Source organism: Ipomoea triloba, chromosome 9, assembly GCF_003576645.1.
Source record: "Ipomoea triloba cultivar NCNSP0323 chromosome 9, ASM357664v1".
Classification (NCBI taxonomy): Eukaryota; Viridiplantae; Streptophyta; class Magnoliopsida; order Solanales; family Convolvulaceae; genus Ipomoea; species Ipomoea triloba.
The window spans coordinates 3,493,952-3,634,635 of NC_044924.1; the positions used below are offsets into that span (position 1 = coordinate 3,493,952).

The 140,684-nt window shown below is 36.5% G+C and overlaps 15 protein-coding genes and 3 long non-coding RNA genes across 28 annotated transcripts in view; 13 read left to right on the plus strand and 5 right to left on the minus strand.

Moving 5' to 3' along the window:
* Positions 1–2,476: 2,476 nt before the first annotated feature.
* LOC116028841 (pentatricopeptide repeat-containing protein At3g13150-like) lies at positions 2,477–3,913 on the minus strand. Of its 2 annotated transcripts, XM_031270669.1 has the most exons (2): positions 3,417–3,913; positions 2,477–3,173 (listed from the first exon to the last, which is right to left on the minus strand). In XM_031270669.1, the coding sequence occupies exons 1-2, from the start codon at positions 3,817–3,819 to the stop codon at positions 2,656–2,658; spliced, it is 921 nt and encodes a 306-aa protein (XP_031126529.1). In that variant the 5' UTR covers positions 3,820–3,913; the 3' UTR covers positions 2,477–2,655. The 2 variants fall into 2 exon arrangements, with proteins under 2 accessions (XP_031126529.1, XP_031126528.1); XM_031270668.1 differs by having other exon boundaries at positions 2,477–3,913.
* A 638-nt stretch (positions 3,914–4,551) lies between these two features.
* LOC116029118 ((3S,6E)-nerolidol synthase 1, chloroplastic-like) lies at positions 4,552–5,668 on the plus strand. The gene is made up of 3 exons (XM_031271013.1): positions 4,552–4,668; positions 4,766–5,021; positions 5,583–5,668. The coding sequence occupies exons 1-3, from the start codon at positions 4,552–4,554 to the stop codon at positions 5,666–5,668; spliced, it is 459 nt and encodes a 152-aa protein (XP_031126873.1).
* A 13,967-nt stretch (positions 5,669–19,635) lies between these two features.
* LOC116029121 ((3S,6E)-nerolidol synthase 1-like) lies at positions 19,636–21,507 on the plus strand. The gene is made up of 5 exons (XM_031271018.1): positions 19,636–19,691; positions 20,172–20,390; positions 20,509–20,641; positions 20,792–20,998; positions 21,208–21,507. Exons 1-5 carry the CDS (start codon positions 19,636–19,638, stop codon positions 21,505–21,507), a joined length of 915 nt encoding a protein of 304 aa, XP_031126878.1.
* Positions 21,508–31,540: 10,033 nt separating this feature from the next.
* LOC116030506 ((3S,6E)-nerolidol synthase 1-like) lies at positions 31,541–35,425 on the plus strand. The gene is made up of 7 exons (XM_031272765.1): positions 31,541–31,721; positions 31,816–32,071; positions 33,369–33,744; positions 33,914–34,132; positions 34,253–34,385; positions 34,513–34,749; positions 34,976–35,425. Exons 1-7 carry the CDS (start codon positions 31,614–31,616, stop codon positions 35,273–35,275), a joined length of 1,629 nt encoding a protein of 542 aa, XP_031128625.1. The 5' UTR covers positions 31,541–31,613; the 3' UTR covers positions 35,276–35,425.
* Positions 35,426–36,851: 1,426 nt separating this feature from the next.
* LOC116029232 ((3S,6E)-nerolidol synthase 1-like) lies at positions 36,852–39,915 on the plus strand. The gene is made up of 7 exons (XM_031271141.1): positions 36,852–36,884; positions 37,008–37,297; positions 37,433–37,805; positions 37,900–38,112; positions 38,811–38,949; positions 39,057–39,293; positions 39,372–39,915. Exons 2-7 carry the CDS (start codon positions 37,027–37,029, stop codon positions 39,690–39,692), a joined length of 1,554 nt encoding a protein of 517 aa, XP_031127001.1. The 5' UTR covers positions 36,852–36,884; positions 37,008–37,026; the 3' UTR covers positions 39,693–39,915.
* Positions 39,916–52,644: 12,729 nt separating this feature from the next.
* On the plus strand, positions 52,645–56,135 carry LOC116029228 ((3S,6E)-nerolidol synthase 1-like). Its single transcript, XM_031271137.1, has 7 exons — positions 52,645–52,902; positions 53,697–54,004; positions 54,177–54,549; positions 54,684–54,896; positions 55,078–55,216; positions 55,308–55,544; positions 55,637–56,135. The coding sequence occupies exons 1-7, from the start codon at positions 52,802–52,804 to the stop codon at positions 55,985–55,987; spliced, it is 1,722 nt and encodes a 573-aa protein (XP_031126997.1). The 5' UTR covers positions 52,645–52,801; the 3' UTR covers positions 55,988–56,135.
* A 1,476-nt stretch (positions 56,136–57,611) lies between these two features.
* On the plus strand, positions 57,612–60,952 carry LOC116029230 ((3S,6E)-nerolidol synthase 1-like). The gene is made up of 7 exons (XM_031271139.1): positions 57,612–57,909; positions 58,581–58,888; positions 59,052–59,424; positions 59,522–59,734; positions 59,915–60,053; positions 60,143–60,379; positions 60,471–60,952. The coding sequence occupies exons 1-7, from the start codon at positions 57,785–57,787 to the stop codon at positions 60,774–60,776; spliced, it is 1,701 nt and encodes a 566-aa protein (XP_031126999.1). The 5' UTR covers positions 57,612–57,784; the 3' UTR covers positions 60,777–60,952.
* A 3,630-nt stretch (positions 60,953–64,582) lies between these two features.
* On the plus strand, positions 64,583–67,025 carry LOC116029231 ((3S,6E)-nerolidol synthase 1-like). Its single transcript, XM_031271140.1, has 7 exons — positions 64,583–64,694; positions 64,805–65,072; positions 65,156–65,531; positions 65,629–65,847; positions 65,958–66,096; positions 66,188–66,424; positions 66,658–67,025. The coding sequence occupies exons 1-7, from the start codon at positions 64,608–64,610 to the stop codon at positions 66,955–66,957; spliced, it is 1,626 nt and encodes a 541-aa protein (XP_031127000.1). The 5' UTR covers positions 64,583–64,607; the 3' UTR covers positions 66,958–67,025.
* A 2,874-nt stretch (positions 67,026–69,899) lies between these two features.
* Positions 69,900–74,820, plus strand: LOC116029236. 4 transcript variants are annotated; one of them, XR_004100286.1, is made up of 4 exons: positions 69,900–70,294; positions 71,104–72,093; positions 72,228–72,382; positions 74,187–74,820. It is a non-coding gene; the product is annotated as an uncharacterized LOC116029236 (long non-coding RNA). The 4 variants fall into 4 exon arrangements; XR_004100285.1 differs by lacking the exon at positions 74,187–74,820 and adding an exon at positions 72,629–73,649; XR_004100287.1 differs by lacking the exon at positions 74,187–74,820 and having other exon boundaries at positions 71,104–71,423; positions 71,975–72,093; positions 72,228–73,636.
* Positions 74,821–74,979: 159 nt separating this feature from the next.
* Positions 74,980–79,932, plus strand: LOC116029234. Of its 4 annotated transcripts, none has more exons than XR_004100282.1 (4): positions 74,980–75,374; positions 76,184–77,173; positions 77,308–77,462; positions 79,267–79,932. It is a non-coding gene; the product is annotated as an uncharacterized LOC116029234 (long non-coding RNA). The 4 variants fall into 4 exon arrangements; XR_004100281.1 differs by lacking the exon at positions 79,267–79,932 and adding an exon at positions 77,709–78,729; XR_004100283.1 differs by lacking the exon at positions 79,267–79,932 and having other exon boundaries at positions 76,184–76,503; positions 77,055–77,173; positions 77,308–78,716.
* Positions 79,933–80,059: 127 nt separating this feature from the next.
* Positions 80,060–84,556, plus strand: LOC116029237. Of its 4 annotated transcripts, none has more exons than XR_004100290.1 (4): positions 80,060–80,454; positions 81,264–82,253; positions 82,388–82,544; positions 84,349–84,556. It is a non-coding gene; the product is annotated as an uncharacterized LOC116029237 (long non-coding RNA). The 4 variants fall into 4 exon arrangements; XR_004100289.1 differs by lacking the exon at positions 84,349–84,556 and adding an exon at positions 82,791–83,811; XR_004100291.1 differs by lacking the exon at positions 84,349–84,556 and having other exon boundaries at positions 81,264–81,583; positions 82,135–82,253; positions 82,388–83,798.
* A 3,105-nt stretch (positions 84,557–87,661) lies between these two features.
* LOC116029229 ((3S,6E)-nerolidol synthase 1-like) lies at positions 87,662–92,179 on the plus strand. Its single transcript, XM_031271138.1, has 7 exons — positions 87,662–87,847; positions 89,768–90,066; positions 90,237–90,609; positions 90,706–90,918; positions 91,100–91,238; positions 91,324–91,560; positions 91,656–92,179. Exons 1-7 carry the CDS (start codon positions 87,705–87,707, stop codon positions 91,959–91,961), a joined length of 1,710 nt encoding a protein of 569 aa, XP_031126998.1. The 5' UTR covers positions 87,662–87,704; the 3' UTR covers positions 91,962–92,179.
* Positions 92,180–93,503: 1,324 nt separating this feature from the next.
* LOC116029233 ((3S,6E)-nerolidol synthase 1-like) lies at positions 93,504–95,801 on the plus strand. Its single transcript, XM_031271142.1, has 6 exons — positions 93,504–93,731; positions 93,827–94,202; positions 94,295–94,510; positions 94,657–94,795; positions 94,887–95,123; positions 95,388–95,801. The coding sequence occupies exons 1-6, from the start codon at positions 93,506–93,508 to the stop codon at positions 95,685–95,687; spliced, it is 1,494 nt and encodes a 497-aa protein (XP_031127002.1). The 5' UTR covers positions 93,504–93,505; the 3' UTR covers positions 95,688–95,801.
* Positions 95,802–110,808: 15,007 nt separating this feature from the next.
* On the plus strand, positions 110,809–113,622 carry LOC116028296 (transcription factor bHLH112-like). Its single transcript, XM_031269952.1, has 7 exons — positions 110,809–111,255; positions 111,396–111,840; positions 111,981–112,097; positions 112,216–112,281; positions 112,407–112,472; positions 112,838–112,894; positions 113,017–113,622. Exons 1-7 carry the CDS (start codon positions 110,897–110,899, stop codon positions 113,146–113,148), a joined length of 1,242 nt encoding a protein of 413 aa, XP_031125812.1. The 5' UTR covers positions 110,809–110,896; the 3' UTR covers positions 113,149–113,622.
* A 2,931-nt stretch (positions 113,623–116,553) lies between these two features.
* LOC116029123 lies at positions 116,554–126,309 on the minus strand. The gene is made up of 15 exons (XM_031271022.1): positions 124,841–126,309; positions 122,292–122,456; positions 122,006–122,196; positions 121,705–121,912; positions 121,349–121,589; positions 121,098–121,248; positions 120,717–121,027; positions 120,629–120,638; positions 118,808–120,101; positions 118,498–118,617; positions 117,965–118,125; positions 117,666–117,876; positions 117,347–117,587; positions 117,098–117,248; positions 116,554–116,994 (listed from the first exon to the last, which is right to left on the minus strand). Exons 1-15 carry the CDS (start codon positions 126,135–126,137, stop codon positions 116,683–116,685), a joined length of 5,064 nt encoding a protein of 1,687 aa, XP_031126882.1. The 5' UTR covers positions 126,138–126,309; the 3' UTR covers positions 116,554–116,682.
* Positions 126,310–128,058: 1,749 nt separating this feature from the next.
* Positions 128,059–131,386, minus strand: LOC116028711 (G-type lectin S-receptor-like serine/threonine-protein kinase At1g11300). Its single transcript, XM_031270508.1, has 7 exons — positions 129,969–131,386; positions 129,743–129,856; positions 129,474–129,658; positions 129,164–129,374; positions 128,846–129,083; positions 128,600–128,750; positions 128,059–128,510 (listed from the first exon to the last, which is right to left on the minus strand). Exons 1-7 carry the CDS (start codon positions 131,272–131,274, stop codon positions 128,220–128,222), a joined length of 2,496 nt encoding a protein of 831 aa, XP_031126368.1. The 5' UTR covers positions 131,275–131,386; the 3' UTR covers positions 128,059–128,219.
* A 3,219-nt stretch (positions 131,387–134,605) lies between these two features.
* Positions 134,606–137,611, minus strand: LOC116029126 (G-type lectin S-receptor-like serine/threonine-protein kinase At1g11300). Its single transcript, XM_031271025.1, has 7 exons — positions 136,312–137,611; positions 136,123–136,233; positions 135,862–136,046; positions 135,552–135,762; positions 135,236–135,473; positions 134,980–135,130; positions 134,606–134,896 (listed from the first exon to the last, which is right to left on the minus strand). The coding sequence occupies exons 1-7, from the start codon at positions 137,609–137,611 to the stop codon at positions 134,606–134,608; spliced, it is 2,487 nt and encodes an 828-aa protein (XP_031126885.1).
* A 2,211-nt stretch (positions 137,612–139,822) lies between these two features.
* LOC116030298 (G-type lectin S-receptor-like serine/threonine-protein kinase At1g11300) overlaps positions 139,823–140,684 on the minus strand; it is a 2,948-nt gene continuing 2,086 nt past the window's right edge. The window contains exons 4-6 of the mRNA XM_031272514.1: positions 140,467–140,684; positions 140,220–140,370; positions 139,823–140,134 (exon numbers count right to left, since the gene is read on the minus strand). The exon at positions 140,467–140,684 is cut by the window's right edge and continues 20 nt beyond it. Coding sequence (XP_031128374.1) covers positions 139,832–140,134; positions 140,220–140,370; positions 140,467–140,684 — 672 coding nt within the window. The 3' untranslated portion in view covers positions 139,823–139,831. The remainder of the gene's footprint in view (positions 140,135–140,219; positions 140,371–140,466) is intronic.

The following is a 140,684-nucleotide window of genomic DNA, read 5'->3' on the forward strand; positions in this document are numbered from 1 at the left end:
AGTCATGTATGCATGATTGAGTGATTATCAATGATTGTAAGATTAATTACTGAAAATATTCAACCTTTTTGTTTTAGTATTGTTGAAAAAATAGCAAAAAATTGACATTTTAAGTGGCTATTTTTTTTTTAAACGCTATTTTGTGGTATAAATATATATATTTGGCCCACTTATTATTTATGTCGGGCCAAAGTGAATTCACGTTTTTCGTAGTAAGACGAAAAATTGATACATTGTACGTTCAAAATTGATAATGGATGAATGAAAAATTAATTCTCAAAGTGGACTAATTTTAGTTGGCAAATGAAGGTGTAAAGCTTGGTTTGTAAGTAGCTTTTGTCCCACGTTAGAAAAAGAAATGGATTTGCACCAAATATAAAGCACTTGAAGGTCTTTGGATGAGTTGCATATGCCCATATACCTGCAGCAACGAGGACAAAACTTGATGATAGAGCACTGAAAACAGTCCTTGTAGGTTACAAGCAAAGAGGCTACAAACAGTACAATATTATACCATGGGACTATCATATAATTTTGATTTATTTATTATTAAATAACCTAATTGTTGAATTATTCTTGTGGTAGTTAGTTAAGATCCATTTTATTTGAATCATATTTTCTAAGTTGTTTGATCCTATTTTCTACTCTTCAAACAACTATATAAAGGGTCTTGGACAAGCTTTGTAAAGTGATGTGACAAGACATATTATCATATGTAATATTATCCTTTCTGTTATTTTTTTTTTCTATTTGTCTTGCGTCTACTGTCAGGGTTGTTACAGTTTCAATACACCTCAGTTTTGCAACTTTATACCCCAATTATTCTAATATTTTAATTTTATTAAAAAAAGTTTTAAAAAATGGTAGCTCATCCTTTAATTTTATTTTGATTTTTTTTTCTTAATATGCTACACAATAGGAAGTAAGTGTGTAGAAAATGAAATACAACTATATATCCAAGTGAAAATATTACACTCACTTCCAAAATTCAGAGACATTCATCATTTTTAGTGTGAACGAGTTAGTTATAGACAATCCAAGGATGTGTTTGGTTGGAACATGGAAATGAGAATGAGAATGAGAATGACAATCCAAGGATGTGTTTGGTGAAAGTATTTTTGCATGTTTGGTAGTATGGTGGAATTAGAATGATTATCAATATTGATGTTTAGTTATGCATGACCGTATAATCGGAAAAAATGTTTTAAAAATACAAAAATAAAAAAAAATCAAGACAATTCATCTTAAAAGTGACGATAAAGTGAGTAGGCAATGTTGTAGGAGGAAGTCGATGAAATGAGGAGACAATGAAATGAGGAGGCGATAAAATGAGGAGGGAAGAGATTGATCGAATTAATGGAATGATAGCTGATTTAAATTAAGTAATAGATTTTGTAATTATAGGGGTAATCAAATCAAGTCTTATACCTGTGTTTTAAAAAGTTGTCAACTAAGGGTGCGTTTGGTTCGCACATGGGAATCAGAATCGGAATGGGTATCAAATACTTGGTAAGGGTAATGGTTTTGGTGAAAGTATTTAGCATGTTTGGTAGTTGGGTGGAATGAGAATGATTATTAATAGTTGGGGAAGAAATGAGGAAGGGAAATGAAACCCTTATTTAATAAGGGTATGGGTTTTCTCATTAATGAGGTATTCCAAACCCATAGTAACATTCTCAAAACCTATCAATCAAACATTAACAATCACTTTGATACCCATACCTTATACCAAAACCCCCCAACCAAACACACCCTAAATAATATGTATAACTTTTATACTCATTCCTCATGTAACCTTATGAACCAAATATACCTAAATTGATTTACTTTTTTAATTTATTGTCTTTTAATTAAAGTCACGAGATATATTTCACTTAATACTTAACAACTCTGAACTTAATTAGAGACACATTTATCATTTTGCTCTAATTTTGTCATGACACCAAACAAGGAAAAGATCGCAGACGCAGACATGAACTGTTCCTGCTGCCATGCGAAGCATGATTCATGAACACGTACCTTTTGCATTTTCCATATGATTTTGATTTGATTAGAATTTAGACTATTCTGGCTTATCGGTTCTCCTCCAATTACAGACGCACACGTATGGTAAGTGATAATTTTTAGTATTTTTATGTGTATAATTGATATCAAATTCATATAATTTTATGTTAATTGAAAGTTAGGTATGTGCTCATTTGATTTCTTTGTGTCATTTTGAAATTTCACATATATTAGAATTCAAAGTAAAAATTATATATTTATATATATATCATTCAAATGAATATATCCAAAAATATTTTAAATATTAACTCAAAAAATATTAATATTCTATAAATTTTAGGTGAACTTAATAGGTTATTGGTTCATATATATATATATATATATATATATATAGTTATGTTATATACATATATAAATTTGGTTCGTATATCAAATATTAATGCTGCAATTCAAGCACACAACAATCAAGAAACAAGACAGATTTCTACAAGTAACATTAAGATTAAGGTAAATGGTGCTGAGGAGAAGCACTATATCATCAAGAAAAAGAAACAGAAAGCTTTTGGTTTAAAAAGAAAATGTATCCTTAGTGGTGGAAATTACAACTAGAGCATTTAGCTAAGATCATTCAGTAAAGAACTCATTACAAGGTCAGCAATTCAACCTATAATGGAGGGAACAATTATTCCCCAACTCTACAAGCTCTTTGGCCTCTTCAACCTTTGATTGCTCAACCAATTTGTCAACAACCCTCTGCAGTGTGGAATCATAAAGAAATTGTTCGAGATCAATAGACTTTTTGCACAGTTCAAGAACGAAAGAGAATTCGTCTTTCTCACAAGCTAGAGGAATGAGCAACCGAAACGTCACATGATCAGGACTGCATCCATTTTCTGCCAACTTTCCATACCACATTTTAGCCTCCTCCAAATTCCCATCATCAACATAACCTTTAATAAACACATTGTAAGTGAATATATCTGGCTTCAATCCATTTTTCTCCATCTCCTCTAGCAATTCTAATGCTTCAGGGAACTGATTTTCGCTTACTAAACCTCGAATTCTTGTAGTGAAACTCCTCACATTTGGAACCACACTCCTACTCTCCATCTGGCTCCATACTTTCTCTAGGAGTGAAAGCTTCTTGCTTTTGGACAATGCATCCAAAACTGTATTGTAAGTAACCAAATTAGGCTGAATCCCAATTTCATCCATGCTATCAATTGCAGAAACTGCGGAATCTAGAGACCCCATCTCACACAGGGCCTTGATCACAATATTATAGGATACAACATCCGGTTGAATTGAAAGTTTCTCAGACAATTCTTTGAAAAGCTCGCCAATTTTATCAAATTTCTTGGCATTGACGTAGGCAGTTAACAGGGCATTGAAAGAAAAGATAGTGCGCTTACAGTTCAGTTCGGGCATTTCATCGAACAGTTTCAAGGCATGTTCGGGCATGCCGGCTTGGCCATAAAGAGAGATGAGACGGATTACGAAGCCCTCTCTGGTGATATCCGGGTATCTCTTTTGGTGATCAATGATGGCTTCAATGTCAGAGAATTTCTGAGCAGCTGCGAGGCGGCGAACCGCGGTTTCATAGGTGTCGTGACGGCGGCGGAATGAAGGGTGCTTCGACGATCTCTTAAACCTGTCGACTAAATCTCGGAGTTTCTTGTCCTTGGAAGTGGCAGCACTGGTGGCGGGAAATGAAGAAACGAGTTTAGTGGGTCGAGAAGGTTTGATTTTGGGAGGAGAAGGTTTAGAGACTTCATTGAACATGCCACGGAGACGGCGGCACACGGAAGAAGACATTTCACTGGGTTTTCCAAGGGTTTAAGACTTGGAGAATAGAGATGTGTTTAGCTCTACCCTACTTCTCTTCTATTCACCAGAAAAAAAAAAGAAAAAAAAAAGCAATTATTGCCCTAAAATTATTAGGAAGAAGATGAAGATGAAGATGAAGATGAAGAAGACGAAGTTACCGGCCCAATGGCTTGGTGCTTCGTGAACCTCAGATTGCAGATGTTGGGCTGGTCCATTAAGAAAGGGCTTGATATTGAATTAGGCCTTAAATCTGTACGTTCTTCAGCCCACTTTCATCCCTAAATATAATCACGCACCAAGACGGTTGTTATGCCATGGACCTAAATCCACATTGCAAGGTGGATCAGATCCATGTTCGTAATTTGAGAATTCTATGTTCACAATTTTAGAATTGTATATTCACAATTACAAAACTAACCAACCCGAAAAAAAGAACAAAGAAATCAAATAAAATCAAACAATAACAATCAAAGAAAATATCAACTAATAAAGACCCGTGATAGTGTACTACTGCTTCAATAAATTGAGATGCGTTTGTTTTTTCAAAATGCAATCATTGTACATTTGTACTTACATTGATTGATGTACAGTGCTGTTTGCATTTAAACGTGTTAAGCTCGAACCCGATCCCACATTTGAAATAGGGGCATTCTTGAGAGAACACATCAACATACTTGATCTGATCTAGCTAGCTATCAACCAAAGAAACCACACTTACAGATGACTCCCATGGCACTCCTTCACGTCCTACCAAATATTATCAAACCTGCACAGAATCCACTTGCATTGTCTCCTCAATCCACTGCTCCCAACTACCCTTTGAATGCGCCTAATCTGGTATGTATGTATGTATGTATGTAGTACAATTAATGTTGAAAAGAAGAATGCAAATTAGGTTAAGATTTGCTAATGCAGACTCATATTTAATTTGCAGGTGAAATACCAGCAGAAACGACTGGAAATGAGCCATTTACTTGAACAAGTGCAAGAAGACAGTTTAAAAGGACTGGTGGTAATTGATTCCATGCAGCGCTTTGGTATGGATCACTACTTTGAAGATCAAATCACTCAAACTCTCACCAAACAATACAAACATTCTCAAACTCTTCTTTATAGCAGTGACGATGATCTTTACTCAGTTTCACTTCGTTTTCGATTGTTAAGGCAACAAGGCTTCCACCTCCCCGCAGGTACGTTAAGCGTTAAATAAGTCCTCAAACTCTATCCAAAAGTGCAATTAAACGCTCCAACAATTTAAAAAAAAAAAAAAACAGGTTCAATTAAACACTTAAACTTATTAAAATAGATCGAATAAGTCATGTTTACAGGTAACCTGTTATTCACTGCCGCCCCTAATCACTTAAATTCAAAAAATACAAAAATTCTAACTGTCACCTTTGCCAGAAAGGCCACCGGACGGTCGTCTTCTCCGTTGGTAGCCTAGCATAATCTCCAATGGAGAAGACAACCTGAGAAAACAACTTAATTACTCCGGTAGCCTGGCAATTGACAGCCATCGGAATGGTGGACTGAAACTTAATAACTGGTTGTTCCAGGTGAACAACGGGTAATAATTGGTCATTTGGGTTTAAATGTATCAAAATGATAAATTCAAGTGTTTAATTGAACTTTTTAGTGTTTGAGGATTTAATTGTACTTTTGGATAAAGTTTGAGTGTTTATTTAAACTTTTTTCCTTTAATTCTTTAGTACTAAAATTAGCTAGCTAACTCATGTTGTGCAATGTAACAGATGTATTCAACAGCTTCAAAGGTGAGAATATGAAGTTTAAGAATGCATTGTCGGAAGACATAAAGGGACTCATGGTGATGGAATAATTAGGATCGGGTGCGGAGCAAGAGCCGGGCAAGAAGGAACCGGGGCAAGTACGACCCGGAGGCGGCCACGTGGCGGGCTAGCCACGGTCAGCCGCGGCCGAGCGTGGCTCGCGGCACGCTCAGCCNCGCTCGGCGGCGGCGGAGCACGGTGCTCGGTGGTGGTTCGGTGGCGGCCGACGGTCGGTGGCGACGGCGGTAACGGCGGCCCGGCGACGGCGAGGTGGCGGCCGGCGGTTGGTAGCGGCACTTTGATGGTGGCTCGGTGGTGCTTTGGTCGGTTGGAATGTAGAAAGAGAGGAGGGAAGTAATGTGGCAATGTAAATACGAAAGAAGAATGAAGGGGGTAAAAGGGCTTATATAGGGGGAATTTTAGTGAGATGATGAGGGGTGAAAAGTGTTGAATGGTGTGGGGTATTTATAGTTTGGGAAGAGTAAGAACTTTGGAGGGATTGAACTTCTGGATGGATAAGAATAACTTTGAGATAGAGTTTCGGATAACACTCACAGTGCAGCAAGGACTCTAGTTGGGACGGACTCTGGCCCGGTCTAATGCGAAGGCTTATAAATAATCCGTGTTTACTCTCTTTCGTTGCCGAAATCTCGCAACTCAGAGAGTGGGGGACTGATGATGGAATAATTAGGACCGGGTGCGGAGCAAGAGCCGGGCAAGAAGGAACCGGGGCAAGTACGACCCGGAGGCGGCCACGTGGCGGGCTAGCCACGGTCAGCCGCGGCCGAGCGTGGCTCGCGGCACACTCAACCCGGCTGAGCGTCCGCGGCACGCTCAGCGTGGCTCGCGGCACGCTCAGCCCAGCTGAGCGTCCTCGGCACGCTCAGCCTCGCTGAGCGTCCGCAACGCTCAGCCCAGCTGAGCGTCCGCGGCACGCTCAGCCTCGCTGAGCGTCCTCGGCACGCTCAGCCTCGCTGAGCGTCCGCAACGCTCAGCCCAGCTGAGCGTCCGCAACGCGCTCAGCCATGCTGAGCGTGATCTGCGGCACGCTCAGCCTGCAGCACGCTCAGCCAGGCTGAGCGTGTTCCGCAACACGCTCAGCCCGGCTGAGCGCGGTCCGCAGCACGCTCAGCCCGGCTGAGCGTCCGGGCTCGGCGGTCCGCACGTTGCCCGAGTCTCGCGGCGGCGGTTACGGCCCGGGCGTTAGGCACGCTTCCCTGCGTCTTTTCCGGATCAGTTACGCCTAGGGCTGATATAAAAGCTCGTTGGTTGTCTGATCAGGACATACTCACTTACTTTTCAACACACTTGTCTTGTTATTACATTGCTTACCTTTGTAATAGCGTTATACAATTCAATATATATTTTACCCCCGCGGTATACTTACGATTCATTAGCTTGTCATACCCCCATTTATTTAATCGGGTTTTGTAATTCGGACCACCCGGGTTATTAAAATCCATCATTGGTGCTCTCGTTGAGAGCTCGACGTGACAGCTCGAGCGTGCTATTTCTTTCCCACTGGCTATGGCAAGGTCTGGATCCAACTCCGGCAATTCCCACGGTTCACGTGGAAGGTCTGGATCCAACTCCGGCAATTCCCACGGTTCACGTGGTAACTCTGGATCCAACTCCGGCAATTCCCACGGTTCACGTGGTAACTGCGCCCCGCCCCGTGCCGGCACTCCTAACGGGACGGCGAGTCGCCAAACCATGCCTGTGAGGTCGACCGGCGACCTCAGGGACGTAATCAACAGTCACCGTCAGGGCGAACCGGCTCCACCTCCTCCACCCCCAGCTCCGGGCTTTCAGGAGGGGATGGTCGCGCTTCGGCAAGCCACAACGGTGCTGACACAGATCTTGGATGGACTTCGGCAAGCCACAACGGTGCTGACACAGATCTTGGATGGACTTCGGCAAGCCACAACGGTGCTGACACAGATCTTGGATGGACTTCAGGGGAGCTTGGCGGTGCTGACACAGATCTTGGATGGACTTCAGGGGAGCTTGGCGACCCCACCACCCGGTCCGTCACGACGGGTGGGAGCTCCGAGCACCCGCCATTCTCCAACCCCCGAACCTCGCATGGATGCGGAGGTCAACTCCCCACGACCTTCGGCAAGAAGGGGAGGGGACGAGGCCCCTAGAGGACGACCCACGCAACGTGAGACGGGCGGAGCCCGGCCGGTTCGACCTACCAAGTCCGCGCTCGGGCGGTTGGGCACGCGGGTCCCGGTTCGTGAACGCCTCGACTTTGGGCCTCACCACGAGGTGCCCGTCGAGGGATCGGCGTTGCGTCGAGCCCCGAGCGCTGAGCCCCGCGCCGCGTCCCGGCATGAGCAGGCCTCGCGGATAGAGCGATCTGGTGAAACTCGAGGCCGACCCTCGGGATCTCCTCACAACGAAATGGAACAGTTGCGCAGGCGATTGGACGAGCTCCAAAGAAGATTGGAGATAGGGGAAGGAGCACCGGTGCCGCAGGAGGCACTAACCTCACCCTTCACGGAGGACATCATGGCCCAGCCCCTGCCACGAGATTTGCGCTGGCCGACCATAAAACTTTATTCAGGGTCGTCCGACCCTCGGGCTCACATCAACAGGTACCGGGCGGCCATCATGATGATGGACGCCAGCGACGCCGTTATGTGCCGAGGCTTCTTCGCGACCCTGGACGGCCAGGCTCAGGATTGGTTCACGACCCTACCCGAGGGGTCTATTTCATCCTTTGCCGACCTCTCGGGGCGATTTCTATCACACTTTGCAGGCAATATCCCAAAGAAGAAACAATTCGCGACCATGTGCAAGTTGGAACAAGGGAGCACAGAGAGCCTGACCGACTACCTAGCTAAGTGGAAGAAGGAGGCGAGGTCAGTTGATAACTTCGACGAGAACGCGGCCGTGCCAATCTTCACTAGCAATGTCAGGTCAGGACCTTTTCATCGTGACCTCGTCCAGAATCCGCCAAAGACTTATGCGGCATTGCTGGACCGAGCAACGAGGTTCGCGGAGGCGGAGGAGGCCGAGCGGAAGAAGAAGGAAGAGGAGAGGGGGCGTCGAGACAAGGCCCCCCAGGAGGACCGCCGTGCTCCGAGGCCCCCGCGCCAAGGCCCACGGTTGGCCCCACTGCGTTGCCTCACGCCCCTGACACACCCGCTGGCCGCCATCCTAGAGCATGCCGAGGTCATGGGTATCGTGTCGTACCCGGCTGAGTGTTTGAAGATCTCGCCCAACGCCGACCCCAACAAATACTGTCGGTTCCACAGGCAGATAGGGCACGACACGGAGGAATGCATGGTCCTCAAACGCCAGATCGAGGAACTCATTCAAAAGGGATACCTTGGCCAATACGTAAAACGACCCAGCCAGGGCAAAGCTCAAGGCCCAGGCAACGTTTGGAAAAAGAAGGGTGGTTCCGGGCCACCCGCTCCCGGGTCCCGCAAAAGGGAACTCGACCAACCCGCGGAGGAAGAGGAGAAGGAATCGGATGACTCCCACCCCCCCCCAGAAGAAGCAAATCCATGTCATATTTGGGGGGCCGGAAGGGGGAGACACGCAATCGGAGAGGAAGAAATGGGCTCGAAGCCTTTACGTAGGGGAAGTCGTCCGTCAGCCACACGAAAAGAAGCCGAGGAGGGATCCCATTGTGTTCACGGACGATGACCTCCCGGAGGGCCCCCTACCACACCGCGACGCAGTGGTAATCAGGCTTGACATTAACAACATTATCGTGCACCGAGTGCTGGTGGACACGGGGAGTTCGGTGAATGTCATGTACCATGACACATTCGCCAAGCTGGGCTNCGACGACATGATAGTGAAGAGCTCGGAGACCGACCTCCACACAGAGGACTTAACAGAGGTATTTTCAATTATGCGCCAGTTCGATTTACGCCTAAACCCCAAAAAGTGCACCTTCGGGGTACATGGGGGGAAGTTCTTGGGGTACATGGTCTCCAAGAGGGGCATAGAGCCCAACCCCGACAAGGTGAAGGCCATACTGGAGATGGAGCCCCCGAGGTCCCTCCGCGAGGTCCAGCGCCTCAATGGTCGCTTGGCCGCCCTCGGACGCTTCCTTTCGAGGTCGGCCGAGAAGTCCTTACCTTTTTTCGGGGTTCTCAAGAAGAGTAGCGGTTTTGAGTGGTCGGCCGAGTGTCAGAAGGCCTTCGACGACCTCAAGGCCTACTTGATGTCCTTGCCTCCCCTGGCTAAGCCGGAGAAAGGGGAAGTCTTATATTTGTACTTGGGTATCTCGCAAGCCGCGATCAGTTCCGTGCTGGTCCGGGATGATGCGGGAGTACAAAGACCCGTGTATTACGTGAGCAGGGCCCTACGGGGGGCAGAGCTCCGATACTCTCCAACAGAGAAGGCCATATTCGCTGTCGACGCCATAGCAAAAAAGTTAAACCATTATTTTCAGGCTCACCCAGTGCACGTACTCACGAACCTACCGCTGGAGGCGGTGCTAAGGCGCGCAGGGTCGGCAAGCCGACTCGTGAAGTGGTCTATGAGGCTCAGCCAATTTGACATCCATTTCAAGCCTAGACCAACCATCAAGGGGCAAGCCCTCGCAGACTTCATAGTCGAGTGCACTGCCCGCGACGCCACAGAGCAGGCAAGGAACGCGGAGGAAGAGTGGTGGACCCTATCAACTGACGGGTCCTCGAGTAGCAAGGCATGTGGAGGAGGGGTCGTCTTGGTAACCCCGGAAGGCTTCCGGGCGTATTACGCCCTCCGTTTCCATTTTAAATTATCAAACAACGAAGCCGAGTATGAGGCGCTGCTGTGCGGACTCCAACTCGCAGTGAGCATGAAGGTTGAAAAGCTGAAAATTCGGTGCGACTCCAGGCTCGTGGTCGGCCAAGTGTCCGGCGAGTTCGAAGCGAACGAGGAGAGGATGATCCGGTACCGCGACGTGGTGCTCCGAGTCTTGGGGCAGATCGCCCAACACAAAATTTTGCAAATACCAAGAGAGCAAAACGCAGAAGCTGATACGCTCTCCAAGCTCAGCCAGGCCACCCCAGAATACATCTCGAAAATTGCAAGGATAGAGGACCTCCATAAGTCCAGCTTGGAGGCATATCCGGTCATGCCCGTGCAAAGCCGTCCGCCCTGTTGGTTGGACCATCTCGTGCATTACAAGAGGACGGGCACCCTACCCCCGGATGAAGCCGACGCTAAGGCAGCCAAGAGACGCGCCCCGACATACGAGCTTATCGGGGACATCCTATACAAGAGGTCCTATAACGGGGCGTTGCTAAGGTGTTTATACCCAGATGAAGCCCGGGCTCTCATCGAGGAGATTCACGAAGGAACTTGCGCAGCCCATCAGGGAGCTTATACCATGGCCCGGAGAGCCATACTTCAAGGCTACTTCTGGCCGGGGATGGCGAAGGAATGTGCGGATTACGCACGGAGCTGCCCGACTTGCCAACAATTCCAGACCGGCCCGGGCCGACCCGCCACCAACTACACTCCGATTAGCTCTGTCATACCATTCTCAAGGTGGGGCATCGATATTGTAGGAGCCCTGCCCATGGGCTCGGGCAAGCGAAAATATGTCATCGTCGCGGTGGATTATTTCACGAAGTGGGTGGAGGCCGAACCCCTAGCAAGCATTACCAGCGTCCGGTGCAAACAGTTCATATACTCCCACATACTATGCCGTTTCGGGGTGCCAATGCAAATCATTTCCGATAACGGTCGCCAGTTCGAGGGAAAGGAGTTCAAGTTGTTCTGCCAGGAGTGGCGCATCACCCACACCCAAGTCTCCGTGGCCTACCCCCAAGCGAACGGCCAGGTGGAGAATGCCAACCGCACGATAGTAGACGGGTTGAAGAAGACCCTGGAGGCGGCGGGAGGAGCGTGGGTCGAGAACCTAGAGGCGGTCCTCTGGGCGTATCGCACCACGCCACGAAAAGCAACAGGCGAGACCCCATTCGCGCTGTGCTACGGATTCGAAGCTAGAGCTCCGGCAGAGGCTATCATTCCGACGCGACGAAGTGAGGAATACGATCCCGAACGCAACGAGGAGCACCACCGGGCTGACCTCCACCTGATAGACGAGAAACGCGAAGCAGCCATGGTGCGCGCGGAAAACTACCAAAGACAGGCTAAGGCATACCATGACAAAAGAGCACAGCCCCGATACTTCCAAGTCGGCGATTACGTGCTAAGGCGCCGCGAAGCCAGCAAGCCCCTAGACGGTGGCAAGTTAGCCAAGCGCTGGGAAGGACCTTACATAGTTTCAGCCGTGGTCCGCCCCGGCAGTTACAAGCTGAGGACGCCGAAGGGCAAAGAAGTAGAAAGGGTCTGGAATTCAGAACATTTAGTTAAGTACTTCCAGTAACGTTAAAAATGTAAGGCGGTCCGCCCTCCTTTCAGTTCGTTTTTTCTTTTCTCGTGACACAATAAATCAGCGTTTTTTCCAGCACACGCTTTCCGGATCGACCGAGTCTTTTGATTCCAGCGAGCCAGGGAGCTCCAACTCGAAACAACCAAAACACCCTAGGGGCAACACAAGGCCCGACCTTGCCTATTGCCGAACGGAAGAGTCCCTAGACGCAAGGCTAGATAGCCTCGACTTAGGACGACTACATTCCCTAGGGGTGACACGGGGCCCGACCTCGACTGTCACCGAATGGAAGAGCCGCTAGACGCGGGACCACAAGGTTCCGGCCTAGGCCGGCTAGCACCCTAGGGAGGGTACGAGGTGCGCGCCTCACGTACCATCGAACGGGTGCGCTAAGGGTCGAGGGACTAAGTCCCGCGACCCGACGCCAACTCAGAAAAAGCAAAAGCATGTAAAAGCAAAGGAAAGAAACATGGAAAGACAGTGATCACAAAATACCCAGACGCTCGGGGAAGGGGCTCAGAGCCACCCAAGACCGAGTGCAAGTTAACCGAGGCCGAGGCCGAGCGTCGCAGCCTCAGCAGCGCGCCGCGCTCGGCCGAGGCCGGGGAGGGACACGCCGGGCCGAGCCTGACTCGGAACCCAGAGCACGCAATAGAAGGCAAGGATACGCAGTTTATTGAAAGCAGTTTATTGAAAACAAGGCGAAACGAGCAAAGTCGAAACAAGCATGCAACGCAGTTTATCGAAAACAAGGCAAAACAAGCAAAGTCGAAACAAGCAAGGCTGGGGTTGAGAGCAACCAAATTCCAGCCATAATGTCAAAGCACAAGAACGAGTAGTCCACGCTACGACAACAGCGGAAACAACCAACGATAAACGACCTAAAAAAGATAACGACATGGGAACCTCCAAAGACACTAAGGATCGCGCGCCCCAGAGGTCCCTGCCTGGTCGAAATTGACCATGCCCGGGGAAAGACGAATCTGGTCCAGCGGGGTGTCTGCCGCGCCGCCTAAGCCGAGCGCGAGACCAGGGAATGGATCATCACCGAGGGCAGCTCTAGTCCCAGATGCGCCATGAGAAGCAGCAGTTTCGATTTGGGGCTCCGGGTCCATGAGTTCCAAAGGGAGTCCCCACGCCTCGGGGTCGAAGGACGGATCTCGGCACCGCAGTTGCGTGTAGATCTTGTGCTGCATGTCGTACTCACCAATGTCGGCCATGTGCGCAGCCTCCATGGCCACGTATCGACTCCCCGCCCTAGTGTCCTTCAGCGCCTCATAGCTCTCCTCCACGTGCTCCGAGATATAAGCTCGCACATCCACGGGGAAAGCCGAGGACTCGCGGTAGCGCGTCACAGCCGCGGCCGACCGCTCCTCGGCGGCTCTCTGTCCCTCGAGGGCTCTCCTCTCCCGCAAGGCCATTTGCTCGCGTTGAAAGTTCAGCTGCTCACATTGTAGATTCAGCGACCCCATCTGGGCCTCCAGCTCCTGGCGCGCCTTGGCCTCAACCTCCAGAGCGTCCCCCATGGCACCGTAGCGAACCACGGTCTGCAAGCAGGACGACGAGCAAACAAGATAATCGCGGAACCGAAGGAGAGGGGGAGGATCGCGGAAATACACAAAATAGGGACATACCTCCATTAACGAGCGGTAATCCGGGCGGCCACGACACGACTCCTTATCGCGGGTCGAGACAAGGCTCCGCATCACATCTTCCGCTAGCACATCCCCCTGGAGCAAAGAGACCGAGGGAGGGATGGACACAGGCCAACTTGGAGGGGCGGAGGGCATGGAAAACGTGGAGCCCATCGGGGCTGCAAAGCCGGGAGCGGAGGTAGCAAAGCCAGGCGCCGGGTTGTCCGCTGTGGTGGACGCCGAGCTGTGGCGACTTCGTGGAACCGGCGCTTGACCCGGAGGGGAGGACCGAGGCGCGGCACGCGGTACACGTGACCGGCTGGGCTCCCCTCGGCGGGCCCTCTTGCTGTTCTGGCTCCTATAGGCTGCGAGGACCGCGCGGGCATTCTCAGCTTCGTCGCTCATCCCTAAAACGTGCAAGAACAAGCAAGTTATATACCAAGCAAAGCATGTATCGAAACAAAGCAAGCAAAATAAAATCATGGGAAAAGAACGAACCACGATAGTCAGGGTCGGAAGCACCGGACGACGACTCCTCGCCCTCAACTATATCGCCCTCGGAACCTCCGAACTCCCCGGAGGACAACACTAACAATCGGGGGACAAGGGGTTGAGGGGGAGGGGGAAGCGGCACACCACGCACGCAGCCTATATCGTGCAGGGCCTCGGGAGTGACCAGAGGCTCCGAGCAAACCCCCCGTTGACCGTTGAGGAAAGCGTTCAAATGGGAGGAGAGGTAAGGTACGGGGTCGACCTTGGCTTTTGAGAGGTATCCCCCCCAAGGAATCTCGAAGGGAAGACCGGGACCGGTGGAGATAAAGACAAACTTGGGTTTCCAATACTTGTTAGCCACTTTAATATCCTGGAAAAATCGGGTCTTAGAGCGGGCAGAGATTCCCGCATAGCCCCTACCCTGGGCCCCCCCCGAACTACCGCCTACTTGGAAGAGTTGCTGGAACTGACTGAGAGATGGGTGGACGGACATCTGACTACACCTGACTAGGAAGGCGGAAAGGATCCTATGGGAGTTGGGCACTAACTGCCCCAAGGCCACGCGGTGGTGGTTTAGGAACTCAATAATGAAGGGATGTAATGGGAAGGCGAGCCCCATTTGGAGCGAGGTAAGGTGCACCCCGAAGTGGCGAGGGGAAGGGGGCTCCAGGATACTTCGACCAGGGACGGGAAGGACAAGCTCTACTGTGGGCCCGACAAGAGACTTGGCGAGCTCAATCTCATAGTCGGTCAAGGCTTGAGCCAGAGTCCCGCCAGGGACGCGGGGGTCAAGCAGTGTGTGGACAGACTCGTCATAGGGCTCGAGTAGCGGCGCCGGCTCTATAACATAGCGCGGAGCGGCGTCCATGAGATTCACGGAAGGCTCGGGAACCCCGTCAAAAGGATAGGGAAAATTCTCGTAGGTAAGAGCTTCCTCGCTGGAGGAGGGGACCTTAGAGCGGTCGATGGAATCCAGAAAACTCTCGTACGGGTCGTACGAGGAAGAGTGCATGCAGGCTAAGCGAGACTCAGACGCTGGGAGGAAACCAAATTTGGAACATGAAAAGGGGAGAAGGACTACTAACCGACTCCAGGGAAGGCGCAGAGGGGTAGACGCACTTGGACGGGTGACACGGATTACGGATGCCCAGACTCAACGGCGGGGCCTCGACGCTCGGCGGCGGCGGAGCACGGTGCTCGGTGGTGGTTCGGTGGCGGCCGACGGTCGGTGGCGACGGCGGTAACGGCGGCCCGGCGACGGCGAGGTGGCGGCCGGCGGTTGGTAGCGGCACTTTGATGGTGGCTCGGTGGTGCTTTGGTCGGTTGGAATGTAGAAAGAGAGGAGGGAAGTAATGTGGCAATGTAAATACGAAAGAAGAATGAAGGGGGTAAAAGGGCTTATATAGGGGGAATTTTAGTGAGATGATGAGGGGTGAAAAGTGTTGAATGGTGTGGGGTATTTATAGTTTGGGAAGAGTAAGAACTTTGGAGGGATTGAACTTCTGGATGGATAAGAACAACTTTGAGATAGAGTTTCGGATAACACTCACAGTGCAGCAAGGACTCTAGTTGGGACGGACNCCAAATTCCAGCCATAATGTCAAAGCACAAGAACGAGTAGTCCACGCTACGACAACAACGGAAACAACCAACGATAAACGACCTAAAAAAGATAACGACATGGGAACCTCCAAAGACACTAAGGATCGCGCGCCCCAGAGGTCCCTGCCTGGTCGAAATTGACCATGCCCGGGGAAAGACGAATCTGGTCCAGCGGGGTGTCTGCCGCGCCGCCTAAGCCGAGCGCGAGACCAGGGAATGGATCATCACCGAGGGCAGCTCTAGTCCCAGATGCGCCATGAGAAGCAGCAGTTTCGATTTGGGGCTCCGGGTCCATGAGTTCCAAAGGGAGTCCCCACGCCTCGGGGTCGAAGGACGGATCTCGGCACCGCAGTTGCGTGTAGATCTTGTGCTGCATGTCGTACTCACCAATGTCGGCCATGTGCGCAGCCTCCATGGCCACGTATCGACTCCCCGCCCTAGTGTCCTTCAGCGCCTCATAGCTCTCCTCCACGTGCTCCGAGATATAAGCTCGCACATCCACGGGGAAAGCCGAGGACTCGCGGTAGCGCGTCACAGCCGCGGCCGACCGCTCCTCGGCGGCTCTCTGTCCCTCGAGGGCTCTCCTCTCCCGCAAGGCCATTTGCTCGCGTTGAAAGTTCAGCTGCTCACATTGTAGATTCAGCGACCCCATCTGGGCCTCCAGCTCCTGGCGCGCCTTGGCCTCAACCTCCAGAGCGTCCCCCATGGCACCGTAGCGAACCACGGTCTGCAAGCAGGACGACGAGCAAACAAGATAATCGCGGAACCGAAGGAGAGGGGGAGGATCGCGGAAATACACAAAATAGGGACATACCTCCATTAACGAGCGGTAATCCGGGCGGCCACGACACGACTCCTTATCGCGGGTCGAGACAAGGCTCCGCATCACATCTTCCGCTAGCACATCCCCCTGGAGCAAAGAGACCGAGGGAGGGATGGACACAGGCCAACTTGGAGGGGCGGAGGGCATGGAAAACGTGGAGCCCATCGGGGCTGCAAAGCCGGGAGCGGAGGTAGCAAAGCCAGGCGCCGGGTTGTCCGCTGTGGTGGACGCCGAGCTGTGGCGACTTCGTGGAACCGGCGCTTGACCCGGAGGGGAGGACCGAGGCGCGGCACGCGGTACACGTGACCGGCTGGGCTCCCCTCGGCGGGCCCTCTTGCTGTTCTGGCTCCTATAGGCTGCGAGGACCGCGCGGGCATTCTCAGCTTCGTCGCTCATCCCTAAAACGTGCAAGAACAAGCAAGTTATATACCAAGCAAAGCATGTATCGAAACAAAGCAAGCAAAATAAAATCATGGGAAAAGAACGAACCACGATAGTCAGGGTCGGAAGCACCGGACGACGACTCCTCGCCCTCAACTATATCGCCCTCGGAACCTCCGAACTCCCCGGAGGACAACACTAACAATCGGGGGACAAGGGGTTGAGGGGGAGGGGGAAGCGGCACACCACGCACGCAGCCTATATCGTGCAGGGCCTCGGGAGTGACCAGAGGCTCCGAGCAAACCCCCCGTTGACCGTTGAGGAAAGCGTTCAAATGGGAGGAGAGGTAAGGTACGGGGTCGACCTTGGCTTTTGAGAGGTATCCCCCCCAAGGAATCTCGAAGGGAAGACCGGGACCGGTGGAGATAAAGACAAACTTGGGTTTCCAATACTTGTTAGCCACTTTAATATCCTGGAAAAATCGGGTCTTAGAGCGGGCAGAGATTCCCGCATAGCCCCTACCCTGGGCCCCCCCCGAACTACCGCCTACTTGGAAGAGTTGCTGGAACTGACTGAGAGATGGGTGGACGGACATCTGACTACACCTGACTAGGAAGGCGGAAAGGATCCTATGGGAGTTGGGCACTAACTGCCCCAAGGCCACGCGGTGGTGGTTTAGGAACTCAATAATGAAGGGATGTAATGGGAAGGCGAGCCCCATTTGGAGCGAGGTAAGGTGCACCCCGAAGTGGCGAGGGGAAGGGGGCTCCAGGATACTTCGACCAGGGACGGGAAGGACAAGCTCTACTGTGGGCCCGACAAGAGACTTGGCGAGCTCAATCTCATAGTCGGTCAAGGCTTGAGCCAGAGTCCCGCCAGGGACGCGGGGGTCAAGCAGTGTGTGGACAGACTCGTCATAGGGCTCGAGTAGCGGCGCCGGCTCTATAACATAGCGCGGAGCGGCGTCCATGAGATTCACGGAAGGCTCGGGAACCCCGTCAAAAGGATAGGGAAAATTCTCGTAGGTAAGAGCTTCCTCGCTGGAGGAGGGGACCTTAGAGCGGTCGATGGAATCCAGAAAACTCTCGTACGGGTCGTACGAGGAAGAGTGCATGCAGGCTAAGCGAGACTCAGACGCTGGGAGGAAACCAAATTTGGAACATGAAAAGGGGAGAAGGACTACTAACCGACTCCAGGGAAGGCGCAGAGGGGTAGACGCACTTGGACGGGTGACACGGATTACGGATGCCCAGACTCAACGGCGGGGCCTCGACGCTCGGCGGCGGCGGAGCACGGTGCTCGGTGGTGGTTCGGTGGCGGCCGACGGTCGGTGGCGACGGCGGTAACGGCGGCCCGGCGACGGCGAGGTGGCGGCCGGCGGTTGGTAGCGGCACTTTGATGGTGGCTCGGTGGTGCTTTGGTCGGTTGGAATGTAGAAAGAGAGGAGGGAAGTAATGTGGCAATGTAAATACGAAAGAAGAATGAAGGGGGTAAAAGGGCTTATATAGGGGGAATTTTAGTGAGATGATGAGGGGTGAAAAGTGTTGAATGGTGTGGGGTATTTATAGTTTGGGAAGAGTAAGAACTTTGGAGGGATTGAACTTCTGGATGGATAAGAACAACTTTGAGATAGAGTTTCGGATAACACTCACAGTGCAGCAAGGACTCTAGTTGGGACGGACTCTGGCCCGGTCTAATGCGAAGGCTTATAAATAATCCGTGTTTACTCTCTTTCGTTGCCGAAATCTCGCAACTCAGAGAGTGGGGGACTGATGATGGAATAATTAGGACCGAGTGCGGAGCAAGAGCCGGGCAAGAAGGAACCGGGGCAAGTACGACCCGGAGGCGGCCACGTGGCGGGCTAGCCACGGTCAGCCGCGGCCGAGCGTGGCTCGCGGCACACTCAGCCCGGCTGAGCGTCCGCGGCACGCTCAGCCCAGCTGAGCGTCCTCGGCACGCTCAACCTCGCTGAGCGTCCGCAACGCTCAGCCCAGCTGAGCGTCCGCGGCACGCTCAGCCTCGCTGAGCGTCCGCAACGCGCTCAGCCATGCTGAGCGTGATCTGCGGCACGCTCAGCCCGCAGCACGCTCAGCCAGGCTGAGCGTGTTCCGCAACACGCTCAGCCCGGCTGAGCGCGGTCCGCAGCACGCTCAGCCCGGCTGAGCGTCCGGGCTTGGCGGTCCGCACGTTGCCCGAGTCTCGCGGCGGCGGTTACGGCCCGGGCGTTAGGCGCGCTTCCCTGCGTCTTTTCCGGATCAGTTACGCCTAGGGCTGATATAAAAGCTCGTTGGTTGTCTGATCAGGACATACTCACTTACTTTTCAACACACTTGTCTTGTTATTACATTGCTTACCTTTGTAATAGCGTTATACAATTCAATATATATTTTACCCCCGCGGTATACTTACGATTCATTAGCTTGTCATACCCCCATTTATTTAATCGGGTTTTGTAATTCGGACCACCCGGGTTATTAAAATCCATCACATGGCTTTGCATGAAGCCTCACATCTATGCATAGAAGATGAAGACATCTTAGATGAGGCGTCCATATTTACTACCAATCTTCTCTTGGCAAGATTGTCAAATTTGGATGACAGTGATGCCTTGATGGTTCAAAACACATTGCACTATCCCTATCACAAAAGCTTGGCTCGGTTCACGATAAATAATTATCTTAAAATTCATAACCAGAAAAGGATTGGGAGAAGCTATTAGCAGATTTAGCAAGAATGGATTTCAACATGATGCAATGTATATACCATGAAGAAATCCTTCAAGTTTTCAAGTAAGTGGAATATTTTTTTATGCTTTTTTTTTTCCTGAAAAACATAGAAAACATAAAGTCGTATCTGGTAAAATAGTTAGCTTATTAGTCAATTTTGGTTTGTTTGACCACTATTAATTGTTTGATTTGGTTAAACCGTCAATATGAGTGTTTGTTTAATCATTTTTTTCTAATAACTTATTGTTTCAAATACTAAAATTCAAAAAGCTGCTCAAAATAATTTTTTTTATCAGCTTTTTGAGAAAATAAATTATACCCTTAAAAGGTCATTTTGCATATATAACAACTAATTTACCAAAATCTTTGTACAATGAACTATTGGTATCAACTAGTCAAACTCACTAACCCAATCCGCTAACAACTATTTACCAAACACCACAAAATGTATTTTTTTAACAATATTTTCCATTTTTTGTAAAATACGTTTCGTCGATATATATACATTTTAACCTAATTAGCATGTATACTTCTATCATTAAGATGTTGGAAAGAGCTTGGTTTATCAGAGGAGTTGAAGCTCGCTAGGAATCAACCGCCGAAATGGTACATTTGGTCAGTGACAATGGTTACCAATCCAACTATGTCAAGGCAAAGGATAGAGATTACCAAGCCAATCTCTCTTGTCTATTTCGTGGATGACATTTTCGATGTTTATGGTACTCTTGATGAACTTATTCTTTTCACAAAAGCAATCAATAGGTACATAATATAACTATTTTTTTTCTCACATGCATATATATCAAGCTTAATAGCTTATACTCTCTTAACGAAGCAATCAACAAGATGTTCTAATCAAAATCTTTTTGTGGACAAATAGATGGGAAGTTACCGATAAATTACCAAGTTACATGAAAATGTGTTTTAAGGTAATTCATGACACAACACATGAGATCAGCAACATAGTTTACCAAGAGTTTGGATGGAACCCTATAGACCATTTGAAAAAAGCGGTAAGCCAATAACATCATCATAATTTCTCTTCTCATCCAATTGCAAAGAGCTAGATAGAAAAGATAGATATGAACAATACGAAAATGTTAATCGGTGTAATGTTTTAATTTGACGACAGTGGGCAAGTTTGTGTAATGCATTTCTAACAGAAGCAAAGTGGTTTGCTTCTGAGAATTCACCAAAGGGCAGAGGAGTACTTGAAAAATGGTATAATAAGCTCAGGAATACCCATGGTCCTCACCAACCTCTTCTTTCTCTTGGGCTATGGTGAATCCACTGGGACCACAGATATTGAGAGCATTATATCTTCAGTTGCTGCAATTCTTCGCTTCCTAGATGACCTAGGAACTGCAGAGGTGCATTAAAATGGTTTACTAGTTACGTTCAATCAATTCAATCAGTAAAATCCCAATTCACACACACACACAGAGGTAGAAGAGGGGGTGAGCCCCTTCCAAGCATGGGTCCTAGGCAATAACTTATATTGTCCTTGCTCAGGGCCATCCCTACGTCATTCAGTCATGACATGGCTGGAGTAAATGTTTTTTATTTTGTTGTACCACAGGATGAGGGACAAGAAGGAAATGATGGAGCTTACATGGAGTACTACATGAAAGAGCAACAAGGTTGGTCATTAAGTGATGGAAGGCAGCATGTTCTGGATAAGGTTTCCAAGGAGTGGAAGCTACTAAATAAGCACTGCCTCTCGCCAACTACAATTCCAACATCTTTCAAAACAGCTTGCCTAAATGTAGCGAGATTGGTTCCAATGATGTACGCTTACAACGACAACCATCGCCTTCCTGTCCTTGAAGAGTATGTCAAGTTCATGTTTTCCAATATCAAGGAAGACTTGATGTGGTGAAGCTGATGAAAAATTCAGTATTATTATATACATACTGTTTACTTGCTAGCTGATGATAAATATGGCTTTGGCATTGGGACAAATTGAATTTCATCTTGTACGTATGTATTCTCTTCCGTTTGTAATAAATGTTTTTTTTTTTAATAAATATGTAGTAACATTAAAACTCAATATATCTTAAATCATGAAGAGTCTAACCCCGTGACATGCCGCAAAAATTTTAAGACATCGGTATATCTTTGGTCACCAGTTAATTGATATCACGGGACTACCATTATTTTCCACTTGTCAACTTTCTTTGAACAGATAAACTCTGACTTTTTTCTTTTTTTTTTTTCTATAATAAATAGCATTCGTACACAAACACTATCCACGGTCCATGCATCATCACTTTCATACATTCATTATTCTGGCATTACTTAATTTTTTTAAGCTTTCAAGAATTCACTAGCTAGCTAGATTATAAAGTCTTTATATTTATTTAGTTGATAGTATTTTTTAATTGTTTTTTAGTACTAATTAATTTAAAGAGTGTTTTGAAGGGAAATAACTAATTAAAGTATACATATGAAAGTTGTTTTAAAGTGGTGATGGAATGGAGTGCGTGTGAGGGGTATTCTCACACCGGATATCGTCTCAAGGAGTGGATCGGAAGGGTGTTGAATATTAGGTGGTTAAGCACAAGAGTGTAGAGTGTTCCGAAGTTAGTTCGAGAGTGAGTTGAGATCTGAATGAATAACTATGTGCAAAGTGCAATGGTAAAGCAATTAACTAAGGCAATTAACAAGCAATATTAAAATAATTAAGGGCTTGGACTAGGTTACTTAAGTGTAGATGATACTATGTGTCAACGCCACTCTCGTGGTCGTTGGACTCTCAATTAGCTCCAAGACCCACTTTCATACCTTATTGATGACATTATTGATGTTTATGCCACATTTGATCAAACCATTCAATTTTTAGATGCCATTAACAGGTAGATAACATTCATATCTTCACTTTTCTTCGTTTGTAATTCAATTTAATCGTAAAACACTTTTAAAATGAGAAAATATTTTTTATGTATTCATATATTTTTACAATTCTTCGCTTCTTAAATGACCTTGACATTACTCAGGTAAAGCTATCCGCCTGTAATTATCGTACGTACTATTAATGTTGTTTTTGACATGGATGTTTATGAAATATATCTCAGGGTTAGAAGCAAGATAGAAAAAATGCGTCATATTTAGAGTACTACGTAAAAGAAAACCAAGGTTTTTCATTAATACGGTTATCAAGATATATAGTAAGATGAGTTATCAGATTATGCAAACAATGACCTATAAGTAACATTAAGATTAACGTAAACGGGTTTGGTGGGTCGAGAAGGTTTGATTTTGGGAGGAGAAGGTTTAGAGACTTCATTGAACATGTGTTTAGCTCTAGCCTACTTCTCTTCTCTTGACCAGAAAAAAAATAAAAGCAATTATTGCCTCTAAGATTATTAGGAAGAAGTAGAAGACGAAGTTACCGGCCCAATGGCTTCGTGAACCATAGATTACAGATGTTGGGTTGACCCATTAAGAATGGGCTTGATATTGAATTAGGCTACGCTTCTTCAGCCCACTTTCATCCCTAAATATAATCACGCACCAAGATGAATTATTGAGAAAATATCATTTTTAGTCCCTCAACTATAATATATATATCAATTTTGGTCCTTGACTATTAAAAATTTCAAATTAGGTCCATGACTATTCAATTTGTATCACTTTTGGTCCTTGACTATTAACATTTTCAAATTAGGTGCATGACTATTCATTTTGTATCACATTTGGTCCTGCCGTTAAATTTTCCGGCCAAATTTCCGGCGAAGTCATCGGGGATGACCGGCGTTTTCTATTTTATTATTATTATTTTTTTATTTTTAAGTTTTTTTTTATTTAAAAGTTACAGAGTATTAAAATAATTTTTAAAATAAAAATTAAATAAATTAGTCTGTCACCGGTGACATTCGCCAGAAATTTGACCGGAAAATTTAACGGCAGGACCAAATGTGATACAAAATGAATATTCATGCACCTAATTTGAAAATGTTAATAGTCAAGGACCAAATGTGANATGTTAATAGTCAAGGACCAAATGTGATACAAATTGAATAGTCATGCACCTAATTTGAAATTTTTAATAGTCAAGGACTAAAATTGATACATATATTATAGTTGAGAGACTAAAAATCATATTTGCTCATGAATTATTGATGCATGTTCATTTTTAATATAATGTATATTAGTCGTTACAAGATAGTATTTGTTCAATACTTTTTCAATCTTTTTCACTTTAAATAATCAATGTCTCCATTACCGTGGTTCGATCATGTGACCATCCATTTAGAATGGTAACAAATGTGTCATCACACTACATAATAGTTGCTAATGTTTTAGGCGTCTTAGTGTAGTAGCACGTTACTCCTTTGGTTCTTTCATTTAGTCAACATTTATCTTTGCAGTAGATATATAATTTGTTAACAAATTTTCTTTATGTAAAGAAAAAAAAAAAAAAAAAAGCCTCACCAAGATGTGAATTACAAAATAGTGTCGTTTCAACGTAGGTCCACCTTATAAGTTACGACTGACCCTAATTGACGATAAATCAATAATACAAACAACACCAATCCTGTACGATTTTACATGAGGGTCCAAGGCTAAAGAAAAATAAATTCTTCAGATTGACGTGAGAAAATTGAATGGCAGCGATGGATTATAATAATTCCTTTAATATACACTCAACAATGTTTACTGATAATCGATTATCTGTCACAACAAACATGTGCTTAAAAACACAGATCAGTGTAGTAGCACGTTTCTCCTTTGGGTCTTTCATTCTAATGTACCCAAAATAATAATAATAATAATAATAATAATAATGCTTTTTTTTTTTTTTGTATGTGTGTTTGTTTTCTAGCTTGTTTTTTCGTTTATGTGGTGTCTAGTTGTTCAAATAATTTCATTTGTATATTTTACACGATTGATATGCAATGGAAACGTTTATGGAATCATCTCAGTATACATCATACAGCTCGATATGGTTGTTGGCTTCGCTGAGAGAGATAACGTTACTGACTTGACATAGGATTGAACATACAATCTAGTAAGCAATATCATTCTAAAGTTTGTGGTTTTGAATTATAAAAAAAAAAAAAAAAAAACCACGTTGGCCTTTTGAAATTAAAGAGATAAATATGATTGATCCATTTATAATATTTTCTTAATTACCAATGTAATATAAATAAAAATATAAAATCAATTGAGACATGATCAAACACCGGAGAAGGTAGATCAACTAGTCTGTCTTAGCTTCTTCAATCGAAGGAGAAAGCGAGCCTGTCACCGTGTTTAACTCAAAACTTCTATGAAAATTGGTTAGAGGCTCGCCAGAGTTGTTGGTCATCGGAACCCTAGTGACCTGCGCAATTACAAGTCACCAAACAACTTTTGGAGTTTAATGCTCCAAAATAACATGTTTATGAGTCTAATTACAACTCTTGAAAATTTAAAAGTCTAATTTACTTTTTGAATAAACAAAATTCAAAGTTAAGTGGTAATGACTTTAAAGTTAGTTAACACTCTTTAAATAATAATTGAGTAATTAATACCAATGATCCAACAGCCACTCTAAGAGTATTATATTACAAATAAAAAAGCATATATAAAATTATTTTTTGCCACAATTAGTGGTGATGCAAATAAAAATCAATCATTTGATCCATTAACCCTAGTCAGAGTACAATTACTCTTACAAAATGTGATGGAGAGAATTCAGGAGAAAAAAAAAATCATAAGAATTTATGAAATTTGTCCTGCTTACCAGATGTGCAGTAATCCACAGATTCATGAATTGATGACTTTAATTTTTCCGAAAACATCAGACCTGATGTCCCGCCCGGCCCACATTATTAATGTCGCAATCAAAATCTAACGTCCACATGTTATTCGATCAACTATGGCTATTGAGATAGAAGATGAGAAAGAAGATAAATAAATGGCCATGATTTGTAATTCAACTCAACCACAAAAAGCTCCATCACAAATCTTACATTTCTCTCTGTGTTTTTTATTCTTTAAATTTAGATGATTTTAGCATTTTCTGGCTAATCCTAAGCTCACTTGATCTCACATCAAAGTCACTGCAAAAGTAAATCGCGAGACACAGAATCAGTCACAAATGACCACCACAAAAAAACTCAATCACAAATCTTGCATTTTTGTTTTGTTTTGTTTTTTTAAAAAAAAAAAAAACTTAGGTGATCTCAGCTTTAATTTGTCAGACTAATCCTAAGCTCAGAGTACCCCGCTCCCAAAGCTACTGCGAAGGTAAGTCGCGAGTTGCACAATCACCCTATCGGTATACATTTCTGTAAATAATAATATAAAAATAGGCCGGACATGCACAAGCTTAGCTCACTAGTTCAATAGGCACTATTTGGGAGAAGAGACCAAGGTTAATTCGTTTGAAACTCGATTATGACAGTGTAAAAATTATGTGCAAAGTGGGTAGATCCCTTGTATGTTTAGTAGACAGTATTTAAAAAAAAAAAGAGAGACATAGGTTCAAAACTCAACTGCTACAGTGTAGAATTATGCTCAAAATGGGTTGATGAGTCGGGGTGATAATAATAACCCATGTTTTTAAACAGTTAGTGACTTTTTTTTTTTTTTTTAAATGTGCCACTATATAGTCTATGTTGTATTATGGAGCTGATCTCGAGTTAGAAAGACCACATGGGATAAATAAATATTATATTTGTAGATAAGGATTTAACTGACTTGCCATTGCGTGATAAATGAGAATGTCATAGAGGCCAATAATCAGTCGCCATTTATAAATGCATATAATCGTTTTTGGAAAACTTTTTATATGAATGGACTAATTGCTATCCCATTTTATGAACAGTGACCATTTGATTAATTGTCTATAATACAAACAACACCAACCTTGTACGATGTTCCATGAGGGTCCAAGGCTAAAGAAAAATAAGTGCATGCTTCGAATTGACGTGATAAAAATGAATGGCAGCGATGCATTATAATAGTTCCTTTAATGATACGTGATAAAAATGAATGGCAGCGATGCATTATACTAGTTCCTTTAATGATACGAAATTGACAGTACAACAGAAATAACATATAATGAGTAAAATATAACACTACTTATTCTAAAACCGACTTTAAATGTCAATAAATTAAATAAGAATAATAATATATGTTTTTTTTTTTACGTCGGTTATTTAAATAACTGACGTTATAGATTTTTTTTTAATTGGACATTTAACGTTGGTTCCATTAGGAATTGAAGTTATATGGTCATTTCTTTAGAAAATAAAAAAATTATAGATATAACGTCGGTTCTTACTAGGAACCAATGTTATATGTTTTTTTTTTTTAAATTGAGCATATAACATCGGGAAGATATAACGTCGGTTCTTACTAGGAACCGATGTTATATGTTTTTTTTTTGTTTTTTTAAATTGAGCATATAACATCGGTTCCCAATTGAACCGACGCTATATGCTCATTTATTATAAAAAAAAACAGAAACAATAAAACATACAACATCGGTTCATGCTAGGAACAGATGTTATCTCTTTAATTAAAAAATAAGCATACAATGTCGGTTCTCCTTAGTTGAGATTCAACTGAATGTTTCACTTGCGACGTTCAGCGCACCAAAGCCTAGATGAATATATATATATATATATATATATATATATATATATATATATATATATATATATATATATATATATATATATATATATATATCATTTTAAGGTTTAATCTTTAAATAATTGTACCCCAATTTAATAAATTCAGGTTACACTGGATTTTTTTCTTTAGCTGAATATTATAACTAGTTTTACTTGTCATAAATACAAAGGCTAAAATTAAAAATATTAAAATTTATATGTTTAAATGTAATTTTTATGCATAGTCGAATATTATTTTCACAAAATACAAAAAAAATTAAAATTTCAAATTCTATATAATTGTCAAAAGATTTAAAAGTTTAAATTTTTTCCATCAATAAGCCAATATTTTAATAAAAATTATAATTAATATAGTTTTCATCTGTATTCTATAAATAAATAAATAAATAAGAGTTTTAAGTTCCTATTTAACTCGACTTAATAAAACATTTGATTATAATTCTAGTTTTTTTTCTTTTTGTTGTTGTTGTTGTTGTTGTATAGATAAGGTGGAAATCTTAGCCAATTGATTTGAGTGTTGGCTTGGTAATTAAATTCTAGGTTATAAGTTTGACTCTTTATGAGAGTGGCTTACGGGCCAATTTCTCAATTCAAGCTAGCCAATTATAGACAATCTAGACTATTTATCTTTTATGTACGTAGTCTTTCAGTAGTTAAGGTTACAATGCAAGTTTCACCAAAGTGCATATTCAAGTACATCTGACAATTTTTCCATAAATCAAAACAAAGTATTGTGTAAACAAGAGATTGCAATTTAATTAGGATATTATAGTGATGGAAAAAAATAATTGTGTTGTGACAAGGATCCTGATTCAGTGCACAGGCGAAATATGGACAGGGGACGAGTATATTGCATTATATTTCGTCTGTTTTAGTAAAAAAAAAAAAAAGTCCGAAAAATCATTTACAGCAAGTCAATTGCGTTGCGTAAGTCCGTTTAGAGGTGTCAAAACTCATATTTTAGACGGATTGGATAGGTAAAATCCAAACCCAACCTGTTAAATCCTTATTTTTACAGATTAAACAGGTTGAACCCATATAACCCACTGACTGGCCCGTATTTAATTTAAAAAGAAAAAAAAAACATAGGTAAAGCCGTAAGACACTAACTCCACTAAGGCCTTAACCCTTATTAATGTCTGTTAGTAAAGAAAGTCCAACAATCATTCATGGCAAGTCAAGTGTAACATAGGTGTGAGTACAAGTCAAGTCATTTCATTTCAAAATTTAAAATTGTGGGCGCGAGTCGAGCCATTTTAAAATTTGATTTGCATCTCTTTGCACATGAAAAAAAAAAAAAAAATTCTACCAACAAATTTTCAATTTTTTTTTTCCAGAAAATATGGTGTTTATATACTAGTGAAAAATCCTTTACTTTCTTAATGTGGGACAACCAAACAAAGTCAATATTTTCATTCTGTTTTTTTTTTTCAACTTTATAGGTTCACTCTGAGGATCAGCTCAATCATCCACCACTTATTTTAAAAGTACCATTTATCAATTTTTTCGTCTCACTTAGGACAACCCGAATCTACTTTCAACTACTCCAAATTGAGGGTGGATCCCATAATATTTTTTCCACAAAATAATCACTTAAAATACCAATAACATGCTAAATTAACTTATACTCCTATTAAATTATTAATATGCCAAATACATTGTGATTGATGACATCACTGTGACTATTTCAAATGGAAGGTTACCTGTTCAAGTTTTTGGAATAGTAATTCCATGAAAAAAATTAAGGTATCCCAGACTGTAATTAAGTGAATAAGGACAGAAATTTTTCTGTTTTTTCTTTCTGTGTATATTTTCATTTCCTTAGTTCCTATTTTCTGTCCATCCAAATATACAACATTAACATGTCAAGAAGTTAACCTAAAATGTAATTTTATTTGCATCCTTTTACTCCGTATTATTTATCTTTTGTTTAACCTATTTCAATGATGGAATTTCATCACTCATATTTGTGATGGAAAACGACCCAATATATATGGGGAATCGAATTTTTTTTTTTAATTTTTTTTCCAAATGCAATAATTGTACTTGATATTTGTTGATAATATATGGTGTGGACGTGTGGTTTACATTGATGTACGGTGCACTGAAAGGATGCGCCAAGATTCATGTGCACTGCTGTTTGCATTCAAAAAGGAAAAAAAAAAAAAAACGTGTTAAGCTCCAAACCGACCCCACATTTGAAATAGGTGACAACGCATCAGCACGAGAAGTCAGTACTGGCCATGTCAACGGCACAATGTCCCGAAATTTTAGAGGCACAATTTTAAAAAAAAAGTAATTTAGATATAATTTAATATTTTTATACTTGATAAATATTTGTTATAATTATAAGTAAAATAAAGTTTTAAAAGTAACTGACCTTAAAAGAGTTAATTCCAGCAATGGTCTTCCGATTATATTGATTTTTCAAAATTAGTCTACGACTTTTAATTTGGACAATTTAGGTCCCTTGACTTTCAAATTCTTTTCAATGTTGGTCATTTCGTCAAATTTTGGTTAAGTTGATGTCAAATGAAAGAGTAAAATTGTCGGTTCACCTATTTAGTGTATTATTACTCGTATTTCCATGTCCTATACGCTGTATATATGAATATAATTTCAGTTGAAGTCTCAATCGAATCCATATAATCTCAGTCGAAGATTATATTCGACTGAGATTATATTCATATATATAGAGTATATGATAGGAGAAATACGAGTAATAATACACTATACAGGTGAACAGACAATTTTAAGTGAATAAATTTGTATTTAAATATGCACAAAAATGTCACTTTTAAATTAAATTTTGAATTTTATTTTTTTTGTTGAATTTTTATGCATTATATTTAGACAAAAAAATTCTTACTTTTTTACTTTTGTCATAGAATACAATAACTTCTATATGAATTTGGACTCAATTACCTTAGTTATAGAGATTTTCTAAATCTTCTAAACTTTTATCTTTATATTTTATAGGTCTAGTAATATTAATGCAATCTTCACTACTTTCAATATCTTATATCAAAAAAAAAAAAATTTGGAGAATTATATAAAGAAAATTTAATTATTTATTATTTACTCTTCATTCATGCAATTCTCCCTCCCCTTACAATGAATGCAGTTCTGCGGGTCAGAATTGCAACACGCAAGCATTAAAAGAAAAAAACAAAACAAAACAAAACAAAACTTTCGGCTAAGCTTTCCAATGGCCTCAATCACAATTCACAATAGTGCGGATGGCCTACCAACCCAAATGCGCAGGACAGTACTATAAACATCAAAAGTGTTCGATTTTTGAACCTCAATTATAGCCTATAAGGAACTCCAATCAAGATGACTAAAGATATAAACTTGTAAGTATATTTGAATATTAGTCTTTTTTATTTGAGTCGATCAACTATTAACAGTCTAAGTTGATTTACCTTATTGTGGTCCTTTAATGGCCTGGGTTACAAGGGAGCAGGACTTATACACCGTGTTAAAAAATCTCACTTAGATGCAGATTAATCGCTGCCTAAGCACTAGGCGTCGGGCGACCGCCTAGTGTATCACCTTAATCAGTGGTCTAGGCGGCCGGTCGGCTAAGCGGCCGCTTAGGCTGCCAAAGCTCCGCTTAGGGCCCTGAGGCGCCGACCGCCTAGGCTTCTTAGGTGCCGACTAGTTTTTCTAGGCAACGACTAGGCCGCCTAGTTGTGCGATTAGCAATTATTCTTCTTATTTTTTTTAATGGGTTATTTCAATCAAAACGACAACGTTTCGAGGGAAATAAGCTAAAATTGTTCAAACTCCATATATTTTTAGGTTAATATTTAATATTTTTGTATTAACTATTAGAATATTATATAGTTTATAATTATTAGTCTTTAAAAAAATTAAAAATACTTAAATAATTTTTTTTTAAAATACAAAATAAAATAAAAAATACACGCTTGGCTAGCTGCCGATTAATCCCTGCCTAGGCACCCTAGGTGCTAGGCGTCCCCCGAGCGCCCGAGGAACCCTAGTGATTTTTTTCAACCATGCTTATATATTAGACAACCTCTTTTCTGCCTATACCAAAAGTTATACTTAACTAATTAAGTAGGTATGTACAATTTTATTTCTTCTAAGCCAAAAGTTCAACTAATAGCAATTTACAACTTTATTTCTTTATGCTTGCCTAGCCCTAATGGTGAAATTATGGGGCCAACCCCCACATATCTAATGGTGATGTTAGGGGGCCAACCCATTGGCATTCGAGGAACGTAACGTACGTAACTTGTTATAAATTCGGGGCATTCTTGAGAGAACCCAGCAACATACTTTATCTGATCTAGCTATCGACCAAAGAAACCATATATACTTACAGACTCCCATGGCACTCCTTCATGTCCTATCAAATATTATCAAACCTGCGCAGAATCCAGTTGCAGTGCCTCGTGAATCCACTGCTCCCAACTACCCTTTGAATGCGCCTAATATGGTACGTATGTATGTAGAACAATTAATATTGAAAAGAAGAATGCAAATTAAGTTATGATTTGCTAATGCAGACTCATATTATATTTAATTTGCAGGTGAAATACCAGCAGAAACAACTGGAAATGAGCCATTTACTTGAACAAGTGCAAGAAGGCAGTTTAAAAGAAGTGGTGATAATCGATTCCATGCAGCGCTTTGGTATGGATCACTACTTTGAAGATCAAATCACTCAAACTCTCACCCAACAATACAAACACTCTCAAACTCTTCTGTATAGCAGTGACCATGATCTTTACGCAGCTTCACTTCGTTTTCAATTGTTAAGGCAACATGGCTTCCACGTCCCTGCAGGTACCAAACTAGAACTTTTGTAATTCTATTACTGTCTAGATAGATAGAGCTGTCAAGAGTTTGATTCTTACAAATACCCTCTTATTTGAACCGGTCACACAAAAGTCTTTCCTAATTTACATATTCAAATAATCACGATGAATTTACCTCGTGACCCAAAAAATAATATACCTTTTAAGTTTATTTAAAAAAGATAATGCAAAATTTAACCAGCTAACCACATAAAATGGGCGATGTTCCTATCGAAAACGCAGTACAATAGCAACAAAGGTTATCAGGTTGTGGATTTGTTGTCGTATGTATATGATTGATGTTAGATATTTGTCGAAAAAGTGTGGTAACGCTTAATCCCGGCTTTTGTGTGCGGTGGGAACGAATTGAAAGAAAATGAGAGGGAAGAGTATCCCTATCCACTATCAACTCATGGAAATAATGAATATAGTAGCGTATATTTGCTTTGGATGACAATTTTAATTTACCCACAGACAATTTTGTGGGTGATAGTGATTAGTAGTTCGGGTAGATCTTAACAAATTAAACTCGCTGTTAGTCAAATTGAATTTGAATTTTTTTTACAAAATTCACCTAAAACATCATCACCCAACTCAGCATGTGTATATATATATAATAGTAAAATAAGTACTAGTATGTTGTTTTTTTTTTTGGAAAGTTTGTATAACTTTTGCTAGCTTTTTATTATTTTTAGTTCTAAACTAATAATATGTTTTATTATTTTTTTTAAAAAAAAAACTTAACAATTTAGTTATTATATTTCAATATTTTATTATTTTATATTTTAATATAACTAGGAAAATTTATTATTTTATTATGTGGATGTCAATTTGTCATCCCTACTACTCACGTGCCTCAAAAAAAACTTTTAGGAAGTATTTGGACAAATTTTCACGTTATAAATTTTTCTAATTTTTTAAAGCATTTTGGAACTGTTTTCATAATTAAATTAAATAAAGTTTGGGAGACATTTCAAAGTCAAATCAATATAAAAGTTTTACCTAAACTGATGTGAGACAGATATCAAATTAATACTTTTAAATTAAAATATAATATTCTTTAATACGCGAACAAGTGTTGCATTTGCAACAAAAAGTATTACTTATCCCTTGAAAGGTATTAGAAAAATGTAATACTTTAATTTTTAATACAAACATAATACTTGTTGATTTCTTAAAACGTATTACATTTTTTATAATAAGTATTACTCTTTTCACACTAGATTAATGATAAAACTTTTTTGGGTCCCTGCAAAAAAGTTAATGCGTGTTGTGAAATGTAACAGATGTATTTAATAGGTTCAAAGGTGAGAATTTGAAGTTTAAGAATGCATTGTCGGAAGACATAAGGGGGCTCATGTCTTTGCATGAAGCCTCACATCTGTGCATAGAAGACGACAAAGACATCTTAGATGAGGCGTTCCTATTTTCTACCAATTTTCTCACCGCAAGATTGCCACATCTTGATGATTTCCATGCTTCCATGGTTCAAAACACACTGAACTATCCCTATCACAAAAGTTTGGCTCGGTTCACGAAAATTAATTATCTTAAAACTCATAACCTAGAAAAGGATTGGGAGAAGCTCTTAGCAGATTTAACAAGAATGGATTTCAACGTGATGCAATGTATATACCGTGAAGAAATCCATCAAGTTTTCAAGTAAGTACAATATTTTTATTTGATGCTTTTTTTTTAATTGAAAAATATTGAAAATATAAAATTTGTTTTTTAGTACTGTTTTCCATTTTTTTTTTTTTTGTAAAACATATATGTTTCATCCATATATATACATTTTAACTTAGCGTGTATACTTCTATCATTAATTAAGATGGTGGAAAGAGCTTGGTTTATCAGAGGAGTTGAAGCTCGCTAGGAATCAACCGCTGAAATGGTACCTTTGGTCAGTGGCAATGGTTACCAATCCAACTTTGTCAAGGCAAAGGATAGAGATTACCAAGCCAATCTCTCTTGTCTACATAGTGGACGACATTTTCGATGTTTATGGTACTCTTGATGAACTTATTCTTTTCACCGAAGCAATTAATAGGTATGTCGTAATATAACTATTTTTTTTCTCACATGCATATATAACAAGCTTAGTAGCTTATACTCTCTTAATGAAGCAATCAACAAGATTTCCTAATCAAAATCTTTTTGTGGACAATAGATGGGAAGTTGCAGATAAATTACCAAGCTACATGAAAATGTGTTTTAAGGTAATTCAAGACACCACACATGAGATCAGCAACGTAGTTTACCAAGAGTTTGGATGGAACCCTATAGACCATTTGAAAAAAGCGGTAAGCCAATAACATCATCATAATTTCTCTTCTCATCTAATTGCAAAGAGCAAGATAGAAAAGATAGATATAAACATTACGAAAAGTCTATGGTGTTAATCAGTGCCATGTTTTAATTTGACGACAGTGGGCAAGTTTGTGCAATGCATTTCTAACCGAAGCAAAGTGGTTTGCTTCTGGGCATTCACCAAGGGCGGAGGAATACTTGAAAAATGGGATAACAAGCTCAGGAATACCCATGGTCCTCACCAACCTCTTCTTTCTCTTGGGCTATGGTGAATCCACTGGGACCACAGATGTTGAGGGCATTATATCTTCAGTTGCTGCAATTCTTCGCCTCCTAGATGACCTAGGAACTGCAGAGGTGCATTAAAATGGTTTACTAGATCCATCTATTCAATCAGCCCCAATCCTATCATTAATTTTATAGGTTTGGGGCAAAGAAAAAAAAAAACATTTTCATACCTAAAATTTAAATTACCACGTGGGCAATGACTTATATTGTCTTTGCTTGGGATCAACCCTGCATCGTTCAGTCATGACATGTGGTGCGAGTAATAATTAATATTTTTTATTTTGTTGTACCACAGGATGAGGAACAAGAAGGAAATGATGGATCTTACATGGAGTACTACATGAAAGAGCAACAAGGTTGGTCATTAAGTGATGGAAGACAGCATGTTCTGGATAAGGTTTCCAAGGAGTGGAAGCTACTAAATAAGCACTGCCTCTCGCCAACCACAATTCCAACATCTTTCAAAACAGCTTGCTTAAATGTAGCGAGATTGGTTCCGATGATGTATGCTTACAACGACAACCATCGCCTTCCTGTCCTTGAAGAGCATGTCAAGTTCATGTTTTCCCACAACAAGGAAGACTTGATGTGGTGAAGCTGATGAAAAATTCAGTATTATTATATACTGCTGTTTACTTGCTAGCTGATAAATATGGCTTGGCATTGGGACAAATAGCATCCTTTATTTCATCTTGTATGTATGTATTCTCTTCCGTTTGTAATAAAATGTTCTTTTTCTTTTTTCTTTTTTTTTGAAATAAATATATATAGTAACATTACAACTCAGTATATCTTAAATCATGAGGAGTCTAACCTCGTCAGTGGAAGCTTTAGGATATCGGCATATCTTTGGTCATTGATATTACGGAATTGTCATTGGAATAATAGATCTGCAAGTAAGGTTAGCCATTTTGTCATATACTTGACTCAAAACCTTAAATTGTATGCATATTGAGATTACTTAGCTTTGAGCTATAGGTTACCATAAACTGAATGTGCAATATATCTTGTATCCCATCAATATAGATTTTATATAGGTATTGTGCATGTTTGATTGACCAACAACAACTTTTAATCATTCATTTCAACCAAACTTCTTAGTAAGTGGTCATTAATATATGAAAATACTACTTGGACTCAAAAACCTTACTCCCGACTTTTACTCCTATTTAGATGTTTGGTAAATAGTTGTTAGCTGATAGCTAATAGCGGATTGACTTAGCTGATAGCTGTTAGTGGATTTGATTAGCGAGTTTGACCAACTGATAACATTAGCTGGTTGTAAAAATGTGTTATCCAAAATGATAGGAGGCGGGACATCAAATTAAATCATGTGTTACCAACACACAAATAACAGCCAACCCTAACTAGAACATGAGCTATTACATTTGCTGAACGCTTAACAAAAGAGAAGATAGCATCCAGTCTGGGGTGGAGACCAGACTTTTTCTAAAAATTGCCAACACTTTTTCTAATTTTTAAAGTATATGTTGAATTGTTGATTACTTCTTGTTCAAGTTTGTTCTAACGTTTATTTGAGTGTGAATAAATTGTAATAATTGATTATACTTTTGAAAAATCGGCGTTTCAATGTTCTTAATAGAAATAAAATGACTATTTTACTTTGGATGCTTATACAATACAAATATCTCAATAATTTATATATTCCGACAAATAGATCGAACTATAAGAATATTTATCATGATAATAGCTAATTAGTTAATATAGACACGTACGTCAACTACTCTATAGTGTGATGACATATTACCATTCCAAATAAGTAGTCATATTATCTTGTAATGTATCATGAATGTTAAAAATTTAAAAGACTGATTTAATAATCACAATGTTAAATTTTCAATTTTTAAATTTTGCAATAGAGGTCTATAAAATTTATTTCCCGGCAATAAACGTGTTACAAATAAATAAATAAAAACGAGTGCTTTGAGCGTAAATTGTGAGTACTGAAACGTGAATGATAACGCAACTTGCGCAATTTAATATTGCTCAACCCATCACCCACGTTACGCCATTGTACTAAAACGGCAAACGCGTTCTTATTTTAATATTTTCCACTCGTCAAATTACTTTGAACAGATAAGCTCTGACTTTTTTTTTTTTTTTCTATAAATAGCATTCGTACACAAAACTATCCATGATCCATTCATCATCACTTGCATACATTCATTATTCTGGCACTCTTGGTAAGTTTATTCATTTATTATTATTTTTTTAAGATTTCAAAGAATTCACTAGGCTAGATTATAAAGTCTTTATATTAATTTAGTTGATAGTAATTTTTTAAACAATTATTTGTTACTTTAAAGTTTCTTGAGATTGGAGAAGATGAAAGCATCACACTGCAAGGATGAGTTATTAATGGAGGAAGGGCGAAGTTTACTATACAAATTCCAAGAAGACGGTTTGCTAGTGCTACCTGTGATAGATGCGATGCAGCTCTTGGGCATAGACTACTATTTTCAAGAGCTTATCGGAGTGATTTTGGAGCGACAATATCATAAAATTAATAAATTTCTTTTTGATGAAACTGCTGATCTTTACGATATTTCACTTTGCTTTAGATTACTTAGGCAAGAAGGTTACTACATCTCCTCAGGTACTAGTTTTCATCTGACTTTATTGTTTATCGAAAATCGTTTACCAACAATAATGTTAAAATGCAATTAGAAATTAAAGAATTCTTCATGAACAATACCATGTTTAACATAACAATTTTTTTTTCCTTGGAAAGATGTTTTCACCAAGTTCACTAATGAAGAAGGAAAGTTTAAGGAGGAGCTAGGCAAAGATATAAAGGGGTTGATGGCATTGCATGAAGCATCTCATCTTTCCATACAAGGAGAAGATATTCTTGAAGAAGCTGCAAGGTTTAGTAGGGAGTCTTTGATGGCAAATATGACCAGTCTTGATGATTGTCAAGCCATTATAGTTAAGAAAACATTACAATATCCCCATCATAAGAGCTTGGCCAAGTTCACAGCCAAAACCATCATTGAAAATATGAGATTTGAAAATGAATGGGAAGCTAGCTTGGTAAATTTGGCAACTATGGATTATAGCATAACCCAATCACTTTATCAAGAAGAATTTCGTCAAATTCTGCGGTGAGTTGACTTTGAACTTTGAGTAATATTGTTGGTTTTATCTGAATTATATATATGTTAGGTCATTTATTCTAACTACTAATGAAAATTCTAGATGGTGGAAAGGACTTGGGCTAATGGATGAGTTGGCAAAAAGTCAACAGCTAAAATGGTACACTTGGACATTGGCACTCACCTTTGATCCTTCCATGTCAAGAGAAAGGGTAGAACTAACCAAGCCAATCGCCCTTGTATACATTATTGATGACATTATTGATGTTTATGCCACATTTGATCAAACCATTCAATTTGTAAACGCCATTAACAGGTAGATAATATTCATCTGATCTCTTCACTTTTTTTCGTTTGTAATTCAATTTAATCGTGAAAAACTTTTACAATGAGAACATATTTTTATGTATTCTTATATAGTTATGTATGTAGCATATATATATATATATATATATATATATATATATAAATCTGTTCAAATGTGGCCGCGCCTTCCCGTGCGATCGTTGCGGTTCACACCACTCAATGTTAGGAAATGCACCACTCAATGTTAAAAAACGCACTACAATGAAAGTACACAAAAACACCATAAAACACACCACACACCCAAATAATGCACCATAACTCCCTTGCCCCTAATGGTGCATTTGCTGACACTGTGTGGTGTATATTTGCATACTTAGTGGTGTGTTTTTTGATAATGTGTACCTAACTGTGCATATTCGTGTGGTGCATTTTCTAACACTGAGTGGTGTATATCTGTATACATAGTGGTGAGGCTACACTGCTCACAACGTTAAGGAGCGGCTACACCTGAACATGACCCTATATATATATATATCCTCGACCCATTTGACTCCCTCTGTCGCACCATTATATATATAATGGTGCAGCAGAGGGACTAAAATGGGTCGAGGATTAATAAATATCATATATGTTCTATATTGATAGTGCATCAAATATTTACTTTTAAAAGATAGGTGAAATTTATTAAATTATAATGTAATTTTATAGATGGGAAATATCTGTGGCCGAAGGATTACCCGATTACATGAAGATTTGCTTGAGTGTACTATTTGACACAACAAATGATATCAGCAACTTTATTTTGGACAAGTATGGTTGGGATCCAATTGACCATCTTAAAAAAGGGGTATAAATACTGAACAATGTTTGGTCTATGCATAATATTAAAACTCAATGGTTTACACGTTTGGATTGACGCCCTGACTATTATTATTATTATTATTATTGTCACAGTGGACAAGTTTGTGCGATGCTTATATAATAGAAGCAAAGTGGTTTGCTACCAGGAATTCGCCGACGGCTGATGAGTACTTGCAGATTGGAATTATCACTACCGGGGTTCCTATGGTTCTCATTATGTGCTTCTTCCTGCTAGGCCACGGTGCATCCACGGGAACCACAGCTATTGAAGACATTATAACTTTAGTAGGAGCAATTCTTCGCCTCCTAGATGACCTTGACGCTACTCAGGTAAAGTCGTTTGCCTGTAATTATTGTACGTACTATTAATGTTGTTTCTGACATGGATATTTATGAAATATATCTCAGGGCGAGAAGCAAGATGGAAATGATGCATCATATGTAGAGTACTACGTAAAAGAAAACCAAGATGTTTCATTAAGTGATGGAAAACAACACGTTATCAATATGGTTTCAGAACAGTGGAAGCTCCTAAACAAATTGTGCCTAACTCCAACTCCAATTCCAGCATCTTTTAGGAAAGCTTGCTTAAATATTACAAGAATGGTGCCAATGATGTACAACTATAGTGACACTCATTGTCTACCCATCCTCCAGAAGCAAATCATGTCCATGTTTTCTATAATCAATGGCGAATCTGCTGGCCTGGGAAACGACAAAGATATATAGTAAGATGAGTTATCAGATTATGCAAAGAATGACTTACAGTAAATAACTTGTTCGGTTTATAGTAATAATATGTTTAATTTACATTATCCCTCCTATCTATCAATGGTCAATTTGCATGTATGTTAGAAAATAGTGTAATGTATACATTGCTTTAAATTTTAATTGAAATCTTCAATGCAAAACTCCGATACAAATAGTGATAATCGAATATTCTTAATGTTTATATTTGTGATCATACACATATTATGAACCTGCTCTGGCACCAATTGTAATAATCACTTTATCATTATGCTAAAAATTATAGTTAATAGTGAATGTATAACTTTATTTTCTTATACTTATTTAGCAATAAGCATCGTATTTCTAGAGTAACATCTTGATAAGTATAAAAGAAAATTTAAAAAAATTGTCAAATAAATATTATTTGAAAAGCTTTCTAATAGTATTTGCATTAAAAAAAAATGTCATGGATTGCCATGCAAGCCATAATGAATTGGCCAAAATTAAGAAAAAAAATGTATTTTCAGTCTTTCAATTATTCTTTGCGGTCATTTTAGTCTCGAATTTTTTACTACTGTAATATTAACCCTAACTCTTTAAAAAAGTTGCAATTTTAACTTCTATAGCAACAAAACTATTAAATTCTATTAAAATATTATATTATACATGAATATTTTAGTGCTTTTTAATGTTTATTCTTTAATTATAATACTCTTTAATCTTGATATTTCATTTCTAAAATGAAAAAGTTGATTTTAACAGGTTAGTATAAAGAAAATAAGGATGGTGTATCACAATTGGAGAAAAATATTTTTGGGAAGAAAGTTGTCAATTATCTATTTTACAGATCAAATATCAAATCGAAAAAGTTATAAAGAATTGATAATAAAATTTTAAAATACTCTTATACTAAGTAAAATTGTAAGAGTTTTTTTTTTAAAAAGTAAAATTGTAAGAGTTAATTCTTTTTGTTTTGGTCTTACACTTATTATGCATTGAACACGTTTAGTCCACCATAAATAATTTTGATACATTTTGCCCAAATTTAATAAAAATTGGACAATTTTAGTCCTGTTCAAATTGACCTTAAGCTTCGGTGAACCTGAAGGGCATTTTTGACCTTTCTAGTGTTATTCTTCATCAACCCCTATTTCTAAGTTGGAGAAAATCCTCACCTACCCCCCTTCTCACTGTTCATTCCCCTCAAAGGGCTTCTTCTTCCAGCTTTGAATGGCGACTCGGGCTCACTGAGAACCAAAAGCCCGAACCCAAAGACCTCCCAAAGTCGTCGCCTTCGTCTTTTTCTCGAATCGTCGGAGTTTTTCCGTATGGAATTGCAAAGAATTTGGAGTTTTGAAAGTTGCAGAGGAAAATATGGAGTGGCCTACTTATTTGGATGAGTATGAAAAGCTCGTTATTCACCTGAATACTCAGGTCAAAACTCTGCTCCTATACCCTCAGTGTTGTTATTATTATTTTTTATATAAAATATACTTTTGTTATTTTTTGAAAAATAAACCAAACATGCCAAGATAATTTTTTAAAATACAACCAAACAAGAAAAGAAAATATTTTTTAAAAAATAACTCTTTTTCTATAAAATATTTTTCAAAAAATAATTTTTTAGATTTTCAAACACGCACCCTAAGCTACCAACAACTTCTGTACAATCCATATCTATGTGTTTCTTCACCGCAGAAACCGCGTTGCTGCAGAATCATGCAAGAAAATATCTGTACACTACAATAAAAGAATTGAAAAAACATCCATGGCTAGTCAATAATGTCGTCCAAAAAGTCAGAGCATCCCTACCTATAGTTTTTTAGGGGTTTATGACAGAAAAGAATTTAACTATGTTGAATCAAAATTGATATGAAGATAAAAATTGGGGGGTTATTTCTCCTGCAAAATCTGAGAAGAAAACACAAAAAAAATATCGCAGATCGCGCGACAATTCGCGCCTCGGGGGCTTGTTTCTCATGCGCCCCCTAGGGTGAATCAGAGTGGTTGCCAACATTTAACTTACTTTTTTTCTTTTTTTTTTTGGTTTCAAATGTCAGAATTTTTTTTTGTTTCCTTTTTCTTTATTTTATTTTATCTTTCCTCCCATATTCTCTTTCTTAATCACACTTACAAAATTCCTCAAAAATCACAAAATAAGGCCACTATTACGGATGCTCTAACCTCTTCCAGTTTGTGGAAGTTTTTTTCTAACTTTTTGGCTGACATTGATGAGAGTGGGCGACTTTAATGAGAAATGAGAGAGAAGAAATTGAGATAATCTATTTTTATTTAGATTTTGTTGACAAGGTAAAGCACAACTATTACTCAATGGTATGCACTTAATAAATTCTATTCATGTGTAATAGCTTGCAAACTACATAATATAAGTAAGAGATTGTAATTGTATGTACTGTTGAATTAGTTAATCATTGATGACATTGTCTGTAATGTTCAATATTCAATCTCATTTTGTGTGCTTCAACTAGGATTTTGGCCTTGTTTGGCAATTAGCGGATAGCGGATTATGTTAGTGGTTAGCGAATGACATATTGTATTAAAGGGTTTGACTAGCAGATTATATCAACTATTTGTAAAAAAAATATTTGATAAAATTAGCGGTTAACATTTAAAATGATCTAAAGGATATACATATATTATATATAATAATAATAATAATAATATTATTATTTAAATAATAATAATAATAATAATAATAATAATAATAAGGGGAGCGGTGTGGCTCTGATCCCCTTTGTTTTTCCATTTTTCCCACATCGATGAAAAAAGTGGAGATTCGAGCCTAGGAGCCTCAAGGCTACAATAGTTTAAGCCCTGCCCATCCGAATTGAGGAGCTTTAAAGGCTCCTTAATAATAACAAAATTTTTTGTGGTTATAAATAATGATTTTTGGGAAAAGAAGATTCGTTTATCAAAACGTCAATTGAAAAGGCTATCTGTTTGGAATTTTAGCGGTTGAAGCAAGTTGCTGCTCTAAATTATTGGTTTACCAAATAATTGTTTTTGCATTTTGGCTCTAGTCAAATCGTCAAATTTGACAAATTCGTTAAAATTTTAACGGATTAGTCATTTACCAAACATTTGAATTTTGTGGTGTCAAAGAACCATACAACAATATTATTTGTTTCAAGGAAAATGATAATTGGATTTATATGGAACAAAATTAAATTCTCGTTTCATGCAATGATTTTATTGAAAAGAGAAAGAGAGAATAGAAATTGTAGCCCATTTTATTTGATGAATCAAAGTGCAACTCTCTCTACTCATCTAAAAATTGCCAACAATTTTTCTAATTTTCGAAGTGCATGTTGAATTGTTGATTATCTTTTGTTCAAGTTTGTTCTACAGTTTATTTGAGTATTCAAATAAATTGTAATAATTCATTAACCTTTAAAAATCGACGTTCAATGTTTCTAATAGAAATAAAAATGACTATTTTACTTTGGATGCTTATACAATACAAATATTTCAATAAGTTATATATTCCGACAAATAGATCAAACTATTAAAATATTTCACATGATAATAGCTAATTAGTTAATAAACAAGTATGCGAACTACTATATAGTGCGATGACATATGTGTGACCATTCCAAATGAGTGGTCATATTACCTTGTAAAGCATTTGAAAAAGTATAGAATATATACTACACTGTAAAATATTATGAGTGTTAAAAAATTAAAAGACTGATTTGATAATCACAATGTAACATGTTCAATTTTCAATAGAGCGTGTATCCAATTTATTTTATTGGCCGACAATAAATGTGTTACAAAAAAAAAAAAAAAAAAAACACGAGTGCATTGTGCGTAAATGGTGAGTGCTGAAACATGAATGATAAGGCAACTTGCGTAAACGACACTATTTTCCACAATGTTACGCCACTGAACTAAAACGACAAACACGTTCTTAACCCACAAGGCAACTTGCTCTGGCTTTTTTTTTTTTTTTTTAAATTACATCTTTAATCCCTGAATTATAACCAAGTTATGATTCAGTCCCTAAATTATGACCGTATCCGAGTTTAGTTGTCTTTTAATTATGACTGGTGTGGCAAATTTGATCCCCAAAGTTAGTATATATGAACCATACTTTGACAAATAATTCAGCATACCATCTAAAAAATGAATTAACACAAATTAGTCTTAGTTAATATTTTAAAATAAAGCTACACATTAATATTTAATTGCGATGGAAATAAATTTCTAAGACTAAAGATGAAGCTTAAAATTATTTTGAAATATAAGGACGGAATAGACAAATCTCAATATACAGTGAGATATTATTGTTGTTCAAAGACTATATGGACATTATTGACACAAAACCTATATTTATTGGAGAGCGACCTCTTACCAGTTACCACCTCTCTTAACTACATCAGAATTGAGTGCCTTTAATATATAGTTGATTGTTTTGCATATGGCGAAGGATATAGATACAAACTCCCAACTCTATTCCTATTAGGGGGCGTTTGTTAGTGGAATATATTAAATTCCCATTTAATTCCCACATAATTTCGAAGGCAAGCAAAGTCTTTCATTTGGTTGGATATCAGAGAATTGTAATCTTGTGGAATTCAAATTCTCTCATTTTCATGAAATTAGAATCACATGTACCCTTGGTATTGTCAATTCCTAAGAATAAAAAAAATATTCCAATTACACATATTTTGCTTATTTAATGGTTTGATTGCACAATTTTTAAATTCAATGACCCAATTGTGTAAAAATGTAAGTCCAGTGGCCTATTTAAAACTATTTTTTAAAATAAAAAACTAATTACCTAATAATAATGCTCCACTAATTAAGAAGCATATCCCTAAAAATACTCCATTAACATCCATGTCTCTCAAATAATCTGTAATGCATGCATGCACGCACTTACTTATTCACTTTTACAGATGTAGTGAATCTAGACAATAATACTTTTTTTTGAGTACTAATCTAGACAATAATACAAATGTACGTACAATATAGAAAAAGTTAATTAACTTCTTATGCTACCTCCAAAATAGGGTGGCACGCTCTAATAATAATGGGACTAGTCAAATTATACAGTTGACTTCGTAACTACAAAATTATAAGTTCAATTTTCAACATGAGCGATTTGTTAGTCTTTTTGGTTTGAGCTAATAAACTATAGACAACCTAGATTAGTTTATCTCATTGTTCCTTTGGCGATTAAGTCACAATGCGAGGTTACCCCGTTTACATTATCAGGTAATGACTGTGATTCCTTCGTCATCCAATAATAATAATAATAATAATAATAATAATAGGACATGCATGGACTTAGTCACTTGATTCAGTAGACAATATTTGAAAAAAGAGATCAATGTTCGAAATTCGATTATGATAGTGTGAGAATTATACTTAAAGTAGATAGATCATTTGTGCGCATCAACATTGTGTTGGTCCCGGATGAGCAAGCTATAAAGTCTAGAAGGGGGGTTGAATAGACTTTATCAAATTTTCGATTCTAACTCAAAGTGAGCTGAAAAGAATTAAGGAAATAAATTTCCTTGCAGCGGAAGTCTCAAGCTTGCGTAAAATATGATTGTAGCGTTTTGTAAATTGTGTGCTCGTGTGAATAAGAGTTATGGGGTTAGTTGCACAATAATAATAATAACAGTAAAGTAAAAGTGCAAGAGAGGAATTTAAGTGGTTCGGCCAACGCAGCCTACATCCACTGTTCTCCTTTCACTCCAAGGAGCAAATCCACTATGTATTATCACCAATACAAAGTCTGGACAGAAGCAACCCGCTTCTTCCCTTCTTGGCAATCCTTGAGATAGAAAACAGTCGCACCGTCTTCCTATCCTTCACTACCTGACAATCCTTGAGATAGCGAATGGCCGCACCGTCTTCCTATCCTTCACTGCCTGACAATCCTTGAGATAGAAGATAGCCGCACCGTCTTCCTATCCTTCACTGCCTGACAATCCTTGAGATAGCGAATGGCCGCACCGTCCACCTATCCTTCACTGCCTACTCAAAACTTTCCGTCGAAAGTTGGTGTTGTTGTGTTTGTGCTGGACTAGTAAAAGAATCAAAGTGATTCTTTTATCTTTTAAGCTTAGAATATGCACACTGGAATTTTATGTCTCGAAGCTGAGTTTTTCCTCTCTTTTCTTTATGTGCATTCACTGTCTTGTATTCCCCCTTGGTATTCTCTTCTTGTATTCACTCTTGGTATCCTTGTATTCAACCTTGGTATACTTTTCTTCTAAGCCTTGGGGTTTTATATTTGGGAAGAAATATTCCCGTTGCTAATTTGACCGTTTGGCAGCAGTCCAAATCTGCCAAACAACCCACATTAATTTTTGTCTCCTTCACGTGCTTAGTGGAGTTGATAAAATATTTCCTTGTTCAAGTCTCCATACTTTACCCGTTGAAGCTCCACCTTAATTTGTATCCCATGTGCTAGCTTGATCTGAAATCCCACTTGAATCTTCCATAAAATATTCCACTCCCATAATTCCCGTATGGTGTCTTGCATGTTGATAAGAAACTTTGTCTTCATGCTTGATTTAATATTCTTTCCACTATCTTGAGCCCATCTTTCTTGAATAAAATATTCATGCCCATTCTCCATCTTTAGCTTTCTCCTGATCACTTTGAATTTTATTTGAACTCTTTCAAATAAAATATTGTCACCCATATTACCTTTTCCCATGTGACATCTTCCAAGTGTATAATTAATTCCTTAGTTGAATCTTGAACTAGCTTGAAGGATTTCTTCATACCTCTCGCAACTTCTTCTTCCAAAAGTCTTCTTGCTAGAATAATACTCATTGAACCAATTTCATCTGAGTATTTTTCGTGATTACTGTAGCCATAGTACTATTCATGTCACTGTAGCAATAGTACTATTTACCTCTCGAGTACTGTAGCAATTTCACTGTAGCATCGAGTTTTCATCTCTTGTGATCTTTCGAACCTCTCGATCGATCTCTCGAACTCTCNAACTCAAAGTGAGCTGAAAAGAATTAAGGAAATAAATTTCCTTGCAGCGGAAGTCTCAAGCTTGCGTAAAATATGATTGTAGCGTTTTGTAAATTGTGTGCTCGTGTGAATAAGAGTTATGGGGTTAGTTGCACAATAATAATAATAACAGTAAAGTAAAAGTGCAAGAGAGGAATTTAAGTGGTTCGGCCAACGCAGCCTACATCCACTGTTCTCCTTTCACTCCAAGGAGCAAATCCACTATGTATTATCACCAATACAAAGTCTGGACAGAAGCAACCCGCTTCTTCCCTTCTTGGCAATCCTTGAGATAGAAAACAGTCGCACCGTCTTCCTATCCTTCACTACCTGACAATCCTTGAGATAGCGAATGGCCGCACCGTCTTCCTATCCTTCACTGCCTGACAATCCTTGAGATAGAAGATAGCCGCACCGTCTTCCTATCCTTCACTGCCTGACAATCCTTGAGATAGCGAATGGCCGCACCGTCCACCTATCCTTCACTGCCTACTCAAAACTTTCCGTCGAAAGTTGGTGTTGTTGTGTTTGTGCTGGACTAGTAAAAGAATCAAAGTGATTCTTTTATCTTTTAAGCTTAGAATATGCACACTGGAATTTTATGTCTCGAAGCTGAGTTTTTCCTCTCTTTTCTTTATGTGCATTCACTGTCTTGTATTCCCCCTTGGTATTCTCTTCTTGTATTCACTCTTGGTATCCTTGTATTCAACCTTGGTATACTTTTCTTCTAAGCCTTGGGGTTTTATATTTGGGAAGAAATATTCCCGTTGCTAATTTGACCGTTTGGCAGCAGTCCAAATCTGCCAAACAACCCACATTAATTTTTGTCTCCTTCACGTGCTTAGTGGAGTTGATAAAATATTTCCTTGTTCAAGTCTCCATACTTTACCCGTTGAAGCTCCACCTTAATTTGTATCCCATGTGCTAGCTTGATCTGAAATCCCACTTGAATCTTCCATAAAATATTCCACTCCCATAATTCCCGTATGGTGTCTTGCATGTTGATAAGAAACTTTGTCTTCATGCTTGATTTAATATTCTTTCCACTATCTTGAGCCCATCTTTCTTGAATAAAATATTCATGCCCATTCTCCATCTTTAGCTTTCTCCTGATCACTTTGAATTTTATTTGAACTCTTTCAAATAAAATATTGTCACCCATATTACCTTTTCCCATGTGACATCTTCCAAGTGTATAATTAATTCCTTAGTTGAATCTTGAACTAGCTTGAAGGATTTCTTCATACCTCTCGCAACTTCTTCTTCCAAAAGTCTTCTTGCTAGAATAATACTCATTGAACCAATTTCATCTGAGTATTTTTCGTGATTACTGTAGCCATAGTACTATTCATGTCACTGTAGCAATAGTACTATTTACCTCTCGAGTACTGTAGCAATTTCACTGTAGCATCGAGTTTTCATCTCTTGTGATCTTTCGAACCTCTCGATCAATCTCTCGAACTCTCGAAGTCACTATAGCAATAGTACTGTAGCAGATCACTGTAGCGATTCACTGTAGCATCGCGTTTTTTATCTCTCGCGGATGACTTGATCTCTCGAGGATCTCTCGAACTTCTCTTGATCTCTCGAAGGTATTGTAGCAAAATCACTGTAGCATCGCACTGTAGCAAAAGCACTATTGAAGATCACTGTAGTAATTCACTGTAGCATCGCGTTTTCATCCCTTGTGATCTCTCGAACTCTCGATCTATCTCTCGACCTCTCGAAGTCACTGTAGCATCTCTCGAAGTACTGTAGCAGCGCGAACTTGATGTCTTGCAACCATTTTAATCTACCTCTCACGAGTACTTTGGCTTTCCAATCCACCTCTCGTGGATCATATCCTTATTCCATGATATCCAAACTCCTTTTCCATCCTCCTCTCATGGATTATTGTCTTCTTCTTCGGCCTCAAAACTTTGTTCAAAAGTGCCTCATGCAAATGGTACTGTAGCACCCCTCGAAGTCACTGTAGCAGTTTACTGAACCTTACTGTAGCAGTTTACTGAACTTGATGTTTCTTCATTTTCTTCTTTTGGAGACTAATAATTACAAATAAATTCTAACACATTTTTGGTATCATCAAAACCTAATAACAAATATTCCCAACACATTGGGGTGATAATAATAACCCATGTTCTTAAACAGAATGACTTTTTTTTTATGTGCCAATATATTGTATTAGATTTCTACTATATGTACCCCATTTTTCTACTCTCTCACTTTTACTCCATGACGTGACAATGAATGATTAGTTATCATAATCTTGTGGTTCTAAGAAAAATGTCAACATCAATATTTTGTGAAAAGAAGTAAAAGTTAGGAGGATAAGTAGTATTTTTCCTATTTATGGAGTTGATCTCGAGTTAAAAAGACAGGATAAATAAATACTATATTTGTAACTAATGATTGAATTGACGTACTTGGCATTGCGTAAGAAATGAGAACATCATGGAGGTCAAAAATCAGTCGCCATTTATACAGTATCGTTGTATAGATAGCCACTTTTTTAGAAAACTTTTTTATATGAATGGACTAATATGCATGTAAATAAATTACTGCTATCCCATTTTATGAACAGTGACTATTTGATTAATTGTATACGGAATCACAATTTTATTACTATACGAAACATTATTATTATTATTATTATTATTATTATTATTATTATTATTATTAATGCAAGTTGCAACGTAGAATATGATAAGTATTATTTGAATGGCAACCAACCAAATTGATTAGGCGGTTGACTTACTAACTATGAGGTTATAAATTGACTTTCAATGGGTGGCCTATTAACTTTTTATTTTTTTTTATTTTTATAGTTAGAATCGGTCAATTATAGACAATATAAGATGATTTATCTCATCGTGATCATTTATCAACTAATTTAATTAATACATGTTATTAATTAGTAACTTATGATCTTCCTCGTCACCTAAAAATATAAAGTTAGTCTAGCATGCAATCCGTATTAATTAATGTGACTGCATCAGCACATACTTTAAGCGTGGGGTTGGCTCCAATTTCGACATTTTAAATACAAGAAGCATATGTACAAAATGATTAACAGTACAAACATGAACATAAATTAGGAATATAACTTTGATTGACACTTATTAAATTTTTAGATATTTGAACTGATATTTAATTGAGTACCGATTCTAGTTATTGAAATATAAATTTACAAATTTCTCCTTTCCATTAACCGTTCGTAGGAGGACTACCTTTTTTTTTTTTTTTTTTNCATTTTGATCCACCTCTCACGAGTCTTTTGGCTTTCCAATCCACCTCTCGTGAGTTATATCCTTCTTCTATGACATCCAAACTCCTTTCTCATCCACCTCTCGTGGATTTTTATGTTCTTCTTTGGCCTCAAAACTCCGTTCAAAAACGTCTCCTGCGGATGGTACTGTAGCACCTCTCGAAGTACTGTAGCATCTCTCGAAGTACTGTAGCAGCGCGAACTTGATGTCTTGCAACCATTTTAATCTACCTCTCACGAGTACTTTGGCTTTCCAATCCACCTCTCGTGGATCATATCCTTATTCCATGATATCCAAACTCCTTTTCCATCCTCCTCTCATGGATTATTGTCTTCTTCTTCGGCCTCAAAACTTTGTTCAAAAGTGCCTCATGCAAATGGTACTGTAGCACCCCTCGAAGTCACTGTAGCAGTTTACTGAACCTTACTGTAGCAGTTTACTGAACTTGATGTTTCTTCATTTTCTTCTTTTGGAGACTAATAATTACAAATAAATTCTAACACATTTTTGGTATCATCAAAACCTAATAACAAATATTCCCAACACATTGGGGTGATAATAATAACCCATGTTCTTAAACAGAATGACTTTTTTTTTATGTGCCAATATATTGTATTAGATTTCTACTATATGTACCCCATTTTTCTACTCTCTCACTTTTACTCCATGACGTGACAATGAATGATTAGTTATCATAATCTTGTGGTTCTAAGAAAAATGTCAACATCAATATTTTGTGAAAAGAAGTAAAAGTTAGGAGGATAAGTAGTATTTTTCCTATTTATGGAGTTGATCTCGAGTTAAAAAGACAGGATAAATAAATACTATATTTGTAACTAATGATTGAATTGACGTACTTGGCATTGCGTAAGAAATGAGAACATCATGGAGGTCAAAAATCAGTCGCCATTTATACAGTATCGTTGTATAGATAGCCACTTTTTTAGAAAACTTTTTTATATGAATGGACTAATATGCATGTAAATAAATTACTGCTATCCCATTTTATGAACAGTGACTATTTGATTAATTGTATACGGAATCACAATTTTATTACTATACGAAACATTATTATTATTATTATTATTATTATTATTATTATTATTATTATTAATGCAAGTTGCAACGTAGAATATGATAAGTATTATTTGAATGGCAACCAACCAAATTGATTAGGCGGTTGACTTACTAACTATGAGGTTATAAATTGACTTTCAATGGGTGGCCTATTAACTTTTTATTTTTTTTTATTTTTATAGTTAGAATCGGTCAATTATAGACAATATAAGATGATTTATCTCATCGTGATCATTTATCAACTAATTTAATTAATACATGTTATTAATTAGTAACTTATGATCTTCCTCGTCACCTAAAAATATAAAGTTAGTCTAGCATGCAATCCGTATTAATTAATGTGACTGCATCAGCACATACTTTAAGCGTGGGGTTGGCTCCAATTTCGACATTTTAAATACAAGAAGCATATGTACAAAATGATTAACAGTACAAACATGAACATAAATTAGGAATATAACTTTGATTGACACTTATTAAATTTTTAGATATTTGAACTGATATTTAATTGAGTACCGATTCTAGTTATTGAAATATAAATTTACAAATTTCTCCTTTCCATTAACCGTTCGTAGGAGGACTACCTTTTTTTTTTTTTTTTTTTGAAAACTAGGAGGACTACTTTTTGACACTAGGAATTTAGGTTTCAAATTGCTGCAGAGAGATACCCAAATATATATATATAGAGAGAATTCTAATCATATGAGAACAAACTTTTGAAGTGAGAACGTGTGAACAAATTCAAACCATTGATCTGTAAGATTTGATGGATGAAAAATTAAGTAAAAACTAAGTGTGGTTATTTTCATAAATATTATAAATTTTTAAAATGAGCGGGGTCTTTTTCATAAATATTACAAAGTTTGTTTATTTTGAATCATTAGATCTGCTAAATCAATGGTTTGGATTTATCCACAAGTTCTTAGGGAATGGTTCTCACATGATTTTATACAATAAATAAATATATAATTAAATGGTTGTTTGTAATAGAGTCGATAATACTTAAAAAATGGTTGTTGATGTCGAGTGGGTGGACCCACAAAAAATTTGCGAAAAACTCTAATGGGAATTTGGAGATAAATAAAAGAGTAAATATTCAAAATGGTTCTTTGACTATGTCACAATGTTCTTACTCAATAACCTACCCAAAGGAAGATTGATTTGTGAATAATTGGATAAGAATTGAATAGTTGAAGATTTAATTGAAAAAATTTATAGTCAAAGATTAATTTTAGTATTACTAACTCTATTAGTCGTTTTCAAAAAAAAAAAAAAAAAAAACTCTATTAGTCAATACAACATCCACGGAAGTTTGATATAATGATTTCCTATTTAAAAGAGTCAATACATGCCACTTGATTACAATGTCAGTGGTATCATTTTGACTATTTATTCTAAATAAAATAAAGAATGTGCTTGAAAACACAGAATGAGCCTGCCTAATATGGCTTCAAAGTTCAATGTTATGAAAGTGGTAGGTAACGAGCCTGTCTATTTTGTCTAGGTTCAGACTTTTTAGATATTTAAAAAAAAATAAAAAAATTTGGAGTCCTATAAATACCATTCTCACCCAAACACTCTACCTGCATCATCACTTCATACCGCCCTGCTTGGCTTGGCAAAACATTGTCTTAAAGCCTTCCAGAATTTACTAGATAGTTTTTTCTTTTTCTTTTTTCTTTTTAATTGACTTTTCAAGTAAAATTACAGCTAATCGAAAATTGTGTTAAGCCAGAATTGAGAACTCTAATCCTTAACACCATGTCTTCGCATGCATCCATACCATGCTTCTCTATAGGCACCGCTCTTCATTGTCATCGCCGCACGCCAGTGGTTTTCCGATGCCAATCAGCCAACTCCAGGTATTGTTTTTCTCTTGAACCCTGCTCTTCTTCCTTCTTTTATGTATATATATATAATAATAATGGTGATTTGCGTTTAAAAAAGGCTTATCTTTTATAAATTACGTGTATAAATTAATATGTATAATATGTTAACCAACATCTTATATGTCTGCATTTAATATACTATGTACCTAAAGTACAGTTAATAATTTATGTTTAAAATTATCATGTTAATTATGTACTTCTAATTTTTAATAAGTACGAAAATTGTTAACTTGCAGGTATATAATTTATTAATTGCAGACATATAATTTTTGGATCATTATTGCAGTATAAATCGTAGTCAATGGTATAACAATTATGGTATGGGGTTGTACACCAACATGTCAAAACAAAATAATTCAGTGCAAGTGGGGTGAGATGAATGGTCATTAATATGTTTAGTCTTAGTGACCGGTGGCCCAGTTTAACAAGATGGGACTATCTATCAACTATGGGAGGAATCCTGTCACCATTATTTGAGGCTTATTAAGAGTGTGTTTGGTTGATAAGTTTTTAAAATACTATTATAGATTTTGATTATCATTTTAATTGTAAAATTATTTCCTAATAAAGCAAAAATTTTATTCCCTTCCTCATCAGCTGGTTCCAACTATTAATACTCATTTCTATTTCATCCTACTACTAAATATATAAAATACTTTCACCAAAATTCATTACTATTACCAAGTATTATGTGACACCTATTCTAATTCCGATTCACATGTGAGAACCAAACACACCCATAATATTAATCATTTGGTATTTTACAGTTCCTTAAGATCGGACAAACTGACGGCAACACTCACCAAGGATGAGTTTCTGTTCAAAAGTAAAGGGAAAGGGGAGGAATGGCAGAGGGGATTACTATACCAATTCCAAAAAGATGATATGCAAGTGCTAAATGTGATAGATGCCATACAGCACCTGGGCATCGACCAACATTTCCATGACCAAATCGGAGCCATTTTGCAGCGACAAAATCAAAAAGTTAAAATTGATTTTCAAAAAATTAATGATCTTTATGATATTTCTCTTCGCTTCAGATTGCTTAGACAAGAAGGTTACCATGTCTCATCAGGTACTAGTGGTCATCTAACATTATTTCTTAATTAATTACCAATAATTGTATTATTTTTTCTTTCTTTTTTTTTTTTTAATTATTGAAACCAGAAATAATATAATACAATTAGGTTGATGGTGAGACTAAAATCTTTTACAAATTTTTTTACCCTATCTTTTTTACTTGAAAGATGTTTTCACCAAGTTCACTAGCGAGAAAGGGCAGTTTAAAGAGGAGCTAAGCAAAGATATAAGAGGGTTGATGGCATTGCATGAAGCATCCCATTTATCAATAGAAGGAGAAGATGTTCTTGATGAAGCTGCAAAATTTAGCCGTGAGTCTCTAATAGCAAGCATGGTACATCTTGATGAATGCCAAGCCAGCATGGTTAAGAACACATTGCAATATCCGTATCATAAGAGTTTGGCCAGGTTCACAGCCAAAACCTTTATTGAAAACATGAGAATTGAAAATGAATGGGAAGCTACCCTGGTAAATTTGGCAACAATGGATTATAGCATAACCCAATCATTTTATCAAGAGGAATTTCGTCAAATTCTCAGGTGAGTTGACTTTGAATTTTGGGCAATACAATATTGTTGGTTTTATATAAAAGTTATACATGTTTCTTCAAACAAATATAAAATTTATACATGTCAAGCGATTTAATATAACTAACTGTAAATTAAAATTATAGATGGTGGAAAAGTCTTGGATTGAAGGATGAATTGGCTAAAAATCAACAGCTAAAATGGTACATATGGACATTGGCACTCATCCCTGATGCTTCCATGTCAAGAGAAAGGATAGAGCTAACCAAACCAATCGCCCTTGTATACTTTATTGATGATATTATTGATGTTTATGCCACATTTGATCAAACCAAACAATTTGTTGATGCCATCAACAGGTAGATAATATCATTTCACTTTCTTTCCTTTATAAATTCAATTTAAATGAGAAAAAACAACTTTAAAAATAAAATTTTTGTTTATGCATCATCACAATTAATATATAGTACGTGACAATATATTAAGTATTTATTTTTAGAAGAATGGGATAGAACTAATGTAATTAATTTAATTTCACAGATGGGATTTATCTGTGGGAGAAGGACTACCCGATTATATGAAGAGGTGTTTGGTTGTATTGTTCGATACAACTAATGATATCAACAACCTTGTTTTTGACAAATATGGTTGGAGTCCAATTGATCACCTTAAAAGAGCGGTATATATATTGAACAATTTTTGGTATATGCATATATTAAAACTCAAGAGTTGACTTGTTTGGACTAATATTTTGACTTTTATTGTCACAGTGGAAATGTTTGTGTAGTGCTTACATAACCGAAGCTAAGTGGTTTGCTACTGGAAAATCACCGACTGCTAATGAGTACTTGCAGACTGGGATTATAACTACAGGAGTTCCCATGGTTCTCATTACCTGTTTCTTTCTGTTAGGTCATGGTGCATTTGCTGGAACTACAGATATTGAAGACATGATAACTTCAGTAGGAGAAATTCTACGCCTACTAGATGACCTTGACGCCACTCAGGTAAAGTTGGTTACTAGCCTATGATTGTCATTGTCGCTAACATGATTGGTGTATGTTGTTTTTGATATGGATTTTTATGAAATATACCTCAGGGTGAGAAGCAAGATGGAAATGATGCCTCATATGTAGAGTACTACGTAAAAGAACATGAAGGTCTTTCAATAAGTGATGGAAAACAACGCGTTATCAATATGGTTTCGGAACAATGGAAACTCATAAACAAGCAGTGCCTTTCTCCAACTTCGATTCCAGCATCTTTTAGGAAATCCTGCTTAAATATTGCAAGAATGGTGCCGATGATGTACAACTATAGTGACACTCACTGTTTGTCCATTCTCCAGAAACAAATTATGTCCATGTTTTCTACCATCAATGGCGAATCTAGCTATTTGGCTACAGTAGCTGGCTTGGGAATTGAAACCGCTGAGAGGCATGAGTTATAAGATTATGCAAACTATGATGTACAGTAAATAACTTGTTCGATATGCATGGTTTATTGTAATAATTTATTTATAGTGTCTTTATCTATCAATGGTTGATTTGAAATATGATAATAAAGGATAATATATTGGGACTTGTATAGTTGTAGCATTCGCTAAAGAAATTAAAATCCAAATTGAAGCAAAGCATATTCGTACTAACTTTAAAAGTAGCACCTACAAAAATTACTCCATACTATTGGATTTTATGAGTGTCACATTAGGTTTAAGTTTAATTTTTTTTTTTTTTCAAAATGAGATCAGAGTAAAAACTAATCATGTATTTAGTAAGTACTTATTGACTTATTGTTATGAAAATTGTTGACCATTTCCGATCAATGTACTGTGCTTTCCGACTTTTGAACCCTACTTAAACAAACAAGTAGCACGTGAAGCATCCTCTCTGTCACCAAGGTTTGCCCGCTTTGACAATGTCAGTGTGTGTATATATATATATATATATATATATATATATATATATGGGCGCGCTCCAATGAAAACGGGTGCCCAGGAGAGAAATAAGAACGATCCACAACCGTTTACGTGTCCAGATCAACGAATCAGATGTAATTTTAAAAAAACGGCGCGATGGCATTTTTGTAAATATCTCGAACTTTGGTGCAAGTAAATGTGTTATAAGTGCAAGTAGTTGGTGCACATTTGCAAGTAAAAAGTGCATGTAAAATCACTTACAAGTGCAAGTAATTAACTTGTTAACATTCGTGCATCTAAGTGCAACTAATTATACCATTATGTGCAACTAGTTATAAAGTTAGGTGCACTTAGTATTGATGCTCAATGTACATTTTACTTGCACATGTAATACATTTTACATGCACTTGTGCACCTATTTTCACGTACAAATGCAAGTAATTTACCTTGTTAACATTCATACACCTAAGGTCACCAGTTATAACCTTAGGTGCAACTACATTTGGACACGTGGCGCGCGACGATTGGTTCACAGTTCTCTCCTGGGCGGTGCATTAACGCAGTCCTTTTATATATATATATATATATATAAAATATATATATATAAAAGACCGTTCTTCTCTAAGAACGGTGGCAGATGCTCAACATTTTGTAGATTGTTTAACAACGGTCGCAGAAAGTTCAAGGCTTTTTGCGATCCTAGTATCCTTGACCATTGTAAAACAGTTGCAAAAAGCCTTTTACAAGGGGTGGCGAATTAGTTGTCCTTTTCTAGTGTTCGAATTGACGAGAGAAAGTTGAATGGCATGGATGATTATAATAGTTCCTTTAATATACACTCAACAATGTTGGCTGATAATCGATTATCAGCCACAACAAACATGTGATCAATTGAATGGCAGTGATGGATTGTAATAGTTCCTTTACTATACACTCAATACTGTTGACAGATAATCGACTATCAGCCACAACAAACATGTGGTTAAAAACGCAGAATGGGCCTGCCTATTTTGGCTTCAAAGTCCTGAAAGTTACGTTGTGGGTAATGAGCCTGCCAATTCTGGCTTCAAAGTGATGAAGAAAGTGGTAAGTACCGATTTTTTAATTTTTTGTTTTTAAATTCTGGGGTTCTATAAATACCATTCTCACCCAAACACTCTACCTGCATCATCACTTCATACATTCATCATACAGCCCTGCTTGGCTTGGCAAAGCATTGTCTTAAAGCCTTCCAGATTTTACTAGAAAAGCTTTTTTTAATCGACTTTTCAAGTAAAATTACAGTTAATCGAAAAGTGTGTTAAGCGGGAAGAAGTCTTGAAAAGATAAATGAGAATTATAATCCTTAACACCATGTCTTCAAATGTATCCATACCATGCTTCTCTATAGGCACCGCTCTTCATTGTCGTCGCCGCACGCCAGTGGTTTTCCGATGCCAATCAGTGAACTCCAGGTATTGTTTTTCATGCTCTTCTTCTTTCTTATAATTCAATCCCTTTGCTCATCGACCAAGAAGATATGTTTGATCGAGTTTGTGTTTGGTTGTAATTTGAGTTATATATAAATTATTTTATGGTGATTTGGGTTTTAAAAAGGCTGAGCTTTTATAAATTACATGTTAACCAACATTATTATGTACCTACCTTAACAATTTGTGTCTATAATTATTAAATGATATGCTTTTTTTTTTTTTTTAAATAATTTGTTAACAAGTACAAAAATTGTTAACTTATAAGTACAAAATGTATTAACTGAGCAAACACAAAATTTTTGAATCAGAGTTCACAATGCAATATGAAGCCTGATCTATAGTATAATAATTGTGTTATGGGTTGTGCCCCAACATATCAAAATCAAAAAATAATACTCCGTAGTAATAATAATAATAATAATAATAATAATAATAATTCAGTGCAAGTAGTGTGAGATTTTTTTTTGGGTGCATCAGAGGGGCGGAAGCCCCAAGATTAGTAATGCAGTGCAAGTGGCGTGAGATGAATGGTCATTAATATGTTTAGTCTTAGTCATAGATGGTCCAGTTTAACAAGATGGGACTATGGGAGGTACATCTCCTGTCACCATTATTTCAGACTTATTTAATATTAATCATTTGCTATTTTACAGTTCCTTAAGATCGGAAAATATGACGGCAACACTCTCCAAGGATGAGTTTCTACTCAAAAGTAAAGGGAAAAGGGAGGAATGGCAGAGGGGATTACTATACCAATTCCAAGAAGATGATATGCAAGTGCTAAATGTGATAGATGCCATACAGCACCTGGGCATCGACCACCATTTCCATGACCAAATCGGAGCCATTTTGCAGCGACAACATCAAAAACTTAAAATTGATTTTCAAAAAATTAATGATCTTTATGATATTTCTCTTCGCTTCAGATTACTTAGACAAGGAGGTTATCATGTCTCATCAGGTACTAGTTGTCATCTAACATTATTTATTTATTAATTACTAATAATTGTATTGTTTTTTTTTCTTTTATTATCGAAACCACAAATAATATAATACAATTATGTTGATGATGAGACTAATAAAATCTTTTACAAATTTTTTTACCCTGTCTTTTTACTTGAAAGATGTTTTCACCAAGTTCACTAGCGAAAAAGGACAATTTAAGGAGGAGCTAAGCAAAGATATAAGAGGGTTGATGGCTTTGCATGAAGCATCCCATTTATCAATAGAAGGAGAAGATGTTCTTGATGAAGCTGCAAAATTTAGCCGTGAGTCTCTAATAGCAAGCATGGTAAATCTTGATGAATGCCAAGCCAGCATGGTTAAAAACACATTGCAATATCCGTATCATAAGAGTTTGGCCAGGTTCACAGCCAAAACCTTTATTGAAAACATGAGAATTGAAAATGAATGGGAAGCTACCCTGGTGAATTTGGCAACAATGGATTATAGCATAACCCAATCATTTTATCAAGAGGAATTTCGTCAAATTCTCAGGTGAGTTGACTTGCAAATATATAATATTGTTGGTTTTATATAAAATTTCTACATGTCTAAGCCATTTAATGTAACTAACTGTAAATTAAAATTATAGATGGTGGAAAGGTCTTGGATTGAAAGATGAATTGGCTAAAAATCAACAGCTAAAATGGTACATATGGACATTGGCACTCATCTCTGATGCTTCCATGTCAAGAGAAAGGATAGAGTTAACCAAGCCAATCGCCCTTGTATACCTTATTGATGATATTATTGATGTTTATGCCACATTTGATCAAACCAAACAATTTGTTGATGCCATCAACAGGTACGTAGATAATATCATTTCACTTTCTTTCCTTTATAAATTCAATTTAAATGAGAAAAACAACTTTAAAAATAAAATTTATGTTTATGCATCATCATAATTAATATATAGTGACAATATATTAAATATTTATTTTTAGAAGAATGGGATAGAACTAATGTAATTAATTTAATTTCACAGATGGGATTTATCTGTGGGAGAAGGACTACCGGATTATATGAAGAGGTGTTTGGTTGTACTTTTTGATACAACTAATGATATCAACAACCTTGTTTTCGACAAATATGGCTGGAGTCCAATTGATCACCTTAAAAGAGCGGTATATATAGAACAATTTTTGGTATATGCATATATTAAAACTCAAAAGTTGACTTGTTTGGACTGATATTTTGACTATTATTGTCACAGTGGAAATGTTTGTGCAGTGCTTACATAACTGAAGCTAAGTGGTTTGCTACTGGAAAATCACCGACGGCAAATGAGTACTTGCAGACTGGGATTATAACTACAGGAGTTCCCATGGTTCTCATTACCTGTTTCTTCCTATTAGGCCACGGTGCATTTGTTGGAACTATAGATATTGAAGACATGATAACTTCGGTAGGAGCAATTTTACGCCTATTAGATGACCTTGACGCCACTCAGGTAAAGTTGGTTGCCTATATATAATTATTATTGTCGCTAGCTAACATGATTGGTGTTGTTTTTTATATGGATTTTTATGAAATCTGTGCAGGGTGAGAAGCAAGATGGAAATGATGCCTCATATGCAGAGTACTACGTAAAAGAACATGAAGGTTTGTCAATAAGTGATGGAAAACAACGCATTATCAATATGGTTTCAGAACAATGGAAGCTCATAAACAAGCAGTGCCTTTCTCCAACTCCGATTCCAGCATCTTTTAGGAAATCCTGCTTAAATATTGCAAGAATGGTGCCGATGATGTACAACTATAGTGATACTCACTGTTTACCCATTCTCCAGAAACAAATCATGTCCATGTTTTCTACCATCAATGGCGAATCTATTCGGCTACGGTAGCTGGCTTGGGAATTGAAACCGCTGAGATGCATGAGTTATAAGATTATGCAAACTATGATGTACAGTAAAGAACTTGTTCGATATGCATGGTTTATAGTAATAATTTATTTGTAGTTTCCTTATCGATCAATGGTTGATTTGAAGTCAGATAATAAAGGACAATATATTGGGCCTTGTATAGTTGTAGCACTGGCTAAAGAAATTAAAATTAAAATTGAAGCAAAGAATATTGGTACTAACTTTAAATGTAACCAGGCCCGTCCCTGAGCAAGGGCAGGCTTGCCCAGGGCCCATGTGCGGAGGGGCACATCCTACTCCCAATATATATATATAGTATATATATGTGTATAAGTAAATAATATGTGTATAGTTTAATAATTGATTTAATAGTTTGGCTGGTAATATATTTTAATTTCAAATCTTTTAATTCAAGGACATGGGATTGACCCCTTCCGTTTACATACATTTTAGAAAAACAAATTTATGGAATACCTCAAGTCCTCAACTCTTACGCTTTGCTTATTTTCTAATGTATTTTTAAAAAAAATTACTGAAATTCATCACCTTTTACCTTTTTTTTTTGCTTATTTTCTAATGTATTTTTATAAAAAAAAAAATTTTAATTTATATTTTTTTTATGTTTAATAGTATTTTTAATGTAGTTTCTAAATATATAAATTTTTACATACTAATACTAAACATATTATGAAAAATGGAATTAAACATAACATTAATCAAGTCATTTTAATCAAACAAGACATATAAAATACAACGGAGGGGGTTATATGATATATTTTGAGATTCAATTATGAAAAAAAAAATTAAAAGATAATTTACTCCGTATTTTTTTTAATGAATATCTAATCAATGTAATCTAGAAGCTTCTATTATGTGTCATCGTAATAAAATTAATCTAAAAAAGTTTGAAATTTATCTAGCTAAAAGAAAAGATTATTATAATATCGTGTAAATAAAATGAATAAAATACTTGTTTTTTTTTGTGTGACTATAAAATACTTGTTAATCTTATTTAAAGTTATTGATTGATATTAGTATATTTTTCCTTATTTAGGGTGTGTTTGGTTCATGGGTTTAGACACTAGGAATGAGAATTAAAATCATAGTTAGTGGTTGATTGGCAACTTTTTAAAAACAAATACAACTATGGATTTTGATTACCCTTCAATTAAAAATTACATTTTCTAATTAAAAAGAGGTATCATTCCATCTTGGTACTCTAATTTTTAAGTTTGGATTAGTACTTTTAGATTTTTGTTTTGATTTTTCTTTTTTCATATTGATGCTTTGGATGCCATCATATTCTGATCAATTGCATTGATTTTTTGTTTTCGTATTTTTAAATATTTATTCACATTATAGGATCATATATAACCAAACATCAAAATTAGTAGTAATCATTCGAATTTCATCCTACTACTAAACATGCAAAATACTTTCACCAAAACTCATTATCATTACCAAGTATTTGATTTCCATTTCGATTTCGATTCTCATGTGCAAACCAAACACACCTTTAATGTAAATTTTAGGTATGAAATATATATATATTAACCAGGGGTCTATTTTTTTTTCGTACTCTGGGGCTATAAAATGATAGGACCGGACCTGAATGTAACATTACAATAATCACTTACTCCATGCTAGCTATTGGATTTTACGAGTGTCACATTAGGTTTAAGTTTAATTTTTTTTAAATGACAGTAAAAACTAAACATATATTTAGTAAGTGACTATTGTAATGAAATAATGATGTGATATATGGACCAATATTATGGACCAATATGACAATTATTGTCCATTTCCAATCTCCGTAATGCACTTTTCGACCTTTTGGATCAAAAAGTTCAAAAAATGGACCCTACTTAAACAGACAAGTGGCACGTGAAGCATGCATCCTCTTTACCATCATCGACTGTCCACTTTGACAGTGTATGTGTGTACACATATATAGGAGTGCATTATATGTGTGATATTTTGAGATAGAGCTTTTACCTTAAGCTATTTGGATTGCTCAGCTCCTTCTTGAGCTTGTGGTCCTACTACAAGTAAACATAGCATTTACATGTGGCAGGACCACAAGCTCAAGAAGGAACAAATACCCTCAAGTGAAAGCTCTATCTAAAAATATCACACATGTAATGCACTCGTATATATATATATTTACTTGTAGCAGGACCACAAGCTCAAGAAGGAGCAAATAGCCTAATGTGAAAGCCCGATCTATCTCAAAATACCTCGCATGTAATGCACTCTTAATTATATATATGTCAATTACCATGTAGTGTAATGGTATTTGAATTACTTTTTTAAATGAGTAGTCATAAATTCGAACCTTGATTGTGAAACTTTATTATTTGAAAAGCAGGATATAGTGATGAACTTAGCCGCCAACAATCTTCTAAAAATCACTAATTATTTAGATTTGGTCATTCACCAACCTCTAAACTCACCGACCTCTGAACAACAATATGGTTCATTGGAAGCAGTGGCCGAGCCACAATGGGGGCACTGGGGGCAACTGCCCCCACTCACCTCACCCCATCCCATATATATATATATATATATATATATATATTTCTATTCAAATGTGGCAGCGCCTTTCCGTGCGGTTTACACTACTCAATGTTAAGAAACGCACCACAATGAAAATGCATAAAAACATCTCATAACTCCCCTGTTTCTAATTGTGCATTTCTGAACACTGTGTGGTGTATTTTTTTTATACCTAATGGTGTGTTTTTTGGTGATGTGTACCTAATAGTGCATATTTGTGTGGTGCATCTCTTAACATTGAGTGGTGTAAACCGCACCAACCACAGGGGAAGGCGCGGCCACACCTGAACTCTACTATATATATATGGTAGGGTTCCAGTGAGACAACTTGCTTAGGTAAGATCGTGAGATCACATCTTGTGCATCCATGTAATACTTTTTAATGGTCTAGATTGATTGACGCACACACTTCGTTCGCACACATTTAATCACCGTTCGCACACACTTCAACTTGGAATCTTAATCAATCTAGATTCTAGACCATTAAAAAATTTTGAGATCAAATCTTGTACATCAACCACCGTTCGCACACATTTAATACCGTTTGTACACATTTAATCACCGTCCGCACACACTTAATCACCATTCGCACACATTTTATTACGGTTCGCATACACTTCAACTTGGCATCTTAAATCAATCTAGACCATTAAATTATTAAATGGATGCACAAGATCTGATCTCACGATCTTACCTAAACAAGTGATCCATATGATCCTAACTATATATAGTACATTTTTAGATATAAGTATATGAAAACAGATATAGGTAAATAATTGATTAGTTAGTTTAGTTTAGTTGGTTGGTGTGCACTTTTACTAAAAAAGAACAAGGGTTAGAGTCATCACTGAGGCTATGCTTTTCTCTATCTAATGAAGCACAAAGAGTTAATATCGCCTCTACTGAGATATTTTTCTGGTTCCGTCACTAACCAGAAGTATATTATATGTACAGCTAATCCTAGGACGGGACTAGAATACATACAACGAATACAATCAAATGAAACTGGATTCCAGTGAACTTCACGAATTTCACGTGTTGCACCGCCTGACCCTACACTTGAAAAAGGTTTCGACTAATAATTGGACACAAGAAAGAGACAAAATCAATCCAACAATAATTGTTTAGGTAATGAGAACCACATAATTTCCCTTATCTTGAGTTTTCCCCAAAACTTCTATAAATTAAACATCGTCTTTGAGACCACTCATCAACTTCATTTCATCTATCCACCAATTAACGTTGTTGCAGAAACCCATGGCAGTCCTTCCCTCCCTACTAAATTTCAAACCTCTGCAGCATCCCCTTGCACTTCAAGTACTGCAGTCTCATGAATCTAATATGGTATGTTTGTAGTATATGTACGTACAAATATGGAAAAGATAGAAAATGCATGCATGCAGTCCAATCCAAATTAATTAATTAAGCTATATATATGATGATTTAATTTGCAGGTGAAATATCCTCAGCAGAAACAATTGGAAATGCGTCATTTGCTGCTTGATCATCACGTGCAAGAAGCAGACAGTTTAAAAGCACTGGTAGTCATCGATACCATGCAGCGCTTTGGCATCGATCACTACTTTGAACATCAAATCACGCAATGTCTGAAGAACCAACATTCTCAACCTCTTCTTTATAACCATAATGGTGATCATCATCTTTATGCAGTTTCACTTCGTTTTCGACTGTTAAGGCAACAAGGTTTCCACGTCCCTTCAGGTACTGTGCTTTAATTCAACTCTTAATTTTACAGTACTAAAATTAGCTGCAAAAAAGTTAACTCGTGTTGTGAAATGTAACAGATGTATTCAACAGCTTCAAAGGTGAGAATATGAAGTTTAAGAATGCATTGTCGGAAGACATAAGGGGGCTCATGTCTTTGCATGAAGCCTCACATCTGTGCATAGAAGACGACGAAGACATCTTAGATGAGGCGTTCCTATTTTCTACCAATTTTCTCACCGCAAGATTGCCACATCTTGATGATTCCCATGCCTCCATGGTTCAAAACACACTGCACTATCCCCATCACAAAAGCTTGCCTCGCTTCATGACAAATCATTATCTTAAAAATCATGACCTCAAAACGGATTGGGAGAAGCTCCTAGCAAATTTAGCAATAATGGATCACAACGTCATGCAACGTAAATACCATGAAGAAATCCTTCAGGTTTTCGAGTGAGTTGAATACTTTATTATAACTCTTTAATTTTTTTTTTTTAATCTATATACATTTTAATAGTTTGGGGTACATACTTTTGTCATGTAATATAAGATGGTGTAAAGGGCTTGGTTTATCGGAGGAGTTGAAGCTAGCCAGGAATCAACCACTCAAGTGGTACATTTGGTCTATGGCTATGGCTACGGATCCATGTTTGTCAAAGCAAAGAATAGAGATAACCAAGCCAATCTCCCTTGTCTACATCGTGGATGACATTTTTGATATTTATGGTACAATTGATGAACTTACTCTTTTCACAGAAGCAATAAACAGGTGTGTATAGTAATACAATATTTTTTTTTCACGAAACAAGCTTACTCTCTTCACATAAGCAATCAACAAGCTAAGATGGTCTAATGGAAATATTTTTCTGTGGACTATAGGTGGGAATTCCCGGAAATTGATAAATTACCAAATTACATGAGAATGTGTTTCAAGGTAATTCAAGAAACCACACATGAGATCAGCAATGTAGTTTACCAAGAGTTTGGATGGAACCCTATAGACTATTTGAAAAAAGCGGTAAGCTAGCTAGTACACAATAATCTTCTCATCTAATTTCGAAAAGCTAAACGTTAGTTATATTTATTAGCGTGTTTTAATTTGACGACAGTGGACAAGTTTGTGCAATGCATTTCTAACCGAGGCAAAGTGGTTTGCCTCTGGGCACTCACCAAAGGCAGATGTGTACTTGAAAAATGGGATAATAAGCTCAGGAATACCCATGGTCCTCACCAACCTCTTCTTTCTCTTGGGCTATGGTGAATCCACTGGGACCACAGATATTGAAGGCATTATATCTTCAGTAGCCGCAATTCTTCGCCTCCTGGACGACCTAGGAACTGCAAAGGTGAATCATAATTCGTTATTCTATTAAATTGATCAGATGCCCTAGCTTACAAAGGACCACAAAGATACCGTTAAACCAGCCTAGGTTGTCTTCAAATCATGAAGATTAATAGACTATTTCGGTTGATAGTCAAACTTATAACTTTATAATTAACAAATTAATTAACAAGGCTAACCACCTTAGTTGGGTCCCTACAAACAATACATACTTTTTGACAGTTTGTTGTATTATAGGATGAGGAACAAGAAGGAAAAGATGGATCTTACATGGAGTACTACATGAAAGAGCAACAAGGTTGGTCATTAAGTGATGGAAGGCAGCATGTTCTAGATAAGGTTTCCCAGCAGTGGAAGCTACTAAATAAGCATTGCCTCTCGTCAACCACAATTCCAACATCATTCAAAACAGCTTGTCTAAATGTAGCGAGATTGGTTCCGATGATGTACACTTACGACGACAACCATCGCCTTCCTGTCCTTGAAGAGCATGTCAAGTTTATGTTTTCAAATATCAAGGAAGACTTGATGTGGTGAAAGTGATTATAAATTCAGTAATTTTGTTACTTGCTAGATGATTTATGTGATTTCGGCATTGGATTATTGTTAGAAATATTAATGGAATAAACTGCATGCTTGGCAATTATTGGAATAACCGTACTCACAATCCCCTGAGAACAACATATTTCCGTACGCTCACTATCATTATTTTCGCTACACGAGGAATCCTGCACAAAAAACAAGGCCCACGTTTTACATGTGAACACGTAATTCACAAATAAATGAAATAACCAGACAAATCCCAAAAGGAAATTAAAATGGCATTTAGGTTTCTTTTGAGGCAATAATACAAGAATAATCAAGAATATAAAATAATTAAAAATCAAACACTCATTAATTCATGAATAACTTAGATATTATTTGTTACTTTCCTGTTAATTAAAATTATGGGTAATATAATTGCAACAAATATATTTATTTTTGTTGAAAAATTAATTTACATGTTTGGTATTACACAGAAATCATAACAATTAAATTACCAAAAAATTATTTTAAACATTGATTCATTTAAACTTTTCAAATAAATATATTCAAATCTTCAATATACCTTTACATTTGATTCATGTTCAATGATGAGCTCTCAAGATCTAAGCTCTCTACAAATTTACATGTGCAATCAATCCAAATCATAGTGAAATTTAGTTTGACATAAAAAAAAAAAAAACATTTACAAAAAAAACATGATTTTCACCTTTACAAGTTGTACATAAAAATTTTACGGGCCTATTTATTTTTTATTATTTATTTGTATTTTATTTTAGAGTAAATGATAGCTCATCCGGCCCATAATAAAGTGATTGGGTTTTGCTAAAACGTTATGGCAGGTAAGTATATATAATCACAAGTAACTATGCACTAGCATTAGGAAATACACAGGAAGTTAAGTAATTCGTAATAAGTTGTAAAGTTAAGGTAACTAAACAAAATATCAAAAAACACATATAAAAAAAAAGAAGATAAATACGAAATAAAGAAATAGGACTCAAGCTAGGAGCATTATCTTTTAGATGCTTCAATAACATATGAGATTAGGGAGAACAAATAACCAATGAATCAAGCAGAAATGCATGTAGGTATCTTAATTTGTCTAATGCCACTTCCATGACTATGAGCAAATAAACAAGAATTAAAACAAGGAATTGCTCCACTCTTATGGTGTATAAATTTCAAGTTCATCAAGCACACAAGCATATTAAATCCCCAATTTCCCTATTTTCCTAAGATCAAATCGGGTTTATGCAAGGAGTGTCTCAAATCCTTACCCAATTCTCATTGTAGCCAAGTATTCTCCAAATACATGCTAATAAATTTGTACATCAAACATTAACTAGATATAAACGCAAAACATTCACAAACACATTAACCCTAGTCTCCAACTAGAGTAATTTATTGATTTTTTTAGTTTGATCGGCCGATCAGTGCAGTTATATGAGTAATTTAGACTGATCTTTGTGATCCTTTGCTTGTTAGTGCAATCTAAACCAGTGCAGTTATATGAGTAATTTAGATTGGTCTTTGTGATCCTTTACTCGTTAGTGCAATCTAAACCAATCCTTCTAGTCCTTTACCCGGTAGTGTCCCAAGACAGGTTTACCAATGCACATTCCACTGAAAATTGTTATTCAATTTGGCTATGAATATGTTCCGCTCATTTTGGACAATCTAAGTAATGATGGTGATGGATAAATACCCAAGGACTACTGTAGGAATACAATGTGTATAGTCCGTGTATTATTGTACCCCTAAACGGTCGGGTTGTCCCTTAGAAATTGTTAAAGGGCAAGTGACCTTTGGGGAATATTATATTCCTGAAGAATCAGGTCCTATTTCTAAAGGACATGACCCCCCACTGTAATGGCATCCTCGGATCCCGGATTCAATTCGGAAGATTCACTCCTATCTCTCTTTAGTTCTTGGCTCTTTTCTCCAAGAAGAAGCCATGGCTTCCTTTCCCCTTCTCCCTGCATTCATGTATACATATTCCATACACTACATCATACACAATCAACATCACGTGGTGTAAATCCGTACCCCGTTTACATTTCCGCCATCATTGGCGCCGTCCGTGGGGAATGCGATGAAATGCCGTGTTCCTCTAATCAACCGAATGGTATTCACCATCCTCGTCACCGTCACAACTCACTGTCACTGTCGCTGCTCACCGGAAAATATAGCGCTCCACCACCATCTCCGTCATAGAGCATCCCACCACCTCCAATCTCCTCCTTCTCCACTGTCGCCGCACAGGAAATAAAATACACCATGCCGCCACGTTACCGCATCATCTTCAGCCTCTCCCGGCAGCAGAAACCACGAACGGAGAAGCATCAGTGCTCGCTATTGTTGCTCGAGATCCAAGCACGCTGTCCCTCCGTTTTCTCTCTCAGCCCCGACTCCCGCTCCGCCACCTTCATCATCATCCAAATCATCTCCTTATCATATTATGATCTTCGTTGGTCAACACAAAAAAAGGGAAAAACACCACTGCAACCGCCACGGCCACTACACACCAGCCACCACCGCGACGCCACCGCCGACCGCTGCCTCAACCTGCGACCTCCAGCGGCTGGTTTACGCCCCTTCCTCCGGCGTCTCCGTGCTCCGCCACCACCGCATCGCCACTCGCTGTCAACGCAACCCGTCAACGAAGCAGTCATCATCGCCGCCGATCCAGCAACCACCGGTCTCCGCCGGCATTACAGCCCCCACCACGTCGTCACCCGAGCAGATTGACGAACCACCACCAGTCCGGTTCCCATCTGCTTAGCTCCAGGCCCGGCCCTGGGCAAGGGCAGGCTGCGCCCTTGCCCAGGGCCCATCTCTAGGTAGGGGCCCATAGGAATGATAGGATATATAGTATGTATATATATATATATATATGATATATATATTATATTAAAATTTTCTTTTGCTTTTATTGTTATCTGAATATTGATGAAGACGCACTCTGCGAGAAAGCGAGGAGGAGTCCAGAAGACGGCCAAACTCTTGGTCTCGCACCCACCGCCCACACCGCTCAAGAGTCCAAGCGTCGCCATCGACTCGCCGTTGCACCTTCACCCGGCCTTCTCAACGGTAAAAATGGCGTCAATAAAAGCTCAGGAACAAACAGCAAATCCACCAATCCACCATTCACGATTCACCATCCACACTCACAGACTCACCGATCCTGTCTACAAACTACAAATCCTCCATAGCAAGTAGCAACCACTGAACCACTGAACGTCTGAACCACAAGGTCTTCACTCTTCAGTCTTCACACTTCAAGTCCAGCCCTTCGGCCTTCGCCTAAGCCTTATCACCTAATTATCAGGTTATAAATTTTTCTTTTGCTCGTAATAGTATTCTATTAATTTTGCAATTCTGGCTTCCTAATTAATGATATTGTGTGCAAATGTGTAATTTTAATTTGTGAATTGCAATTAGGAATTAGGAATGTAAACTGTTTCAAGCCTGCAATTGTGAATAGGAATACTGTTGCTATTAGCCTATTAGGATTTGGGAATTAGGAATACTGCTGCTATTAGGAATTAGGAATGCCGAATACTGCTGCCTGCTGGTTTTAGGAATTAAGAATCCCGAATGCTGCAATTGTGAATTTGTGATAATTGTGTACTGTCTATACTGTTAGGAATTAGGAATGAAATTGTAATGTTATTAGGTTTAAGTACTGCCTATACTGTTTTTTTTTTTTTTTTTTTAAATTCCAAACAGCCTTTCTATGTAGAATAGAAAATGACAGTAACAATTTTAATGTGTCAATACCAGTTAATGTATCTTTCTTTGCCTTAAGACCCCATTACAAGCCAATCAAATAAATTCAAGCACACAGACAATGTATTATGTATAAACACAATTTGTGAGACTTGATACTTGACACTAACACAACTCCAATCTGTGGATCATCATCACCCCTCTCCACTTCACAATTCCTCATTTGTTTATAAAATTGTACAGCATTGGTTTGTTTTCTTTGCCTGCTTGTAAAACATCTCTGAAGCTGCTTGTACTGCCTATACTGTTAGGAATTAGGAATGAAATTGTAATTTTATTAGGTTTAATATATGAAGATTGATTTTATTTTGTAAGTTTTGTAATGTGTTTATTTATTTATTTATGCAGGGATTGAAGGCACATGTTAACCGGTTAGGGCAAGATAAAGATTTTTGATTAATTGATTCTCAAGTTCAAACAGGTGCTTTTGTTCCTTTTTTTTTTGTTAAGATCAATTTTATTTTAATTTTTATTGACCTTCCACTTGGAAGGTTTTACTTGATAATGTGTCAAACTTAACTGTAAAATCTTTATGCAATACACGATGGGAGAGTCGAATAAAAAGTGTCAAAGCTATTAGATTTCAAGCTCCTCAAATAAGGTTGGCTTTGTTAGAATTATGTGAATCTTGTGATGATGCCAAATCAAAGAGTGAAGCGGAAAGCTTGGTTAGTGCACTTGAGAGTTTTGAATTTTTACTTGGAATTGTTATTTGGTATGAAATTTTATTTGCTATTAACATGGTAAGTAAAAGGTTGCAAACAAAATCTATGTGCATTGAAACTACTAAAAATCAAATTAAAGGTGTAATAGATTTTTTTGAGAAGTATAGAAATGAAGGGTTTGTTTCTAGTATAAATATTGCCAAAAGTATTGCATGTGAGATGAACATAGAGCCTACATTTCCAATTAAACGTCGTATTATTAGGAAAAAACAATTTGATGAAAATGATTATGAGGAGGAAATGCAATCACCTGAGGAATCTTTTAGAGTTAATTATTTTCTAATTGTTGTGGATATGGCAATTGCTTCATTGAATACTAGATTTGAACAATTGAACACATTTGAAAATATTTTTGGATTCTTATATGATTCAAAAAAATTGAAGTCATTAGATAATGATGAATTAATGGAATGTTGTAATAATTTTGCATTTACTTTTTCTCATAACAATGTGTCAGATGTAGATTCAAATGATCTTTTTTTCTGAATTAAAAGTGTTACAGGTGACTTTGCCAGACAAGTTGATGTCCGCAATCGAGATTCTTGAGTTTGTCAAAGTTGCAGATTGCTACCCAACGGTTTCTATTGCTTATCGGATTCTATTGACTATACAGGTGTATTAATTGACATTAGTATTTTTGTACTCATATATAATATTTAAAATTCACTTATAAAAATTTATGTTAACTTCTAAATTTAATATGTGGCCTTTTTTTTTTCCACTTGCCCCGGGCCTATAAAACTATAGGAACGGCCCTGCTTAGCTCGTCTGCTCTTCGACGTCCGTAAATGACTCCAGCCTCCACCCCTCCCACTACCGCTGGAGCCATCACTATCATCGGTCTCTCTCTCGAAAATGGCGGTACCGGTGAGGAAGACGACGAAACAGTAGTAATGGCGTGGGTAAGGGAGCTAATTTTTGCATATTGTTATTGCAATCATTAAAGGAGGCAAGATGCTGATGTTTCACGTGATGCCCCATTCAATTTACTATTTTCAATAATAATATTATTATTGTAGAGGTAGCAGAATTTATGGAATGGTTTGGCAGTATGTTAGGCTTTTTTCTGGAAGTGGGAAAATTGATTGTCTTTAGCTTTTAGCTTTAGCACAATGGGATTAAGCCATGTATTTTTAATGAAAAAATAGTGTAGCCGTGGTCCCATTTCAATGTAAAAGGAGTGCCGGATTCTTCGTGTCCGTGAATGAAGGTGATAAATGCAGTTGACCATGGTGAACAATGTCGCCGCATCACACCACTACCGGATTTCCATGGTGCCACCGCTCCATCACCACGGCCCCCTCCATCGCAGCCACGATGTCTCTCTCTCCTTCCCTCGTCGGAGCAAAACGCTAAAGTCGTTATAGCTGCCGTAACCAAGCTTCCCTCAACTATCAAACACCACTTCATCATCACCTTCCTACTGCCCGCCACTGAGACCACCGTACCGGTAGAACTCCGGTAGCCTGTGTCGAACTTGGATTTTCATCGACCAGCTCATCTCCTCCGGCCACCGTCGCCACCCTCTTCGGCTCGCACTCCAAACCACCAGGACCCATAATATTTTCTTTATTATTGTTTTGTCTTGTATTGGCTTTGGAATGGGAAAATAAGAGTAAAAAAGGGAAGGGTGTTGGGCATAGGGTGAAGAAAATAATAAAAGTGGGGGAAGAAAAGACAAAAAAGTGAAAAAGACAAAAATGGTGGGAAGAATAAAAGAAAGTGGAGAAAATTGTGGAAGAAAGTGGGAAGAAAAGACAAAAAAGAAAAATGACAAAAGGTTGTGGGAGAAAGAAATCAGGAGAAAGGAAAGAAAATAAGGAAAAGAACAAAAATATATATAATATAGTGTAGTGGAAGACAAAAGTACCACTCTAATATATTATTGTTATCTTCGGAAGGGATATTTCTCCAATATGTTCCCATCACCACGCTCCTGTACGAAAATTATTGAAGATGAAGACTTCAATGAAGGTGGAGATTATTGAAGACTTGGAGATTCCAACAAAGATCAGAATTGTTGAAGACCAAGATTCCAAAGATGAAGATTGTAGTCCCTTATTAGAAATGATAGATTTTTGTATCCCGATTTTCTTTAAGGAGACTCTTGTAAAAAATAAAAAAATAAAAATAAAAACTCTCCGACTCTTCCGTTTGTGGTTTGGCCAACCTGCACGGATTTGTTGCTTGAGTGTGCCCATGCGTCGTCATGGCACTTGAAAAAAAAAAAAAAATCTCCGGCTCTTCCGTTTGGGGTTTGATCAACCTGCACGGATTTGTCCGGTTGAGTGTACCCATGCGTCGCCATGGCACTTATTTGTTCGACCTGCACGAATTTTCGTTTGGGGTTTTGTTTAACCTGCATGAACTTTCGTTGGGGGTTGTTATCAAGGCCGCTTTTCAGCGATGAATCTATCTCGCTTTTCAGCGATGATTAAATCCTGCTTCTCAGCGATGAGACCCCTGCGGTCGTCAAAGTACCAGCTTGGTAAAAAAGATGCCTTTGGCACAAAAAATCGCGCGCAGTACAATGGCTTTGGGTGCCCGCACAACCCCAAAGTTGTGCATTAAGTCGTTAGGTATCCCTCGGAGTGAGGGTTCATTTTTAGTTATAGAAGTGGAGTTAGGAACTAACTTAGGATTTGCATATCAGGATAGGCATGCATTACACGCATATTTGCATTTTTTATCTCAACTTTTTTGCAGGAAGATGTCTACTCCATACCCTGAAAAGCTCACTGGACGATGGACATGAAGAATCACTGGAGATTCAACCTGGAAAGGTTGATCAAGCTGCATAAACAACCAAGACAAACCCTTAATAGTCTTAAATGATTACGCCTTTTTGGTTGTACTCTTTTTCCCTTAGCTAGGTTTTTTCCCATAAGGTTTTTAACGAGGCAACCAGCGTAAATCACGCCCCTCATGCTCAACTCAACTCACGCTGTCCCTCCGTTTTCTCTCTCAGCCCCGACTCCCGCTCCGCCACCTTCATCATCATCCAAATCATCTCCTTATCATATTATGATCTTCGTTGGTCAACACAAAAAAAGGGAAAAACACCACTGCAACCGCCACGGCCACTACACACCAGCCACCACCGCGACGCCACCGCCGACCGCTGCCTCAACCTGCGACCTCCAGCGGCTGGTTTACGCCCCTTCCTCCGGCGTCTCCGTGCTCCGCCACCACCGCATCGCCACTCGCTGTCAACGCAACCCGTCAACGAAGCAGTCATCATCGCCGCCGATCCAGCAACCACCGGTCTCCGCCGGCATTACAGCCCCCACCACGTCGTCACCCGAGCAGATTGACGAACCACCACCAGTCCGGTTCCCATCTGCTTAGCTCCAGGCCCGGCCCTGGGCAAGGGCAGGCTGCGCCCTTGCCCAGGGCCCATCTCTAGGTAGGGGCCCATAGGAATGATAGGATATATAGTATGTATATATATATATATATATGATATATATATTATATTAAAATTTTCTTTTGCTTTTATTGTTATCTGAATATTGATGAAGACGCACTCTGCGAGAAAGCGAGGAGGAGTCCAGAAGACGGCCAAACTCTTGGTCTCGCACCCACCGCCCACACCGCTCAAGAGTCCAAGCGTCGCCATCGACTCGCCGTTGCACCTTCACCCGGCCTTCTCAACGGTAAAAATGGCGTCAATAAAAGCTCAGGAACAAACAGCAAATCCACCAATCCACCATTCACGATTCACCATCCACACTCACAGACTCACCGATCCTGTCTACAAACTACAAATCCTCCATAGCAAGTAGCAACCACTGAACCACTGAACGTCTGAACCACAAGGTCTTCACTCTTCAGTCTTCACACTTCAAGTCCAGCCCTTCGGCCTTCGCCTAAGCCTTATCACCTAATTATCAGGTTATAAATTTTTCTTTTGCTCGTAATAGTATTCTATTAATTTTGCAATTCTGGCTTCCTAATTAATGATATTGTGTGCAAATGTGTAATTTTAATTTGTGAATTGCAATTAGGAATTAGGAATGTAAACTGTTTCAAGCCTGCAATTGTGAATAGGAATACTGTTGCTATTAGCCTATTAGGATTTGGGAATTAGGAATACTGCTGCTATTAGGAATTAGGAATGCCGAATACTGCTGCCTGCTGGTTTTAGGAATTAAGAATCCCGAATGCTGCAATTGTGAATTTGTGATAATTGTGTACTGTCTATACTGTTAGGAATTAGGAATGAAATTGTAATGTTATTAGGTTTAAGTACTGCCTATACTGTTTTTTTTTTTTTTTTTTTAAATTCCAAACAGCCTTTCTATGTAGAATAGAAAATGACAGTAACAATTTTAATGTGTCAATACCAGTTAATGTATCTTTCTTTGCCTTAAGACCCCATTACAAGCCAATCAAATAAATTCAAGCACACAGACAATGTATTATGTATAAACACAATTTGTGAGACTTGATACTTGACACTAACACAACTCCAATCTGTGGATCATCATCACCCCTCTCCACTTCACAATTCCTCATTTGTTTATAAAATTGTACAGCATTGGTTTGTTTTCTTTGCCTGCTTGTAAAACATCTCTGAAGCTGCTTGTACTGCCTATACTGTTAGGAATTAGGAATGAAATTGTAATTTTATTAGGTTTAATATATGAAGATTGATTTTATTTTGTAAGTTTTGTAATGTGTTTATTTATTTATTTATGCAGGGATTGAAGGCACATGTTAACCGGTTAGGGCAAGATAAAGATTTTTGATTAATTGATTCTCAAGTTCAAACAGGTGCTTTTGTTCCTTTTTTTTTTGTTAAGATCAATTTTATTTTAATTTTTATTGACCTTCCACTTGGAAGGTTTTACTTGATAATGTGTCAAACTTAACTGTAAAATCTTTATGCAATACACGATGGGAGAGTCGAATAAAAAGTGTCAAAGCTATTAGATTTCAAGCTCCTCAAATAAGGTTGGCTTTGTTAGAATTATGTGAATCTTGTGATGATGCCAAATCAAAGAGTGAAGCGGAAAGCTTGGTTAGTGCACTTGAGAGTTTTGAATTTTTACTTGGAATTGTTATTTGGTATGAAATTTTATTTGCTATTAACATGGTAAGTAAAAGGTTGCAAACAAAATCTATGTGCATTGAAACTACTAAAAATCAAATTAAAGGTGTAATAGATTTTTTTGAGAAGTATAGAAATGAAGGGTTTGTTTCTAGTATAAATATTGCCAAAAGTATTGCATGTGAGATGAACATAGAGCCTACATTTCCAATTAAACGTCGTATTATTAGGAAAAAACAATTTGATGAAAATGATTATGAGGAGGAAATGCAATCACCTGAGGAATCTTTTAGAGTTAATTATTTTCTAATTGTTGTGGATATGGCAATTGCTTCATTGAATACTAGATTTGAACAATTGAACACATTTGAAAATATTTTTGGATTCTTATATGATTCAAAAAAATTGAAGTCATTAGATAATGATGAATTAATGGAATGTTGTAATAATTTTGCATTTACTTTTTCTCATAACAATGTGTCAGATGTAGATTCAAATGATCTTTTTTTCTGAATTAAAAGTGTTACAGGTGACTTTGCCAGACAAGTTGATGTCCGCAATCGAGATTCTTGAGTTTGTCAAAGTTGCAGATTGCTACCCAACGGTTTCTATTGCTTATCGGATTCTATTGACTATACAGGTGTATTAATTGACATTAGTATTTTTGTACTCATATATAATATTTAAAATTCACTTATAAAAATTTATGTTAACTTCTAAATTTAATATGTGGCCTTTTTTTTTTCCACTTGCCCCGGGCCTATAAAACTATAGGAACGGCCCTGCTTAGCTCGTCTGCTCTTCGACGTCCGTAAATGACTCCAGCCTCCACCCCTCCCACTACCGCTGGAGCCATCACTATCATCGGTCTCTCTCTCGAAAATGGCGGTACCGGTGAGGAAGACGACGAAACAGTAGTAATGGCGTGGGTAAGGGAGCTAATTTTTGCATATTGTTATTGCAATCATTAAAGGAGGCAAGATGCTGATGTTTCACGTGATGCCCCATTCAATTTACTATTTTCAATAATAATATTATTATTGTAGAGGTAGCAGAATTTATGGAATGGTTTGGCAGTATGTTAGGCTTTTTTCTGGAAGTGGGAAAATTGATTGTCTTTAGCTTTTAGCTTTAGCACAATGGGATTAAGCCATGTATTTTTAATGAAAAAATAGTGTAGCCGTGGTCCCATTTCAATGTAAAAGGAGTGCCGGATTCTTCGTGTCCGTGAATGAAGGTGATAAATGCAGTTGACCATGGTGAACAATGTCGCCGCATCACACCACTACCGGATTTCCATGGTGCCACCGCTCCATCACCACGGCCCCCTCCATCGCAGCCACGATGTCTCTCTCTCCTTCCCTCGTCGGAGCAAAACGCTAAAGTCGTTATAGCTGCCGTAACCAAGCTTCCCTCAACTATCAAACACCACTTCATCATCACCTTCCTACTGCCCGCCACTGAGACCACCGTACCGGTAGAACTCCGGTAGCCTGTGTCGAACTTGGATTTTCATCGACCAGCTCATCTCCTCCGGCCACCGTCGCCACCCTCTTCGGCTCGCACTCCAAACCACCAGGACCCATAATATTTTCTTTATTATTGTTTTGTCTTGTATTGGCTTTGGAATGGGAAAATAAGAGTAAAAAAGGGAAGGGTGTTGGGCATAGGGTGAAGAAAATAATAAAAGTGGGGGAAGAAAAGACAAAAAAGTGAAAAAGACAAAAATGGTGGGAAGAATAAAAGAAAGTGGAGAAAATTGTGGAAGAAAGTGGGAAGAAAAGACAAAAAAGAAAAATGACAAAAGGTTGTGGGAGAAAGAAATCAGGAGAAAGGAAAGAAAATAAGGAAAAGAACAAAAATATATATAATATAGTGTAGTGGAAGACAAAAGTACCACTCTAATATATTATTGTTATCTTCGGAAGGGATATTTCTCCAATATGTTCCCATCACCACGCTCCTGTACGAAAATTATTGAAGATGAAGACTTCAATGAAGGTGGAGATTATTGAAGACTTGGAGATTCCAACAAAGATCAGAATTGTTGAAGACCAAGATTCCAAAGATGAAGATTGTAGTCCCTTATTAGAAATGATAGATTTTTGTATCCCGATTTTCTTTAAGGAGACTCTTGTAAAAAATAAAAAAATAAAAATAAAAACTCTCCGACTCTTCCGTTTGTGGTTTGGCCAACCTGCACGGATTTGTTGCTTGAGTGTGCCCATGCGTCGTCATGGCACTTGAAAAAAAAAAAAAAATCTCCGGCTCTTCCGTTTGGGGTTTGATCAACCTGCACGGATTTGTCCGGTTGAGTGTACCCATGCGTCGCCATGGCACTTATTTGTTCGACCTGCACGAATTTTCGTTTGGGGTTTTGTTTAACCTGCATGAACTTTCGTTGGGGGTTGTTATCAAGGCCGCTTTTCAGCGATGAATCTATCTCGCTTTTCAGCGATGATTAAATCCTGCTTCTCAGCGATGAGACCCCTGCGGTCGTCAAAGTACCAGCTTGGTAAAAAAGATGCCTTTGGCACAAAAAATCGCGCGCAGTACAATGGCTTTGGGTGCCCGCACAACCCCAAAGTTGTGCATTAAGTCGTTAGGTATCCCTCGGAGTGAGGGTTCATTTTTAGTTATAGAAGTGGAGTTAGGAACTAACTTAGGATTTGCATATCAGGATAGGCATGCATTACACGCATATTTGCATTTTTTATCTCAACTTTTTTGCAGGAAGATGTCTACTCCATACCCTGAAAAGCTCACTGGACGATGGACATGAAGAATCACTGGAGATTCAACCTGGAAAGGTTGATCAAGCTGCATAAACAACCAAGACAAACCCTTAATAGTCTTAAATGATTACGCCTTTTTGGTTGTACTCTTTTTCCCTTAGCTAGGTTTTTTCCCATAAGGTTTTTAACGAGGCAACCAGCGTAAATCACGCCCCTCATGCTCAACTCAACTCACGCTGTCCCTCCGTTTTCTCTCTCAGCCCCGACTCCCGCTCCGCCACCTTCATCATCATCCAAATCATCTCCTTATCATATTATGATCTTCGTTGGTCAACACAAAAAAAGGGAAAAACACCACTGCAACCGCCACGGCCACTACACACCAGCCACCACCGCGACGCCACCGCCGACCGCTGCCTCAACCTGCGACCTCCAGCGGCTGGTTTACGCCCCTTCCTCCGGCGTCTCCGTGCTCCGCCACCACCGCATCGCCACTCGCTGTCAACGCAACCCGTCAACGAAGCAGTCATCATCGCCGCCGATCCAGCAACCACCGGTCTCCGCCGGCATTACAGCCCCCACCACGTCGTCACCCGAGCAGATTGACGAACCACCACCAGTCCGGTTCCCATCTGCTTAGCTCCAGGCCCGGCCCTGGGCAAGGGCAGGCTGCGCCCTTGCCCAGGGCCCATCTCTAGGTAGGGGCCCATAGGAATGATAGGATATATAGTATGTATATATATATATATATATGATATATATATTATATTAAAATTTTCTTTTGCTTTTATTGTTATCTGAATATTGATGAAGACGCACTCTGCGAGAAAGCGAGGAGGAGTCCAGAAGACGGCCAAACTCTTGGTCTCGCACCCACCGCCCACACCGCTCAAGAGTCCAAGCGTCGCCATCGACTCGCCGTTGCACCTTCACCCGGCCTTCTCAACGGTAAAAATGGCGTCAATAAAAGCTCAGGAACAAACAGCAAATCCACCAATCCACCATTCACGATTCACCATCCACACTCACAGACTCACCGATCCTGTCTACAAACTACAAATCCTCCATAGCAAGTAGCAACCACTGAACCACTGAACGTCTGAACCACAAGGTCTTCACTCTTCAGTCTTCACACTTCAAGTCCAGCCCTTCGGCCTTCGCCTAAGCCTTATCACCTAATTATCAGGTTATAAATTTTTCTTTTGCTCGTAATAGTATTCTATTAATTTTGCAATTCTGGCTTCCTAATTAATGATATTGTGTGCAAATGTGTAATTTTAATTTGTGAATTGCAATTAGGAATTAGGAATGTAAACTGTTTCAAGCCTGCAATTGTGAATAGGAATACTGTTGCTATTAGCCTATTAGGATTTGGGAATTAGGAATACTGCTGCTATTAGGAATTAGGAATGCCGAATACTGCTGCCTGCTGGTTTTAGGAATTAAGAATCCCGAATGCTGCAATTGTGAATTTGTGATAATTGTGTACTGTCTATACTGTTAGGAATTAGGAATGAAATTGTAATGTTATTAGGTTTAAGTACTGCCTATACTGTTTTTTTTTTTTTTTTTTTAAATTCCAAACAGCCTTTCTATGTAGAATAGAAAATGACAGTAACAATTTTAATGTGTCAATACCAGTTAATGTATCTTTCTTTGCCTTAAGACCCCATTACAAGCCAATCAAATAAATTCAAGCACACAGACAATGTATTATGTATAAACACAATTTGTGAGACTTGATACTTGACACTAACACAACTCCAATCTGTGGATCATCATCACCCCTCTCCACTTCACAATTCCTCATTTGTTTATAAAATTGTACAGCATTGGTTTGTTTTCTTTGCCTGCTTGTAAAACATCTCTGAAGCTGCTTGTACTGCCTATACTGTTAGGAATTAGGAATGAAATTGTAATTTTATTAGGTTTAATATATGAAGATTGATTTTATTTTGTAAGTTTTGTAATGTGTTTATTTATTTATTTATGCAGGGATTGAAGGCACATGTTAACCGGTTAGGGCAAGATAAAGATTTTTGATTAATTGATTCTCAAGTTCAAACAGGTGCTTTTGTTCCTTTTTTTTTTGTTAAGATCAATTTTATTTTAATTTTTATTGACCTTCCACTTGGAAGGTTTTACTTGATAATGTGTCAAACTTAACTGTAAAATCTTTATGCAATACACGATGGGAGAGTCGAATAAAAAGTGTCAAAGCTATTAGATTTCAAGCTCCTCAAATAAGGTTGGCTTTGTTAGAATTATGTGAATCTTGTGATGATGCCAAATCAAAGAGTGAAGCGGAAAGCTTGGTTAGTGCACTTGAGAGTTTTGAATTTTTACTTGGAATTGTTATTTGGTATGAAATTTTATTTGCTATTAACATGGTAAGTAAAAGGTTGCAAACAAAATCTATGTGCATTGAAACTACTAAAAATCAAATTAAAGGTGTAATAGATTTTTTTGAGAAGTATAGAAATGAAGGGTTTGTTTCTAGTATAAATATTGCCAAAAGTATTGCATGTGAGATGAACATAGAGCCTACATTTCCAATTAAACGTCGTATTATTAGGAAAAAACAATTTGATGAAAATGATTATGAGGAGGAAATGCAATCACCTGAGGAATCTTTTAGAGTTAATTATTTTCTAATTGTTGTGGATATGGCAATTGCTTCATTGAATACTAGATTTGAACAATTGAACACATTTGAAAATATTTTTGGATTCTTATATGATTCAAAAAAATTGAAGTCATTAGATAATGATGAATTAATGGAATGTTGTAATAATTTTGCATTTACTTTTTCTCATAACAATGTGTCAGATGTAGATTCAAATGATCTTTTTTTCTGAATTAAAAGTGTTACAGGTGACTTTGCCAGACAAGTTGATGTCCGCAATCGAGATTCTTGAGTTTGTCAAAGTTGCAGATTGCTACCCAACGGTTTCTATTGCTTATCGGATTCTATTGACTATACAGGTGTATTAATTGACATTAGTATTTTTGTACTCATATATAATATTTAAAATTCACTTATAAAAATTTATGTTAACTTCTAAATTTAATATGTGGCCTTTTTTTTTTCCACTTGCCCCGGGCCTATAAAACTATAGGAACGGCCCTGCTTAGCTCGTCTGCTCTTCGACGTCCGTAAATGACTCCAGCCTCCACCCCTCCCACTACCGCTGGAGCCATCACTATCATCGGTCTCTCTCTCTCGAAAATGGCGGTACCGGTGAGGAAGACGACGAAACAGTAGTAATGGCGTGGGTAAGGGAGCTAATTTTTGCATATTGTTATTGCAATCATTAAAGGAGGCAAGATGCTGATGTTTCACGTGATGCCCCATTCAATTTACTATTTTCAATAATAATATTATTATTGTAGAGGTAGCAGAATTTATGGAATGGTTTGGCAGTATGTTAGGCTTTTTTCTGGAAGTGGGAAAATTGATTGTCTTTAGCTTTTAGCTTTAGCACAATGGGATTAAGCCATGTATTTTTAATGAAAAAATAGTGTAGCCGTGGTCCCATTTCAATGTAAAAGGAGTGCCGGATTCTTCGTGTCCGTGAATGAAGGTGATAAATGCAGTTGACCATGGTGAACAATGTCGCCGCATCACACCACTACCGGATTTCCATGGTGCCACCGCTCCATCACCACGGCCCCCTCCATCGCAGCCACGATGTCTCTCTCTCCTTCCCTCGTCGGAGCAAAACGCTAAAGTCGTTATAGCTGCCGTAACCAAGCTTCCCTCAACTATCAAACACCACTTCATCATCACCTTCCTACTGCCCGCCACTGAGACCACCGTACCGGTAGAACTCCGGTAGCCTGTGTCGAACTTGGATTTTCATCGACCAGCTCATCTCCTCCGGCCACCGTCGCCACCCTCTTCGGCTCGCACTCCAAACCACCAGGACCCATAATATTTTCTTTATTATTGTTTTGTCTTGTATTGGCTTTGGAATGGGAAAATAAGAGTAAAAAAGGGAAGGGTGTTGGGCATAGGGTGAAGAAAATAATAAAAGTGGGGGAAGAAAAGACAAAAAAGTGAAAAAGACAAAAATGGTGGGAAGAATAAAAGAAAGTGGAGAAAATTGTGGAAGAAAGTGGGAAGAAAAGACAAAAAAGAAAAATGACAAAAGGTTGTGGGAGAAAGAAATCAGGAGAAAGGAAAGAAAATAAGGAAAAGAACAAAAATATATATAATATAGTGTAGTGGAAGACAAAAGTACCACTCTAATATATTATTGTTATCTTCGGAAGGGATATTTCTCCAATATGTTCCCATCACCACGCTCCTGTACGAAAATTATTGAAGATGAAGACTTCAATGAAGGTGGAGATTATTGAAGACTTGGAGATTCCAACAAAGATCAGAATTGTTGAAGACCAAGATTCCAAAGATGAAGATTGTAGTCCCTTATTAGAAATGATAGATTTTTGTATCCCGATTTTCTTTAAGGAGACTCTTGTAAAAAATAAAAAAATAAAAATAAAAACTCTCCGACTCTTCCGTTTGTGGTTTGGCCAACCTGCACGGATTTGTTGCTTGAGTGTGCCCATGCGTCGTCATGGCACTTGAAAAAAAAAAAAAAATCTCCGGCTCTTCCGTTTGGGGTTTGATCAACCTGCACGGATTTGTCCGGTTGAGTGTACCCATGCGTCGCCATGGCACTTATTTGTTCGACCTGCACGAATTTTCGTTTGGGGTTTTGTTTAACCTGCATGAACTTTCGTTGGGGGTTGTTATCAAGGCCGCTTTTCAGCGATGAATCTATCTCGCTTTTCAGCGATGATTAAATCCTGCTTCTCAGCGATGAGACCCCTGCGGTCGTCAAAGTACCAGCTTGGTAAAAAAGATGCCTTTGGCACAAAAAATCGCGCGCAGTACAATGGCTTTGGGTGCCCGCACAACCCCAAAGTTGTGCATTAAGTCGTTAGGTATCCCTCGGAGTGAGGGTTCATTTTTAGTTATAGAAGTGGAGTTAGGAACTAACTTAGGATTTGCATATCAGGATAGGCATGCATTACACGCATATTTGCATTTTTTATCTCAACTTTTTTGCAGGAAGATGTCTACTCCATACCCTGAAAAGCTCACTGGACGATGGACATGAAGAATCACTGGAGATTCAACCTGGAAAGGTTGATCAAGCTGCATAAACAACCAAGACAAACCCTTAATAGTCTTAAATGATTACGCCTTTTTGGTTGTACTCTTTTTCCCTTAGCTAGGTTTTTTCCCATAAGGTTTTTAACGAGGCAACCAGCGTAAATCACGCCCCTCATGCTCAACTCATACTTGAGGGGTTCATCACAGACTATTAAGGCATTCAGACCGGGGAGATTTTGCTTGTAACAAGTTGGCCGCCCAGAGCACATTTTACTTCTCGAACCTGACGACTCTCGCAGATTCAAGAAGTGGGGGACTTGTGATGGATAAATACCCAAGGACTACTGTAGGAATACAATGTGTATAGTCCGTGTATTATTGTATCCCTAAACGGTCGGGTTGTCCCTTAGAAATTGTTAAAGGGCAAGTGACCTTTGGGGAATATTATATTCCTGAAGGGTCAGGTCCTATTTTTATATAAAGGACATGACCCCCCACTGTAATGGCATCCTCGGATCCCGGATTCAATTCGGAAGATTCACTCCTATCTCTCTTTAGTTCTTGGCTCTTTTCTCCAAGAAGAAGCCACGGCTTCCTTTCCCCTTCTCCCTGCATTCCTGTATACATATTCCATACACTACATAATACACAATCAAACATCACGTGGTGTAAATCCGTACCCCCGTTTACAGTTACACCATCAGATGGTTAGATTTCATGGCATTTATTATTCATACATACATACATACAACATATATATATATATATATATATATATATATATATATTCAAAACTTGTTGATTGCCTTTCAATCATATTTTTCATTTGTAAATTTCAATATACTTTTTATAAACTATTTAATCAATGTAATCTAAAAGTTTTAATTTTGCGTCATTATATTCAAATTAGTCTAGAAAAACATATAATTAATCTAATTAAAATAAAAAGTATTTATGAATACCATATTAATAGAGATAATATATAATTTAATCTAATCATTTCTTTCTCCTTTTTTTTTGAGTACTACTGACTCTGTTACAATGTAGTATCTATTAATATGTAATTGTAACTTACCCTGTTACAATCATTTCTTATTTTATCATAATATTTTTATATTTTTGAAATTTTTTAAATTTACAGTCCCACTTAACAATATTTCTGGAAACATGCCTGGTTCCCACCAAGCATAAAAGCCGGGATTAAGCGTTACCACACTTTTATAACAGAGGCCTAGCATCATCCTATATATACGACAACAAATCAACAACCTCACCTTTGTAATTATTGTACTTTTTTTTTTTTTTGAAAAGTTGTAATTATTGTAATTATTGTACTACTACACGTTTTCGAATGGAATATCATCCATTTTATATGGTTGGCTGGTTAAATTTTGCATTATCTTTTAAAATGATATCGGGTACGAGACCAAATTGATAATCTTGTTATAGTCAAGGGATCATTTTAATTTGGTCATCACATGCACCATTTTCTCCAATAAGTTAATTATTAAAATTGTCCCTTGGCTATTACAAAATTATCAATTTAGTCCCGAATTAACAGATGTCTAACGGATAACCAAATTGGTTAAAATTTTTATAGTCGAGAAACTTAATTGGTCAAAAAAATAGTCAAGGACGGGTAATTTTGCGAAGTCATGAGATCATTTCAGTAATTATATATATATATATATATATATATATATATATATATATATATAGAGAGAGAGAGAGAGAGAGAGAGAGAGAGATGTTAAGGATTATGTGAGAACACTACCATAAGAGATAAATAAGAACCAATTTCAGCCTTACATTTGTAAAAAAATCAACGGATCTTATCATAGTTTAAAAAAAGAATGTGGTGATATTTCGTAATTATCATCAACTCCATTGTGCAAACTTTAATACTTAAATATGAAATTCTTAACAACTAAATATGCAAACCTAGTAAATTCTATAAAATCAACCAAAAAGCTAAATTTTAAATCTAAACCATAAATGTTAGACCTTAAGTCGTAAAAGGTGAACCACTGGACCAAATAAAATCAAAAACTCAATCATAAACTCAAAAATCCAAAATCGAAACCTTAATTGCAATGCACTTTCGCATATTTTCATGTGCAAACTTTTTTTCTTAGTATTTATTTCAATAGTTGAGTTTGATTTTTTAGTACGGTGTGTGCATTTTTATTCTCTACCGTGTGCATTTCGGTATGCTTTGGATGAATCTACACTATTACTTGCGTGTGCACTTGCATTGTAGAATTCACAATCAATCCACCAGTGCCTAACACCATAAGAATGCACGCAAAGACACAACCATATGCACACAAATGAGTAATTGACACAAATTGCCAAACAATGCGCACACTAAATCGAACAAATGCACACTACACAAATAACAACCCCACATTCTTCCCCAACTACACACTCAGCCCCACTCTGTTGCCAAACACCACACTCCTACAGGAAAAAAAATAAAAAATTACTAGTCAAACCGACACTTAAATTTGTTACATCATACATGTATGTGAATGTCAGAGTTCCACTACCAAGTACCAAACGAACAGATGTAGATAGAATTAAATTAGTGCCAAGAAAGAATGCATTCGTACTCAAAAAAAAAAAAGAATGCATTCGGTATCTCTTTGCTATCTTCTAAGAAAAATTATTATTTTAATCACTCAATTGTTTTGCAATAATCAATTTAGTCCCTAATTTTTAATTTAGTCGAATTGACCTTCCAATTATTTTAAATTTCACCAATTAAGTCTCCTATTCATTATTCCGTTAGTTATCGAAACAGTAGTTATAAGATTTAATTGACGAAATTTCAAACAATTGAAAAATCAATTCAACCAAATTAAAAATTAGAGACTAATAACAATTACAGAACAATTGAGTAACCAAACCAGTGATTTTTGCTATCTTTTTATTTCATTCGTTATATCATTCTTCCAATAATAGCTCTATCCTAAATCGTAATATACGGAGTATCTTTTAATAGAAAGGTCAAGAGTTCAAATTTTTTTTTTTTCCAAACAAAATTTGTCCTTTTATATATGTTTTGGAATCTAGGGTTGGGACAATAAAAGGACATAGAGCCATAGGGGGCATTCACTAGTAGCACGCAAGACCACAAGCTGAGAAAGGAGCAAATAATATAAGGTAGACTACTAGACTACCCCACCTATCCAATAATTCACACTACCTTTCAATAGAAAAGTGCCTGGAAATTAAAGGTTATATAACAGCGAGCATTTAATTATTTATTGATTGAGAAGCTAAGGAGTTTTAGAGTATAAACATAAATTATGAGTTTCTTACCACTTAACAGTTTGTTGAGATTAAATTATGGACCGCCGCCGCTGCCCACCATTTCTTCACATATGCATGCATCCAAAGGTGCCGCCGCTCTTCACCGCCGTCATTTCCGTTGCCAATCAATCAACTCCGGGTATGCTCGTTATATATTCTAATTCACTAATCACTACACTTGTATACATAGTAAATATAGTATACGTACTCTTCTTCTTTGTTATAATTTGACCATCAAAATTACTTATGCATGTTTTAATTAGTTCTTCAATTCAATTTATGCTTAATTGTGAAGGATTAGATTTGGCTGTAATTATTTTTTTATTTGAGTTTTAATTTGAACATGTAAATTAAATGAGAATGAATATAAATTTGAGAAAAAGAAACACTAAATATTTATGCTCCCTCAATTGTTACATATGCATGGGAGTATGGGACATCTCAACGACACTCGTGCTTACATTTTTAGAAATTTCGTTTAAAATATCGATCGATCTCATTTCATTCATCAATTTCTCTTCATAAACAATCTATATCAATTTTCCTCTCATATGATGAGCCTCCTTTATAAATTATCTATATTATAAATGTTGGTATGGGTGAATAAGACGTATAACATAAATAGGTATTTATTTTACGGAAAAATAATCCCACCAAAACTAGTACGAAACTAGTACAAAGGGATTTAATTTTTAGGAAAATTAATCTCACCACACTTGGTACGAAACCAAGAGCAATATATATAAAAATATATAAAACGAGAAAGGGTTTCTTAAACATGAGGTTTAAACCCAGCGAAGAACAAGAAAGAAGAAGAAAAAGAAATCCGAGTTATATACACACTCTGCTTAAAACCAATTCGCCACCTCGTGAGAGTGTTGGGAGCCTTGTTTAAAAAGTGTGAGCTTTTATAAATTACGTACGTGTATAAATTAATTGGTATAACATATTAATCAGCATCTTATGTATTTGCATTTAACATATTTTGTGCCTACAATTAACAATTTGTATTTGTAATTATCATATTATGTGTTTTCAATAATTGTTAACTTGCAGGTATACAATGTATTAATTGCAGACACATAATTTTTGGATAAGGATTCATAATGCAATATTATCCCTAGTCGATGGTATAACAATTGTGTTATGGGGTTGCACACCAACATAATAATAATAATAATAATAATAATAATAATAATAATAATATAATTCAGTGCAAGTGGCGTGAGATGAAAGGTCATTAATATATTTAGTGTTAGTTATCGGTGGTTCAATTTAACAAGATGGGACTATACAGTGGCGGATCCTGAAAATTTTCTCAGTGAGGGCGAAAGATAAACTAACGAGATATTCTTTTTTAAAAAATGAAACACTTAGAGATTGAGTCATAAATATTGTTAACTAGAGATGAATCGAAATACATCAAGATAAAAATATTTAAAATAAAATATAAAACATACTCCGTAACTAATCAAGATAAAATAGTTTGGAAAACACATTATAAATCACTCATCTTACTATTAATATTAAAAAAAAAAAAGAAAAAAGAGATGTTACAAATAAAAAGTTCAATTAAAATTCTCACTATTAATATTTAAAAAAAATGCCAAAAACAAAATTTCACTCATCTCACTATTAATATTACGAAATGAATAAAAATCACAATATTACAAATAGAAAATTCAATTAAAATTCTCACTTTTGATATTAAGAAATGGAAAAAAAAAAAAGAAAAAAAAGCCACATTATTACAAATTCAATTAGAATTCTCATTATTGATATTAAAAGTTTTTGACAGAAATTCATCAAACCCTACACGGTGGTTCAAACACTGGACAATTTCATCAATGTAATGGAGACTTACCATTTAAGCTATGCTAATCCTTGATTACATTTTGGTATATCTTATATATATACTATATATATGTGGTTGGGCAGCTGTCCCAACTGCCCCCATGCTAGATCCGCCACTGGGACTATATATGGGAGGTATATCTCCTGTCACCATTATTTGAGACTTATTTAATATTAATCATTTGCTGTTTTGCAATTCCTTAAGATCGGAAAAAATGACGGCAACACTCTCCAAGGATGAGTTTCTGCTCAAAAGTGAAGGGAAAAGGGAGGAATGGCAGAGGGGATTCCTATACCAATTCCAAGAAGATGATTTGCAAGTGCTAAATGTGATAGATGTCATACAGCACCTGGGCATCGACCACCATTTCCATTACCAAATCGGAGCCATTTTGCAGCGACAATATCAAAAAGCTGAAATTGATTTTCAGAAAATTAACGATATTTATGATATTTCTCTTCGCTTCAGATTACTTAGACAAGAAGGTTATCATGTCTCATCAGGTACTAGTTGTCATCTAACATTATTTCTTAATTAATTACCAATAATTGTATGGTTCTTTTTTTTTTTTTTTTCTTATCTAAGCCACAAATAATATAATATAATACAATTACATTGATGATGAGACTAAAATCTTTTAGGATTTTTTTTACCCTGACCTTTTACTTGAAAGATGTTTTCACCAAGTTCACTAGCCAGAAAGGACAGTTTAAGGAGGAGCTAAGCAAAGATATTCGAGGATTGGTGGCATTGCATGAAGCATCCCATGTATCCATAGAAGGAGAAGATGTTCTTGATGAAGCTGCAAAGTTTAGCCGTGAGTCTCTAATAGCAAGCATGGTACATCTTGATGAATGCCAAGCCAGCATGGTTAAAAACACATTGCAATATCCCTATCATAAGAGTTTGGCCAGGTTCACAGCCAAAACCTTTATTGAAAACATGAGAATTGAAAATGAATGGGAAGCTACCCTGGTAAATTTATCAACAATGGATTATAGCATAACCCAATCATTTTATCAAGAGGAATTTCGCCAAATTCTCGGGTGAGTTGACTCTGAACTTTGGGCTATATTGTTGTTTTTATATAAAATTTCAATATATGTCAGATCATTTAATATAACTATAAATTAAAATTATAGATGGTGGAAAGGTCTTGGGCTAAAGGATGAATTGGCTAAAAATCAACAGCTAAAATGGTATATATGGACATTGGCACTCATCCCTGATCCTTCCATGTCAAGAGAAAGGATAGAGCTAACCAAGCCAATCGCTCTTGTATACCTTATTGATGACATTATTGATGTTTATGCCACGTTTGATCAAACCATTCAATTTGTTGATGCCATCAACAGGTAGATAATATCACTTCACTTTCTTTCATTTATAAATTCAATTTAAATGAGAAAAACAATTTTAAAAACAAAATATTATGTTTATGCTTCATGCATCAAAATTAATATATAGTGACAATAAATTAAATATTTATTTTTAGAAGAATGTAATACAATTAATGTAATTAATTTAATTTCACAGATGGGATTTATCTGTGGGAGAAGGACTACCGGATTATATGAAGAGGTGTTTGGCTGTACTATTTGATACAACTAATGATATCAACAACCTTGTTTTCGACAAATTTGGTTGGAATCCAATTGACCACCTTAAAAGAGCGGTATAGAACAATTTTTGGTTTGTGCATATATCAAAATTCAAGAGTTGGCTTGTTTGGACTGATATTTTGATTATTATTGTCACAGTGGAAATGTTTGTGTAGTGCTTACATAATTGAAGCTAAGTGGTTTGCTACTGGAAAATCACCAACTGCTAATGAGTACTTGCAGACTGGGATTATAACTACAGGAGTTCCCATGGTTCTCATTACATGTTTCTTCCTATTAGGCCACGGTGCATTTGCTGGAACTACAGATATTGAGGACATGATAATTTCAGTAGGAGCAATTCTACGCCTATTAGATGACCTTGATGCCACTCAGGTAATGTTGGTTAGTTGTCTATATATAATTATTATTGTCGCTAGCTAACATGATTGGTGTTGTTTTTGATATGGATTTTTATGAAATCCGTGCAGGGTGAGAAGCAAGATGGAAATGATGCCTCATATGTAGAGTATTACGTAAAAGAACATGAAGGTTTGTCAATAAGTGATGGAAAACAATGCATTATCAATATGGTTTCGGAGCAATGGAAGCTCATAAACAAGCAGTGCCTTTCTCCAACTCCGATTCCAGCATCTTTTAGGAAATCCTGCTTAAATATTGCTAGAATGGTGCCGATGATGTACAACTATAGTGACACTCACTGTTTACCCATTCTCCAGAAACAAATTATGTCCATGTTTTCTACAATCAATGGCGAATCTATTCGGCTACAGTAGCTGGCTTGGGAATTGAAACCGCTGAGATGCATGAGTTATAAGATTATGCAAACTATGATGTACAGTAAATAAAGAACTTGTGAGTATCACGTTAGATTTAAGTTAATTTTCTTTTAAAATGCGAGTAAAAACTAATCATATATTTAGTAAGTGATTATTGTAATGAAATAATGATGTGATATATGGACCAATATGACAATTATTGACCATTTTGGATCTTTGTAATGCTCTTTCTGACGTTTTGGGTCTAAAAGTGGACCCTACTTAAACAGACAAATAGTACGTGAAGCCCACTTTAATAGTGTGTATATATATAGTGGAGTGCATTATATTTGTGATATTTTGAGATAGAGCGCTAGCTTTCACCTTTGGCTATTTGCTCCTTCTTGAGCTTGTGGTCCTAGCAGCCTAGCAGGACCACAAGCTCAAGAAGGAGCAAATACCCTAAGGATTGGGAAGTCAAGTTTGAGCATACACTACGGGAATCTAATGATGTTACAGATTGGTTAGTCAAGATTGTTGTTAGAAGACAATGCGACTGAATTGAGTTCCATGATCCTCGGAGAATATTAGGGACAGTGTTGAGATAGAGTTATAAAAGCGATCCAAAAGGATAGCTATTAGTTGTACTGGGTAACCCCCTCCATCCCTCCAAAAAAAAAAAAAAAAAATACCCTAAGGTGAAAGCTTTCTATCTCAAAATATTACACATGTAATGCACTCTTATATATATATGTCAACTATCATGTAGTGTGATGGTATATTGATTATCATTCTAAATGAATAGTCATAAGTTCGAACTCAGATTGTGTAACTTAATTATTTGAAAAAGTAAGATATTGATGAACTTAGCCACCAATAATCTTCAAACCACTGATTTTTTAAATTTGGCCATTCACTGACCTCTGAACAACAATATGATTCACTGGAAGTATATTATATGCACAGCGAATCATAGGACGGGACTAGAATACATACAACGAATACAATCAAATGAAGCTGGGTTCTTTAAACTGCACGCATCACGTGTTGCACCGCCTGACCCTACACTTGAAATAGGTATCAATTCAATTAATAATTGGACACAAGAAAGAAAGAGAACAAATATAATCAATCTGTTAAGGATAATGAGAACCTACCACATAATTTTCCTTAGCTTGCGTTTTTCCCAACACTGTACTGCACTTGTATAAATTAAACTGTGTCTTTGAATTGAGACCACTCATCAACTACTTCATTTCATCTATCTATTATCTATATATAACGTTACCCAGGCCACACTTGCAGATCAGAATTATCATATCCCATGGCATTCCTTCCCTCCCTACTAAATTTCAAACCTCTGCAGCATGAAGTACTGCAGTCTCATGAATCCAGTAGTACTGCTTCTTTGAATGCATCTAATATGGTATGTATATACGCAAAAAAAAAAAAAAGGGAAAGATAGAAAATGCATGCAGTCCAATCCAAATTAATTAATTAAGCTATATATATGATGATTTAATTTGCAGGTGAAATATGATGAGCAGAAACAATTGGAAATGATGAGTCACTTGCTGCTTGAAGCAGACAGTATAAAAGCACTGGTAGTCATCGATACCATGCAGCGCTTTGGCATCGATCACTACTTTGAACATCAAATCACTCAATGTCTAAAGAACCAACATTCTCAACCTCTTCTTTATAACAATAATGCTGATGATGGTCATCTTTACGCAGTTTCACTTCGTTTTCGACTGTTAAGGCAACGAGGTTTCCACGTCCCTGCAGGTACGTACGTACGTTATTGCATTGTCAAGAATTTATTTAATTATTTTTTACTGAAGTTAATCGCTGAAGAATATATATGTTGTACAATGTAACAGATGTGTTTAACAGGTTCAAAGGTGAGAATATAAAGTTTAAGAATGCATTGTCGGAAGACATAAGGGGGCTCATGGCTTTGCAAGAAGCTTCACATCTGTGCATAGAAGACGACGGAGACATCTTAGACGAGGCGTTCCTATTTTCTACCAATTTTCTCACCGCAAGATTGCCACATCTTGATGATTTCCAAGCCTCCATGGTTCAAAACACACTGCACTATCCCCATCACAAAAGCTTGCCTCGCTTCATGACAAATCATTACCTTAAACATCATGACCTCAAAAAGGATTGGGAGAAGCTCATAGCAAATTTAGCAATAATGGATTTCAATAAGATGCAACGTATATACCATGAAGAAATCCTTCAAGTTTTCAAGTGAGTTGAATACTTTAATTTATTTTTAAAAAATAATCTATATACATTTTAATTAATAATTTGTGGTGCATACTTTTGTCATGTAATATAAGATGGTGGAAAGGACTTTTATCTAAGGAGTTGAAGCTAGCTAGGAAGCAACCGCTCAAGTGGTACATTTGGTCCATGGCTACTGTTACGGATCCATGTTTGTCAAAGCAAAGGATAGAGCTAACCAAGCCAATCTCCCTTGTCTACATTGTGGATGACATTTTTGATGTTTATGGTACAATTGATGAACTTATTCTTTTCACCGAAGCAATAAACATGTGTGTAATACAAAATTTTTTCACTCTACATCTCTCACTTAGTCACTTTTCAAGCTTACTCTCTTCACATAAGTAATCAACAAGCTAAGATGGTCTAATTGATATTTTTTACTTTATTTTAATTTTATTTTCTATATGGACTATAGGTGGGAATTCCCAGAAACGAAAAAATTATCAAATTACATGAGAATGTGTTTCAAGGTAATTCACGAAACCACACATGAGATCAGCAATGTAGTTTACCAAGAGTATGGATGGAATCCTATAGACTATTTGAAAAAAGAGGTAAGCTAGCTAGTGCACAATAATCTTCTTATCTAATTTCGAAGAGCTAAACGTTAGTTATATTTATTAGCATGTTTTAATTTGACGACAGTGGGCAAGTTTGTGCAATGCATTTCTAATCGAGGCAAAGTGGTTTGCCTCTGGGCACTCACCAAAGGCTGATGAGTACTTGAAAAATGGGGTTATAAGCTCGGGAGTACCCATGGTCCTCACCAACCTCTTCATTCGCTTTGGCTACGGTGAATTCGTTGGGACCACAGATATCGAGGACATTATATCTTCAGTAGCCACAATTCTTCGCCTGCTAGACGACCTAGGAACTGCAAAGGTGAATCATAATTGATTATTCTATTAAATATTTAAATTGATCAAATGTTCTAGCTTGCAAATAACCACAAAGAGATAAACCAACCTAACTAGGTTGTCCTCAAATCAAGAAGACCAATAGACTGTTTTGGTTGACAGTCGAACTTGTAACTTTATATATAGTTACCAAATTAACAGACTAACCAACTTAAAGTAGTTGGGATTTCCCGACAAGCAATATATACTTTTTTTGACAGTAGATATTTTTCATTTTGTTGTATTATAGGATGAAGAACAAGACGGAAAAGATGGATCTTACATGGAGTACTACATGAAAGAGCAAGAAGGTGGGTCATTAAGTGATGGAAGGCAGCATGTTCTGGATAAGGTTTCCTTACAGTGGAAGCTACTAAATAAGCATTGCCTCTCGCCAAACACAATTCCGACATCATTCAAAACAGCTTGTCTAAATGCAGCGAGATTGATTCCAATGATGTACACTTACGACGACAACCATCGACTTCCTGTCCTTGAAGAGCATGTCAAGTTTATGTTTTCAAACATCAAGGAAAACTTGATGGGGTGAAAGTGATTATAAATTCAGTATTTTTGTTTATATATTTGCTAGATGATTTATGTGATTTCGGCATTGGATTAGTGTTAGAAATATTAATGGAACAAACTACATGCTTGGCAACTATGTATTATCTCAATCACTTTATTATGGATGAGCTATATATCATTTACTCTAAAATAAAATAAAATACAAATAAATAGTAGAAAATAAATAGGCCCGCAAAATTTTTATGTACTACCTATAAAGGTGAAAATCATGATTTTTTTTTTCAATGTCAAACTAATTTTCACTATGATTTTCGATTGATTGCACATGTAAATTTGTAGAGAGCTTAGATTTTGAGAGCTCATCATTGAACTCAAGGATGAAGGTGCTTAGGTTGTTCCTCCATGGAGTTTTTATAGTTGAAGATTGTTAGTGTTTACTTTGTAAACTCCTTTATACATAATTGGCAAATATAATAGGTTAAGATTTAATGTTGTTGGTTCGTGATTGACTAAAGATCTAGTAAAATAGAACCTACAACAGATGTGTCAAACACTATTTCAGAAAATTATTTTACAGCTGGATGAAGAAATAACCCTCCTGGGGTATTGTACAAGATTATCATTATTTAATTGAAAATTCAGATTATTTTCTCAATTAAAACTTCAAGAGTGAAAGAGTAATTGGACTACATGAAAATAGCGTGATATGTAACCTCATCAAAATTCAGAGTATATATATTATATATTTTAGAGAGAAGGGAGTTATGGAGAGATTATGAAAATTGACCAAAAAACCTCTGTCTACAAATTTCACAACAAATACTCTGAAAATATATTTTCTCAAAATATTCATATAGAATGTGGACCTCATTGATTTTGAAGAGAAAAAACTCAAATGATTTTACCACTTGAAGGTCCGTACTCCATATTATCACTTCATAATATCATTTAATGCAACAACTAACCAGCCCTACCGACACTTAAATTTGTTACATGTGAATTTCATTTTCATTCCAGAATGTCAGAGTTCCACTACCAAACAAACAGATGTAGATAGAATTAAATTAGTGGCAAGAAAGAATATATTTGATACTAGGCGCTACTCGGACGGGAGATTAGCGCCTAGGCAGTCTAGGCGATGCACTATATATATATATATATATATATATAGGGGCGCGCTCCCATGCATGCGAACTGCTGCCCAAGTAAGAAATGAAAACGCTTCACAGTCGTTCACGTGTCCAGATCAACGAATCAGATGCAATTTTAAAAAAACGATGCGGTGGCATTTTCGTAAATAACTGGAACTTTGGTGCACCTAGTTTCACTTACAAGTGCACCTATTTTCACTTACAAGTGCAAGTAATTTACCTTATTAATATTCATGCACCTATTTTCGCAAATGTTGATGAGTACTTGAAGATTGGGATTACAACTACAGGAGCTCCCATGGCTCTGATTGCCAGCGTCTTGGTGTTAGGCCACGGTGCATCCACTAGAACCATTGATATTATTGAAGACATTATAACTTCAGTGGGAGCAATTCTTCGCCTCTTAGATGACCTTGAGGCCGCTCAGGTAAAGTTGACTGCCTGTAACTATTATATTGTTGCTAACCTGATTGTACTACTATTAGTGTTAAGTTATTATTTGTGATATGGATTTTTATGTGTGATATATGACAGGGCGAGAAGCAAGAAGAAAATGATGCGTCATATGTAGAGTACTACATAAAAGAACACCAAGGTCTTTCATTAAGTGATGGAAAGCAACATGTTATGAATATGGTGTCGGAACAGTAGAAGCTCATAAACAAGCAATGTCTGTCTCCAACTCCAATTCCAACATCTTTTAGGAAAGCTTGTTTAAACATTGCAAGAATGGTGTACAACTCTAGTGACAATCATATCCTCTAGAAGCAAATCATGTCCATGTTTTCTACCATCAATTGCGAATCTATCCAGCTTCTCTAGTTGGCCGGCATGGGAAACCACCGACATAATTCATCTGATTATGCAAACTAATGCATATAATATGATGTTGGATGTACAATAAAGAACATGCATGTTTAATATAATATTATAATGTAATCAGCTGTTTGCGCCCACATAACGAGCCCAACTCAAGCTAGGCCATGAAAGATGGCTTAGCTTCTATCTTCGTTTCTAAATGGATTATAAGTTGCAAATGGGCCTACGCAGGATTCATGTATCTTTTTATCAGGCACACATTTCCGATTCACAAGCTCTTATTTCCTCATATCTGTCCATTTTTTTTAATTTTTTATCCAGTATTTTTCAATTTATGTCGGACTAAGTCTAAGCCCATAACTCTACCCAAAAATAGTTGGAGCAATAAGGATCCGTGTCCATTTACATATTGAATGTTTATAATTTATTACTGAATTTTTACAATTTGACTTGTGAACATTCAGTATGTAAATTGTGTATTTTGGACTTTGGTCTACAGAATAATTTGCCCTGTTGGAGGAGGTATTGGATGGAAATCTTTTTTAAATAAAAATATAAATTTTTTGTCCACCCAACAAAAAATCGATGTTTTTAATACTGGTAGAAGTCTATCATTCTATCAAGACCAATGATGTGCTGTCAAGTTTTGGACTTCTTGTTGATCCTAACACGTACGTTAATTAAATCCTAGGATTATAACACATTGACAATGATAGATATTTTAAGAATTGAATCATATTGTTTTGTTTTTGTTTTTTTAATTAAGATTAGGTGAATTCCCAGTAGAATCATATCCAAAATCTCCAACATATCCCTAAAAAAACAAACTATAATTTGACTTACTCAAGCTTGCAAACTGCTCTATCCAGAAGTCATGCAAAATTAAACATTATGTTTATTATATTACAATTACGCACAAAATCCTACTAGCATCATATTAAAGAATCATAGGTTGCTTGTCTTTGAATGCGTAACTGATAGTTTTGGAGTTTATTCCATGCAGGTTAACTAAACCTCTCTTTCAATGATATATGATGTCTGTTGGATCAAGTAGTCATATATCATGACATAATTAACAAGTTAGATTTGTATATTATAATTAATCCTCTATAACCTTCTTAGAGTAGTGTTTATATTTAATGGCGTTGAAACAAGATACGAGTTAATATGAAGTATTGATTGAGTTAGTTAATTTTAAATTAGATTGGCAGAGTTTATTAATTTACATCTCGAGTTTGTTAATTTGCTCCCATTTTAAACATTTTTAAAAAATATCTAATCTCTTTTTATTTTCATTTTTGTTCTTTCTAGCTTTTGTATGATTTTTTTAATTCTCTCCCACTATAAATAATTTTTATTTTACGTGTCTTGAGAGTATATGTTAATTTTTACAATAATTATTATTATTATAATAACAACAATATGTTTTGTCATGTTAAATTTATTAATTTATACACCAATTAATTTTATCAAACACTTTTAACAGCAATAAACTAACTTACTAACTTCTAATTAAGTTTTCAATTACATTTTCCAAACAAAGCCAAGACCATAATCTTTCTTTTAATCATATTATTCCGTATTTAATTGTTAGTGATAGTTAATTGTATTTATATTGTAATATAAAGGCAAATTAAACAAACAACATTCTTGGTATATGAGAGCGGTTAAACCTTCCGTGGGAGATGTTTGGAGTGTAGTACTTGGAAGTAATGCCATTTGACTTGTTTTAATATACATTAAGGTTTAGATCACCTTATTGTTTGACTAAAAATAACAACCATAAAAGGAATTTAGAGATAACTCTAACCAAAATAAAAATAAATTAAAAAAATCTAACAACATAATTATCATGATCAATTGCTTACCATTACACTAAAAGTTATAGTTAGTAGCAAATGCATAACTTTTTTTTTTAATACTTCCGTAGTAGTTATCGCTACATTTTGATGATAGGATGACCCTCTAAACCTCCCCCAATAATAATATTTTTGTTTGACATATATATCTTGAGTTTTTCATTGTACATGTCTACAACCCTACATGAATAATATAGAATTTTCCAAGACAAATTTGATAGTAACAATTTTGTATGAAGGTGATGCAATCAATTTTGTTTCGATAACATCGATGGTAAATGTAAGTGTAAAAGATAGTGGGAATTTTATTATCATTAATTGTTGAATTGTAATAAGGTTTTGTTCAACTATTGTTATAATTGTCTATTATTTGGAGGTTTCTTTTAGGTTATTGTTTTCCAATTATACATTCTATGCATCGGTTGACTGACTATGTTATCTCGATAATGCGGAAGCTATAGGCTATGATGCACCAATAATGACGGTTCAGTTAGTTTAATTGACTGGCATTTTGAGTCTAAACAAATAAATATAAAATATAAAAAATTTATATGATAAATCTATTCATATTTATTATTTTATGATATATAATTTGACTCATTAATCAAAGATCCCACCTGTCTCACGGATTGTGATCCGTGAGACAGTCTCACACAAGTGTTACCCATTATGCAATATATACTATAATTTCAATATAATTAAAAAATTATAATAAAGTTATTTAAAAATAAGAGAGTGAGAAAAATAGAAGAATGTCATATTACAATTTTCAAATTAAAATCATGACACCATGTTATATGACATGATAAAATTCCTAGTCTTCTTATAGTATTCACATTATGAGTCATTATATGATGTTTATTCACTTTCAAGAAGTGTGAATTTGGTGCTTCGCCACCTTGAGGTTCTACCTAGCACAAATGTGATTAATCTCAGTATGTGGTTGTGGTTGATAGTTAATTGGTTAAAAAAAATTTGTAATTAGAAAAAAAAAATTCTTAGACAAATATAAAATTAATGGATAGCTCTACAATATCTTACAATAACTTGTCTTATGTTTGATGAAACTAATATATGAATAACGATATTTTTGATCTCCTCCTAATCTTCACATGTTGACATAGCAATGAAATTATTTTTATTCATTGACTTCTATGAATTGATTAACTCCACCCCGTAATTAAACCCAAAAAAAAAAATGTAGTATCATGTCAAAGGCAATCAAGAGATGAGCATTAGCCATATACACTTAAAATAAAAAGAACATTTTTTTATAGGCGGGTAAAGGGTAATGTGAAAGCAAATAAAAGGAAATGTGAACAACATAAGACGACAAATAACAAGTGGCATCAGTGAATTCTAATAATCAACGTGTTAATAATTAAATTGAATGGGAAAATTTGGTCAGATAGAGATGAGATGAGGAAGCTATGGCAGCCAAAAGTTGCATCAAAATTACAAGTCAATTATCAGCGTCAAACCCACTAACATTTGGTGCTGACATCCACTAGTCAAATGATTAGTACGACTTGTCTTTCTATAAGAAACTTCCACACATTTTTGGTGGAAAATGCATTCATATATATTATATATAATAAAAAACTTATAAAACACATCAAAGTCAAATTCAATTTTAATTTTAAGAAAACTAAGATGTCCACGGAAATGGTTCAATTCTTCTCCACGACTGGGCGTTGGCACATGTAATTAGATAATCTTTTTTGTATTTGCGCGTGTGGGGAGAGAGAGGGGGTGGGTGGGTGGGTAGTGAGGATTAAGGGGATTTGAACATGTGTAAATTAACAAAATGTGTGGAAGATGCATATGTATTTAACAAAATATATCTTAGTGTAGAGTAATAGTATATGTCATCATTGTCATGTACATCTTGATAAATGCAATTAAGTCAATATGACGTATTAATAATTTTAGAATTGTAATATATTGACAGTTATGTCAACATCAAACGCTTACCAATATGTCAAAAGTTATAGCTAGTAACAAAGAAACAATTTTGTTTCCTTATAATTGCATAGCAGTCAATCTTACGTTTCCGCCTAACAATTTATATAAATCACTACCCGAAAGTGCACTCTAGGTGAAATCCCCCTTGTGATCACCCTAGCCGGGAAATGACTATAAGGAGTTAACCAACTTAGGTTAGCCATATTCGAACTACTCAAACTAAGAAGATCAATAGACAGTTTTCTTCTTAACTCAGAAAAAAATTATTTTTAGTCCTTCAATTATACCCGTAGTATATATTTAATCCTTGAATTATATGCGTGATCTTCATTAATCATTAAGTTATGCGTAAAATGGTGATCGAGTTTAGCCCCTGAAAGAACAAATCCGTTACTTTATTAATTAACATATTGGTGGCATAAATAGTTCCTGAGGAATTAAAATCATCATTTTTTTTACATAAATTAGAGGTTAAAGATAATTACGCGTATAATTCAATGACTAAGTTTATATCACTCAAGGATAAAAATACCACCATTTTTCTAAAAGAAGAAGAAGATATACGTCTACGCTATAGTGACGGTTTGAGCAAGCAGTCACGACTCATGACATCTGGCCATCTGAGATATGGTAATGGGTTTCTTGTCCGTCAACAAAGTTTTTTTTTTTTTTTTTTTTGCGACACGTTTTGTTCATAAAAAGATTGAATAAATAATATGTGGCTTTCGATTTCAACAAATAAAAATTAAAAATTATGTGGCTTTCAAATTTCATCGCCATAATTTTTTATTTATTTTTTAAATGAAAGTAAACTCTGGCCCCTTTACGTTAGTGCCTTGAAACTTTTCAACTCTTTAATTATTTGAATACAAAATTCACACCATGGCGGCATGGGCAGCATGGGCACTCATTCAAAGTGAAATAAATAAATAAATAAATAAATAATAATAATAATAATAATTGAAATGAAACAGACTGAATACCGTATCTAACTAATATAAAAAATAGAAATACTTAACACAATTTCATACTTGATATTATTCAAATAGAATCTCAACAAGTTCAAAACGAGAAGTAAAAAGGGTCTAAAGTAGGTTGTCACATGCGTTGACTTCTAATTTCAAAGACCATACAATATTACAATTTCAACTTGGTTCCACAAAAGTTTTCGGATGATATTTAAACTCGAGAAATGTTATCACCTAATAGACTAATCCTTTGATTGAGTTATAAATAGTAAGTCATAATTTTGTTATTGTGTCAAAAAGTATATATTATATTTATTATATTAATATTGGGTAAAAGCTAAAAATAAAATAGAAAATATTGCTTATGCATTAATGGCATCATGCATGCATGTTTGCTAGGGCAAGAATGAACATAATCCGATTTGTAAGTTGGAGGGTTAAGACAAGACAAGCGTGCCATTGGGGTTTATTACCAATTTGACGTTTTAATTAGTAGTCCATGTGAAAATCCAATAAGTGAGTGTTTGGTAAAGACCGCTGCTCTATAGTTACTAACTTCATTACTACATTATGCATTCCATTTCCTTAAAAAAAAAAAAAAAACATTATGCATTCCACAATCCACTCTTTTTATTTGTTTAGCACTAATCAAAAATAACACCAACTTAATGATTAAAACAAGCCTTATATTGATAATTTTTTTTGGCAACTTGAGCTGGTCGAGACTTGTGGTGTAAATTAACTCATATATAAGTCCCGGCACAAATTAATGGATTTTAATACAAGGAAATCACTTAAATAAGAGACTAAGAGTAGAGATTAATTAACAAGTTCTTGGTTTCTAGGGGCAATCCAATAACAAAATGTATTCAATTTTGTAAAGTATTAAATTTGTAATAGATGTCTGTTAATAAGAATATAGGATGGTTATAACAATTTTGCACTTAAAAGTAGAAGTAAGTTGGTCTAGATCAAAACTATCATGGGATAGCGAGTCAGGGCTCAATTCACCCCTCATGTTCTTTTAATGAGGTTTTCTCCTCGCCCTGTGATCCTAGTCGATAAAGAACCACAAGGAGGTAAACCAGCCTAGGTTACTCATAGCTGACCGACTCAAATCCAAGGTAGAGCACTCTTACCACCTGATGATAAATTGATAATAACTCCATCAATTATTAAGAAATTTAAGAAAAGAAAGCAACAATTATTTTGAAAATTGAGTTAAGCATATTTATACTCTGTAATTTAATTTTAGTATATAATCATATTTTTTTGGATTTAAAAAAAAAAACACTTTTTTTTCTTTGTGACAAAAAGGTGGAACCGTCCACCCCAAGCGCCCCTACACCTTGGCCCGACAGTTTGTGGAAGGGTAAACTATGGTGACTCAATTAATCAACAGATGTTAGACTTTTGTTCACTACGCACAAAGAGCGCTCCTCATTTTGAGAGATTACTTCCGTATTATCACTGATAAGACTTAATCCTTAATTTCTTATGAGAAATTTTACCTATGAAACGAGCTATTTTTTTTTCCTTGATAGCCAATTAGCCATTGATGAGGGTCTTGAAAAAGCAATTAGATAGGAATTGTAAACAACGGGCCGGGTCAAATTGAGTGGGTCATTGTCTTTGTTGGGATTTGTGAATTGTGAGAGAATAATTGAAAAAGAAAACAAGAAGGAAAATCCAAAGGAGTTGATAGGGGTCACCTAATTCTCTTTGACATCATTAATTTTGACCTACACCAAAATTCTCCTCCTAATCACTCATTAATACTATTAGCCCTTTATTTTTCATTAATTAATCTTTCAATAATTAACTTTCATTTGCATGTTTAATTTTCAACCTCTTATTAAAAACATAAATATTAGCAACAAATGTTAAGACCTTTTTTTTAATAATATGAAAATATAATGGTCAACTTCTCCCAAAGATCTTGTGATTAATAAGCATAACTGTGATTAAATATTACATTGTAACAGAGTTAACAGTACTCAAAAAGATGATCAACTTCTTAACATATGTAGCTTTCTGACTAACCGTTAAATGTTTTTTGTGTAAAGTCAAAAGCATAGTACTACTAAAAATATTCTTTGCAGTTAGTTTTTTTTTAATAAGACATAATTCATTAATTAATTTTTTCATAGAAAAATTTAAATTCCAGTCCATGGTTTGCTAGTGTTGTTTTTTAGAACAAGAAAAATAAAATTTTAAAAATAGATTTATGTTTCAAAAGCGGTGATCAAGTGGTAAATCATAATTATCCTATTATAGAATCACAAATTTGATTGTTACTAACACATTTTCAATCAAACTCAACAGAATTTTCTTAATGTAATTTATTTTTTTATACATAATTAATAAAATATTTTATCTATCTCATTTTACCTTATCCTATTTTCAGACAGTGGCTAAAATGGATATCTTCAATAACTTCATCTTCGTTTAATTGGTGACGAATTGATGAGTAGTGACGACAAGTAACTACTGGGTCAACGAATTTAACTAACTTAAGACGTTTCCTTTTTCTTCTTCTTTTTTTTTTTTTTCTTAAAAAATGGTTTGGGTGGAAATGAGGTTGAATTTGGTCACAATCAGCTCTTTGACTCTTCCAACCACGCAGAGGACCCCACTTGTCGTGTCATGCGCGCGTGCTGTGTGGACCCCTCATTTCCCTTATTTTTCTTTGACTCAGGTCTTTTTTTTCCTTTTTTTTTTTCAACACTCCAATTTGGTCATTGGAATATAAATTTTTGCTCTTTAAATTAAAGTTGAGAGTAAAATAAAAGAAAGAAAAAATCATCATTTTGATCTCTCAATTGTTATTAATTGTTAAAATAATATTTAATTTTCAATTTTAACTAATTTGATCCTCAAATTATTTAAAATTTTATTAATTAAACTTTTTTAAGGAACCAAAATAATAATTTCTCTATTTTTAAAATTTGATCATCGAAGGGTTTAATTGACTTGTATGTTATAGTCTATTATTATGTAAATCTTTAAATAATTTGGTATTTATAAACATTAAATTAAATAATAATAAATTATAAATTTATAAAGGGGATGGCCGCCATGCATCGATTCTAGTCTTGCTTTTTTCTCTAGGCAAACACCATGGCCAAGCCGTAAATCAAAGTCAAATCTTGCCGTGGTTCACTGATTGCCATCCTTTTTCTTCTTCTTTTTTTCTCTTAAAAATAATTCTAATAATTTATTATATTTAACAATTATATTTTTATATTTATAAACATTAAAATTACAATATGTAAACATTAATATATATGACCTTATTACGCTGATAAATTTCGACATACATGTTAATATTTTTTAACGTTTCCGTTAACAATATTAGTATATGTCTTTGATTGTATAGCTAGCTTTTGTAAGTATAGGCCAGAGTTAAGTTAATTGCGATTTACCAGTTTACCCTTAGTCAAGTTGGTCAGTTGATTTGGTAATAACAAAGTTTCAAGTTTAATTTTCCGTGTGAATTATCTATTGATTTTTTTAATTTGAGTCGGTCAGCTATGAATATATACTGATTTACCTACTTTTGATCATTTGTCGTCTAAGGTTACAAGGTAGGCCTCACTTCGATATAATTGCCTATAAATCAAAAGAGTTAAGTTATAACCCAGTGGGGTAGCTTAAGTGGCAAATGAGCTCTCTTTGTGGGGGGAGGAATTTCAGGAGAACTCGGGTTCAACTCCACAAGTGACGATTCCCCCTGGGCTAGCTCTCGTGCTTGTTGGAGCTAACGTGGGTGGACCCCGGACCGCTGTAAATTTACCCCAAAAAAAAAAAGAGTTAAGTTATATACATATTAAAAGCTTGATTTTCAATTCAATGCAGGCGTTAAAGTCAAATAATAATAAAACATGCCAAATATAATACCAAACCAAAGTGTCAATATCCTCAATTCCTCATAGTTTTGGGAAAATGAAGACATTTGTACTAATTCGTGAAATTTGCCTAATTTGCAGTTGAAAAAATTAATATAATTAATTAAAAAAAGTCAACGAAAACAATATTCGTAATCTGTCATTACAACCGGAAAATCCAGCAGACAAAATATAAAGTTTGCGCCGAACTTATAAAGATTGATGGGCTAATAAGTTGGAATTTTAGTACTCCAATAAAGAGTGAACTTCATAAGTCAGAACCGAACTACATGTGTTAAAATCTACACATGAATATTATGTCTCTTTTTTGGTCGTAGGAAGATTGACAACATAGTTTTATCATTAGACTTTAAAATGGAAAAACCCAGAAACTAGAACATCAGAATTTGAAAAGAATGCGTCATTAAAGTGTCCTAATTGGTTTTCAAAAAAAAAGTGTCCTAATTGGGAAAGTTAACTACTCATTTAACTGCACTAATTACGCCATTAGGTCAACTGCTGCGTACCCATTTCACTCAACAAAGCAAAATGTTAGTCTTTATATGTATATATAACAAAATAGGTACAAATTTTGAATCAGAGCTTGTATCATGTGAACGTACGTGACTAAATATATAATATTTTATATTTATTGATTATCAGCCAATCAATTGACTTAACTATAGGCTAATAAAATAAAGTTATGCTAACTAGAATTTGTTTTCGTTCAAACCTTATACCTCTAATTGAAAAGGAAGAAACTGGTGTCATCTTATCCGCGCCCTAATAAGTTGACGCATACTAATTAATATTAATAAAGATCTCTCTCTCTCTCACACACACACGCGCACACATATATAAGAGCAATAGTGTTGATGGCCTTTTGGCGTCTTGGTTATCCTTGTCCTTGAAAGCATAGCCTTTGCAAGATGAAATGGCATTGCATGTCAAAGTGGATTTTTTTTTAATGCTTAGGTGTATAGCAAGCTTGCTAAGTACATAAAAGGCGGTCACATGGCAGCCTTTTTGTACTTTATTTATTTTTAAAATTATTTTGTTATTTTATTATATTGTGATGTGATAGTGTGGTCAGGTCTTTTGAGGGTGAGAGAATATTGCAAGAATGTAAGTAAAGTAACGAATGAATTGCAAATTTGATGATGTGGAAGTGGGACACATTTTTTAAAGTGGGAGAGTATTGTGGAAATAAAGATAACCTTATCATTTGTAGATTTTGGTAAGCCACAATGATATGACCTCGTACATACATTATTTTGATACATACTTAAGTACGTAACGTTGTAACATACATAAAATACTCCGTATATATTAATAAAGACGTTTTATTGAAGTCACAATAATTTATTCTGGTAAATTGCCAAATCAATACTCCATCATAATTTGTCTTGTATTGGTAGCCATTATAGGTAGATACGAGCTAGTACTTATTATTATTATTATTTTTCCTTGTATTTTAATTTTATAGGTTAATAATGTCCTTCTCTAGGTATATGCCTATATATTGTTGGAAAAGTTCAAGAAATTTTTTTTTTTAATTGGCTATTTTGATGTATTAGTTTGAGTAAGGTCTATTACCGATTTTGATCAGGTCATAATAGATTTGGCTTCTCCTTGTTTAGAAAATGAATTTAATATATTATATGCTCAAAATAATCTGCAACATACTTCATTCTATAAATATTATGCTTTTATTTAAATATTACAAATTAAGATGAAAATTTACACATTAAGTTTTTGAATATATTACTTATATACTCAACTTGTGAATATCAAGTGGTTAAATTTTTCTCCCAAGAAAAAGTATAATTTTATTTATTTATTTTTTGGCACACTATTTTACTATTTTAGTACCACTTTCAGCAATACACATGCATGACATATATACAACGTTAATTAATGGTACCCACAACGTACGTACTAGCAGTCCTTAGAATCATCGTATGTGTAATTGACACGGCGAACATTAATGGAAGTTTAGTCCAGAAGTTATCCAAATCCTATTTCACTAAAGTAAAATTTTAAAATAGATTTTGATGCCAATTATTGTCATTAAAAAAGTAATTTTAGAAGTGACACAAAGTGGAAAAAAATAAATAAATGGAATAAAATAAAATATACTATATATGCTTAACAATCAAAGTAAAGCTTGAAAGCGAAATACAATGCACCAGGGTCCCAAATTCCGGTTCTCCAATTTCAGCCGTAGAATTAAGTATTTAAACAAAATAATTAAGTTTTTTTTATATAAAAAATAAACTACTTTAAAATTTTATTTTCCAGATATTTTAAAACATATTTATAAATTAGGGGTGGTTTAAGCTCGATTTGTCATGTCATCTAGGCCAATAAATTCCTTGATTGAGTAACCTTTAACATATATAAAATAGCATCATGCATGCGTAGAATATATGTAATTTTGTTTCTTTTCCTGGTGAAAGAAAAAATATAATAAATAATGTAGTTGGATCAAATTAATTGATTTGTTCTGTCTCAATTAAAAGGCTAAATTAATAGTTGAGTTGTATATTTATGTTATATATTATATATATGCTTAACACGGTCTCTCACGTATGCAAGCCGATTACTTTTTATGTGCTCCAACCAACTGGTGAACTGTAGTTTCTCTTATAGAGTGACACGGAAATTTGAACTCATTACCTTTTACATGGAGTTGACTATAATACCCAATTAAATAATGTGTTTCATCTCAACTAAAATCCTAAATTGACTCAACTAATTCCATCTAACTCAATATCACATTCAAACACAACATAACGAAACCTTCCATCATCCAATTTATGAGAAAACTCGTAGTCGCTATATGAATATGCGCTCTAATATGGTGAAGCTTGCATTGTGACCCTAACTGGCAAAGGACCACAAACAGATAAATCATCCTATAACATGTCTATATCTAACTAGCTCAAATAAAAAAGGCCAACAAACAACTTCTACATAAAATTAAACTTGAAATCTTATAATTATTAAATTAATTATCTGACTAGCTCGCCTAGATTGCCCCATGGAACTCCTATCCTAAACAAGTTGGAACCCATAAGATTGCCCAGAAATTTGCCTGAACAACACTATAGGACATGCAACCTGTTAGCTACAATCCGATTAACACCAACACAACAATGAATTTTAAAAATATATTATGAAAATGGCATGATGGACACATAACAGAGTGAAAAATAATATATTAGTTGACATGATGAAATTAAAAAAAATCTATTTAAAAATAATTAATATTTAAAAGCATTCTTTAATTAAAAAAAAAACTAAAATAATGAATAAAGCTACATACATTATTATTCGTCCAAAACAGTGACGTGGCGGCCACATCAAACTTCACCATCATTCCAACATCCTTTGCTAATAAGCGACAAAGGAATTTTGTAGATGATCAAAATAATAATAATAAAAAATGACCCAAAGAAAGATTAAACAAATAATATCCAAAAAGTATAATTGAACTGCTAATAAAGAGAGAATAAATTAAAAATAATGAAAGAGAATTTGATCCAAAATTCCTTGTCATGTTTCTACTTTCATAATGCTTAAGAAAAATGATATCTAAATCAAATTTTTATATTAAACATTTTATTTTATCATATAATTAATTAAAAAAACGTTTTAGACATATATTTATAATTAATTATTAATAAATTTATAGACTTTATTGAAAATTAATTAAATGAAATCAAGTTATAAAATAAAAAATATAATACAAAAAAAATGTAGTAATTAAACATAAAAGTATTTTTTCTTTATATACTACACTAATATCCATGAAGAGTTTTACTATGCAGACTCCCAAAATTCTACTCCTTTGATGTGGTAAGCATGAATATAACATTTTCATCTTGTCGGTTTAGAAAAAGTTGTCTACATATACAAAAAATTGAAAGTATGGAATAAAAGTTTAAAGTAAATTTTGAAATAGATATTGGTCCTATTTGGTATCATAGTTAACTTATTAACTAATTTTAACTTATTTGACCACTATTAGCTGTTGGAATTGGTTAAACATTCGACATAAATGTTTTGTATGTAACCAATTAGCTCAGCTAACAGCTAATTTACCGGCTATCAACTAATTAAACTTACTAACTCAATCAGCTAGCAGCTATTTATTCACTTTGTATTTTCGGTGATATAATTCAAGATTTCAAGCAAGCTACAATTCACTCTAGTTATTAGAACCACTCTCACAAAGACATTACTAAGTACATATGGATTCGATTTCGATAGTCATAAAAGCATATATAGAAACATTTAAAATTAATACATGCCCTCTCTTGGTTTGTCTAATCATCTCCCCTTTTTCAATGTCAACCATATTCCGGTAGTTTCAATTGCAACAACTCCTCCCACCCCACCCCCACCCCCATGGCCCTACGGTCCATACATAACCATGATATTGTGTACATAAATACCAACCCTTATCAACAACTTAGTTTCATGTAACCATATACTCACAAAACACAAGAACATCTATCTAAGGTTTAGCTTCAAAGCTCGCTGCAAGTACCAAATTAATATAAAAATATCAGCCGTTATGGCGGATGATTTTATGACAGCCGCCGGAGTATGCGGAGGCGGGAGCTGGTGGAATCCGGCGAGAAGCATGTTCGGAGCGTCGCCTTGCTCGGCGGCGTCGATTAACGAGATGGGAAACTTTGCATGGGCTAATAATAACGACGATCATCATCATCATCATCATAATCAGTTGGTGAACATGAAGGGACGATCAAGCGAGGAATCTTCCGAGGGATCGTCGGTGGTGCTTCAAGAACTCCCCAAATCTCATCATCAAACTCATAACATGTCCATGGATAATTCAACTCTTCACATGCTGGGTATTGGCCTTTCTCCTTCATCCACCGCCACAACTGATTGGAACCAAGCTTTAGTAGTGTAAGCATACTAATCTTGATCTTCAATTCCTTATTCATATCGGTTTTTATTTTCTGGGTTTGTTTTGTTTAAACAAAGGGTTGCTTATTTAGGAATCAAAATCAATTCTTTAATTTTCTTGAAATTTAATTTGTGACCAGACAAACAAATGAAAGGGCGATGCTACAAGAAGACCGGAATTCGAGGCTGAATTACGGGCAAGAAATTGGGGTGGAGTGTTCAGATTCTTCGTTCAAACCCATCGTCCCAAAAGATTTTTCTAATTCAACCCCATCAGTTACTAACTTCTCTCCATCATATAATTATCCTTCAAATTTGCTGCAAACACTGCTTGACTCAGATCCTCAACCCCAACAACAACAACCTCTGCTTAGTAACCAGCAGATTAGTTATGCACCGGCGCCGGCCAATTTCCGGCCAAATTTGAATGACTTTTCACCTCCTTTGCTAAAACCCACTTTCCCTGCATCCTTCTGGAATCAATCTCCGGCGTCGTTAAATGACGGCCGCGCCGCCTTTCTACCTTCCACTCAGTCGCAGTTCCTCCCTTCAGTATTCAGTGACAAATCTAAACCCAGTAGAAAGGTATATATATATATATATATATATATATATATATATATATATATATATATATATATAAACAAATTCAATAATTCAATTTAATTAATTTCATGTTATATTATATGATCCAATTAAATTAAGGTTTGGGTTATCTGTTCCAGTCTAGTAACGTTGAAGGAGCGCGACAGTCTAGCGCCATGGCTAAGAAAGCGAGCAACGAGGAACCGGCATTTAAGCGACCGCGAATTGAAACGCCATCACCATTGCCAACTTTTAAGGTACGACACACAATATAGCTTTAAATTACAACTTTTGTGAGAAGAATAATGATTAGGCCGGTTAAAGAAATGGAGGAGAGAGGTTTGAGCTTTAATTTGTTATCTGGATGGGTTGCAGGTCCGCAAGGAGAAGCTGGGGGACCGAGTAACTGCGCTCCAGCAATTGGTTTCGCCTTTTGGAAAGGTAGTTTACATTTAATTTGGACTTTTTCTTCTAACTTTTTTCCAAACACTACTGTATATATCTATTTCTCCATTTATATTTTTTTGCTTATATCATTCATTAATTAATTGTTTTGAAAATTTCAGACTGATACTGCCTCAGTTCTCCATGAAGCTATTGAGTACATAAAGTTCCTCCATGATCAAGTCAATGTATGCTCCACCTTCCCTCTTCTTCTCCTCTCCCTTTTTCTGGCCATTTTTTAAATACCCAACCCACTTGCAAAAGTAAATGTCAAGATAAACCCAAGAATAAAAACTAATAACAAAAAGTAAAGAAGACAAGATTTACGTGGTTGATCAATGTAGGTAGTGAATGTGTTATTTTATTAATTGTGATAATAGTAAGGTTACAGGTATCATATTGCCTCTAAATGTAACCTAGATAGGTATTGGACTTCATTCCACTATGTGACCTTCACTAGGTTTCGTTCTGTCCAACACCAACTTCTAGTACATATGAGACATACACAACAGTACTGAAACGCTAAATTTATGCTTGTGTTGCATGATTTCAGGTGTTGAGTGCTCCATATTTGAAAAATGGTTGTTCAGTCTCTCAACATCATCAACAGGTACAAGACTATCTACTATGTATTTATTATTTCACCATATCCAGAAATTTTGCACTGCAATCACATTTACATTATATTGTGCATGATGACTTATATATATACTATGTATGTATCTTGATCAGGATCAAGAAGGGAGAAAAGCAGAGTTAAGAAGTCGAGGGCTATGCCTGGTGCCTATATCAAGCACTTTTCCCGTGGCAACCGAGACGAGTTCCGATTTCTGGACACCAACGTTCGGGGCATCCTTCAGGTAGTGACTGCAGATTAATGGTGGCCGGAATTAGTTGGCCATGTTGTGTTGGAGATGGAGAAACTTAAAGCAGTGAGCATCCGACAGGAGACAGCTAAGTCTGGGCCATGAATGAAGTGATGATTAGGGTTAAATCAGAGGATAATGTAGTAGATCGAGTTGTTATAAACAATAATAATAATCCGGTGAGAGACAGGAACAGGTGCTAAATTTAGCTGATAATACAAGGTTTTAATTAGGTTATTTAATTTTGAAAAGTGGTTCAGTACTGATTAACAAATGTTATGGTGGGATATGATATGTTGGTTGAGCTGAATTTAGCAGATTAAGTAAGGGGTTCTGTTCCTGTTTCTGTATTAATATTAATTGTTGTGTGGGTTTCATTAATTGTTGCAATTAAGGGCAGCTACCTTTTCTTTACTTATGCAAAAGGCAAAAAGACAAAGGAATTAATGTATGTTCGTTGATGTTGAGCTAATTTTTGTTGATTGTCTGTGGCCTTTTCATTTCTTTATTCATTTGGAATGTTATAGTGGAAGTCAGGAGGACACCCACTTTTATTATTATTATTATATATGTTTTAGGTTCGGAGATTAACTTATGCTGCTTTTATCTTATTGTGATCTTTTGTCGCCTAGTATTATAATACGAACTTAACTCAAAATGAACATTTTGATTTCGATTGCGAGTTTTTTCGTAAATCAAAGGTTTGGAGAGCAAATTAGAGAAATGTTATCATTACACATATTTAATTTAATTTGTCAATGTTTAAGAAAATTTACAAAAAAGAAATGCAAAAGGCAAGTATATAATATAATCCTACAAATTGCACTTTTATATATCATTTTGAAATTTTAGGGTATGTAGTCACACTTGACAACCCGAATCCAATTATAATAATTTAATCATTAGTCTTTGCAATCGTTGAAAGGCTTGGTCATATTAAATAGTTAATCAAGGTAAAAAGTTTACGGTCAAGAGATTATAAATTTAATCTAATCAAAAGTATTGTTATAATTTAAAATTTTATCCTCTCAAATAGTAAAACAAATATTAGATAGATTATTTTTTGAGTTTTATATATTACATTTATTATTGTTGTTGTTATACATATATATAAAATTAATAATTAATAATTAATCATTATTGATAAGACAGAAAAAATTTTTAGTGAGGGCACTCGGGTGGTAGGTTTAAAAGAGTGGATTGCATGGAATTTTAAATTTATTAAGTTTTAGTTGTATAGTACTTTAAAAAATGTTTTAATATTTTATATTTAGGGAGAATATTTTTAGTAATGGTAAATAGTTATCATCATAGTATTTCCTGATGAAAGTGATAATAATAAAATAAAAACAGAAGTAAAGGTAAAATTATCATATCATAGTTAACTAAGGATAAAATTTAAGATAATTAATCATGATTAGTAAGAATACTTTTTGAGCATTTGTAAGCATAATCAACAATTGCCTTCGAATTAGACTCAATTGCCAAATTGTAAAAGACACCGTCATATACTTGTGCAAATTAAAGTCTTAATGAGGTTAATTAGAAGTACAAATGTTAAACTACAAAACAAAACAAAAAATATACGTATAGTATTATGCTCCGGAACCTATCATATTAATTTTCACAACTTAGAAAACTAAATTAAACGTGAAGCATCTTAGAATCATTGTAATGGTAATAAAGCATAGCTTTACTCGATTTGGCAAATCATTATAAGCCCTATATTTTGTCTTGCACAAGAAGTTTAACACTTTTCCAGTTTTGGGCTATTAAAAGTCTTCTCACTTTATTCATCTTCAATCGAATCACAGCTTGCAGGCGGTAACTTACTGAAATTATATTTTTTAAAGTCTGAAAAAAAGAAGGAAACAAAAAAAGAAGTGTCAAAGAAGGCAATGAGAATAAGAAGTGGAAAGGTTGAGGGAAAAGGTGACGAGACGAGGAAGCGATGGGAATGATATTTCGTTTTCCAGTCCTTCTCTTGGAGGATCATATGGACCACAGTAATCTTGGAAATTCATATTCTGATCATTATGTCCATGGAATTCCATATGTTTTCTAAATCATTCATCTCATAACTCTGCAATTCGGACCACAACATCACTTCTCAAAACTTTCCCTTCGTCTCATCTGATCCTCGACACAGACTATTTTCATTATAGTGATTCATCGATTCGTTTTATCCATCATTCTATTGCATGCTTACGTACTACTATCGTACACCCATTTAATTATGTACCATCCACTGATTTAACTACCTTATAATATATATACTTACTTACGATTATCACTATCTTCATTACTATCATCACTTACTTTACTCAGCTTCTATTATATTATTTTTCTATCTTCATCCTATCTATGTACCTACTACTTCTTCCACAACTGCTTATTATATTATCATTTATCACTCGTTTATACTTTTATATGAAAAGCAATTAGATTTCAAATACTTTTATATTTTTAAATTTGAATACTTTTTTTTTTTTTAATGAAAAACGCAAATTTAGAGAATTTTGTTAAATTGAATTTGGAAAGTGAAACATAATTTTTATTTCCTAGGATTAGAAGGCTAGCTCAAGCAATTTGTGATAAGAATGTTAATAAGGCGGATTTAGATCAAGTTCTACATTTGTTGGGTGTCGGCCGGATTGGCCGAGTTCAGTCCTTTCTCGATTTAAGATGTGACATTGTGGCTTATCATAGAGAGGGATGTAATTAAATGGTTAATGTATACTTATTTATTACCATGATAACCAAATAGCAAAAAAAACTCTATGATTAAGCGCGTTTGACTTATAGTAGTCAAAGCTGAGTCTATTTCCATTGCGGGAGGGAAATTAGTGGGCATGGTTAAGCGTGCTTGACTTACATAAGGGTGAATATCCACACAATTTTTAATTTTTATATTTTTAGAATAATAAATTAATTATAATTACATAATATATATTAATTTTTAAAAAAATTATTTGTATATAATTTTAAAAAAATATATTTATAATATTCTAAAAATTTAAATAAGTCTATACATACTAATGAATTATGTTTACATAACAATCTAATATTTTTATTTTCAAATGCTCCTATTATATAACATGTTATTATCTTAATATAATACTAAATGTGCTATGACTATTGTATACATATTAAAGTGGTATACATGTGAAAAGGAGAGGAGGCCAAAGTTTAATTTGAATGCCCATTATACTAATGGCAGAGAAGCCTAATTGCCATGCCCAATTCACTATATCTCTTAGACCATCTTTCTCAGATACTAATTTCTATTTAAAATTCAATTACTTACGTTATATAAAAATTGTAATGCAAATGGTATATGACATTGTTTTTTTTTTTAAAGAAAAATATATGACATCTGATATCTTCACTACTATGAGACTAATTTGAATTCAAAACTTTCAACTTTATAGAATTGTAACCACAAGATTTCTAAGTTCCAGGTATTTATAGGTCTTCTTGATTTGAATCTAGCATGGTCAGCCTTCACTGGTTTACCGATAAAAGGTAAAGCTCATCGACCATGTAATAACGTTACTGTTGCATCGTTTGAAACGTGAGACATCTTCCCAGTTGATGAAGAATAATATGCCTCGGCTACATGTCTTTCAGAGTGAAAACCAGGTTGTTTAGGGTTGGGGAGAACTGGACTTTCACTCTCTAGCATGAACAAAGTGGTGGACATTGTTGGCCTGTCTTCTGGGCGTTCTTGGACACATAAAAGCCCCACATGGATACATTTCAAGACTTGTGCTGCTGGATCTGGGCTCTCCAAACATACATCCACAACTTCCATAGCCTTTCCTTCATTAAATAGTTTCCAGGCCTGAATTCATTTCAAGAAATGGCAACAGAGTAAGTTTTTTTTTTTGTTTGTGTACAAAGTGGATCTAATAAGAAATGGCAAATTGTTTTGGTTTTGATCTCACATGTCCTAAAAGACTGAGGTCATGGTCAGGGTGATGAAAGGTTCTGTTTTTCTGACCACTGATGATCTCTAAAACCAGTACACCGAAGCTAAAGACATCAGATTTGACAGAAAATAGTCCATTCATTGCATACTCGGGCGACATATAACCACTGCAAGTGATTAGACAAGAATATATGATAAGAAATTGTGTGCGTTATGTATTAGTACCGAGTGTCGGGGATTTCAAAGAGAAATTAAATGTGCTTACTATGTTCCCATGATTCTTTTTGTACTTTCTTGGTGTTGGTCACCACCACCAAATGTCCTTGCCAAACCAAAATCCGAGATCTTAGGATTCATCTCGTTGTCAAGGAGAATGTTGCTCACTTTTAAGTCCCTATGTATGATTCTCAATCTTGAATCTCGGTGGAGATATAAGAGCCCTCTGGCAATTCCTTCAATGATGCTGAAACGCTTTCTCCAATCAAGCATCCCGCGTTTCGTTTGATCTAGTTTAATCAGCCTATTTTTTGTTAAAATCTATAGTTACTGACAGAGAGCAGTATGAATGAACAAAAGAGACTTACCAAAAATGAACAAGTCTAAACTCTTGTTTGGCATGTACTCATAAACCAGCAGTTTCTCATCTCTGTGAATGCAACATCCCAGAAGCCTAACAAGATTTCGATGTTGCAGCTTTGCAATCAAGATAACTTCATTCTTGAACTCAACCAACCCTTGCCCAGAGTCTTTTGCTTGCCTCTTAACTGCAATTTCTTGTCCTGTTGGGAGAACACCCTGCACATATTGCAGAGTTTTACTAAGTATTAACAGCTTGGTTAGAATCCTAAGATTTACAATCTTGATACATGCCAATGTTAAGTACCTTATAAACAGGTCCATAACCGCCTTCGCCAATCTTATTTGCAAATGAGAAGTCACTTGTTGCAGTAGAAATTGTGTCGAAATCATATAATGGTAGTTCCAGATCTTCCTCTCCAATGTCTGGTTTGTTGTCCTGGTTTTGACCTTCAAATTCCTCAGCTCCTGAAGATGTAACTATGTAAGCATTAGGTAAAAGCCTATTTTTGTTTTATCCAAGGGAAGAATAAAGACAAACCATAACACTAAACAAATCTGCAGAGCAATCCAAGCCAAATTGGTTAGGCTATTTAGCTGTTGGTTTGCTAGCCACAAGGTTCCAAGTTCGGCTCCCTGTAAGAGCAGCCTATTGGGCTTCCTGGTTTTTGCTGCTAGGGTGGCAAGGCGAGATTTACCCCGTGCACACCCTCGAGCAGCCTATTGGGCTTCTTGATTTTGCAGTTAAGTCGCGAGGTGGGGTTTACTCCGTGCACACTTTCGAATAGTGTGTGCATTTCTCTCGTCATCCAAAAAAAGAACAACAGATGTAGTAATTACCTCTTCTTCTACTACTCCTTACATGGAAGCCATACCAACTGATCAGGGCTAGAAGAAACAGCCCTGAAATTACTGATACTGATGCAATCACAGCTGTTTTGTGTCCCTTTTTGCTGGAGCCTGGAAGCATTCACCATCCAAGAATGGGAGAAAAATGCAGATAAGTTAAAGTTTTCAGTCAATGATCCTCCCAGTCCAACAACACATCCAACATAAGTTAAAGAGCTTCCATATATCAAGAATTTGCCTTTATTCTTATGCTAATTCTTCCTAGGAGACAAAACACACATGAAAGATCATTAAAACTCACCAACAAGATCGGAAGCCAGTCTCCGAACATACAGTTCCTGTCCATCGTCATAGTACGTTCTCATGTCCAGCAAGTCTCCATACCACACCACACATCCATTAGCTGCTGTCGAGGCATAGGCTATACAAGAACAATTCCTCAAACAATAAGTTCTGCAATCTGCTACACTCATTGTTTTCTCCCCCAAAACTTGTGACCCTTCAGGCAGCTTCATCCCGGATACTGTCATAAATCCATGCGGTTCACTGCAATTCAATGGCACCTTTCTTCTACACCCTTCACTCCACTGAAACCTTTCCCATTCCTGGGGATTTCTTGGCTCAAATCCATCCAGACATTGACACAAAGGCTGGTCATTTATGTTGCAAAGACTGTTGCTGCCACAGTATTTGTAGGTGTCACAAGTGTCTGATTGTATAGTAGCAATATCAGTCCATCGGGTTTGGTCCTGGCTCCATAAATACAGCTTGATCATCCCGGTTTGGTTCACCACGAATCTTGAAATCACAGATGTCTCGCCATTTTTATACGTGTAGTACAGGTTTTCATCATCATAAACCATAATTGGCACAACCACCTGGGAGTTGGGTGTACTGATGGCATAACGACCGAAATGAAGGCCATCCCACGGCCCACTTCTGTACTGAATGTTGGATCCTTGACGAAGAATCAAAGTTGGAAGCCCACGAATGTCGAGCCTATAAGTGTAACTGGAATCCCCAGTTGAGGGATCCTGCAGGCTTTTCCAGGATGTAATGAACCATTCTTTCCTTGTTCTGAGGTTCCACCCAAGCTTCATGCCTGGAACCAACGTATCGCGAGGATAATCAAAGCTTTGCCAGAGATAATTGTCACCATTATCCCCTTCTCTCACAACCAAGTTACCATTCTCCAGCAGCTGCAAGACTGGATTGCTTGCAGCTGCAGAAGACGAATTCGAGCTCCAAATGATTTCTGTTTGATTGACCAAACCGATAGTTATTTCCCCCCTGGCCGTGACCCTGAGCACCCCAGATGAATTCGATATCGGGTTGTTGTTGTTAGCTACCCAGATCACAGTTTGTTGTGCCACATTCTTGAACCAAATCCCCACATAGCGATTCTCCGAGCCCAGTGGACTAAAGAAGCCTAGCACAAAAGATTGGCCAGGCGAAACAAGCGTTTCATTGTCCAAGAGGCTTTGATTTGGAGCTAAAGTATCCACAGAAACAGACTGATAGAACAGAGAAACCAGGAGGAAGAAGAAGAAGAAGAAAATGGTGGTCATTAAGGTTTCCATGGCTAATGATCTCAACTCAGAATACAGTCATCCATGAGGAATTAATTAAAGTTCAGCTTTCAAGTTTCAAGAATGAGTTGCCGTAGAAAATGGGCTTTGACACTAAGGATATAATAAAGGCAAATATGTAACTGAATGGGAGAAAATTAGAAACAAAGCCTCCTATGCAGACTTTTACAAGTCAAAGTCTTGGGTGCAATCTCCATTATAGACCGCCATTTAAGTCCTCTTTTTGTTCTTTCTAGTGAAGTCTAAACATTAATGATTCTGATCCGCACTTCATGGCTTTACATTATTGTCACAGAAGAAACACCAGCTCAGTTGAATTCTGGGTGATAGATTGGGTGATAGATTGTGGGTAAAAACAAGAAACACGTGTTCTTGAAATTCCAAAATTGAAATACATCTAATTTCATTTAAATCACAGATGAGAGATGATACAATTTACAACAAATGTCAAGGACATGAAAAAGAAAGGAAACCAAAAAAAAAAAAAAAAAGAGTAAATAGTCTTCTGTAAGCTGTAGCCATTTAGCTGACACAAAAGTCAAGCTGTAAGATGTAGATATGAAAGAAAATTTGTTGGCTTCTTGAGCTATACAATTATGCAAGTGAGGTCTCACCTTCAACTAGCGCCCGTCAAGCATGGTGACTGTAACTTGATTTACAGTGCAAGATTCGTCGCAATTACTGGTGGATGAATCCATATCTGCAGGCCTACTTCCCAGACAGAACCCCGGGTGTTTAGGCTGGGGAAGCGTCGCGCTTTCGCTGCCCAACATTAAGACCACAGTTGCCATGTTTGGTCGGTCTTCTGCCTGTTCTTGGACACACAGCAAACCAACTTGAATGCATCTCATTACTTCACATAGGGAGTATGATTCTCCTATGGCTGAATCCAATAGCTCTGAGCCTCTTCTTTCTCTCCATAGCCTCCAAGCCTGCAGAACCCAAAGTTACATTCTTTGTTATAATTTGCTAAAGGGAAGAGATTGTTAGTGATGTACTTACATGTCCAAGAAGGTTCTGCTGGTTGTTTTGGTTATAGAATCCTCGGTTCTTCTTCCCGGTCACAATTTCCAACACTAGAACTCCGAAGCTGAAAACATCAGATTTCACCGAGAAGAGCCCATCCATTGCATATTCGGGGGACATATATCCACTGCATTTGAGGGAATAACATTTGAGTAAATAAAAATGATAACAAAAGTTGGTTACTGAAGACTGAAGAGATCACATAGGGTTTGGTTCTTAGTTCTTACTATGTTCCCACGACTCTCTTTGTATTGTTTGCTTCCGTCTCGTCCCCTCCAAAAATCCTTGCCATGCCAAAATCCGATATCTTGGGGTTCATTTCTTTATCGAGGAGAATGTTGCTGGCTTTGAGATCTCTATGGATTATTCTAAACCTCGAATCTTGGTGAAGATACAGAAGCCCCCGAGCTATCCCACAAATGATGTTGAAGCGTGTTTGCCAGTTGAGTAGTGAGCTTCTCTGCTTGTCTGCATACACATATATTTGATCAGGACAGCTAGTAAGGAGCCTATAAGTTTGACTCCAAAACACATATAAACTGGAAATTCATTCACATACAGTGCAATAATCGAAAGAACTTACTGAATAAAGTTGAATCCAGGCTCTTATTTTCCATGTATTCATATATCAGGATTTTCTCTTCCATATCAACACAGCACCCGAGAAGCCGAACAAGGTTTCTGTGTTGAAGCCTCGCAATCAATCTGAGTTCATTCTTAAATTCTTCCACTCCTTGCCCAGAATTCTTTGATAGTCTCTTCACCGCAATTTCTTCACCTTCAACCATTCCCTGCAGAAATTGCAGACTAACTTTTTAGTTCTTTCTGTCACTGAATGTGCTCTTCTCTATAGTGTCAAAAATACAGAAATTATTCGAATGTACCTTGTACACACAACCAAAACCGCCTTGGCCAAGCTTATTTACATCAGCAAAGTTGTCAGTAGCCACGACAATGGTGCTAAAATCAAACAATGGCAACTCAAACTCATCTGTCATGGTTTCGCCAGAATATTCTCGTTTACTCGGGATCACAGCCGCATTCATTAGAAGATCTTGACTTCTATCGCGAAAGCCTGTCGGTTAAAGACAGATATGATGAAATAGAAACCAATAAGATGCACAATGACATGAAATGCAGAGGACATAATAATCTTCACGATTTAATTACCTCTAAGCTCTGTATTTTTCCCTAAAGCTCTTTTGGATTGCCTTCTTTTCAATATGAATAATGCACTTAATGCAAATAGAAGAATACCAACACCAACTGCAATGCCACAAGCTATGAGTATTCGCTTAGTCCTCCCAGAAGCATCCCCAGAATCTCCACCTTGTGCTGAAATCATAACATGATGACTGAGTTGTTGTTACTTCATTCTACCTAGTAATTTAGTACTTTGAATTCTAGAACTGGAAATGTGAAAAAGGAAACATAGAATATATCGGTTTTTTTAGTACTACCGACTCTGTTACAATATAGTATCTGTTCATAGCTACTTTCTCAATTTACTGAAGCATTTGGGAGAGCCACAAGGTCATTGACTAGAGTATATCTGTTTATTTATTTAAAAAGTAGTTTTTTTTTTCTTTATTTGTTTTCAGAAAGCAAAAGCTTCATAATTGAACTGGGATGGTGCTGCCTTTACATTTTGTAAACAGTTATGAAAAAACATATATATTCTTTTTCCTATCTTCCAATATTCTTTTCATGTTTGGAAAAAGTAGATATGTCCAACTAACAGCCATTAAGATATGACCAAACAATAAAAAATAAAATGCTACTTGTACCAAAGTTTCACAATAAATTTTGTATCACACGTTATGCTTAAATCTAGCTAACCAAGGGTCAATAATTTATGGTGGGTAATGAATATGAACAGGTACTATACTTACACAAGTCACATCACTTACAATATATTCATTACCAATAAATTAACATTTTTGAAATAAGAACACTATAAAAAAAAACAAAACAAAAACCGCTACCCATATTAATCACAGTAATTCAATGACTCAGTAGACATGACCAATTTAAAAAGTCATAATCCAATCAACTAATTTTTTAAGTAAACTAAAGATTTTAAATTTATAGCCTTATGTAACGAACTCAACTGAGAATGTGACAAGATAATATTTTCACCCAATCACTCATTCCGATTTACAATTACTCCTTTTTTACTTAGGATCAAAGTAATTTACAAGTTAATGCATCAAACAAACATGATTTTATGGTGTTGGGACCACCTAAAGGCTAAAACGCCCACCTAAAACCATCATAAGTCAAAATCGTCGGCCACGGCGTTACACGTCGTGAAAAGGAGCCAGAAATTGATACGACTTTTAGTGGGACCCATTGTGATATTAATTAGCACCTACCAACAAGGATTGTTTGGATACCCACCTCAAGTTAAACATGCCACGCACCCATCATCACCCCAAACATAAGGATAAAATTTTGAATTTCACCGAATGAAAAACAAAAAATTACATTAAAAATTACACTATTGATCGTGATTTAATATAAACAATATTATATAATAACCTTTTATTTATTAGTTATAAATGAATTAGTTTTTTTAGAAATAAAATAAATTAATTAATTCTATTAAAATTAACAAATTTTAATGCGAACTTCCACCCTACTTTCTAACATAACAGATAACATTCGGTTGTTAAAATGACCTGCTCTTTTAATTTTTCGTATTTCGTTCCGATATTTAGGGGTGCATTGACGGGAGCAAAATCCTACCTTGCATCCCTAACATTTTCTTACCCCATAAATAATGTGATAAAAGTCACATTAGAAGACACAAATAAAAAAAATGTTTTCTTAATAAGAAAATTATGTACCTTGAATCTATCGACTCCCGCATTTTTAGTATTAATTTGGTCTAATATTCCTTTCATTTCACATCACATCACATTTAGGAATTAGGAGGGTGGCATAAGAAAGGCAGAGAAAATGTGCAATCAAAAACTAATAATTAAAAAAGACAAACAAATAGGACGGGCATTTCTTATGAGTTGTTTTTAAGTCATTATCAGACGTTTGGTATTCAAACCTCTCTCAACTATTTTGCAAATTCTTCGCTTGCAAATTGTTATAAATTATTTACGAATAGTACAGTGCATATGATTGTGAGAATCATCAGAAATGTTCAAAGTACAATGCCAACAACCCCTTTTTAATATTTCAGAACTTTGAATTGTTCTAATGGGAATTGCATGTTTTGCTATATTTGTTAATCTATAATTGATTCCGTTATGAATTAGTAGGATGGATTTATATAAAATAATGTAATGTTGGACTGATGATAAGTTAGTGGAAACCGGAAAGAATCAAAGGATAGATAAAATTGTAGAACATTACGAGGCACAACAACCAAGTTGTTCAGACGATTGACTTAATAACCACAAAATTATAAGATGTGCAAGAGCATACCTACTGACAACCTAAATTGGTTTACCTTATACTTATAAATAACCCAAACTGATTTATGTTCTTGACATTTTCTTATCACTATGCAAAAAGTTATAGACTGTAATCATATTTTTTAGAAGCAGGTGCCGAACTTGACCTTTCACAGATCTCCGTTCAATGATCCTCTAACTACTAATAAATGGATTTGATCTTTACGGACCTCTATCGGACACATTTAAACTATGTACACTCTCAAATAGTGATTGCGATTTGCGTTAAAAAGGTAAATGGAAGCGTACCTACATCGGAGGCAGCTACGCGGATGTAGACAGCTTGGCCACCTTCGACCGCCGCGTACTGCCGCATATCAAGAAGCTCCGTCGTCCAAATGACGCAGCCGGAGCCGCCATTGGAGATGTTGGAGTTTGTATAAGCGGTGCAGGAGCAATTGTTCTTGCACATCCTCATACACTCGTCAAGATTCATCGTCGTGTCCACGAAAGAGCTGGAAGTGTCGGGCAACTTCATGAAATTCATCGTTAAAAACCCGTCTTTCCGGCACTCCAATTCGTGGTACCTAACACATCCATCCGACCCGTCGCGTAAATCCCAGGCCTGTGGGCTTTTGGGTCTGAACCCGACCAAACACTGACACACCGGCGACATGTTGGTGTCGCAGAAGCCGAAAGTTCCGCATTCCTTGTAGCTGTCGCACTGATCTTTCGGAGCGTACCAGAATTTACTCCAAATTTTACTTGTCGGAATCCACGCGTACCTTTCGAGGTTCCCGTTACGGGTCACGAGTAATCGAGAGTATAACGTTTTGTTGTGAAGCTCAAACGAGTAGTACCTCTCGTTCTTCGTCATCACGAACGAGAATGTGATAGTGGCCGTGGGTTTCATTTCCGGGACGCCGCTAAATCTCACGCCGTTCCACGGCCCGCTCCGGTAAACGATTTTGTCTCTGCTTCTCAAGAAAATCTCCGGAAGGCCATTGATGTCTAGTTTGAAGCTGATGGGCCCCTCGCCTGGATCATTTAAGCTTTTCCACGCCGAGATGTAGCGGTTCAACCCGGTTTTCGAATCCCACCCGAGTTTCATACCCGGCAGCAATGTGTCCGTCGGGTAGTCAAAGCTCTGCCACAGATAATTCTCCGGATTCTCATCGTCTTCTCGCCGGAGAACGAAGTTCCCGGAATCCAGGAGTTGCGCGACGGTGTTCCTCGCCGCCGATTGATTCGTCGGCGACCATATAAAATTCCCGCCCCCGTCGACCAGATGGACGTTGCCATCTTCCCCGATTTTCAAGATTCCGGCGGAACCGCCGAGAGGCGCGTCTCTGTTACCCACCCAAACTACCGTCTTGGGTTCAATTTCCTTGTACCATATCCCCACGTAACTTTGATCGGAGCCGTTAGGAGTGAAGAACCCCAATTCGAAGAGCCCATCGGAGGACACCAAGGTTCGGTTGCCGGCGAGTGGCTGCGTCGGGGTGATGGAGTCAACGGCGAGAGCCACGGCGAGATTTCCGATAAAAATTTGGGAAATCAGAAAAAACCAGAGTGGGTAACGGTGATCCTCGGCGGCGTTTCTCATTCTCGAGAGTTAATGAGTAATGACCAAATTCCTTTTTTGTATACGGAAAGGGCCGAAAGTTAGGCCCTTTGGAATTGTTTGGTATGACGATAGAAAGAAGGGAGAAAAAGCATGGCTAATTTAGGAACCCGCCGACCCCGTTCAAAATCTCCGAGCTGTAACCCCGTTTCGTATATGGTCTTCAAAAGTCTTGCCTTGAAAATGAAAGATAACGTAAATAAATATCACTCCAAATTTAAAGACCAAACAGTAAAAATTTGGACTAACTTAACACACTAATTTTCATCTTTTCCATAATATGAGTAAAGTGAAAGCACAAGTCTAACCCACTAATTCAGTATGATGTATTAAGAAAAGAGACCAAGATTCAAAATTAGCAGGAGTTATTGTGATTTATATGGCAATTCCATAATTTATATAATGGACTAGAGTCTAGAGTGCATTGTGAACCCTAGTCCATGATATAAAGATTAGATTTACATTATTCTAAATACTCTTCCCCCAAAATGTTGAATCCTCAACTCTAAGGGCCCCTCACGCCCCCGGTCCGACAATCATCCTAATTATCATATTAGGTTGAGATGTAGGGACTTAGGATTGGAGATTTTAATAGGAGCAAAATATGAGTAAAGTCTTATGTGTATAGTCTACAGTATGAAATTAAAAGTTATTATACGTTGTATACTGTTTTGGTCAAAAACATTAATACTGAACATAATCACAAATAATACTTTATTAAATACCGTATCAAATTAGAATTAGAATTTTGATATTTTGATATCAAGTTGTAAAAAAAAAAAAAAAAAAAAAAGTAGTAAACCAAGAGGGGACACTGCAAACATATAAAAACGCCAACTCCAAACTTAATTTAATACGGAGTAAATAATAAATAAATAAAAACGGAAAAGAAAGTTTTATAATCTTCTGCCTGGATATAACTCAATTCATTATCATTTGAATATTATTATTATAGTATAATAAATTAAGTTTTTTGAATAATTGACGTAGTAATTATAATAATTATGATTCGCTTGATCAATCAATTGAAACAATATTTTTTCAAAAAAAAAATTGAAACAATATAGTTGCTTCGATTTTACCGCTACGGAACAGAGCGTGGAGAACATTTCCATTAACGTAGAAAGTCAACTTGGATAGAATTGCTCCACACGTAGGCTTTTAGTTCATTCGGTCTGGGGCTGGAGATGTCACTGGACAACATGGCCAGTCACCGCAAATCCTTCTCTATTATTTATTTATGTGTTTTTATTATTATTAGCTGTCTACGTGTATCATAATTAATGAAAAAAAGAAAAAAAGAAAAAAAAAAGATAAGTAGGAGAAGTTGGTTCACTATGGGAATTCCACATACACATGTAATTTATCTATCATATCATAAACATATTGCTTTATCCATTTTATCTTTTTTCTTTTTATGAAGAAAATATGAGTTCATGCCATTATTCACTACTCCAACTAAATTAATTTTACGATTAACTTAGTTAGGACATGATTAGTAAAGGAAGGTTTATAATAATACATGGAAAAGGAAAAAGAATTTTTAAAACTGATAAAATATAGAATCCTAATAATAACATATGCGTTTCCCATCACAAATAAGATTGTTATTGGAATAACGTGTACTTGTAATTTTATCTTTTGATTATTATATTTTCCCTTAATTTGAGAATAATATTTAATTTATTTGATTTTTAATTGTTAAATATATCACTTTTAATTATAAATTATATCTTTACGATTTTACATAAACAGTAATTTATTTTACATAGCCATTCATATCTCAATAACTATGAAACTAATATGGATACAATCTTGGTTACACGTATAGTTTGACTCTTACTCAAAAGAAAATATAGCTTAAAACTCTTTAATATTGTTTATTCTTACAAGAGTTAATTAATTTTCAAACACTATAATTGTATTAACAATCCATTTATCAATTACTTCAAATTGCTAACCTTACTTCCCTATCGTGGTTTGAAAATACCAATATTTTGTATACACTTACCTCATTAACCAGAGCTTTACAAGAGAATTATTGGATTAGTTGGTTGCGTGAGATTATCTTCCTTCAATATTAGAAATTGTAACACCATTCAAAGAACCGCTAGACTTATTGTCCGGAGAGCTTTGCCTTCCAATAAATGCAGGTTGTTTAGGATAGGGAAGTTCTGCAATGTCACTGCTAAGCATTAACAGAATAGTTGAAACATTTGGTCTGTCATTTGCACATTCTTGAACACACAATAGACCGACATGAACACATCGTTTGATACTCATTTTGAAACGCATCTCATACACTTCAGGGTCTGCCACTTCTTCTATCTTCTCTAAATTCCACAGTCTCCATGCCTGAAAATCAAGAAATTGTGGCGTTGAATTTGGGAAGTTTTGAGAATTTTCTTTGAGGATTAGAGTAGAACAGAATTGAAAGAACGTACATGTGCTACAAGGCTTATTGCAAAGTCATCATGGTAAAATGCAGAGTTCTTCCTCCCACTAACAATTTCCAGCAACAAAACTCCAAAACTATACACATCAGACTTTTCTGAAAATCTTCTGTTCATTGCGTATTCTGGTGCCATGTATCCGCTGCATTAAATGATTTAGGCAAATAAAATGAGGCCTCTTTCTCTATGATTCTGCAAAGGGAAGCACAAAATTCAGAATAGCAAATATATGCTTACTATGTGCCAACAACCCTTTGAGTGCTCGCTTGATTCTGATTGCCTCCAAATATCTTGGCCAAGCCAAAATCAGATATTTTGGGATTTAATTGTTCATCCAATAAGATGTTAGATGTTTTGAGATCTCGATGAATAATTCTTAATCTTGAATCTCTATGAAGATAAAGGAGGCCTCGACCAATTCCTTCAATAATCATGAATCGCTCCCTCCAATCAAGAAACACTTCTTTGTTGGGATCTGATAGTCACAATCACTAGAATTAACACTAGGAAGGAAAAAAGTATATTATATAACTATATATTAGTTTGTTAACCAACCAAAGAGAAGAGCATCCAAACTTCCATTTGGCATGAACTCATAAACCAACATTTTCTCCCCTCTTTCTATACAACACCCAAGCAGCCTAACAAGATTTCGGTGTTGGAGTTTGGAAATCACAACAACCTCATTCATAAATTCTTTTTGGCCTTGAGAAGATGATTCTGAAAGCCTTTTCACAGCAATATCTTGTCCATCATCCAATTTTCCCTACATATAATATATAAAACATGTCACACCTAATTTTACTTTGTGCAGACAACCATCTATTGTAGACTTGTAGTCACAACTGAAAAGTTATGTATATACCTTGTAGACGGGACCAAAACCACCCTGCCCAAGCTTATTGTTGGAATGGAAATTTTGAGTTGCTTTTGCTATGGTCTCAAAGTTAAATACTGGTAGCTCATCAAACTCTACTTGGCTGGCGCCTTCTCTATGCATGTTTTTTGAAGATATTCTGCCCCAATGTATAATGTGATTCCACTTCTTTCCTGATTCAAAAGTGCATTCTTTGTAGTATGTAATCTGTAACAAAACTCACAAGTGAAATTTTGTAGAATCAGCAACGAACTTACCTCTGTGCTTTACCAAACCAGAGTACATGCAAGAAGCAATTACTAGTGAGCCTATACTCAATAATGTAATTACAATAATGATGACTTTGTGGTCTTTCCTTCCTTTCTTTTGATCTACAAATCAAAGATAGTTACCCATCAGAATATTGGAATACAATAAGATCAGATGAACACAGAAACAGACACATATTTGTGTAGAGAATTGAAGCAAGACATTTATACAGACCAAGTTCTGAATATGGTAGACGAATGTATAAATCTGCTCCTCCCATGGAGAATTGCTGGATATCAATTAAATCTTCAGACCAGTGCATACAACCAATGCCCGTGTAGTATGAATAAGCTATACAAGAACAATTTGTCAAACAGTCTGTTTCACAAGTGTCATATACAGAAGACACCCAAAGAGCAAAATCTGGCACTTTCACCATCTGCAACTTCAAGAATCCATCTTTCTTGGTCTTTGCCTCGTCCGAGTTGTTTCTGTGACACTGAAGTGCAGCATTTCTGATGCACCCACTGCTCCAATTACCATTTCCCCATTCCATTTCATTCCTGGGTTTATAGCCCTGCAAACAACTACAACTATTTGAAGCCGAGGGATCACAAACTCCAAAAGGTCCACACTTGCCATACATATCACATTGACCACTTCCACAGCTTTCCCATGACACCACCCATTGGTTCTTCTCTTCATCCCAATACCTCTCCAAGAAACAACCGGTAGAGTTGAGGACATTGTGCAGTTTATTGAACTGCTTCATGTTGGTATAGGTTATATAGGCCATGCCCCCCGCGTTGTCGTTAATGATTTGAATTCCGGAGTTATAGAAAGAATTCATGTGAGGCAGTCCAATGAATATCTGCTTATTCCATGGACCACTTCTCCAGTAAAGCTTACTGTCATTTTGTATGACAACCACCTCTGGAATGCTTTGAGGTTGAAGACGATAAGAAAAACTCCCCGGGGATGGATCCCAAGGACTTTTCCAGGATCTCAACTCATTCATCATATCAAGACTCATCACTCCACTGCCAATTTTCATTTTCTCAAGAAAAGTATCTGAAGTTTCACCAAAGCTTTCCCATAAATATCTTCCACTTGAGCTATCTTTCAACACCAAGTTTCCAGTATCCAGGAGCTGAGCAGAAGTATTTGCAGGAGAAGAAGTAGAAATATTAGATTTCCATACTAGTCTCTTCTCTCCATCCAACACCACAAGATTCCCATCTTCTGAGATTCCCATGCTTCCCCTGGAATCATCCATACCTTTGTCTCTGTTGGCTACCCATACAACGGCCATTGAAGGGACGTTGAACATGATGCCAACGTAATACTCTGTAGAATTTTCCGGGCTAAAAAATTGCATCTTGAAAATTTGGGAATTGGAGAGTATAGTTTCTGATGCTTCCATAACATGATCGGCAGTGATTGTATCTCTAGAAATGCCAAATTTTGAACAGAAAACGTAAATAATCAGAAAAAATTGTTGGCAGAGGGTGAGAAACCTAACCATCCTGCGGAATTCCATACTGTATCAACTTTCTTCGCCTATTGACTTAACTCAATGCAAATCCGATAATGAATGTAGACGGTGGACTTGATACTGTCCATAAACTCGAGATTTTATTTTCTAGTCATTGACTGATTCGTCATCCAATAAATTTATGAAATACTATTGATTATTAACCCAAAAGAGGTAGGCTAGTAAGTGAAGCAAAATTGTTGTATCAAAATGTAATAATTTGTCTCTCCTGTGTGTGATTTAGAAACTATAATTCAGATTGGGATTAACGGTGAGTAATATATTTGGATGCCTCATTATCTATATGTTATCAAAGAGTTGTCCACATATTTCCTAAAATTGTATTATAAATTATATTTTGAAAATACATAGGCCTATTTTGACACTTTGCGTAGAAAGTCAACTATGGTGCCTATAGAAGACGTTAATCTACGCAAGGAAAGAAATAGAATAATGCTTGTGTGGGTAGCTGTCTAGCTGACTGACTGGTTATAAAAGTAAAATTTGTTATAAGAGATAAAAAGGATTAAATATCATCAATAGCAGTATTGGAATAACTTCTCAAAATGAGGGGCTCGTTATGCATCCGCGAATAGTTATTTGTCAAACACTCTCAATATTTTAACTGTAATCAAAATTAAATATTTTGTCAAATACCCTTAATATTTTAACTCAAATCAAAATTAAATGTATATACTCCGTAATTTTCTTGTATGATTTGTTAGTTATTACATGAAAGTGAGATTTACAATGGGTCACACTTGTGTGAGACCGTCTCACGGATCCTTATTCGTGAGACGGGTCGAGTCGGGTCAAGGCACCATGCAAATGTCATACTTATATGTGCAAATGTCATACTTATATGCTCAAATATAATATATTTTTGTTACTTATTAGAGAAAAAGTAATACATTTTTCATAATAAGTAATGTTGACAAGTGCCCCTTACTTATAAGGGCAAATATAATACTTTTGTGGAAAAATGTAATACTTTTAAATTGAAATGTAAAAGTATTGTATTTTCCCTTAAAAGTATTATATTTACCCTTATAAATAACAAAAATTTCATTTCTGATTAGTATTACATTTGAGCATATAAGTATGACATATGTGCATATAAGTGTTACATTTGCATCTTGACCCGACCCGACCCGACTCGTCTCACGGTGAGACGGTCTCACACAAGTTTTTGCTTTTACGAATTTGTAGAATGATGTGCTGTAATTATATCTTTAGAAACATGAAATTGGGAGCATAAAAAAATAAATTATCAGTTGGTGTCAGAGGGTGAGAACTGAGAAATCAGAAATCCAACCTTCCCGCGGAATTCCATGGCGTATAAACTTTCTTCGCCTATTGCCTTCAATCAAAATAAACTATATAGGCATATAGCAGCAGATCACATAATGAATTTAAACTTTACTAGTCAGTCTTCTCTTCCTTAAATTCTATGATTTTTTGAATAATTCACCTATTGTCATTACTCCATTTGTCCTATTGACAACGAATTTTATAGTTCGACTCTTTTCAAATTTTCAACGCGTGTTAGACTTTACTTTATTTATCGAGCCAGGTGTTGCATGCGAATTAGCATTTTCAAAATTTTTTTCTTAATCAAGTAGGTGGGTTTTTTAATTTGATAACCACAACTCTACAAGATTCTAAGTTTGACTTTTAGTAGGAGTGACATATTGACCGTCTTAATTTGAATCAGCCAGCTACGGCATGGATACCATAAGATAATTTATGATAATGTTTGGTAAATAATCAGCCTATCAGCCAATTTTGGCTTATTTGGTCACTATTAGTTGTTTGGTTAATAAGCATTTTGTAACTCCAAAATACTAAAATTGAAAAGGCTACTTAGGTCCTGTTTGGTAAATAATTAGCCTATCAGTCAATTTTGGCTTATTTGATCACTATTAGTTGTTTGATTAATAAGCTTTTTGTAACTTTAAAATACTAAAATTCAAAAGGCTACTCAAAGCAGCCTTTTCAATTAGCTTTTGAAAAAAAAAATTATACCAAACAGCTATCAGCTAACAGCCAATCTATGAAACAACTTTTTACAATCAGCTAATGTTATTAACAAATCATACCTTTTATCTCAAACAACCAATCCAATCAGCCAACAGCCATTTACCAAACAGGGCCTTAGCCTTTTCAATTAGCTTTTTGAGAAAAGAAATTATACCAAACATCTATCAGCTAACAGCTAATTTACCAACCAACTTTCTACAATCAGCTAATGTTATCAACAAATCATACTTTCTAACCCAAACAACTAACCCAATCAGCAACAACCATTTACCAAACAGGACATATATCTTTGTGGTCTTTTATCAATTTAGATTACAAGGTGGGATTTACCCGGTACACACTTTCATGTACTGGCTACTAATTCCTTGTCATTCATTAAAAAAAAAAAAAAACTTTGATAATCATAGATTCATAGTGTGTTAGACTATGATTGTTATACAGTAAATTATGATCCACATTGCAAGGTGAAAGGGAAATAAAATTTTTTTTTTCAACTTAAGTTTTTTTTTCTTTCTTTTTATACAAATAAAATTAATATATAAATATGTGCCATTAAGAATCTCTAATTAAGATATTTTAAAATTTAAATGACACATATATTGATACTTTAATTTTCATGTTTTAAATTAATATACAATTATATTATGTCACTATATTAGATCTATTTTCAATATAGTGCTAATTTATTTTCAAACTACTACATTATTTATTTTAAATATAACATTATACCTGTAAATATTAAACAAGTTTATTAAGAAAATACAAATATGTTTATTTTCACAATAATCCAAATTCATTTTTAAAATATTACATGCTATTTTTACAATTGTGTTTTGAAACATATTGTAATTGAAATAATATAATTTTTTTAATTTCACTGCACCCCCGAATAGAGTGCGGAGAAATTTTCCATTCTGTCCGTCACTTTGTTTTGTTCAATTTTATCTTTTCATGAAGAAAATATGGGTGAGTTTACACTGGCATTATTCACTTCTCTCATACAAATTCTGCCGCCACTAGTTGGCATTATTAGTTGTTCTTAAATTTGGGACAATTCTAGTCAAATTGGTTTTACCATTGATTTAGTAATCACAATATTTCAAGTTTACTTTTTTTTATAGAATTTGTTTATTATCTTATCGATTTGAATTGATCAGCTATGGACAACCTAGATTGATTTATCTAGAGCACATCTATAGGAAGCGCCTACTATTATTAGAAAATATTATATTGTATACATTTACCTCACTAACCAGGGCTTTACAAGAGAATTACTGAATTAGTTGGTTGCGAGAGATTATCTTCCTTCAATATCAGAAATTGTAACACCATTCACAGAATTGTTGGGCTTATTATGTAGATAGCTCTGCATTCCAATAAATGCAGGCTGTTTAGGATGGGGAAGTTCTACAATTTCACTGCTAAGCATTGACAGAACAGTTGAAACATTTGGTCTGTCATCTGCATATTCTTGGACACACAATAGACCGACATGGACGAATCGTCTGATACTCATTTTGAAGTGCATCTCATACACTTTAGGGTCTGCCACTTCTTCTATCTTCTCTGAATTCCACAGTTTCCATGCCTCAGAATCAAGAAATTGTGGTGTTGAATTTGGGAAGTTTTGAGAATTTTCTTTGAGGATAAGATCGAATAGAAAGAACTTACATGTGCTACAAGGCTTATAGCAAAGTCATCATGGTAAAATGCATAGTTCTTCCTCCCACTAACAATTTCCAGCAACAAAACTCCAAAGCTATACACGTCTGACTTTTCTGAAAATCTTCCCTTCATTGCATATTCTGGTGCCATGTATCCGCTGCATTAAATGATTTAGCAGAACAAGAGCAAATAAAATGAGCCCTCTTCCTCTATGATTGTGCAAAGGGAAGTACAGAATTCAAAATAGCAAATATATGCTTACTATGTGCCAACAACTCTTTGAGTGTTGGCTTGATTCTGGTTGCCTCCAAAAATCCTCGCCAAGCCAAAATCAGATATTTTAGGATTTAGTTGTTCATCCAATAAGATGTTAGATGTTTTGAGATCTCGATGAATAATTCTTAATCTTGAATCTCTATGAAGATAAAGGAGGCCTCGACCAATTCCTTCAATAATCATGAATCGCTTCGTCCAATCAAGAAATACTTCTTTGTTGGGATCTGATAGGTACAATCACAGAATTAAGACTAGGAAGGAAAAAGTATATTATATAACTATATATTAGTTTGTTAACCAACCAAAGAGAAGAGCATCCAAGCTTCCATTTGGCATGAATTCATAAACTAACATTTTCTCCCCTCTTTCTATACAGCATCCAAGCAGCCTAACAAGATTTCGGTGTTGGAGTTTGGAAATCACAACAACCTCATTCATAAATTCTTTTTGGCCTTGAGTAGATGATTCTGAAAGCCTTTTCACAGCAATATCTTGTCCATCATCCAATTTTCCCTACATATAATATATAAAACATGTCACACCTAATTTTACTTTGTGCAGACAACCTTCTATTGCAGACTTGTAGTCACAACTGAAAAGCTAAGTATATACCTTGTAGACAGAACCAAAACCACCTTGCCCAAGCTTGTTGTCGGAATGGAAATTTTGAGTTGCTTTTGCTATGGTCTCAAACATAAATACTGGAAGATCATCAAGCTCTACTTGGCTGGCGCCTTCTCTATGCATGTTTTTTGAAGATATTCTGCCCCAATGTATAATGTGATTCCACTTCTTTCCTGATTCAAAAGTGCATTCTTTTATGTAATCTGTAAGAAAACTCAGAAGTGAAATTTTGTAGAATCAGCAACGTACCTCTGTGCTTTACCAAACCAAAGTACATGCAAGAAGCAATTACTAGTGAGCATATACTCAATGTAATTACAAGAATGATGACTTTGTGGTCTTTCCTTTCTTTCTTTTGATCTACAAATCAAAGATAGCTACTCATCACAATATTGGACTACAATAAGATCAAGAAAGAAACAACACTTTTATACATACCAAGTTCTGAATATGCTAAACGAATGTATAAATCCGCTCCTCCTGACGAAAATTGCTGGACATCAATTAAATCTTCAGACCAGTGCAAGCAACCAATTCCCGTGTAGTACGAAAAAGCAAGGCAAGAACAATTTGACAAACAATCTGTTTCACAACTGTCATTTAGAGAAGACACCCAAAGAGCAAAATCCGGCACTTTCACCATCTGCAACTTCAAGAATCCATCTTTCTTGCTCGTTGCCTCGTCCGAGTTGTTTCTGTGACACTGAAGTGCAGCATTTCTGATGCACCCACTGCTCCAATTACCCTTTCCCCATTCCATTTCATTCCTGGGCTTATAACCCTGCAAGCAACTACAACTTTTTGAAGCAGAGGGATCACAAACTCCAAAAGGCCCACACTTGCCATACATATCACATTGACCACTTCCACAGCTTTCCCATGTCACCAACCATTGGCTCTTCTCTTCATCCCAATACCTCTCCAACAAACAACCGGTAGAGTTGAGGACATAGTGCACTTTATCGTACTGCTTCATGTTGGTATAGGTTATATAGGTTATGCCTCTCGGGTTGTCGTTAATGATTTGAAATCCATAGTCATAGAAAGAAATCATGTGAGGCAATCCAATGAATATCTGTTTATTCCATGGACCGGTTCTCCAGTAAATCTTACTGTTTTTTTGTATGACAACCTGCGGAATGTTTTGAGGTTGAAGACGACAAGAAAAACTCCCCGGGGATGGATCCCAAGGACTTTTCCAGGATCTCAACTCATTCATCATATCAAGACTCATCACTCCACTGCCAACTTTCATTTTCTCAAGAAAAGCATCAGAGTTTTCACCAAAACTTTCCCATAAAAGGCTTCCACTTGAGCTATCTTTCAACACCAAGTTTCCAGTATCCAGAAGCTGAGCAGTGGTATTTGCAGGGGAAGAAGAAATGCTAGAAGACCATACTACTCTCTTCTCTCCATCCAACACTATAAGATTCCCATTTGCTGAGATTCCCATGCTTCCCCTGGAATCATTCATGGGTTTGTATCTGTTGGCTACCCATACAACGGCCATTGACGGGACATTAAACATGATGCCAATGTAATACTTGGTGGAATTTTCCGGGCTGAAAAATCCCATCTTGAAATCTTGGGAATTGGAGAGTATAGTTTCTGATCCTTCCAAAAACTGATCGGCAGTGATTGTATCTCTAGAAATGCCAAATTTTGGAAAGAGAACAGAAATGATCAGAAATAGTTGTTGGCAGAGGGTGAGAAACCTAACCTTCCTGCAGAATTCCATGGCTTACCAACTTTCTTCGCCTATTGGCTTAACTCAACGTAATAGACTTGATACTGTCCAAAAGCTCCACATTTTATTTACTACTTATTGCTTATTGTTTAATTAGCCGCCACAGATTCCCGCTGAACCTCCCCTAGCTTGTAGCGAGAATTATTATTGATTAGTCCTCCATTGACTTTGTAAAAAATTAAATGAAGAAATTGCAATCGGATCATCCAACTCAAAAAAGTTGTAATCGGGTCCTGAACAATATAAAATTGTGCAATTGAATTTGGTAAAGAAATATTTTATTCCCAAGAACTCTATTCTGTTGTAAAGTAAACTATGATTGAAATATATATAATACTGCTCCCACTACCTTTAAGGAAAACAAAAACAACTTAGGTAATTGTTTACTATAATTTCTATGGCAAGTAATTTCTATAATTCTAATGTAAGTAATCTTCAAGTCGCTGTGAAGGTTTCTTGATCCTTGTTGGCCTGTTTTGTCTTCTAACTATGCCATCTTCGAGATCTTGACTATTCATTGTATGTAGCCTCCTCTGTTCCTGGATGCGCATGACATATCAAAAAAACTTGTCCATAAATATCTCCCACTTGAGCTATCTTTCAACACCAAGTTTCCAGAATCCAGGAGCTGAGCAGTAATATTTGCAGGAGAAGAATCAGTCGAAATATTATATTTAGAAGTAGACCATACTACTCTCTTCTCTCCATCCCACACCACAAGATTCCCATCTTCTGAGATTCCCATGCTTCCCCTGGAATCATTCATAGGTTTGTTTCTGTTGGCTACCCATATAACGGCCGTTGACCCCCATGCCGGGACGTTAAGCATGATGCCAACGTAATACTTGGTCGAATTTTCCGGGCGGAAAAATTCCATCTTGACATTTTGTAAATTGGAGAGTATAGTTTCTGATCCTTCCATAGAATGGTGTGCTGTAATTGTATCTCTAGAAACACCAAATTGGAGGCAGAAAAAAGAAATTGTCAGAAGAAGATGGTGGCAGAAGGTGAGAAACCCAAACTTCCTGCGGAATTCCATGGCGTACTGTATAAACTTTCGATCTTCGCCTGTTGCGTGCCTTCAATCAACATTAACTATATAGCAGCAGATCACTGAATGAATCATAGTCTTCTCTTGCTTAAATTCCATGATATTTTTTGAATAATTCGCCTACCGACAACGAATTTTATAGTTTCTCTCTTTAATGTTTTAACGCGTATTAGACTTGACTATATTTATGGAGTATCCACAAAAAGTTAAATTCTCTTACTCAGAGCTTCATATTTCAACCTAATAAGATAAAAATAGATAAATCAGCTCGTACTAACTTAGCTCATTAATTACTGTGATTTATAATCTCTTACCTGCTTTGTCCAATCAAGATATGAAATTTTTGAATTTAAGATTTTAACCTTTATGAGATTAAAAAAAAAAAAAAGATGAATCATAATTGATATTCACAAAAAGTACACCACATTCTAAAAATTCGTTGGTAATCGTAGGTTGAGACGTCCATCTCTATCTAGAGATGAATAGTCAAACCCATAGGAGGATGACTTTCGTATCTAGATTTTGTTTCTAGATCTGTGGACATGAAGGCCTTAACCATTTTCATAATATTGGAAACTAGACTTTTTATCCCCTATCGAGATCATTAGTCACCAAATGCCATTATATACTTTTCAAATTTGTACAATAAAAATAATATCATAGTAATTTAATTGTATTTTTGTATGCAATAATTCATATTCAATTTGACTCTTCTTTCTTTCACATAGAAATGAGATTCCACGAAATTATATTTTTATTTTTATTTTTTATCACAATTACTAATTTATGTTATGAATTTATATGTATTGTGTTCTGAAATTATGTGCCTATGAATACAAATTATGTACCTGCTAAATCAAATTTAAAAAATAAGTAAATATATAACATGTATATGTGTCTTGTGTTTTGATTTTTTTTGTCTTGTGTTATGAAATTATGTATATGATTTTTTACAACTAACAAAAGACCAATTAATTGTGTTTTTGTTTAACTTTTTGGTCATCAGATTTAATATTTAATTACTTTTATTTTAAATTATTTAAAATATTAGATATATACCATTGACAAGAAGATATATAGTTAGATTAGTTGTTCAAGTTAGATTATAAAAAATAAAATAAGGATGGGAATGGAATTTCAATATGTACATATGAATAAAACTATCTTCCTTCAACGTCAGAAATTGTAACATTGTACACAAAACTTCTGCTTTGCTTAGGAAACTTGTTATATGGAAAGCTCTGTCTTCCCGTAAATGCAGGTTGTTTAGGATTGGGAAGCTCTACAATTTCACTGCTAAGCATTGACAAAACACTTGAAATATTTGGTCTGTCATCTGCATATTCTTGCACACATAATAGGCCGACATGGACGCATCGTCTCATACTCATTTTGAAGCTCATGTCATACATTCCAACTTCTGCCATTTCTTCCATCTTGTCTAAATTCCACAATTTCCAGGCCTGAGAATCAATAAACTATGGTGATGAGTTTGGGTAGTGTTTTGATAATCAATGGAATTTTCTTTGAAGATCAAATAAAACTTACATGTGCTGCAAGGCCTATTGCAAAGCCATCATGGTAAAGTGCAGAGTTCTTCCTCCCACTAACAATTTCTAGCAACAAAACTCCAAAGCTAAAGACGTCTGACTTTTCTGAAAACTTTCCGTTTATTGCATATTCTGGTGCCATATAACCGCTGCATTAAATAATTTAACAAATCATTCGAGCTCTCACCCTCCATGGTTTTAGGTAAAGGAAAGTACAGAATTCAGAACAACAAATATATGCTTACTATGTGCCTATAACCCTTTGAGTTTTGGCTTGATTCTGATTGCTTCCAAATATCCTTGCCAAACCAAAATCGGATATTTTTGGATTCAGTTGCTCATCTAATAGGATGTTACTTGCCTTGAGATCCCGATGGATGATTCGCAATCTTGAATCTCTATGAAGATAAAGGAGGCCTCGGCCAATTCCTTCAATAATCATTAAGCGCTTCATCCAATCAAG

What these genes read in the sequence shown, in the direction of transcription:
- LOC116029126 (XM_031271025.1), bottom strand. Translation starts at nt 137,611, where the DNA reads ATGGAATTCTGCAGGAAGGTTAGGTTTCTCACCCTCTGCCAACAACTA. An exon ending in TGGTTTGGTAAAGCACAGAG is followed by an intron (nt 136,047 to 136,122) that starts GTACGTTGCTGA and finishes CTTTTGAATCAG; the next exon opens with GAAAGAAGTGGAATCACATT. An exon ending in CAAAGAGTTGTTGGCACATA is followed by an intron (nt 135,131 to 135,235) that starts GTAAGCATATAT and finishes CATTTAATGCAG; the next exon opens with CGGATACATGGCACCAGAAT.
- LOC116029232 (XM_031271141.1), top strand. Translation starts at nt 37,027, where the DNA reads ATGAAAGCATCACACTGCAAGGATGAGTTATTAATGGAGGAAGGGCGA. An exon ending in TTTGTAAACGCCATTAACAG is followed by an intron (nt 38,113 to 38,810) that starts GTAGATAATATT and finishes GTAATTTTATAG; the next exon opens with ATGGGAAATATCTGTGGCCG. An exon ending in TTGACCATCTTAAAAAAGGG is followed by an intron (nt 38,950 to 39,056) that starts GTATAAATACTG and finishes TTATTGTCACAG; the next exon opens with TGGACAAGTTTGTGCGATGC.
- LOC116029233 (XM_031271142.1), top strand. Translation starts at nt 93,506, where the DNA reads ATGAGTCACTTGCTGCTTGAAGCAGACAGTATAAAAGCACTGGTAGTC. An exon ending in AGGTTTCCACGTCCCTGCAG is followed by an intron (nt 93,732 to 93,826) that starts GTACGTACGTAC and finishes ACAATGTAACAG; the next exon opens with ATGTGTTTAACAGGTTCAAA. An exon ending in TTCACCGAAGCAATAAACAT is followed by an intron (nt 94,511 to 94,656) that starts GTGTGTAATACA and finishes TATGGACTATAG; the next exon opens with GTGGGAATTCCCAGAAACGA.
- LOC116029228 (XM_031271137.1), top strand. Translation starts at nt 52,802, where the DNA reads ATGTCTTCGCATGCATCCATACCATGCTTCTCTATAGGCACCGCTCTT. An exon ending in GAATTTCGTCAAATTCTCAG is followed by an intron (nt 54,550 to 54,683) that starts GTGAGTTGACTT and finishes TTAAAATTATAG; the next exon opens with ATGGTGGAAAAGTCTTGGAT. An exon ending in TTTGTTGATGCCATCAACAG is followed by an intron (nt 54,897 to 55,077) that starts GTAGATAATATC and finishes TTAATTTCACAG; the next exon opens with ATGGGATTTATCTGTGGGAG.
- LOC116029123 (XM_031271022.1), bottom strand. Translation starts at nt 126,137, where the DNA reads ATGAGAAACGCCGCCGAGGATCACCGTTACCCACTCTGGTTTTTTCTG. An exon ending in AGCAGAACCTTCTTGGACAT is followed by an intron (nt 121,028 to 121,097) that starts GTAAGTACATCA and finishes TGGGTTCTGCAG; the next exon opens with GCTTGGAGGCTATGGAGAGA. An exon ending in TTTAGACTTGTTCATTTTTG is followed by an intron (nt 117,588 to 117,665) that starts GTAAGTCTCTTT and finishes TGATTAAACTAG; the next exon opens with ATCAAACGAAACGCGGGATG.
- LOC116028296 (XM_031269952.1), top strand. Translation starts at nt 110,897, where the DNA reads ATGGCGGATGATTTTATGACAGCCGCCGGAGTATGCGGAGGCGGGAGC. An exon ending in CACCATTGCCAACTTTTAAG is followed by an intron (nt 112,098 to 112,215) that starts GTACGACACACA and finishes GATGGGTTGCAG; the next exon opens with GTCCGCAAGGAGAAGCTGGG. An exon ending in TGGTTTCGCCTTTTGGAAAG is followed by an intron (nt 112,282 to 112,406) that starts GTAGTTTACATT and finishes TGAAAATTTCAG; the next exon opens with ACTGATACTGCCTCAGTTCT.
- LOC116028711 (XM_031270508.1), bottom strand. Translation starts at nt 131,274, where the DNA reads ATGGAATTCCGCAGGATGGTTAGGTTTCTCACCCTCTGCCAACAATTT. An exon ending in TTTGGATGCTCTTCTCTTTG is followed by an intron (nt 129,084 to 129,163) that starts GTTGGTTAACAA and finishes TGTGACTATCAG; the next exon opens with ATCCCAACAAAGAAGTGTTT. An exon ending in CAAAGGGTTGTTGGCACATA is followed by an intron (nt 128,751 to 128,845) that starts GTAAGCATATAT and finishes CATTTAATGCAG; the next exon opens with CGGATACATGGCACCAGAAT.
- LOC116029118 (XM_031271013.1), top strand. Translation starts at nt 4,552, where the DNA reads ATGACTCCCATGGCACTCCTTCACGTCCTACCAAATATTATCAAACCT. An exon ending in CTTTGAATGCGCCTAATCTG is followed by an intron (nt 4,669 to 4,765) that starts GTATGTATGTAT and finishes TTTAATTTGCAG; the next exon opens with GTGAAATACCAGCAGAAACG. An exon ending in AGGCTTCCACCTCCCCGCAG is followed by an intron (nt 5,022 to 5,582) that starts GTACGTTAAGCG and finishes GCAATGTAACAG; the next exon opens with ATGTATTCAACAGCTTCAAA.
- LOC116029229 (XM_031271138.1), top strand. Translation starts at nt 87,705, where the DNA reads ATGAGTTTCTTACCACTTAACAGTTTGTTGAGATTAAATTATGGACCG. An exon ending in GAATTTCGCCAAATTCTCGG is followed by an intron (nt 90,610 to 90,705) that starts GTGAGTTGACTC and finishes TTAAAATTATAG; the next exon opens with ATGGTGGAAAGGTCTTGGGC. An exon ending in TTGACCACCTTAAAAGAGCG is followed by an intron (nt 91,239 to 91,323) that starts GTATAGAACAAT and finishes TTATTGTCACAG; the next exon opens with TGGAAATGTTTGTGTAGTGC.
- LOC116029121 (XM_031271018.1), top strand. Translation starts at nt 19,636, where the DNA reads ATGGATTTCAACATGATGCAATGTATATACCATGAAGAAATCCTTCAA. An exon ending in GAAATCCTTCAAGTTTTCAA is followed by an intron (nt 19,692 to 20,171) that starts GTAAGTGGAATA and finishes TCTATCATTAAG; the next exon opens with ATGTTGGAAAGAGCTTGGTT. An exon ending in ATGACCTAGGAACTGCAGAG is followed by an intron (nt 20,999 to 21,207) that starts GTGCATTAAAAT and finishes GTTGTACCACAG; the next exon opens with GATGAGGGACAAGAAGGAAA.
- LOC116028841 (XM_031270668.1), bottom strand. Translation starts at nt 3,819, where the DNA reads ATGTCTTCTTCCGTGTGCCGCCGTCTCCGTGGCATGTTCAATGAAGTC.
- LOC116030506 (XM_031272765.1), top strand. Translation starts at nt 31,614, where the DNA reads ATGGCACTCCTTCATGTCCTATCAAATATTATCAAACCTGCGCAGAAT. An exon ending in TTCACCGAAGCAATTAATAG is followed by an intron (nt 34,133 to 34,252) that starts GTATGTCGTAAT and finishes TGTGGACAATAG; the next exon opens with ATGGGAAGTTGCAGATAAAT. An exon ending in ATGACCTAGGAACTGCAGAG is followed by an intron (nt 34,750 to 34,975) that starts GTGCATTAAAAT and finishes GTTGTACCACAG; the next exon opens with GATGAGGAACAAGAAGGAAA.
- LOC116029231 (XM_031271140.1), top strand. Translation starts at nt 64,608, where the DNA reads ATGGCAGTCCTTCCCTCCCTACTAAATTTCAAACCTCTGCAGCATCCC. An exon ending in AGGTTTCCACGTCCCTTCAG is followed by an intron (nt 65,073 to 65,155) that starts GTACTGTGCTTT and finishes GAAATGTAACAG; the next exon opens with ATGTATTCAACAGCTTCAAA. An exon ending in GAAATCCTTCAGGTTTTCGA is followed by an intron (nt 65,532 to 65,628) that starts GTGAGTTGAATA and finishes ATGTAATATAAG; the next exon opens with ATGGTGTAAAGGGCTTGGTT.
- LOC116029230 (XM_031271139.1), top strand. Translation starts at nt 57,785, where the DNA reads ATGAGAATTATAATCCTTAACACCATGTCTTCAAATGTATCCATACCA. An exon ending in AGGTTATCATGTCTCATCAG is followed by an intron (nt 58,889 to 59,051) that starts GTACTAGTTGTC and finishes TTTACTTGAAAG; the next exon opens with ATGTTTTCACCAAGTTCACT. An exon ending in GAATTTCGTCAAATTCTCAG is followed by an intron (nt 59,425 to 59,521) that starts GTGAGTTGACTT and finishes TTAAAATTATAG; the next exon opens with ATGGTGGAAAGGTCTTGGAT.